The sequence below is a fragment of the Sebastes umbrosus genome, chromosome 7 (assembly GCF_015220745.1).
Source record: "Sebastes umbrosus isolate fSebUmb1 chromosome 7, fSebUmb1.pri, whole genome shotgun sequence".
NCBI lineage: Eukaryota > Metazoa > Chordata > Actinopteri > Perciformes > Sebastidae > Sebastes > Sebastes umbrosus.
Genome location: NC_051275.1, coordinates 30670111 through 30814289, shown reverse-complemented (window position 1 = coordinate 30814289; position 144179 = coordinate 30670111). Strand labels below are relative to the sequence as shown.

The window sequence follows — 144179 nt, the reverse complement described above, 5'->3', positions numbered from 1 at the left end:
GTTTTTTGGGGGGGAATTATTTCAGAATATATGTACAATCTGTCATGAAAACCGACTGCTATACGGAATGTGGGTAGTATACACAGTGCAAAGGCGCCCTCTAGTGTATTTAGGATGGTGAGGAGCCCAAGTTCACTGAAAATGTATAAATGGTTGGTATTTTATATGCTGATTCCAATATTTTTTGACTCAATATATCTAAATTAGACTACTTTTAGGTCATCAAAAATAAATAATTAAATAAATAACAGAAACAGCATTGCTCCATTAGAATAGTATTCCTGGCAATGTGTTTGAAAATAAAATTTATAGAAAATATAACTGAACAGTTAACTGAATGAATACAATATGAAAAATTAAAATAAACTAATTCAGAGACTATGGCAGAGGGAACCTGCCAAAATAATCAATGAATAAATAAATAAATAAATAAAAAGGAAAATTAAATAGAAGAGTAGATACATAGGGGGATTATTACAAAGGTAAATAGATAAAGAAGCAAATTAAAACAGAAATAAATATATGTCCCATTTGAACAATTAATTAATGCTTACATTTATTTTTAATATTATTAATATAATATTATTTATTTATTTATTTATTTATAATTTTGGCAGGTTCTGTCCTCCATAAGAGACTTGGCTACAAGGTAAGAAAACAAATAAAGAACTGTTTGAATTGAGTGAATAAACAAAATAAAATAAGAAATTTGAGAGATGACATAAAAAAACTATATACAATCTATAAATTACAGTATTATATTATAGTGGATTATTATCTAGTGATATGAGAAACATAATGCAATGTGACCCTTGACCTTCTGTAATTTGTCTATTTCCTTTTTGCATTGCATTGTGATATAATAGCGTGCACATCAACAGCACAACAGCGTTTCTTAGTATGCATACTGACCTTTTTGAGTTTTATTTTGTCACTTGTCCACTGTAAACACCCTGCAGACTTAAATAATTAAGATGTAGTATGGACATGGGACACAGGAAGAGAGCACACCTCAATGGGCTTTTCGTATTTGGATATTTTTTGGATTTACTTGCCTCAGTTCACCCACATTACAAACAGAGCTGAAATCCTGCAAACACTTGTGCAAACAGTCAACAGATGTGCACAGAAGGGTGTTCTATAAACCATTTAAATCCTATTAGCAGGCAGCAGATGCAGATAAACACAACTGAAGAAATGTATTTAAAAACCTTTTGCAGATGGCTTTAAATGGCATTCCAGCAATATCCACAAACCATCAAGCAGATGTGCAATCTTAAGTAAATGTCAAACCAAAAGCCAGAAACTCCTCCATACAATCCTCCTTCTCTTTCAGATACTCCAGCTGAATCATATCCAGCCAGTCCCGTCTGTGTTTGCTGACGTAGGGAGATGCTGGAGCTCCTACAGGTCATGTAGGTTCATCTCTCAGGTGCCTTTACAAATCAAACACATGGCCTCCAGACATCATTTTCAAAACTTGTCAATTTAAAACAGCTTTCAGGTGCAGTGTAGTCATGGATGGATTACTGAACGGGCCTACTGGGCACAGGCCCAGAGCCCCAAGAGGTCAGGGCCCCCCCTGAACTTCATCTGCAAAATCTCACTCGAAGAGACACATACCAACTAGGAAGAGACTCAAAATGACTACAAAGAAACACAAAACGACCACATAGAGGCACAAAAGACTACAAAGAGATGCAAAACAGCTGCAAAGAGACCACAAAGAGACTCACGACTACAAAGAGACACAAAAAAACTACAAAGAGATACAAAGCAACTAAAAAGAGATGCAAAACGACTACAAAAAGAGGCAAAACGACCACAAAGAGACACAAAACTACTACAAAGACACACAAAACTACTACAAAGAGACTCCAAACAACTATATAGAGATGCAAAACGACTACAAAAAGAGGCAAAACATCTACAAAGAGACACAAAACAACTACAAAGAGATGTAAAACAACCACAATTATTATACACTAAAGAAAACATAGTTATGGGTATCCATTTCTGATAATAGATCCCCCAAAATCCTAGACACTGGTCCTTTAAGCAACGACAGAAACCTCCTCTGTTGGACTCTTTGTTGCCCTGTTGTTGTTTTTGTTTTTTAAAGCTGCTCTTCTATAACTGCCTTTTTGTCAGAAGGACCACTTGTAATCTGTGAATAACTTTGCATTGTACACTATACTCTCTATATTTTTGGTACAGAGGAAAAGATATTGCGAGAAAGTTGCCAGTTCAAGTCTCCAGACAGAAACAGAAATACCGGTGCTGAGGGAGTGGAGGAGTGGGCTTCAGTCTCTCTGGCTCTTCGCCTGAACACTCAGCCCCCAAACAGACACAAATAGAGAGTGTGGTTGTCCTGGACAGCAGCTCCTAAATGCATCTTGGTCCAAAAGAGTGTGTTTGCTCTGTAAACTTTGCTTCAGCAAATAATACAAAAAATAACCTCAGCGTTCCCACAGTTTTACTTTCAACATTTGCAGGCAGTCGATTATGTTTGATCAGGTCAGAGCTCTGTGTTTCATTTTCAACCAAACACCTGAACTCAGATGTTCTCTGTTAAGCAGCACTTCACACAAAAGCAGAGACATTTTTGTAGGCTGTAATTCAACCTCTGTGTAACCTTACCCAGAGTCAGAGTCATCATTTCAAACTGCCCTTATCAGCTTATCTGACTTGTTGCGAGACCTGCTCTCTCCCTGCTGACAGGCTCAGCCTTATCTCTAACCTGCTCTCACTCGGCTGCAGTATCACAGTCAGCTGGACCAGTTTTCAGATGACTTTTTCACACTGTTGCGTCACCGGTTAAACCTATCATTCCTTTCCATGTAATCCCTCCAAAGTATATTTGCACAGGTTACTGTACAGGTCAGCTTGTTATAGTTCAGATTCTACAGCAGGAAAATCCTGAGAGAGATTACTGACGTTGCATTCCTACTCACAGATATTCGTTGTTGCATTTGGATCAGCATGTTTTGAGCAAGTTAAGAATGCACCATTTTAAAGGAACAGTGTGTAACATTTTAAGGGACTGTTTGTAAGAATCAGAAATGCTTGTTAACAGCGACATCTGTGGCCGTTAAGTCAACGAAAGTCAGCGTCCGGCTCGCGCTAGTGCTCGCTCTACATAGACATGAACGAGCATCGCTCAAAACAGTGAGGCGACACACGTCAGCTAAAACCACAATATCACTCTATATTTCAGCTGCTTGGCAGTAATGTTAGCTGACCAGACGAAGGCCTCTCCATGAGTCAATGCTGATCCTAGTGTTGGCTTTTCATGCCTCAGCCTCCCGACCGCGGCCGGAGGGAACAGGGGAGACACCGGAGTTTTGGTCGGAGACGATAACGTTTCTCGCTGCGGAGCCCCGTCACTTCACAAGACACGGGAAACCTCTGTTGGTCTGGAGGAGCTGCAGCATTTATTTCTGCACAAACGTCCACTGTACATTCACTAGATATTCTCAGAGCTAAACTAACTCTTCTGCAGTGTGGAGTGTGCGCGCATGCACGTGAGAGTGGAGCGAAATAGCGAGAACGAGCGCGGTGTCAATGGTTTATTTAGGAAAATGCGGACAAGGAAAGCTTCTGGCCCTGACGCCATCTGTGGTCGCACTTTGCACCACTGTGCTGATCAACTTAGTGAGGTTTTCACTAAGCTCTTTCAGATTTGTGTTGACAGCTGCCAGTTACCCAAAATTTGGAAATCCTCCACCATAATTCCCATTCCTAAAGTTAAAAACCCCAGGGAATTAAACCAATTCAGACCTGTTGCACTCACTTCCCTGGTAGTGAAGAACCTGGAGAAAATCTTAAAGGAAGAAGTTCTTTCCCTGGTGGAGGGCAAACTGGATTCACTCCAGTTTGCATATCAAACAGGTAAAGGAGTGGAAGACGCTAAACTCTTTATCCTGGACAAAGTTTATAGACACCTGGAAACACCAAAAGCTCATGTCAGACTCTTATTCGCTGATTTTTCTTCAGCTTTTAATAAGATGCAGCCTCACATTCTGATTGAGAGGCTTGCATCTCATTTTAACCTACCTCACCAGCTTTTAACATTGGTTTTAAACTTCTTAACAGACAGAACACAACAGGTTTTAGTTAATGGTATTATGTCTAATACCTTGGTCTCTAACACAGGTTCTCCGCAAGGCTGCGTCCTTTCGCCATTGCTTTTTATTTTGTACACAGATAGCTGCAGGTCTTCTAAGGAGGGCAGCTTATTAGTGAAATTTTCAGACGACACTGCACTCCTGTCGCTCCTACAGGGGGCAGAGTCAGATCATGGCTGCGCTCTTCCTGCCTTTGTCGAGTGGTGTGACAAAAATTATCTTGATCTTAATGTCTCAAAAACTAAAGAACTTGTGATTGACTTTAGAAAAAACAAGATTAATCCCACTCAGAGTATAATTCATGGCGAGGATGTTGACATCGTGCACTCTTATAAGCACCTGGGCACAGTGTTTGACTCTCATCTCAAGTTCGATGTAAACACTGAGTCCATTGTTAAACGAAGCCAACAGAGAATTCATTTGCTGCGGAAAATCAACTCCTTTGGTGTGAGTAGATCTATCCTGTGCACTGTCTACTTGTCATATATTGAGAGCCTTTTAACCTTTTCATTTATTTGCTGGTTTAACAGTTTGTCTATGAAGGACAGGAATTGCCTAAATAACATTGTGAAAGTCTGCTCCAAAATCATCGGAGCCCAGCAGAGCAACTTAAACTCTCTCTGGGAGAAACGTGTCCTCCAGAAGGCCAAAAACATTATTAATCACAACCAAATCCTGTCTAGTGAGTTCACACTACTGCCTTCAGGACGGCGCTATCTGCCGCCTCACAGAAAGACAAACCGCTACTCCAAGTCATTCATTCCTTCTGCCATTACACTGCTGAACGCAGAGTAACTATCATGAATGAACGACAACAAAAAAATGTTTTATTTGTTTTATTTACTTTGAATGTACAATTATTTTGCACTAACCACATAACGGTTGTCTGTGTTTGCATTAGGTACATTCTTGGAATACAATTTGCAATGTGCAAATACTCTTGGCACTTTATTCTATTCTAATTATTTATTTATTCCTTTATTCTTTTATCTCGTCTTGTTTTTATTTTTATTCTTGTATTCATTGTTTTTATTGCGAAGATTTTTAATTTTAATCTTGTACTTTTATTGTTCTGCACCTCCCCATATGCCACCTACTGTGTTCCCTCTGTCAATGATGATTGTGCAGTATGAATGTGTGTATATGTCTCGGTGGACTGCAGAAACTGAATTGCCCTTCGGGGATAAATAAAGCTCTCTGTATCTGTATCTGTATCTGGTGTGTGAGTGAAGGCAAGCAGGCAAAGGAGCAGAGTACAGCAGAGACTCCGGCCCTGGAGACCAAAGCTACGGTCTCCCCCGCGTCCTCTGACCGCGGCCAACACTGTTTAACAGACGGGCTTCACTAGATATAACTTTGAGGTTTTAGTGCTTCTGTGTAGTTTGTGTTGGAGTCTTGTCTGAACAGCATAGCCACATGCGAACGCGCGTGGGACACCGACCCGGATTGATTAATACGTGTAAGAAGTGAGCGGAGGGGGATTCAGTTGGTTGCAATCTGCAACCACACCTCCAGATGCTGCCAAATCCTACACACTGTACCTTTAAGAAAATACTGCAGTGCTCCAAAACCTTTTAGGATGCTGAATAAATCTGTCCAAAATGCAACACTATGAAAAAAAGTAATTTAATTGCAGCCTAAGGGGCTATATATAAATTATATATATATAAAAATGATAGAATCTCATTGCAATCAGAGTCAAATCCTCTGTGTGGAAACAATGACAGGATGAAAGATTCAGAGTTTTGCAGAATCATTGTTGTGTTTCTGTTTTGTCCGTCTGAATCTGAGCCAACTGCTGATGTAACCAAATATTGAAGACTCGAGGACGGCCAAGTCTGATTTTCTGGAGTTCCCCAAGAAGTCCAGCAGCACTGTGTGTTCAGTCAGTGAGAAGCAACGAACACTTTAAAAACCACATCACACAGAGGCTTCATCCATTGTTCCAGTCTGTAGTCCGAGCTACCGAGTTACATTATTTCCTCCCAGCGACCAGCCTTCTGGGTCAGCTGAACGGCTTCAGTCAGCAGGCTGCTTGTCATAAGACATAAAATTACACCTAAGTTACTTACCTGTTCCATCCGCAAATGAAGACTATGAGATGTGATTGAAAGCTCTGGAAAGAAAGCTTGTAAATGGACCTTGACCTTTTTGTCAATTCAAAAAACCTGCATAAAAAACGTTTACGGCACCAAGCCCCCAGGAAGAGCGCCGGGCTCTGAAGCTAATTTTCATAGTGGCCAGACGGCGGTACTACAACTTCTGTGTCAGTCACGTGATGCCGTTGGGCCCAGAAATACTTTTTCCCCATCGACTTCCATTGGGAAAGAGACGTCTGTAAAATCAGCGGATTTGTTTTGAGGTGAATCAACTTCCCAGTACGAACACTTGATTAGCCCTTAATTAAATCATTAGGTCCTAAAAGTTGTAAAATACACCAATAGGTGAATCCAGAGTTATTTTCCTTCCTCCGGTCATGTGAATGAGACCCAGAACGAGGCTGGACCGAGGGTCACGGGCGCCGGAAGTAGTTCACTTTACGGCCCTGTTCTACTTTCTTTTTAAGGTCGTTAATCATCGTATATCCCTGCAAATGCCCCTATATTGCAACACGGCAAAAAAAAGACGTTTCAATCATTCCCGTCCCCCCGTGTGTGTCTAAACTATCTAACGTAACCACAACCTGAACTGAAGTGTATATTTAAGTCTTCAAGTCTATTTTTTTTTTTTGACAATACGTAAACATGAGGTTGATGCCCCAAAAACACAAAAACACAACTCATTCCGGCGCCACGGGCTGGGAGGCGGAGTTAAAGGAAACACTACTGCGCCTGCTCTATGGGCCCAATTCATGCGGAAGATCGCCAGAAGATTCGGCCTACAGCGCTGTATCCAGTTCTCTTTATGCATCCATGAACTACAGGTGGCTGCATGGGGACATTTTTGCAAATCCCGACTGGAAACATTCCTATAAATAAAACTAGTTCATACAACACAATAAAAACCACACCCGTGCAGTCCCCAGAGCTGACTTTGAATGGCTTGAGGAACACAAAGAGAAACGTATAATAGAAGTGATGTGAATGTAGTATTTAGGATCAGAGAGGCCAGTCGAGAGGCCAAGCAGTCGTCACAAATACACAAATGTGTCTCTTTTATTGGCAACAATCTTTATTATCTCTTCCAGTTTTGGATGTGAAAAGAGGCATTAATTTTACTTTAATTAAATATCTTTTTTTAATAAAGTAAAGCAAAAAAGTATTTACAAATTTTCAATTAACTTGTAATCAATGACTTGGGTTGGATAATTACAAGCACCTTCTGCCGAGGAGAGAAAAATATAAATACAGGGAAAAGACTGCTGTTTTCAAGGAAGGGGGGGATTACATGACAGTATGCTAGCAGTTCTCTTTGAAAAAAAAACAAAACCATTTATATATTTACAGAACTCTCCTGAAATGCATTTCCACTCTTGGAAGCAGAAAAGGCCGTAGGATTCGAACTGTTAAACTTTTTTTTTTTTTTTTAAAGACCTTTTTCAATATAGTTGATTTTTGTCTGTGTACTTTTTTCAAGTTTCAATAATGTTACTGTATCTTTTTAAAATCCAGGCTTTGTAGGAGGTGAAGATGCTCTTGCTCTCCCGTTCTCAGTCCAAAGTTTGTTTTTTGAAGCGCAGGAAAAACAGACACATGGGGAGGGTATGTCGGGGTTGAGGGGCGTCAGGGAAGAAGCAACGCCGCCCCCCCAGCAGCAAAATGGTCAATGTTCATTGCCCCGCTCCTCAGTGACGCCGTCCTCATAAAGTCTGCGTGAAATCCTCCGGAGTCCACTACCGTTACTGTCTGAAATGTCCGATAGACAGCGCTCGCCACTCTTCTTTGTAGTTTTTTATTTTATTATAAAATGCACACTCCAACCATCCAACACCGGGAAAAGAAAGAGAAACAAAAAAAACTAGCTGTCTACATAAAGCGCCGCATGTAGATCAAACACCGTACATGTGACATGACGATGCTGCTGTGTCACATTGATAAAGAATGAAGTCATCAAAAATATAGATGTGAACAGCGTTTTAAAGTTTTGAATATCTGTCATTAAGCAAAGTGTCTTGAATAGTGTTGCCGTGGCGAGGACAAGCCATTTGAAAACAGGAGGTAAAATCTAAAAAAAAAAAAAAAAAAAAAATACTGAAGGAAACAGCGTCATCTCCCCACGGCTTGTAACGCTTCTCAGCATTCGCTCTCTCGTATCTATTCTCTCTATTTAATTCTCATGTATTTCAAAAAAGACATTCAGTTGCGCAAGGAAAAACAAGAAATCCAAAACAACAAAACAAAAAAAATAACATGATCGAACGTTCGATCCATAATACAATCTCTCCCAGTTGAAGAATTTTTTTTCTTGCTTTTTTTTCTGTTTATGCAGAAGGGTTTTGCTGATTCAGGTTTTTCTGAATCATCCCCAAGGATCCTCTCTGAACTCCCTCCACTCCTCCCAGCGGTCCGAGGGGCCCCTAGCTGTTGTCGGACTCGTCCTCTTCCTCGTCCTCGGCCTCGCGGAGCCAAGTGAAGAAGGCGGTGACGGACTTGAGGGCCACGCCCTTGCCCTGCTGCTCGGCGGGGTCTTTGCAAGACTCCCACTTGTAGAAGGCCTCCTCTTTGATCACGTCCTCGTCGTAAAGAGTGTCAAAGAACATCCGTAGCAGATCTGAAGGAGGGAAGAGAGACGGGAAACGTTAATAAGATATTTTCATTATTTATTACACAGCTTTGTTGAATAAAACCGTTCTACGGTCTGTTATTTCTTTACTGTCTGCACACAGACAGCCATGTAGAGTCTCTGAAAGTGGTAACAAGGATAACAACATGAGCCTGATGGCAGCGACTCACTTGCAGGTTGCTCCAACTGCGCCATCAGAGCCTGCAGGGCGTACAGAGCCTGCAGCTCCTTCTTCTCGTCCTTCAGGTATTTCTGCAACACCCTGGCCCTCTGCTTGATCTGGTCACTGTCCACCTTGTTGGGGTTCTCCACTGCAGGCAATCAATTTAGAAAAAAAATCATTATACGGGACTTGAATGGCACAGTTTATGAGTATAATATTGGTTTCATGCTCTATTAGTGGTCTTTAATGAGGGGTGTAAAGGGTGCATGCTGACTCAGTGACTCACAGATGACTGCCGACTGGCAGACGCAGGTCATCAGAGCTCTGACAAACATGTTGGAGGACGTCTGCTGCTCATCCAGGTTGGCCTACACACAAAGACACATTCATTTACACACATGAAGCGTTGTTCATAAACAAGAAGTAAAGATTGAGAATGGAACAAAATGGACATGAAAATAAAAAAAGAATACTATAAATAGTATAAATTGCACACAAACAGGAGCACAAACCTCAATCCAGTCAAAGATCCTCTGGTTGTCGGCCTTGTCCTGGATCAGTCTCTCCAGCTGTTTGCTCAGCTCTGCAGAGCTCAGCTCCTCCTTCTTACTCTCCTCCGACTCGTCGCCGAGTGTGAACTCCACATTCTGGTTAACGCCACGGAGACAGAAACAGACTCATCGTTTCAATATAATCTCATCAATACAGTATCATAATTATATTATAGGCCTCCAATAAAATAGACGATGAACGGTTAAATATTGTGAGAATATTGTAGCACATTTCCTCAGCTGATGATGAAGCTGATGATGAAGCTGATGAGCGACCTCTCACCTGTTCTGTCACAAACTTGTTGACGTCTACGTCCTCGGGGAGGAAGTCTTTCCACCGGAGGCCAGCCTCCCGCCACATGGTGCTCACCTTTTTATGGCTCTAATGAGGGAGATACAGATCGGTTGTAGACTGATGGGACACATTCGCGGATCACGCTAGCTAACATTCATCACGGACAAATGAACTGATTCATATTTACTCATTGTGAAATCAAAAATAGTAGCAACTGGAACTAAAGACTTATTAGTTCAGTTCCCCATCGGAAAGGGCTGTCTGGCGGCAACATAACGTATCAGTTTAAGTGTACGCTTTAGCCCTTAGCAGAAGAATACACTATAAGATACAGTATAGTATAGTAGATAAGGGATTATAATGGATTGGTTCTCACCATTCCTTTGCAGAGTAACGTGAGGATTTGGACCAGCAGGACTCCAGCTTGGCCCAGAGGGATCAAAGGCTTTGAAATCTCCCTGGAGGAATAACAAGGTCAACACACAGGTTAGACATCAAACAGCCATACAAGTTATCTCCTCTGGCAGACACGCTGAGGGGCCGAGCGAGGCCTGGGACTAACCTGAAAAGTTCTCCCATGGGGATGCCTCCCTCATGGAGCATGGGAGTGATTTGCTCTGCCAGGTACAGCCAGATGTGGGGGATGTCTATTGCCATGTCTTCAGCCACCTCCAGGATTTCCTGAAGCCTGGGGAAATACAGTTCAAAGTTTATTCAAGGTTTAAAGGATGAAGAACAAATTACTCAACAGATGGGAAAACTAAGCAACGTGGCACCACACTGACACAAACATATGGCAACTGACTTTTTTGACTAAGCATAGCGGTTTAAAGATTCTTTAATTTCAGCTTAACACCTTAAAAAACATGACTTTTCAGAGACTAATTCACCAGCTGCCAGAGTTTTTTTTTTAAAATCCTGCTGTTATAAACTTTATTTCAGTCACTTGAAGCTTATTACATATACTCTTCTTATGGTGATTCATGTGTTTTCTGTCTGACACCTTTTACACACAACATAACTACATTCCTTTTCCCTCTCTGGAGTTCCGTACTGACCCGGTATAGTACTGCTGCGTTGGGAGGGTGTTGTTCTTAATGAGCTGTTGCAGCAGCAGGCCCATGCGCTCTCTGGCGATGGTGCTGCGCTCCAGCGTCGACTCCAGTCCGTTTCGTACGAACACAAAGAGCAGCTGAGTGCTGTTCATCTCCTGCACACACTGCAGAGCCTCCTGTTGGGACGAAGAAGAACATACAGGTTGTTGGAAGGCTGTTAGTGGTGTCGGCACGCTAAGGATGTAACTGTGATGTAATATACCTTGTAAGAGGTATTCACAAGAAACAATACCAGGGTTCAAATTTTTACTCACCCCTATACAAATTGTTTTATTTATTAGCGCGTATATCAGTGCGTACCTTCATGTCGTTGATATGGAGGTACTCCTCGGTGATGGCGGTGGACTTCTTGCTCAGCTCTTCCTCGGTCAAGGCAGGCTTGGTGGGGGGCGGAGGAGGTGGAGGGGTGGCAGCTTTCTCCCGCTTCACCGCTAACACACAAAACAAAACAAATAATTAAAAAATTATATTCTAGAAATCTGAATTTACTCTAACTTTTGCTTCCCTGAGAATTTTATTCTTAGTCTAGTAGAAGATTCTCAGATTCAAATCTACGCTACCGCTAATGTGACGCCGCCTACCATTCTCTTTGCTCCTGGCTCGGTCTCTGCTACCTCTGTCGTCCGTCATGCTCGCTACTCGGCGGACGGGATCGGCCGATCCGCGCTGCTCTCTCTCCCGGCTCCGCTCTTCGTTCTCCCGACTGAAGCTGCGCTTGGTGACCTGCAGTCGGTTTCGATCGCGGTGGTCGTCCCGCCGCTCATCCCGTCTGTCGAATCGGTCGCTGCGGTCGAAGCGATCGCTGCGCTCTCGACTCGAGCTGTTTCTGTAGAAGGACAGAGGGAGAGTTGAGTCAGGGAAAGATAACACAGAGACTAAACTCTAGGGTCCCGCTGTGTCTGAATACTCTGAATAGTCTTTGAGAATTGCTTCCTGTTCCTCACCTCTGAGGAACTCGTCTGTCCGAGTCCTGGGGAGACCCCGCGGAGGACGACGGCTGCTGTAAGGCTGAGAACCTGTTTGTGCTGGGGGCTGGACGGCCGCCTGGCTCCGGGCCTGGAGATGAAACATAGCACGTGTTGAGTTTAAGCTTTGAGGTGCTCAACTCCATATTTTCTTGATGTATAATCACATCAGTCCGGGGAAACCTACCAGATTCTGCAGGTTTGGCAGTGGAGCCACCGCTGCTGCCCTTTCCCCAGCTCCCCCATGTGCCTTTACCTCCGGGGGCGAGCAGCTGATTGTTGAAGTCAAGAACAGGAGTCTGTAAGAAGAAACGATTGGTTAAAAACACACTACGAACAGGATACAACATTAACCCTCTGACACCCACTTAGACCTGTTTTTGTCTTTTTTAGGGGGTACAGGGGGTCTTCATGTAATTCCAACACTATTTAGGGACCCCAGTATGCAGGAATATTAAAATACACCATTTTTAGAATAGTCAAAAATAACACATTTGTACTGTATTCAAAACACTGGGTTAAAAGCGTCCTCTCTCTCCTACCTTAGTGATTTTGCTAAGGCGAGAAGTGTCAATAGGTCGGTTCTTGGAGATGGGGACTGTATTCCAGCCCTCGTCCTGGGGAGGATTACCGCGGCCTTGGTTGTGAGGGCCCCCGCGACCTCCTCCTCCTCCTCCTCCTCCTCCTCCACCCATCCTGCCTCCGGGACCGCTCGGCTCCTTCTTGGAGATGAGGGCTTGCTGCACCTTCATATGCTCCCTGTGCTCCTCTGCCTCAGCGTCTTTGTGGATCTGCTCGATGGTCTTGGGGCCCTGGTCGCCTCGCCGGGGCACCCAGTTGTTCTGGGACGGGGAGGAGGGGAGACATTGTGAGTACAGGGCGTGTGTGATGACATTGACAGTTACATTTTGGGCATAATTTGGATGGTAAAACAAAACCTCAATCAAAACTTTTGAAGTATTTCTCATTTTGACTGATGATACAAAAACATCTAGGAGTATTAGTAGTGCTATAAATATAGTATTCATGTAAGAGACTAGAACTGAAAGGGATCCAGAGATCAACGTCCTAGGGACTCTTCTCTTCAGCCTTTGCCTAGAAAGGAAAGAACAAAGTGTGTTTCACAGTTAAGCTGGGCCAATGTGCTGACTTGGAGCAGCTGATTTTGGCTTGTAAAAACACTGAAGACAGCAGGTTTTGTAACTCTGTGTGGGCGAGACTGGGAGCCTAACTACAGGACTGCAGCATTCCTTCAGAGAAATAAGCTTCAACAACACTGGACTGGCTTTACAACACAGCTAAACAAATTGAAAGTATATAGGTGCTCAAACACAAAAAGCATGAATGCACACTGCAAAATATTCTCCAAGCTACAATATGTGTGCAAAGTAGCACGTGTGTACTGTATATGTATGTTTACCTGTCGAACGTCCAGCACATCCTGCAACATGAAGCGGATCCTGGAGCTGGTCTTCTTCTCCTTTATTATCTTCTCCATCTGGGTGAAGTACTGGTCCATACGAGGCTGAGGAGGACCACAACAGTTTGGTTAGTCTATCTGCTGCACTAACACGATCTAACCACACATTTATCAGCATGCATATACTGTATGTATGTGAGTGTGCTGTACCTTGGCCTTCTCAAAGTCTAGGTCCTTGCCGATGGTGGACAACAGTCTACACAGGCACTCCAGGGACTCCTCGTCGTGGTTTTTGAGCAGCTTTACAATGCAGTCGTGCATGATGACCTCTGTGAGCATTTTCAGCTTGAACAGCTCGCCGATGAACTTGATGTTGCCCAGCGAGCGCCTCCTGGCCTGGTCTTTAGCGAGTTGTAGCTCATCAGAGAGACGCTGCTTCACCTCCGGCTGCCGGACAAACAACGTCACACAGGAAAAGGATGATGACAAAATAGGAAATAGTGGAAGGTAGCTGTATGAAAACTCTTCCTCCCGATATTTGGTCAAATACTTCCCATCACACAAGTTTTACTACCAATCAACTAATAAATGAAGACCCCGACCCATATTTTATGAAGCGTTATTTTACCACTGAGGCAGCCTCCAGCTCTTTCTGCTTCCTCTCAAAGATCTCGTCGTCATCTTTGTCCTTTTCAAACTCCTTCTGGCATCGATTTAGCAGCAGCTTGCGGAAATTCACAGTGACTTCCGGCTTATCTGTGGTTTGGACTTTAAGCTGAAAAAAAAAGCAGGAAAAGACATGGTGGAGGGTTAACGTCTGGCCACACTGGAGGCATCAGCAGCACATGACGGCTACCTCGCTGAACTGCTGCATCTCTCACGCATGTGGTGTTCACACTTTCTTTCTACATAAAGTTTGCCTTTCACAATGGTCATTTCACTTCATAATAAATGTAATTTATATTAATTTAGACAGAAAAAGGTTAGGAAGTGTGTGGTTATTTGTAAATAATAGTAATAATCCACAATTAAAAGCCAGTTTTTAATTTTTTTTGTTTTCCACGGCAATACTGCCACTAATTTCAAGTGTTTTTTCATTTAACTATTCTCCTCCCATTCAAATGATTTTTTGGTCAGTATCTAAGCATCAACAACTCATCTCATACTATTGTAATTGTTGTTGTGTGTGCTGCGTTGTTTTAGCAGTTAACAGATGTTTCAAAGGTCTGTCCTGTCATTTCCTTGTAGCAGATTGACAGCAGATTTTTAACGGGTCTAGATGCAGTGAGATAATCAACTGCTGAGTGTCCGCCGGTAACACTTAAGTTATTATTATGATACAGTTTCCTTATCAAATACCCAACTTTTATTAGCCGTGGGTGAGGTCACTGATAGAAGGACCCACGGTGGTGATAAGATGCAACGCTCCAATGCTGATAATCACTCAGCCTTACAGTGATATAACAGGGAGTTACTGATCAGCCAATAATTATTGTCACAATTGATGTGGTTCTATTATCCTCAATCTAATAATACTTATAATCAGTTATTAATCAAAGAAGTCTGTATGACTTCATGTTTACTCCTCTGGTTCGTTTGTAAAAAGTCAGTGTGAACAGGAACCGGACCAGATCTTTTCCCCTTGGTCCGGACCAAATGAACCCAACTACATGTGTGAAAGCATCCTAATAGTATCTCAGAGAACTTTTCCCAGCAGGATGAATGAAGTGCATCTTATCTTCAAAAAGTCTTGAAGAATGAATTAATTATATAAAAACATAATGCTTGGCTTCTGTGAATTTAGTTTAGTCTTCAGAAAATGTACTGTCCTCCAAAATCGTCTGAGGTTTTAAAACATCATCCTGCAGGCTTATGCCTTTTACATGAGAAATTGAATTGACTTAGTTTATTTTTTATCATAGAAACACACCATTGAGCTATCGGCATAACTGCAGGAGTGAACACCTAAACCACCTCAACAGTCCTAGAATAAACATTCACACTTATTCATCACATATTTCCATACTGTGTGTGGCAACACTTACCCCCATAAGGCAGCGGCACATGTTAGCGTAGGCCACTGAAAAGTCTGGCTCGGAGATGGCCTTTTCGAAGGTGAGATCTATGACTCCTTTCAATCTCTCCTCAGTGTCAATAGTCAGGTCCATCACCTGCTTCATCAGCTGCTGAAACTTTTGGGGGGTCAGTTTGTTGAGGATGCTGCGGACCCGTTTAAACAGCTCCTGGGTCTTTCCGTTCTCCGAGTCGTTCTCTTCGGGCTCCTCTGCCGCGCGATTGCGATCATTTTTTTTCGTCGAAGGTTTCCAGGCCTTCTCTGCCTTGTTCAGCTTTATGTCGTCACTGAGCGACATGGTGGTGAAGATTTTCCTTGGCTCTCTCTTCTGCATCTGCTGAGAGCGACGTGGACCGCCAACTCCGATGCCCATACCTGGAGGCTGAGACAAGAGGAAGGGACAAAGACACCATTTAATTCACGCACTACAAACTTTAATGTGCTGACTGAGCTCTCAGATCACGTTAAGAAAATGTTAACTTACTGGTCCTCTGCCGCCGCCGCCTCCTCCGTCTCTTCCTCCTCCTCCTCCTCCTCCTCCACCTCCTCCTCCCCCGCCTCCTCCTCCGCCTCCTCCTCCCATACCGGACCTGCCGAGGTTGGCGAAGGAGGGTGTGAAGTCAGGGCCGCTGTTCATTGCTTGTAGACGACTGGGGTCCAGCTGACGCAGAGGAGTCTTATTAATCTGAAAAGACAGAAATAAACAAACTTTATTCAGATATTCTCTAGATATAATGCTGTCACCTTAATGTCTTTCAATGTTTCCTGTTACAGGGACATTAATTAGCAAAAATAACTTGCACTGACTCATAAGATGTCTTTTTCTTTACATGGGGACAGAAGCTATGTTCACATTACATGGCTTAATGCTCAATACAGATTTTTTTCTTTGCACAGATCTGATCTTTCTGCCTAGACTCTTCACATTTCATGCTTGAAGTGACTCATATCTGACATCAATGTAAACAGATCTCTGCCCTGAAACGCCTCACGTGCAACCAATAGCCGTCCGACGACCCTTTGTTCAGAAAATACACACTGGAGTTGTTGGAGTCCAGTGACCGCCAGACTCCATTAACATATTGCTCAATTTAACAGATCTGGGTCCCTCGTTACACAGATGTTACTCCTGAATCATAACGTCTTACTTTGTATGACTCTTAAAGAAAGACTTTTCATTTCGGCTAATATTTAACTTTAACAGCTCTTCTGTGAAGAAAATAATAAATAAACTAAAGTATGATGTGTAAACATGACAAATTTATCAGAAGAAGTGAGAGAATTGTGAGAAGTCTGTTTGAGAAGTTAATTTACATTTTCAATGACTGACGAAGGAAATACAGTCTTCAACTGTTTCCCACTGTCGGATGAAAACCTCCGTTGACATATTGTTAAATTTAACGGAGCCAATCTTACCGGTAAACATCTACTCCTTCTAAAAGACGAACTCTTTAATATAGAAAAAAGTCTTTTTTGTCAGGTAACAGGAGAGAGAGAGTTTCAACGGACAGCTCCGACGCTGTATGGTAAGTGATGGTGAGACTGTATGGCCATGTGTCTTTAGTGTGAGAGGTTTCACCTTGTCCAGGACAACATCACTGATGGCTGGTAGACCATCGGGCTTGTTCATGCTGGCTGAGATGAACTGGAAGCCCAGAAGAAACTCTCTGTCGTAATGCTTCTTCTCCTCTGGGTCGATTGGCTTCCAATTCTCTGAAAGAGAAACCAAAAAAACAGAAAATTAGTTTTCAAGTTATATTTTCCCTCAAAATGAAACTGGGACATAGTGTCACAGACGCAATGCTACACCACACAGCCGAGCTTTTCTGCAGAATAAAGGAGAGCAAACGATTGTAGGTCAGTATAACTGTAGGTATCATCATACCTCATAATGTCCACAAGGTGGCAGATATGCTAGCAAATGAAAGAATGAATAAATTCATGTATAGTAGAGTATATGTGACCTTTGTTTAGTGTAAGAAAAAGTTAATCTGTGGATAAATTGAAGAGTTTTTAATGAGATTAAAAAAGCTGCTGAAATTATTAATTCTCTTATGCTTTTATTTTGAAGGCAGCTGATCCATTTACTACTGTTATAATAAAACAAAGCTGCAAGAAGCCAAACGGTCAAGACCTACAATTCACCTACAATTTAAAAATCTTGTTCAATCTTCTTCCTCTTGTGCTGATCGTTTCAATATTATGCGTTGCCATCACATAACTATCGTTTTCCACTGAACACTCATATCAACAGAAGCTCAATCAGGTAAAACGCCACTCCTTCGTTTTCAACAAAAAGCAAACATAAGCGTAGTCAACTGCGAACTCGAGACTGTGAGGGAGATAAGATCTTTGTTCAAATTGAAAGGTATCAAGGTTCAAAAGACCCACCCCCTTTGTACTGGTACTTCTTGTCAGCGTCGGTCTGATTGGGATCTGGCTTGATGTTCTCAGCGTCCAGCTTGTCCTCCTTGTCTTCCTTGTCCTCCCAGGTCATGTCAGGATCCTCTGGGGCGGGAGGGGAAGCAGCAGGGGGCACGGTCTCTGGTGCTGGGGCAGGGGCCGGCTCGGGCTCTGGGGGAGCCACTACTTGCTCCTGGTTCAAATATGGGAGAGAGGTTTAGGACAGTCAGACTGCAATCTTAAAATTAATATCTAAATATAAAGCAATGAATCTCTGTATGTGTGTCATTCGCATATCTCCAGAACAGCTCATCCAATCGGCTTCACACTTGACGGGTGTGTTGCTCAGGACCAAAGGGTGTGGAGTGTCCAATGCGGTGCAATTTGGCCAGATGTAACTGTCCTGTAACTTATGGACTGAAAGTCTCAGAAACAATTTTTTTCCCTGGATTTCATGGGTCCAGATGAAGCTATCCATATAAACCCATTTGCTTCCTGACAGATTTTCCACCATTTTGAATTTTGTCCTAATCAGATTTTTTGCTGATACACCTATACAGTTTGAGCATTTGTAACCAAATTTGGTACAGAACATCTCTAGACCAAGCCAGAAAAATATACTTTTTAGGATTTGTGATGTTAAATTAAAAAAAAAAGGTAAATTAAAATTCAGAAACAGTGAAGCCTCTTTTCTCACTGGACTGTGACGCCTAGGGGTTGATTTGAAATACACACTGAGTTAAGGCATAAATCTGTCTTTGCCGTTGTCAACGGGTATGGAGTAACTGTAAGCTCACTAAGTAAGGGATAATGTACGGCAAGCCGGTCATGTTCTGAAATAAACCTCAACAGGGCAATGCGGCACCCTGATGTGTCTTGCATTGCCCTGAAGGGGTTTATTTCACAATGACCCACTAGCTGTACATTATCCTAACTTACTAAAGAATTCAATAATTTGACCCAAAAATGGTCCTCCAGAGTCCAACATCAGAACTGTGTCCATAACAACGGTCTGTTATACATAGCAACTGTCTGGCTATAAAGAAACAACAGACCGTAGAACGCTGTGATTGACCAATCAGAATAGAGTATTCAAGAGGTTGAAAAGGCATGGAAATGAATTAATAAATGCATTACTGCACACACACACACACCTCTTTAAAGGCATCCAGTAGATCTCCCACTGCCTCCTTTTTGTTCAGATCCTTCATCTTCCTCTTTTTCTTTGGCACAGACACGGCAGCTAAAGGGAAGAAAGACAAACACAATCAACACAAACATATCTGACAGGAGAGTCCTGCTAAAGATTATATTCGGGTCCGTGTCCACCAAAGCATTTTTCCTGAGGCAAGCATATTTTTAAAAATTCTTTGATATGGGAGCGCAGCATATATACGCTATGCTAAAAATGCCAACAGCGTGACGAGGCCCTGAGCTATGCATGTTTGGTGTTTTTTCTAGTCGTCGAGAGTTGAAAAATGCTCCCAGCTGAGCGCTTTCAGAAGAGCACCTGGCGTTGTCAGCTGGGAAAAAGCACTTTGGTGGACACGACCCTAAATGACTGAAGACACTAGAATTCTACACTATTAAACATTTAAGCAGGTTGTAATCAACTGACCTTGCATAGTAGTTTCTATGAGGGCAGGGGTGACCATCTGGGGAGGAGGGGTGTCCTCCCTCTCCTCTGCTGTGGGAGGGGGAGGAGTGGGCACTGTTTCTGGGGTGCTGTCAGCTATAGAAACCGTCTCTGCAGGAGATGGCTTCTCTTCCTCGGCAGTGGGCTGGGCCACTGGGGTATCTTCTTTGACGTCCAGGGCGACTGGAGGAACCGCGTCTTGTACCTCAGGCTGGGCGGGCGCGGCCTGGACAACTGGATCAGCAGGAATCTCCTGGACAGCGGGTGCAGGCGCAGGTGCAGGTGCCGGTGCAGATGCAGGCGCAGGTGCAGGTGCCGGTGCAAGTGCAGGCGCAGGTGCAGGTGCCGGTGCAGATGCAGGTGCAGTTGCAGGTGCAGGTGCAGTTGCAGTTGCAGTTGCAGGTGCAGTTGCAGGCTGATCAACAGGGGCAGGTGTGTCTTGGACAACTGGTGCAGGCGCTTGGACAACGGGTGCAGGCGCTTGGACAACGGGTGCAGGCGCTTGGACAACGGGTGCAGGCGCCACCGCCTGGGTGATGGCTGTGGAAGTCTGTATGACGGGCTGCTCGCTGATCTCAGGCTCAGCGATGGGGCTGTCGTCACACTCGGTCGTGCTGTCGGCGGGCACCTCTGGGTCTTGAGGGGCGGGCAGCGGCAGGCCATTGGGGAGGCGGAGCTCCTCCGGCTGTGCAATGGGAGACTCCAGAGGGGCCTCCTGGTGACAGGGTGGCAACATGACCGACGGCCTCTCTGGCTCCACCTCTGCGACACCGTTAGTGGCGGAGGGAGGTGCGTCCAGTGAGGCAGCTGCCTCTTCTGCTTCTGCCTCTTCTGCTTCAGCCTCCTCCTCTTTCACCTCCTCCTCCTCCTCCTCCTTCTCCTTCTCCTTCTCCTCTGTGGATTTCTTGTCTGTTTTGTTTTGTGCAGCAGAGGTGGGGATGGGGTCAGGGAGGGGTGCTGGGTAGGCGGGCACCTCAGGCGCTGACTGGGGGGGGTGGGGTGGGTTCCTTGGGAGGTGGGGGAGCATCCATCACATCGGCAACAGGAGCGCAGGGTGCAGGAGTGGGAATAGTGTCGAGAGGGACGTCCTCTGCTTCTGATAGTAGAGGGGGTGTAGGGGGCTTAGTGTTCGTGTCAGAGGGGGTGGCCTCTGTGGGGACGGGGTCTCCCTTAGCAAGTTCAGGGGTCTTCGACAGAGGAGGGGGCGTAGGTTTCCCTCTGTCATCTGGAGGGTCAGAAAAAAATGTTGTATTGAGTTACATTATGATGCGTTCAGGCTCTATTCAGCAAAAGGGAGTATTTATGCAAAGGTAAATTATAACGTTATCATGATGTGTTCAAATGTTATCTTGTAAAATGTTGTTTGTGGCGAGAAACTTGAATAAATTTGCAAAAACCAGCATGCTAACGGTAATAAATGAGTATATGTTGAAGGAAATAGGATTTATTGTTTTGTTTTTTACCGTGGTATTGAATTGGTGTCGAGAATCGTGGAATTTTACTGGTATTGCTATCAACTACTAAATTTCTGGTATTGTGACATCCCTATAATCAAAGTTATAATTTGAAAATTGTACATTTATATATTTGTGCGACTGTGTGCATGTGGAGACTCACCTGGTCTAACCAGCGCTGTTGTAGCAGCAGCTGTGACGCTCTCACCGTTGGCCTGGACTGGACTTTCTGAGTCTGATATCTGTTGGGAGACACACACACACAAACCAGAAAGTTAAGTTATGACCTCAGTGGTGAGGACAACACTCATTTTTCCACTTGACTAGGGGAAAAAAATCATGTCAGACCTTTGTTGGATACATTAACCAAATCATAGATCAGTTTAATTTTGACAGGTTGTAGTGTAACACATGTATGAGGCTTGGCAGTCTGCAGCATTCCCCATAAACTGGTAACATATGGACAGCACAGGCAAGTAAAAGCTTGTTTCAAATCTTTAAAGTGCTTTAATAAACTGAGCTGACGTTTACACAGTAGAAAGTAGAAACACATGACAGTCGGTCACTGAACTTCAATTTTACAATTTGCCTGAAATACGTGTCTAAAAATAAAAACTGTAACAGCGTGCTAGTCTGGTCCGGATCATGGTATTTTAGCTCACCTGTGGTGGGGTTGGGGTGGAGCCACTGCGGCCCCCTGACATAATCTCCTCTGTAATGTCTCGACCTCCTTGGTTCGGGTCTCTTATTCTGATCTGAGGAGGAGAGGGAAGAGATCCACGATTACAGAAAGGAAAGGATAGAAGAACGTGTGTGAGGATGAGCCACAAACGCAGAAGAGTAAAGAGAAAGGGTTAAAATGTTTCAGCATGTAAGAGGAGCGTTGCCTTCCCATGATGCAATGCCTACAGCCGTCAGCCCTTTTTTGTGTCTATGACTCGCTATAGCTGATTCAATGAAAGCTACATTTCTCACATTGTGAACACCCGAGGCACACAAAATCCAAACGCTAAATCGCCACACAAATTCCTCTACTGCACAGATCAATGTGCTTCCGCCGGTTAGTCACCAGTGATGCTGCTCGACTGAACGAGTTCACCAACTTTGAGGCAAACTGACAAACAAATTCCACCACAGGTTTAAGTTACTGCAAACTCTCATGAAGGCAAAGCACACCAGAAGGCTTTCCTGTGTACACACACAACCCTCAGGGAAAAAACAGGACTGAAAATTTGACTCACAAGGAGTGCCCATACATTACAAAACACATGCTTTCTATTCAGCTTTTTTCTCTCACTCACACTCTACATACTCCAGAGCTGTCATGAAACTGATATGAGCCACAGCGCTGCTAAAACAAAGTGACGTTACAAGGATTAAACTGTAAAAGTACCGCTGCTCTCTGGCCTACTTTGTGAGTTGAAGATCAACAATATTTGCTTGTCGCCACTGACCTTTTCTCTGGTTCAACTCCTCTCTCGGAGACTTACAAACCCTACCGGGCCTCTCTCATCCTGGGGCGTGAGTAGCGGTTCCTGCGGACTCCGGGCTGGACTTTCAACCCCACAAAGTAGAAGTTTTATCTCAGCTTAACTCACACACATCCCGGCTGTGATAGAGCGCTACAGGCCTGCAGAACGGGGCTGGGCCTGACTGTCAGTAAGCTAGCTAGCAACTTGAATCACTCTCTCTCTCTCATATTCTGAACAGAAAAGGGAGGGGGGAAAAAAAAGGATAAAGCGACTGGCCTTGTAAAGCTATGGTATTGGAATGCGCAAACCCTCCCACAGAGACTAACAGACAGTTAAAGGGGCCGGAGAGTGAAGGAGGGGCAGAGTAGGGGGGACTGGGAGGGTTTCCAGGGCAAAAAAAAAAAAGGTAACGTTATCAAATGAGCTGCAGCTAGCAGAAGAAACTCCCCCTTTTTTTCGATATTCTCTCTGTCTACTCTGTCATCCTAAACACTCAAGTCGCTCCTCAGATTTTTTTCTTTTTTTTGCAGGTTCGCCCCTTCTGAGAGCAGAGGAAACCAGCTCAGGAGGAGGAGGAGGAGGAGGAGGAAGAGGAGGAGGAAGAGGAAGAGGAGGAGGAGGAGGAGTGGGGTGCCACAGCAGCAGAGGAAGACTGGTTGGTTAGCCCTTCCGGCTCAGAAGGGGGAGGAGACCGGTGGCCACGTGGAGCTGAGCTATGTGCTGACATGTCCTTCACCCCCTCCCCTCTGGCTTTTCTCTTTGACACACAGGGAGAGCAAAAAGAGTAGGAAAGTAGAAAAAATTTGCAAAGCTACAACTTTTGCATGTAACCAGGTACTAAAAGGGCAGAAAATGGTTACAGTTCAAAGAACAGATGACATTAGGCTAGAAAATACTCATTTAAATATTTACCCAGACAGTTAACACACACACACACCCACACACTCTCTCTCTGGCCGACCTACATGCAACTACATAAAAGTTTGAATAGCCACATAGCCACACTGTCCTGTAAATGGAAGGTCACAGATCGCCCACACAAGCGCCTTGTGTCCTGTTGACGTGTCCTTTACAACAATCATTCCCAAAGACTGGGAGATTTTATTTGGGTCTCCAACTAAATTTGCAGAATTTTTCTTCCACAGTATTCCATGTATGTATATATTTATTATTGGAAATCAATTAAAAACACAAAACAATAACAAATATTGTCCAGAAACCCTCACAGGTACTGCATTTAGCATAAAAATTATGTTCAAATCATAACAGGCAACAACAGCTGTCAGTGTGCTGACTTGACTATGATTTGCCCTAAAACTGCATGTGATTATCATAAAGTGGGCATGTCTGTAAAGGGGAGACTCGTGGGTACCCATAGAACCCATTTTCATTCACATATCTTGAGGTCAGAGGTCAAGGGACCCCTTTGAAAATGGTCATGCCAGTTCTTCCTCGCCAAAATTTAGTGTACGTTTCGAGCGTTATTTAAGCTCCTTTGTGACAATCTAGTATGAAATGGTTGGAAACAATGGATTCCTTAGGTTTTCTAGTTTCATATGATGCCCTCGCCGTCGCTCTCTCTCTCTCTCTTGCTTCACAACTCACTTCCCACGTACACAAACACCCTACTCTTACAACAACTGGCTCTAGAGAGGGCTATTCGCATTTTTGTGCCGACCACCGTAGCAATCCTACACGCTTGGCACACAGGAAAGGTTTTGTAATCTCAAGTTTTTTAGATATTGTGAATGGGGTTGCGATGGTTTGTCACTTTTAAAAATGTGGATCCCAAGAAAAAAGTGCTTCTTTACAAGATACCAAACCTCCTCCTACTTTCTCAAAGTGTATCACTCCCAAAAACCAAGAATGCAAAGCTTGTGCTGTGAACTTTTGCACACACACGCCTTTACAACAATCTTACAGCTGAAGCGAACATCACTCACTCAACCAACCAGGTTTGTGCAGCAAATCATTCCCTGACTGTCATCTTGAGTTCCCGATGGGAGCTTTACATTTTGTGTGGCTATGTGTGACAGAGACTGTGATTGTGCACAGCAGGGCACTGAAGCCAGTGTTATATAGCATCAGCCGTGGCCTATGGGAATGGGCCAAAGTCCACCACAGGCGCTGATAAGCAGCCAAGTCCCCCAGTGAGCGGGACCAGACATCATGTAAGTCCTGCTGAAAAACATTAACAGTATTTTCCTGGTAATACTGGTGATAGATTGACACCATTAAGCCTTAATATATGAAGGCTTCTAAATGGAAACTACAAATGATGTTATGTTATTTCTTTCAACAGAGGACTTGGGACGTTCAGTCAGATGAAGACAAACAGAAAGGTTACATTCTTGCCTCCATGAAGTAAAATAACTTTGATCAGTGAGGCCAAAACTTAACCGCAAAACCCATAAAAAAAACGGCAAAAGTTCAGAGCTAGCCAAAACTAGTTTCAAGACACACTAACACAGTCAATGAACAGTGCAATGAAGGGAAAACCATGCAAATAGAGCCACTAGATAAACATGTTCAAATAGCTCAAGTTTGTGCCTCCCATGAGACTTTTGCACAGATGATTGAGGTATAATAACAAGAACACCTCTGAGAAACACAAAACTGGAAAAAGTTATGAAACAGGTTGAAAAACAACTAAACTGTGCAGGAGCCAGAATATTTTTTAATTCTAGCTGGATAGAAGAGTATCTAAAATGTCTAAAAATAATTTCTTAAATGCAACCAGCATCACGCAAGTGTCAAATGTAAAAAAGATGATTACATGAGAGGCACCATCTGGGGCTACGGTTCACAGAGAGCTACCACATACCAGGCGAGGGCCATCTTAGAGAGCAGAGGAAACACTAGACATACTGTAGAACTGGGGGAATATGCCGTACAGCAGCTTGCTCCTGCAGCAAGTTAAGGTCGAGTTCACCACTATCTGTTTCAATCAACAAACTGAACTCAAGAATGACTCTAAAATCAGATTCAAGAGAGATTGAAACACGAGCTGCATATTTATATACAACATATTTCCGTCGCTCAGGCGTTATTTTTTTCTTCATGATCTTTATGATACACCTTTGCCTAAATGCATCTCCTTTTGCTCTGCACTTACTTCACTCAGTGTAAAGTTTGCAGGTGAGTGTGATTGTTGTGTGTACCTGGATGTACTTGCATGTGATTGTGCATGTTGCAGGAAACAGATAAGGCTGTTGCATCGTTACAAAATACAATACATAGCAGGGATCAAACCTTCTATCATTCTCCTAGTCTGCAATATATATATATGCCGATGTCTACATAAATAGGTCTGAAATTATCAGAGGAACCTTGAGTTTATCACACAGGAGCTGTTTGGGGCTGGAAAGTAGAAAACACCGATATGGTGAATCCAGATGGAATTAACGTAAAATAATAGTACCAGTTAAAGTACCTGACCTACACTGATAAACAGATCTTGTCCAAACAAGAGCTGATAACAAAAGTTTCCACTTTAGGTGAACAGTTCCGTTACGTCTGTGTTACTTTCCTATGAACGTTTCCCTCATGTTTAACAACGTAACAAGAGCCTATTCTAGGTTTAGTAGCAGTTCATTCTGCTAATAAAATGTTAGTACTTGGAACTGTGGTGAGACTTTACGTCATAAACAGATAATAAGAAAATCCTGGACAAAAAATATACATTCCCAAATAAGCCATATTAAAGCTGCAGTTGGTAACTTTGAGCAAATATAAATGAATTTTTATACAACCGTCACTATATCCAGTATGGCTGGGACGATACAACGACAGTATCTCCTGATACAATACTATCACGATTCTTGGGTGCAGATTCGATATGTATTGTGATTCGATATTAAAATTTATTGGGATTTTTATTAACATTTTTAACACTAGACCAGGGGAAAAAGTTGAATCTTACACTTCTAAGGACTTTTACTTTGGAGAATATCTAAATTAATACAGTAAAAATACTTAATTTTGTGTGTAACAAGTCAAACGTATCAGTCTTTGTCAGGCATTATTTATTTATTTATTTTTATTTTTTTTTCAGCTTTCCCGGAATCAAAGAAATAAAGACATTTCCTTAACAAATTAGCGGTATTTTCTATTTAATTTATAAGGGACATGTAATGTTTTATACTTCTGGTAAGTATAATCCAATCAATCTTATTTCTTTTCTTTTTTTAGTCACACGTGTATACTTCCGCTAACTCCGCCGAATCCGTCGCTAGCTCTCCGTCAGCTCTGTTCTCTTTATACATCCATAGTCAGCTCCATCGGGGCCATTTGAATGTATTTAACAGTATATGGGTGCTCTACAGTTGTAGCATCAGCCGATTTGACCATGGAGATGAGAGTGACGGCTGGCTTGACCGCATGTTACCACGATACGATAACATTGAGTTAGCATGCAGCTTTAGCCGTGATGTTTAGCTCTGCTTTTCCTGCAGTGTGTGAAGCCCAAAGTGTTTCCATACTTTACTGGATGTGTAGTGTTTACCACGCTGGATTTAAAATGTGAAGGTGCAGGTCGTATCCCCGCGGACCCTCTGCTGTATTCTGCTTTCTGGCTTTAGCTTTGTTTTGGATTTTGAAACGGATATGACGTTGTTACTCAGACTACAACAATAAAAGCGGTAACTTCCTTCCTTCTACCTCTGCATCGACTCAAATGAAGCAAATATATCGATACATAGGTGAATACATTTTCCCTCCACCCCCTACACATAAGCCACATTAAAGTGTAAGATGTATTGTGCAGTAGGATAGTGACTGTACCTGTTTGCGTTCCCTTTTGGTGGGGATGTGTTGGGGAGGCTGAGGTGGTGGTTGCTGCTGCTGTGGAGGGGCCGGCTGCACCGCAGGGGTGAACTGAGGCGGGGTGGGGTAGTAGGCCCCTGCTGTGGATCAGACGGAGAGAAGAATGTAAACCAACACATACTGACTTAATCCTGTAGCCATAACTTGACACAAACACATCAGCCTGTTGCACACAGACGCACAGGACACACACACACACACAACCGCTAGTGTTTACACAATGGCGTTACAGTCTACATCGCTAATGTTCTGAAAGTCACGTTAGACTACGTTGAGGCAGTGAGAAAAGCTGGACATGAAATGTGAAGGTTTAACTTAATGATTTGCGTAGCCAACAGCTGCAGCTTTATGTCCACAGCAAAGTTATAATGTCATTAGTGTGAGGTAATTACACTTTTTTTAAAAGGTCATCTCACTGCCAACTGAGGATGTATTACATATTAAGCATCCCTCAAATACTCTAGTTCAGAGCAACTTACTGGTGGTGCAACGGTTCAAAAAGCCCAATAAGGTTTTGATAAGGGTTCGGTTTGTTTTGCACATTAGGGAGAAGGAAAACATAACTATTTTCCAATGTGTTTGAACTCCAAAATATATAAATAAATTGATTGATAGACATTAATGAACGATATTTCTATATTATATGACGCTATAACACTGACTTTATACATGACATAAGGAAACTTAATGGTCAAGTAGGCCATAATTACAAAAATTAACAATGTTTTTGTTTGGGCTTTAGTGTCCTGACAATATTCCTGTAAACACTGTAGAGCCGCCCTGCAGGAGAGCTTGTTAAATGTTCAAAATGGACGTGGTAATCTTAAGGAATGAAGCTATAATTAATGAGTAAATTGAACAGATGAATAAATGAAGAGGTTGGGGACGTTTTATTCTACCAACAGTCCAAAACCCAAAGATATTAAATTTACTTATTATACATGACAAACAAATCCACACGTTCGACATTTTTGCCTGAAAATCAGTGAAACGATTCACTGATAATCTAAATATTTGCGGACACCATTTTTGCTTTATCCACCAATTGTTTCAGCTCTAATTTTGTGTGATTTTTGCAGCCCATGTTTCTAGTTGACAGGTGACCAAAATCAACTATCAACTGAAAAACTCAAATTGCTTCATTTCCAACAAGCTCTTTTCTTATACTGTCTCCAAACTTTACTTTTGCTGCAGTAAATAGTCAATTTACATCTTAAAATGTCTGCAAGCTACAACCATCAACTTCTCCTCACACATGATAATTCTGACATCAAATGAACAGACATCATTGCCTCAGATCTGCGTTTTTTTCCACTGTCTTTGCATGCTGTGCCATCTCAAAATCCCCCTCCATGTTGAATCTGACAGCAACCACAGGTAGGCCCCACAGGTAGGCCCTCAGACCATGACACGGCAGCTTCTCCCTTCTGCCCAGCATGCATTGCTGTCCCTTATTTCTTAAAGCAATGGATCTCTCTCATGTTCACAAACTTGTCAAGAAAGCTGCTGCCAACATGACCAAGAAAGAAAAAAAAAAAAAAATCTACATTTTCCAAGAATTTCCACAAGTTCAAAGACCCTCTATTAGCCTACCCGGTCAATAATGTCAACAAGACATCCAACCACTCAGTGACATTACCTGGCCTTGTAACTGGCCTCAGCTACAGTTCAGAACCAGTCATAGCACACTTTCAACAGACTGGGGTAAAAAAAAAACAAATCCTCAGATTGCAGAGGCCTCGACGCCAGCTTGCTCCTGCTCTGCCTCGCTCCCCCCTCTGCATTTCAGTCTAACTCACATTACTGAGTCTGCATTGTTGACTAGGAGCAGCACAGCCTAAATATAGTCAAAACTCCACACCGGCTGGGGGGAAGAGAGTGCTGTGAGAGGGAAAGGGAGGGAAGACACACAGAGCGAGAGGGAGAATAGGAGCATGCTCAAAACCAGAAAGCCAAACTTTTCTTGGACGCCGTCCCAAAAACTCTAAATAAGAGGCTTGAGATATGACTCATGAAGTGGAGGAGATTGAGAGAGGGGGGCTGCAAAGAGTCTAGACGACACCTACCCTCAGAGTCCTGCTGCTCTTGAGACCCACGATTCCCCATGCTGAACGCCTGCCGAACGCGTATTCACTGAAAAAGGAGAGGGGGTTTCTCTTTGCTTCAAACCCCCTCTCTAACTTCTTCCTGTCCTCTCTACAGGTGCCCACTTCTCTTAATGCTCAGCCCTCCCTCTTCCAGCGTGTCCCAGTTTTGCTCCTCCCTCTGACCTTCCTAATTCCTCCCTGCCTTTCACTTTTTTTCCCCCTTCTTCCCCCCCCCCTCCTCCTCCTCCTCCTCTTCTTCCTTTACAGTGTACAGGCAGGCGAGCTAAACTATTCAGTTGTGTCGTTCAGAGCGGCTCTGATTTGAGTGAAGACTCCCCTCTCTTTCTCAAGCCTGAATATCTGATCCATGCTGACATCACAGCCTACTATAAAAGGGGGGTGGGCTGTGAGTAAGCACATATATGTGGGAAGCAACTTTGGGGGCTGGGAGTCTTAAAAATAGTCACCATACGCCGTCAGCACAGCGCATGCGTGTGTGTTTTACCTGACTGCTAGAAGAGGACTCAATGGTCAGACAGACTGCACCACTTAGAGGACTAGAGGGGGGTGTTGGAATGATATTCTGGGATTGTTACTATGCAGTTACCACAACATTATGGCAGGCATTGTAGGTCCTACAGGCAATAATCATTTCCAGATATACAGTATATCCGTATCAGTTTCTTGTCTCTGTGACACGGTGGAGACCTGAAACAACCCTGGACACCGCTGCACTTTCAAAGCCAATATGGTCAATCCTATAAAACCCCTTTTCCCACCAAAATTAGCACGTACAGTATTTTTTTAAACATGAGAAAACCCGCTAAAAATAGGTGATAGCCTCATTTCCCATTGCAGGCACGTCGGTGCCGGTTGTAACAGTGGAAAGACTAACAAAGGCAGTTTTGATGAGTTCAATTTTGTGTCTGTTGAGTTTAAATGAAGAGTGTTTTACAACGATCAGCGAGGTAAAATTACTGTTTCTGTCAATGGAGTCTGGTAGCTTTGAGGAGCGCTTATAACATCCGTTTCTTTTCACATCTAACTCTTTTAACTCTCTCTCTAACTCAGCATTAAAGGTCCCATTTTGTAAAAAGTGAGATTTTCAGGTCTTTTACATTATAAAGCAGGTTTAAGTGCTATATAAATACTGTCAAACTATCAAAATGCTCAATATATAGAGAAATACACACAGCCCGTGTTCAGAAATTGCGCGTTTGAAACAAACCGTTAGGATTTCTGTCCATTTGTGATGTCACAAATATACAATATTTAGACCATTACACGATTTTAAACATAAACATTCTAAATGTGTCCCAGTTTATTTCCTGTTGCAGTGCATGTTAATGACATCAGCTGACAGGAAGTAAACATGGACCCAAACTGTTGCCAGGCAACGCAATTCTATTTCAATTCCGTTGAAATGCACTAAAACAGAGCATTTCAGACAGATGTTAGTGGGTTTTTTGGTCCAGTGGGAAAGGGGCTAAAGAAGACCAGAGTTTGAGAGCCATGTCTCTCACTGTCACTTCACCGGTTATTTAGGGTCATGTGTTGCAACAACCTCATGTCGCGACATGCCACGTGATTCCCAGAGTTACCAATGTGACACACTTACCCTTCAACACAAACACATGGGACATGATGTCCTTCCTGTGCAGTCATACAAACATATCTGGCATAAATAGCAACAAAGCTCTCTCATGTTACCACCAGTAACCGGCTATTGTGAAGAGACTTATCATTACGTATCTGGACAAGAAACAGAAATCCACTAAATGAGCACCAAGCCTGGCAGAGTCACACCAATAAACATAACAGAGCTGCAAAGATCAACGGATTAGTTGTCAACTATTAAATTCATCCCCAGCTATTTTGATAATCGATTAATCGGTTTGAGGAATTTGTTTTAGAAAAAAAGGCTAAAATTCTCTGATTCCAGCTTCTTAAATGTGAATATTTTCTGGTGTCTTTACTCCTCTATGACAGTAAACTGAATATCTTTGAGTTGTGGACAAAACAAGACATTTGAGGACGTCATCTTGGGCTTTGGGAAACACTGATCGTCATTTTTCACCATTTTCTGACAGTTTAAAGACCAAACAACTAATCGATTCTGATTGGTTAATCACGGCATTCTGCGGTCTGTTATTTCTTTATAGCAGACCATTGCAATTGTCGCAGCTCTGATGTCGGACTCTGGCGGAGCGTTTTGTTTCAAATTATTGATTTCTACAGTAAGTAGCCGTGTAATAAGCGGGGTAATGTACAGCGAGTGGGTCACTGTTGTGAAAGAATCCCCTTCAGGCTGGTGCGACATCGCCCTGTCAGGCTTTCTTTCACAACAATGAGCGGCTCACTGTACATTATCCCTTACTTGTATTTTTTCAGAAACATGCATACGCAGGTTCCGAGGTATTGTTCAAGTATCATGCACATTGTACAGTGCACATACACTGATGTGCAAAGGGCCTGACATGGAAAGCCTAATAGGAAGAACTGTGTGTTTACAGTCCTGTAAAGTATTCAGGCCAGCTCGTTCTACTGCTGATGAGCTACAGTTTAAACAAAGACAACACATAGTTCAGATGCCTGCTGGTGGGGGGTCAGCAAGTTTGTTTTCAGGCCCCATCATCACTTCTTCTGATGTACTGACATTCAGCAACCTCTAGAGGGCATCACAACACATGGGATCAACAGCAAACATCTGTAGTGCTGCTGGATTTAGTAGTAGATGTGAAGTAATATGATGACAGAGTATGTTTGGAATGAATAAAAAGGCAGAAAGGTTCATGTGTATGAACTATGACAGCTACATTCTTTGAGTGTATTATAGAAGCAATACAGTTACATACAGGAAATTAATCTGATGCTCAATGCAGATGATATTTATGCTGACACACTTCTTTTTTTTTAGTGCCCATTTCGCTCAACCTGCTTTGACTCTGACAGTCAGCATCTTCTAACATTTTCCAGAACACGGTCACACCCCTCAGCAACAACACAACTCACGTCTCATAGCTGCATTTCATTACGGTCATTATGCTCCATGTTGGATGGGAAGAAAGTAAACTGACTGTCACTGCACAACTGACAGTCCAGACAAATGTAGTTGCTCTTTGGTTCTGAGGAACTTACACAAAATTCCAGACTTCCCACAGCGTTGTTTGCATGATCTTGTTTAAATTAATCTAAAATAAAAACCATAATAGCTAGAGCATTCATTCTTTTTGCAGCGGAAAGCTAAGGCTTCTGTCTTTCGCATCACCACATTGTACAATCGTGAAGACGTCATTACGTTACGTGTGGAACATAACAAATAATAATAATAACTAATAACAATCAAAATGCCTTTGCACTTGATTGACTCATAAAAATGAGCATATCTCATTCAGCTGCATCTCAAATTAATCTTCAGGTTCCCAGCTTTCAGATGATGTACACCCTTTTCAATGTGACATTTACTGTTGACCTGCTATCTCCGCCTAAAGACCCTCTGTATCCCCCTAAAAAAAAGTCTAAAACGGGTATATGTGGTTGTCAGAGGGTTAAGGAAATACCAATTTGTTTGGATGAGCTGGCTGGATTATTATTTATTTAGGTTGATTGCAGGGAGAGAGAAAGATCGACTGCTGGGTGAGTTTGATTGATTTTTAATAAGAGAGAGAGAGAGCGGCGCACTGTGCTGTTAATTCATAAACTTGTCTCAACAGAAAAGAGTCCGACAATCAAGTCAGGCAGGAATATTCAGCTCTACCTACGCTCTTACCTACATTGTTTTCTAGGTTATTCTAGTCTCAATGCATTTGTAGCTATGAAAATAGACAGGGACTCTATCTGCATTCTAAACCACTGATACAGACATTTTACACAGCTGGAAACTGAGCACTGGGCAAACCAGTCATAACGTCAATGGCCCATTAAGTCCACCCACAACACCGTGCCTGACCAATACTGATGACTTTGGTTTGATTTCTTTTTTTTATATTTGGCTACCTTTGTTAGCTTGCCATGTTGCCGGTTACTCTGTTTTTTTCTTATGTTACATTAAAGAAGTGTTACGCATTTGTTGTTTGGATCCTACTACTTTTCATTTTCATAATTATATGGCTCTCTAGCTGATTAAGTTTGCAAATTATTGGGCCAGTGATGGCTCCTGTGTCAGTTATAAACCCTGCTAAGTGTGTCTCTGTGTGTGAGTGGCTCAGGCGAGGGCGAGGGCACCAGGTAGAGCCTCTTACTGTAAGTACCATATTCAGCGGGGCTGGTGCCGGGGTAGAAGCCTGGGTTAACTGATGGGACTGGGTACTGCTGCTGGGGTGTGGCCACGTAGGTCGCCGACCGGTACTGAGGAAACAAAGAAGAGGAAGCATGTAAGACACAGGTCAATATCATTAGATACAGTCAGAAGATAACTATAAATCTTGCGTGCAGACAGGCCTGCACAACAAGACACTTTTCCTTAAGGATGTCACAATACCAGGAAGTTAAACAGGCCAGAATTCCCCTTCTATTATACTGCTGTGAAAACATCACATCGTGAGAACATTAGAATTTACCTTCACCCAATACTAATTTTTACTGCATCACAATGTAAAATCAATGGCATCCGTCGTGTTTAAGTTGGCAGGACGGGAGCTAGTTAACGTTAGCTGCTAGCAGCCGGTAAGCAGCACAGTCCTGCACGGAGCTAACAGCTGTTGTTAACTGGCTCTCGTCCTGCCGATTTCGACACAGATTTGTTGTTCGCAATGTAGTATTATCAGGGGAAAAAATATGGTGCGTCCCCTGGACGTGTCGATAGCGAGTTTACTGCATCCCAAACATATTTTCTATCGTCCCCAGGACGCCTTTAGTCTGACGGTTCCTACGGTGCGGTGTAAAATACGAGTACCATCACGCCGTCACCGTATGACTTGGTTCCAAAGCATCAGTTCTCATGACATCCCTACTTTTCCTTCTCTTCACAACACACAGCTTTAGGTCATTATGAAGGTACTAATCAATATTTTGCAAATACAATGTTAATGAAATTTATCCAAACAAGAAAAATACAAAAAAAAGCTCTATATTACTGAGATGATATGAGGAAAAATGTGTCATGTTAGCTGCCGATATACTATCTGGCTCAGATAAAATAAATACCTGTCCCGGTATGAAGTAGGCGTTTCCCTGTGGCGTGCTGGAGAATTGCAATTGTTGCCCAGGGATCATCATCATTTGGGAGCCGGGGCCCGGCTGGTAGACGTGGGTGGGCGTCACAGGCCGAGGGCCGCTGCTGAGAGGGACACCCCGAGGCCCACTGTTGGGAGGCAGGCTGGCCCTGTTGTTGTAGTAGGGCTAGAGAGGAGGCAGGGGGGTAAACCAAGGTGGAAGATGAGGGAGAAATGTGGGAGGAGGAAGGTGGTGACAGACCAAAGACAGGTGAGGATGAACGGTGAGTGAGAGGACATGTAGATGAAAGTAGGGGGAAAAAGAAAGGCCACGGGACAATGTGGGAAGAGGAATTAGATGGAAATAGGGTTTAGAGAGAGAGAGAGAGAGAGAGAGAGAGAGAGAGAGAGAGACAAATAAATTAATTATTAGTTACCTTTCTGAAACCTCCGACATAAAAACCATCCCCCATGCCCTCGTATGATTTTATCTCTTGGACCAAGTGGAGCTAGTTTGTCCAGCCTAATAGCCAGGCTCATAGTTTGCCCATGAATCTATGGCTAGACTCCAACTGGAAACATATTGCCTGCCAGAAGAGATAAAGCAGCTAATGCTGGTTCATTCAGAGCCTCCTCATTGACATTCTGCTGCTGGCCTGGGAGCTAACCGCCGTAGCCAGCGAAATGACACCAAGCCAACAAAGCACAAACACTGCCAAATATTAGACACACACATATGCTCTCCTCAAGACGAAAAAAAAAAAAGAGGGAAGGAAAAACTGGAAGAAAAAAGGAAATTTGAGTTACCTGTAGCGACCTGAAGCTTCCCTTCAGCAGCAAACACAGGTCGCACAGAGACACATCAAATGGAAAGGAGAGGGTGGGAGAGAAGGATTGAGAGAAAGAAAGCACCACAATCAGTTAGAGCACAGCACCCAGAAAGTGTCTCATCTGAGCCAAGCTGTGAATTAACAAGCAGCATGCAGAGAATCCAAATAAACTAGGTCTACCTAAGGCCTTTGCACACCAAGTCCATATTTTTGGTACGCATTTGTCACGTTAAAAAATAAATACAACCTCAGGGATGGTCGCAAAACAAAAGATGTAGGAAAGATTTGACAGAGCTAAACGATAGCTCCTTGCTAATGTCATTCATTCATTAGCACTGTTTGGGACTAGCACTATCCATTGCATCCACGTAATTAATTTGTCTTGTACTGCGAATTTTTGCAATGAATAGAATAATAAAACAAAATGGACTCAGTGTGCAAGGTTTCTGTGCGCAACATTTTTTTTATCAGATGATGGATTTAAAAAAATGCACAAGAAAAATATGAAGACACAGTCCATACTTTACTGACTGTAAAAAAACGTTTTCACATGAAACTGATCCCTTTCTCATAACATTTTTATGAAAGGTATAGGTATTAGGTACGCCTTTACATAGGACATTCTTGTGCACTTATATTTAGCTACAGCTGTACTTCACTAAAGCATGATTTGGGAAACTATTCTGGTAACTTTACCATAGTTTCAGGTTCAAATATTTACAAAAAGCAACAATAGTCACCCCTAAGATCGCCTAACAACACAGAGTAACTCTCATTGAAGATGTCCCCACTTATGTTTTTATTAGTCAAAGCACTCAATCTTCTCTACTGCTTCTAATATGTGTTAATCATGTTAGTCAGTTGTGCTGTTAGTACCTGTTGGTGTATAGGCCGGGGCCCTGGGGCAAACTAGAGGAGAGGTAGACAGGACAGAAGTTAAAGACAAAAGCACAAGATCCATGCTTCACTATCCACTTCCTCCAGTTCTGCACTTTTACAACTGCACTTAAAAGGATAGTTTGGGTATTTTGAAGTGGGGTTGTATGAGGTACTTATCCATCGTCAGTGTATTACTGACGGTCGGCACGCCTCCATTTTGGAGAAGCAGACAGGAGGTACCACACAGGAGCAGCGCTGCGGCGTCCGTCCACAGCAGTACATTGCTTTGCTCCCGTGCTGGTACTCCTGTCTGTTTCTCCAAGCTGGGGGGCATATCGACCGTCATCAACTGTAGGTAATACATTGATTAAGGGTAAGTACCTCATACAACCTCACTTCAAAACACCCAAACTATCCCTTTAAAAGCTAATATAAAACTGTTGTTCAGACAGTCTGAAAACAGTAGAAAGCCGCTTTCTACAGTCATAGGAGTCAGGAGGCGTCTTAGCATTCTGAAACTGACAGCGATGCCCACTTTACAAAGTAACTAGTTTTTCCCCAATTGGTATTGATTTGTTTTACTCAACTGCATTTCCTACCGCTTAAAACAGATCATTACAGTAGACTTCACCAGAAATTATAAATAACTATAAATAAGTCTGCGTATTAAAACATTTAAAACTTCAGTTAAGAAACATGGTTCGGCCGATTTATTGGTCGAGCTCGAAAGAAATGCAGTTGGAGCCGCTTGCACTTCCTGTCAGTCATGAGGATTAATGAGTAAAAAAGTTAAAATCATGAGGATAGGGTCAGTGTGAGCGTGTTTGCACACTTAGCAGTGGTACTGAAAATGGTGCAGAACTGGTGAGAAGTAGGCAAACAGACATGCAGGCATTTTAAGAAATCCACAGATGGATTCAGAGCACTTTGTTTTCCATTGGGAAGATTTCAGATAGCAACAGTGAGCAGCAATTATGCCAAACTTGCACACAGGCAAGGACAATTGTAGCAGAAAGAAAAGACCATTTTTTTTATCCTGATTGGTTTGTTTGTCATTCATCTAGGTGCAGTTTAAGCTGACTGTAGGTAGGGTGAGCAGTGGGCAGGCCTACCTGTCGGGGCTGCGGTGTTGGGTTCATTTGTGGAGGCGGTGGGGTGGCAAACACAACAGAATGCCCAGGGGTGAATGAGGGCTGCAAGAGACAGGAAGTGATATCAATAGCAGAAAAGTGGGACAGAAGAGGAATTGAAAGTGAGGAGGCAGGGAGGAACAAGTGGTCAACAAGTGCACAGTCTGATATTTGTGGTCACATTTTGCTTTTTTCACAATACCAGCATCTTTTCATATTCAAGTGAATGGGGAGCTGACATAGAAGTTGGAATACACACTGTACATTAATTAAAATCAGATCATGGTGGCTCACAGAATGGTTGGAAAAGGCCAATTATTGTCTGACTTCTTTATTAAATATAGTTTGTTTTGCCCCTCCCAGTATTCTGTGACCTGTAGTATTAAACCACATTTGCAGATACCAGCAGTAAACAGGATGTTGCCAAATCAACCAGGACTGAAATCTTAAGGATTGCCACTTTAACATCCACTTTCACACAAAGGGGCTCAACCAGGGTTGAACCAGCGTTGATTGTGTGTTTGAAAGGGTTAACTCGCATTGACTGATTTTGGGTTGATTTCAATGTGAATGGCACAGACTCCAGGGTCGCTAACAACCAGGGCGGGACAAATCTAATTGTCAACATGGAAATGTGGCAACACTTTGAGGTGCGGGAGCTAACGGCTGTCCCGTGGTGAGGAGGAAATTAAGCGCAGATGACCGGGACTGTGAGGGACAACTTAGTGTATACAAACTTAACAAGGCTGCTGAATGAGAGAAGCATCCACAGTACACAAAAACAGAAACACATTGTGCAAGCCGACCACCTCGCGGTACAGCCAGCTGTGAGCGCATCTGTTTTATCTTCTTCTTGTGTTACCATTTTTTTACCCAAATAAACCTGCAAAGAAATACATCTGTCGCCTGTTCTGTCCGTTATAAAATAACAAACCCAGCCGTAGTTCATTATATTATCGAGCAATTAGCAAACCAAATGAAAATATAAACTAATTTTATTACATTCGGACAGGCTCGTACATTATCCAACAGTTGCCACATGCCCAGCTGATTAACCCGTGTTGACTGGCTTGGTTTGGACATTAAAAAGGGTTCTTTAGTGTGAAAGCAGTATATGTAGCAGGGTTCCTTACCTGTGAGAGGCCAGGGGAGGGGGCAGGGTGGGGGTTGGAGGGGGGTCCTGTTATAGGCTGTGGTGCTTTATTCATTTCATGGAGTTCTGCATGGGGAGGCGGATGTGGACCTGTGTACAAATCTGACGGAGAAGGAGAGAACAGGGGGGGGGGGTTAAACGGATCTTTACTTATAAATTAACATTCAGTACCACAGTAGTGAGGTCTAATGGTAGACAATGTAATACAATTTGTATCTGAAAAGAGAGGAATGTGGTATGTTTGGTTTCTAGAGAATTGGTAAAGGTTTACTAGAATAGGTCTTTGAGAACTAAATTAGCGTAACACGTTCCAGCATGTAAAGTTCAAGTTACAGTTAACTGGAAAAAAGAAACCACAGTAGATATTTCCTGTTAATAGTCACAGCTCATTTGTATACTTACATTTATGAATCTTTTAAGGTCCTAAGTGTGGTTACACTGAGGAAAGTTTTTTCCTAAAAAGACAAGACAGAAAGAGAAACCTTATTAAAAATGAGCATTTATTGGCTAATTGCACATAATCCAAATACTTTACAGCATCCATGCTAACCTAATTTATTTCAAAGCTGTTACCATGTAGGCTACCAAAAAGACAGAGTATAAAAAGTGGTATAGTGAGAAGAGCGTGTAACAGATAGTTGATGAGTTTAATATGTTACGATGGGGTCAAGATCATCTTAAAAAAGGCAGAACAATTATCATACTGATACATATTTATAAACTGTACTGTTATAAGTTTATAATAACAATGACTTTTAAAACTGTGTTTCATGTGGGGCGTGTCCAGCAAATATACAATCTATTTAAATCAGGCCACTACTGGCAATGAATTCAATGTATTAGATTAATTCAAGAATCTTATATACTGCAGTGATTGTCAGACTGACTGAAAATAGGTAGACATTTTCCTATGCACTGACCCAACGGTCATTTCATGATTCCAGAGTAATCATCCTCCTTACGTTATATCTTCCCTGCGTTATATCTTCCCTGCAATAGTCACACATTAAGTATTTATAGCCGAGGCCTACATTATCTCCGTCACGGACACACACACACACACACACACACACACACACACACTCTGTCTCTCTCCCACATACACACTGGAGCAGCAGCGTAAAAAGCCTGAGTCATGATGAGTCTGGGTCTTTTTTCAAAGAGGAGGAAATCACGCTGCGGAAATGGTTGTAATGACTAAGTGAACACACACACAAAAGAAGACAAAACTAGAGACAATATTGCGATAAGATCACATAGGGCTGTAAGAAAATATTGATACGTATGTTTTGTGATACTGTATTGATTCTCAAAAACATGGTATCGATCTTTAATCAATGGTTTAAAAAATATATATACAATCTGTATGTAGTAATATGTTTCACTGTCTTTTAAATTAAAAAGTAGTGCTATGATTTTGGATGTTACGAGTACTGTGCAAAAGGCAAATGGATTAGAGCTGAAACAATTAATCAATCAGTTGTCAACTATTAAATTAATCGCCAACTATTCTGATAATTGATTAATCGGGAGCCCTGCCATGATGACTCACACAGACTAAAAAAGGTGAAAACAATACTAGCGTCACTGTCGCAGCTGGTAAAGATAACAGATTTGAACTGTGCGAGGGTTTCTATACAGCCAGGTGAAATCCCAGGCTAAGAACAACAGTGACTGACAAGACATTGATGGGCTGATCCCCAGAATACTGGAGCGTTGGAGCTTGGAGAACAGCAGCAATATAAGAGCTTGGAGAATCATGTAGTAGTAGTAGTAGTAGAGGGCTGTCAGGCAGCAGTTCAGAGGCTCATCCACAGACAGAAATATTGTCAGACTGAGCACTGAGCAGGTCTATCTGGGAGATGAAATGCTGAGTAAACAATCTCTGGGCTAAAAGGGGGTCTCAGACTCACAACCTACACCGTCTCTCAGGCTTTACTCCTCTCACTGGGGAACACGCTAATAAAAAACATTTGAGGGAAATGCTTTACCCTTAAGTAGTACGACGTGGCTGGCTTCTTAAACAACTACTGGGTCACACACACCGTCAACACCACACTGATAAGTCTGCAGAATTCATAAAAATTAGCTATCAGTACAAATCCTGGGAACAGTTTGCAGCACTACATAACTAGCACAGAGGGGTACCTCAGCTCAGAGAGGCCCACGTTTTTGCAGGAATCTGTTGTTTAGGGGAGTTGTGTCACCCCCACCTTACTCCACCCCCTACTCATACACCCCAGTTTAGTCATTTGATCTGGTCAGACATGCAGTACTGTGGACAGTGCGCCTTCAACTGTTGCATAAGCCTCTGCATGCACTCCCATGACCTGCTAAGGAGTAGAGGGGGAGAACATTTGCTATTAAAGAAGTTGGCTGTCGTGTAACCTATAGAAGGTGAAGCCCACGGGTGTATTTATTATAAGAACTGGCTACTGGACCCCAAGATGGCGCCTATTCAGTCCAATGAGAAACACATAGTACATATGGTGCCTTCGAATGAAACTCGTGAGCTGGTGTTTACAACATAGTAAGTCATGTACATGATATGCTTGGCGTTCAAGTGCTGCTAAGCAACGGCAATATTAACGTTACTGTCAGCGTCTAGAAGCCACAAAGGCTAACAAGCTAGCAAGCGGGCAACATAATGCAGGAAATGTAAAGGCATAATGACAGAGGAAAAAGATGAGGCTGTTGAGAATATCAACATTTTCCTCAGACATATAAAATTACGAAGAAAACAATATACGAATAAAATTACAATATATTCACTTATTATGCACCACAAAATTAACTTCCATGGCCTCCGCCATTTCCAACAACGTCAACAAACACGTCACAGCTCAGAAATTTTCTGAAACATTCCACTTACGAGGTTGTGAATACCACACGAGGTCCATGCATGGTTCATATGGACTCTTCTTGTGAACACGGTAAACACCACCAAATTTGAAGGCACCATTTGTAACTGACAAACTGAATAATAAAAGAAAGTTCTAATGCATTCATTCTCTGTATGTATTTGTTCATGTTTTACAAAGGGTTTAACCTAACTTACTGCAAGTTCAGGTGTCGGGAAGAAAAACATGTTATTGGAACATCTCTAAGTGAAAGTTTAACTCCAGTGACAAAGCATCACACCAGAACAGCCTGTCCTGCCCAGCACCCCCATGTCCCTCTGGTTAACTAACATTCTGCCAAAACCCACACATGTCCAGAGACGCTAGGCTTTCAAGTCTCACAACAGGAAGCTCAGTAGTGTCCTTATGTCAGGCGAACTGTGACAGCCTGGCTATGACACACATCATGCATTTATCCTGTGATTGCACTTCTGCTATTAGTTCCATTCATTCACTCGGACTAAAGCATGTCTGAGATCACTGCATCATAGGGTGACCAGATGCCCCACTTTAAAAGGGACTGCTCAACATTTTTATCCCAATTGTTGTTTCACATTTTGAGTTTTCAAAAGTCAAACCACTGCAGGACAGAAGCTTTTTCTAAAATCTGGCTTTTATCCAATGACTGTGAAGAAAGCAGGGAAGGCTGTCATCACAGCGCTGTTTGCTGTCAAACTGCACACACGTGGGTCAAGTACAGGTTGACCGTCTTTGCTACGCTATGTCTGGGAAAATTCCGAGTCACAAACTATGCAGATCTAGGCTGAACATGATGGAAACTACCACAAAGAAAAAGAAATGCAACTACAACAAAGACTACTTATAAGTGGGTGAAACCGGTGGGTTCCGGTGTTTTGCATGGAGCTGACGCCCGCCCGCCCGCCCGCTCGCTCTCAACCCCGGCTCTCTGAAACTCTGTACCCTGCTGTTGCCTGGCAAAGGCAGCAGTGCCGCCGGCACGCGCAGAGGTCCCCGGGACCGCTGGGACAATAACCTTTTATTTTGATGTTAATAAAATGTTAACAAAATGTACCCAAATTCACAAATATGTAGGATATTACTACTGATACTCATGTCATGTTACGTCGCAACGTCTCCTGTGTTAGCCAAGTGTTTACTATACGTGTTTATTTGCATATAGAGCTTTACTGCCCGTTTATTTGCATACAGGGTGGGGAAGTGAGATCGGATCACAAGTGGCCACTCAAGACACATGTGGAGACGCATTCTAATGCGTGAGGTGTGGGCAGACGTACTTAAAGCTGCCCAATTGTGATCGGATCACTCAGGACGAATGATAATGCAAAGGTGTGAGCAGACGTACTTAGACCTACCCACTTGTGATTGGATCACTCAGGGTGAATGTTAATGCCAGGTCTGAACAAGGACAAAAAGTGATGTGCATATCAATGGATGCTTTCGGGGAAAGCAAGAGATGTTGGGGGTGAGGGGTAGAATGGAAATGTGAGACATTATATCAAAATGTTAGACTACCATTCAGCATTGGTAACATGTCCCACATTGTCCCACATTTGATTTATGTGGTCACCCTTCTGCGTAATATTCTCCTGGGCTGATGAATGGTAAACTATGATGAATGCTTATAGACAAAACACATACATTTGACCTGCCAGGGGACTACAGATGTAAATTAGCTTAAAGCTATAATCTGGTACAGTGCATCAAATGGTGACATTTATGTTTTAAACTGTACATGATCCCTTTAAAATAAAATAATAAATAAATACATTTTCCCGAGAATGACGTTTTTCATTGCCCTCTCCCGGTTTCCTCCCGGGTTCACAATTCTCCTGTATTTCTCCCGATTTAAGTAAAATTTTCACACATAGATAAACATCTGACTATATTATGGTTTCATGCATAGAAAAAAAAAAATGCATCCATTTTGGACCCACATTTCTCAGCTATAAGGTCACATGTCTTGCAGTCCTCCACATCAGCCTCATGCCTGCTGCAGCAAGCAGGCTGAAGATCGACCAACATGAACGTACCAGTCATCCTCTCTAAACCAACAATCTCACATAATGTCAGAAGACAGCTGAGACACTCATCTCATGCCAAGCATTCGTAAAACACCGGTGTCTCATCTGCTAAAAATATGTGACACTTTTTGCTATGACACAGGGGCGTGTCTGCCTGCTTGTCTACTCACACATGCACACACACAATGCACGACAAAGACAGTTATTTGCATGCATCTATGAAACGCTGGATCATGCCAAACACACACAAATAAGGCTGCAAAGACGTGCTGCTTTAATGTTGTGCTATTAGCCATGTTGCTAACTTTTTCCTAGGCCCGATCTGGATTTCACCACGTGGTTTCGGCTGCTTATTGGCGCGATGCACAGCCGGCATCATGCCAGCCACGCCTCAGCCCATATCGGCTATGACAACTACCTATCTAATGTATTAAATATAAAAGCATGCACCATATTAAACCACATTTTAAGGAGTAAACTGTCGTTTCGAGTCAATGAATAAGGATACTAACCTAGATAGCTGCAAAGCTAACTAGGTGGCTACTCTTACCTGGTTATTAGCTCGGTATGCTACTCACATGCATGCTCCAAAGTCGTTAGCTAGCTCGGTATAAACACAGCTACAGTGCTGTCAACGATGTCGTGACAATGAGTAACCTTACTGCAACTAGCCAGCATGAGTCAGACACCTACTCCACCTACACCACCACAGATACAGACTTCATTTGCATTGGTGCATAACAGGAACATTACATATTCATTTAAGTTTAACTTCCATTACATCTGCTAACATGAAGTCAACCAACTCAGCAAGGCCCCTAATGAAGGTGTCACTGGGTTCAAAAATAACTGTCCTGTACAAATCAGTCTCCAATTTTCTTTATCTAATAACTCCTTTATGCATATTAGATCTGCCACTAAATATCCAACAATATAATCACACATTGTCTTTATCTAATATCTCCTTTATGCATGTTACATCTGCACACTAAATATCCAACAATATACTGTCACACATTTCCTTTATTAGCCTGGGTAACTAAAAGGAGTTTGTTTGGATCATAAACAAAGAGAGAAACCCTGCTGCTGCAGCATCAACAACAACTTAGATATGTTAACCCCAGTTACCTTTACCACCTAACTAGCTAACACAAATGGTTTCACATTGCTGGCACCATCACCATCACAAGGTTTCAGTAGGTTTCAGGTATCAACTTAGATAGATAGATAGATAGCATTACAGTTCCATAGTGCAAAAACATGTTAGTAAAAGGGCAGTAAAAAAGTTAGTAGTGCAAAGTACAAAAAAATATACCAGATATAAAAATACAAGGATGAAGAAAACTGTTAAAACTGCATTTAGTGCAGGATAACAGCTGTGATACACGACTATTAAAAAAGTGCAGACGAGACTGTTAAAAAGGGCAGGGTAACTCCAGTAGCTTAGTCTATGAGTTAAGTATACTTAACAGTATTTACAATCACACAGACGGTCTTTATATGCAAACCAGGCTGGCAAATATGATAACAAACTGCATCACTTTGTGCTGGGAGGCTGCTAACTGGCTGATTTAACCATCAAACTAACAGTATTTACAATCACAACTAGTCACACAGACTGTCTCTATATGCAACCAGGCTGGCAAATATGATAAACTCCATCACTTTCTGCTGGGAGGCTGATAACAAGGTAAAAACACAACTAGAGTGATTTAACCTAATGCTACATATGGAGCTAAACTAGAACGGCGGTTGGTTAGCTTAGCAGCGTAAATAACCGCTAACCGGCGAAAACAACAACATTGTGACGCGACAGACTTATCAAATATAATATATTACACACAATATAACACGTTTATGAACTCTACAAGAGTACTGACTGTGTCGTTTGGTGTCTATCTTGGTGTTAGCTTTGCTAGCAAGTGAAGAAAGAACACCCACGTCGCGTTAGCATGGGATGCTAACAGCTAAGCTAACGGCTAATCCCTGAAAACACAGCAGCAGTGTAACAGAAAGCAGTGAAGAAAAGTCTCTCTAGTTTCATTTATCTACAGAATAAAAGGTTAAATGTGGTGTTGGTTGTTCGTCAAGAGTCTATTTGAAGTAGCGATTTTACATTTATCTGTCTTTTTTAGCGTTTTAGTAGAGTATTTCGCGGAGGACCGCGGCGTTACCTTTCTCTCCTTGAGTCCGCAGAGCCGGACGGACGGAAAATCTCCCCGGAAGCCGGTAGCTACGTACTTCCGATGAAAATCCCATCACGTGTGAGTTTCCTAGTAATCACGTTATTGGCTGGAAATACTGTGTTTGCATATCTTTTATCCTCTGGGTTATCTCTGTTGTGTTTGTGTTTGAACAGCACGCCTGGAGACGGTTTTTTTTATATCTCAATATTACCATTTAAACTTTGCTCCCAAAATAGAGCCCATTTTTCATGCAGATAAAAATAAGAAATATTTATTTCCCCTTAAATTTAATTCAGCCACCATCAATGGAACATGTATTATAATATGTTGATAAATTATAATTAGGTTATAAATAGGTTCAACAATATTTTAACGGGATAAATCTGAAAAATAATTTACAATATTTTCATGGTATAAAAAAAATATATTTACAGTATTTTCATGGGATAAATCTGAAAAATAATTTATAATAACTTCATGGGATAAATCTAAAAAATAATTTACAATATTTTCATGGGATAAATCTGAAAAATAATTTATAATAACTTCATGGGATAAATCTAAAAAATAATTTACAATATTTTCATGGTATAACTCAAAAAGAATATTTACAATATTTTCATGGGATAAACCTGAAAACCTATTTACAATATTTTCACAGGATGAATCTAAAAAAATATCTAAAATAATTTCATGGGATAAATCTGAAAATTAATTTACAATATTTTCTTGGAATAAATCTGGAAATTAATTTAAAATACTTCCACAGGATAAATCTAAAAAATAATTTACAAAATGTTTATGGGATAAATCTAAACATTTATTTACAATATTTTCACGGGATAAAAGCACAAGGTTTATTAAAAATGTGCAAATGTTTTTCAGGGTAAATTTAACTCATTCATGACATGAAAGACCAATGCACAGTGTAATTGATATACACCTGAAAGCAGGCCCCGAAGGGGGATGCAGAGGCCAAACGTGTTAAACCTGCTTCATGAGAGAAACAAATACTTGATGGTAATCCCATCAAGTGAAACTTTCCTAGTAATCACGTTATTGGTTGTAAATACTGTGTTTGCATGTCTTTTATCAGCTGGGTTATCTCTGTTGTGTTTGTGTTTGAACAGCTAGCCTGGAGACGTTTTTTTTTATATCTCAATATTACCATTTAAACTTTGCTCCCAAAATAAAGCCCATTTTTCATGCAGATAAAAATAAGAAATATTTATTTCCCCTTAAATTTAATTCAGCCACCATCAATGGAACATGTATTATAATATGTTGATAAATTATAATTAGGTTATAAATAGGTTCAACAATATTTTAACGGGATAAATCTGAAAAATAATTTACAATATTTTCATGGTATAAAAAAAATATATTTACAGTATTTTCATGGGATAAATCTGAAAAATAATTTATAATAACTTCATGGGATAAATCTAAAAAATAATTTACAATATTTTCATGGTATAACTCAAAAAGAATATTTACAATATTTTCATGGGATAAACCTGAAAACTTATTTACAATATTTTCACAGGATGAATCTAAAAAATTATCTAAAATAATTTCATGGAATAAATCTGGAAATTAATTTAAAATACTTCCACAGGATAAATCTAAAAAATAATTTACTAAATGTTTATGGGATAAATCTAAAAATTAATTTACAATATTTTCACGGGATAAAAGCACAAGGTTTATTAAAAATGTGCAAATGTTTTTCAGGGTAAATTTAACTCATTCATGACATGAAAGACCAATGCACAGTGTAATTGATATACACCTGAAAGCAGGCCCCGAAGGGGGATGCAGAAGCCAAACGTGTTAAACCTGCTTCATGAGAGAAACAAATACTTGATGGTAATCCCATCAAGTGAAACTTTCCTAGTAATCACGTTATTGGTTGTAAATACTGTGTTTGCATATCTTTTATTGCCTGGGTTATCTCTATTGTGTGTAAGCAGCACGCCTGGAGATGTTTTTTTTAATATCCTGATGATATCATTAGGGCATTTAAACCATTTTTCATGCAGATAAAAATAAGGAATATTTATTATCCCTTAAATTTAAATCAGTCACCATCTACAGATTGTTTCAACATGTATTATAATATATTGATAAATTATAATTGGGTTATACACACGTGGACAAAATTGTTGGTACCCTTCCGTTACAGAAAGAAAAACCCACAATGGTCACTGAAATAACTTCTACTAGTCTACTTTGGCTCAAACAGCAACAGATGGTGCGATCTGACACTGATGTACCTTGACCTTGGAGTTCACCTCTAATCTCTTTGGAAGTTGTTCTGGGCTCTTTGGTTACCATTCATGTTATCCGTGTCTTCAATTTGCCATCAATTTTCCTCTTGCGGCCACGTCCAGGGAGGTTGGCTACAGTCCCATGGACCTTAAACTTCTGAATAACATGTGCACCTGTAGTCACAGGAACATCAGGCTGCTTGGAGATGGTCTTATAGCCTTTACCTTTAACATGCTTGTCTATAATTGTCCTTCTAATCTCCTGAGACAACTCTCTCCTTAGCTTTCTATGGTCCATGTTCAGTGTGGTACACACCATGATACCAAACAGCACAGTGACTGCTTTTCACCCTTTAAATGGGCAGACTGACTGATTAAAAGTTTGAAGACACCTGTGATGCTATTTACAGGACACACCTTAGTTTAACATGTCCCTATGGTCAAATTATTTTCAATCTTTTCTAGGGGTACCATCATTTTTGTCCAGGCCAGTTTCATTAGTTTGTTTTTTAAAATGATTCTGTTGAACCACAATTCAAAAGCAATGTCTGATTTTCATTAGTTAATTTTCAGTGAATTTCTATTTATTATTGCTTTTGTCAGTTTCAAGATATTTCAGTGACCATTGTGGGTTTTTCTTTCTTTAACGGAAGGGTACCAACAATTTTGTCCACGTGTGTAAATGGGTTCCATTTTATATAGATTAAATAATTGCTCTGCATAAAGCAGTTAAACAATTAATTTATAATATTTTCATGGGATAAGCTCAAGACCCACCTCTTTTCTTTGGCTTTTGAATGTACTTGAATTGGGATTACTAATTGGCCTTTTATAATGCTCCTTATAACAGTCTTTTGCTCATGGATTTTTATCTTGGTCTCTGTCTGTGGATGTGTGAGATTTTGTTGTCTGCTCTGTTGACCTGTTTTTATTCTGCCTATGTCTGTAAAGCACTTTGGTCAGCTCATGTTGTTTTAAATATGCTATAGAAATAAATTTGACTTGACCTGACTTGATAAATCTGAAAATTAATGAATATTTTAACGGGATGAATCTAAAAAGGAATTTGCAATATTTTCATGGGATAAACCTGAAACCTAATTTGCAATATTTTCAGGGGATGAATCTAAAAAATAATTAAAAATAATTTCATGAGATAAATCTAAAAATGAATTTACAATATTTTCACGGGATAAAAGCACAAACTTTATTAAAAATGTGCAAATGTCTTTCAGGGTAAATTTAACTCATTCATGACATGAAAGACCAATGCACAGTGTCATTGATATAAACCTGAAAGCAGGCTCAGAAGAGGGATGCAGAGGCCAAAAGTGTTATACCTGCTTCATGAGAGAAACAAAACTTAATGATAATCCAATCAAGTGAAACTTTCCTAGTAATCACGTTATCGGTTGTAAATACTGTGTTTGCATATCTTTTATCTGTTTTCTCTATTGTGTTTGTGTCTGAACACAATTTTATCTTAATTACCATTAAAGCATTTAAACTTTGCTCTCAAAATAGAGCCCATTTTTTCATGCAAATAAAAATAAGGAATATTTATTTTCCCTTAAATTTAAATCAGCCACCATCTATAGATTGTTTTATAATATATTGATAAATTATGATTAGGTTATAAATAGGTTCAATAGGTTCATTCATATTTTAACGGGATAAATCTGAAAATGAATTTACAATATTTTCATGACATACATCTCAAAATTAATTTACAACATTTTCATGGGATAAATCTGAAAAATAATCTAAAATAATTTCATGGGATAAATCTAAAAAAGAATTTACAAAATGTTCATGGAATAAACCTGAAAACGAATTTACAATATTTTCACAGGATGAATCTAAAAAATAATTTAAAATAATTTCATGGGATAAATTTAAAAATTAATTTACAATATTTTCACGGGATAAAAGCACGAGCTTTATTAAAAATGTGCAAATGTCTTTCAGGGTAAATTTAAGTCATTCCTGACATGAAAGACCAATGCACAGTGTAATTGATATACACCTGAAAGCAGGCCCAGAAGGGGGATGCAGAGGCCAAACGTGTTATACCTGCTTCATGAGAGAAACAAATACTTGATGATAATCCCATCAAGTGAAACTTTCCTAGTAATCACGTTATCGGTTGTAAATACTGTGTTTGCATATCTTTTATCTGTTTTCTCTATTGTGTTTGTGTCTGAACACAATTTTATCTTAATTACCATTAAGGCATTTAAACTTTGCTCTCAAAATAGAGCCCATTTTTTCATGCAAATAAAAATAAGGAATATTTATTTTCCCTTAAATTTAAATCAGCCACCATCTATAGATTGTTTTATAATATATTGATAAATTATGATTAGGTTATAAATAGGTTCAATAGGTTCATTAATATTTTAACGGGATAAATCTGAAAATGAATTTACAATAATTTCATGGGATATATCTAAAAAATAATTTACAAAATGTTCATGGGATAAACCTGAAAATTAATTTACAATATTTTCACAGGATGAATCTAAAAACTAATTTACAATATTTTCATGGGATAAATCTAAAAAAACACTTACAATATTTTCACAGGATAAAACTAAAAATGAATTTACGATATTTTACTGGGATGAATCTAAAAAAAAATAATTTAAAATAATTTCATGGGATAAACCTGAAAACTAACTAGAATATTTTCACAGAAAAAAAGCACAAGCTTTATTAAAAATGTGCAAATGTCTTTCCGGGTAAATTTCTCTCATTCATGACATGAAAGACCAATGCACAATGTAATTGATATACACCTGAAAGCAGGCCCAGAAGAGGGATGCAGAGGCCAAACGTGTTATACCTGCTTCACAAGAGAAACCAATACTTAACATAAAAAAAAATGTGCAAAGCCTAACTGCAATTCTGTTTGAGTATTTAGTGTTGTAAAAGTATTAATTTATTTCAGCTAACAGGTATGTACCAGACATCTTGGAAACACAGAAAAAGAAAAAAGTCACAGCTATTGCTTTTGTTACTTGTAGGTGACATTGATATACATCTGCAGTTCTAAACTAATGCTGCCATTACTTTCCTCTATAAATACATACACGGTTGTTTATATATGTATGTACAGAATATATGTATAGTAGTATATGTGTGTGTGTGTGTGTATAGTGCCTAAAACTTTTCCTCTAGGTGGCGCTAATAATGACTAAACAGCTCATCCTTAAGTCAGTTTGAGTCAATAATAATAAACCAGCCATGACGTACTTTGCACCTAAATCAACATAACACACAGCCATTACATTTCCACCACGTGGATCTCAGTTTTTATTTTTGATTCAACCTTATACAGTACTGTAACAAAAACCAAAAAAATAAAAATAAAAACAGAAGCAAAACTTGATGATGAATACATACTTTTAAATGCTCTAATTACAAAAGACGGCTGAGGATGTGAGTAGCGGAGAAAAGAAAAACATTTGAATCACTGATGTGGACTGAGCATTCATTTACTGATGACATATACAGGAGGGCAGTGAACACTTCCCACTTTTTGTCAAGTCAAACAGCTGGATCAAAATGAGGGCAATGAGGAAACCATCTATGTAGAGTGGATGAGGTCCCAGTTTTAGCCTTCCTGTGTCATCCCAGTCCAATTAACCAGACACCAACCATCCATTTTTTATGACTGCTGGAGCTAGGCCACCGACAAACAGTGAGAAGACACAGCAAGGAAGAAGGATAGGCCTGCCTGGCTCCTTTCAGCCATGCAGTAAACAACTAAATATAATAACTGTCAAGAGCCATGGAGGGCTACCCTTACAAACAGAGGGAGAGGCCAGTGAGGATGACCGGTCAGTCTAGGTTTCATAGTTGGGGTTCTTGCGGAGGATAACAAAGCCCTCTAGGATGGGGGTGACGGGGAGGTACTCCTCTGTGGCCAGCTCAGCCCTCTCTCCATGAGCCAGCAACACCGGCGTGGTGTGGGTCTGGAAACCTGTGATGGCCTTTGGCTTGCCTGCCTGGCCCACGACGTCCACAGCCTGTAGACAAATCACACAAACAGACTAGTGTTACATTTCTCCTTCAGACCTGAATTCTTGGATTTTGGTTGCTGATAAAATTCCTTAACTTCTCCATCATTTCTAAATAGAATATTTATTTCAACACAGATACTTCTACAAATATTCCTGTCAGACTATTCATACTAATACTAATGTTCCTAGGCTTCACCTGTCCAACTCTGACAGACACAGGAAGTGGTCGTAGCTCCTCATCGAATGTGACCAGCATACGTGGCTGCATGGCGGCTACCAGCCCGTAGAGAATGTAGTGAGATTTCCCCAGGATTACTGTAATACACAGAACACAAGGGGGATATTAATACAACCTTCACATTATAAATGGACAAATGTTAAGTGTGTGTGGAAGCAGAGAGCTGAGGAAAAAGGCAGCAGGAGGAGAGTAAACTAACTGTTCTTGACGTCGAGGAAGGAAACAAGCACGGTGAGCAGTCCAGCCACGGCGACCTGACTCATCAGCTGCCTGTCGCTATGGTAGGGACAGAGCGTCAGTGTGCCTTTGCCCAGGTGAGTCAGACCCTGTGGACGCACAAACAGCAGAGTCAACAGTCACTCACGCGATTCCCAAAAGATCACTTGTGTCTGGTACAGAGCGCCTTTTGTGTCGCCACCCACCTGAGCCAGTCGGACCATGAAGAGATTGTTCGGGTCTTTGGCGTGATACTGTGCCAGCTGCCGCAGCATGGCGGCCAGACGGGCGTTATTTGTGCCTGAGGAAATGGAAAAAATTAATAGCTTGTTAAATATGTTGAGGAAGTTAGAGGCACTCTAAAAAGAGATGGCATTGTGCATCATTCACAATGATACTACACCTTCAATGCATTATATTCAATATTTCTAGTCAAAAACTGTAACAGCATCTTATTGTTTGTACTCAAAATACTTCTTTTATTTTTAATTGCTTTGTTTTTAAAAATATTTTTAATGAATGGGTGGCGGCTTAATATTATTTATTCCAACAGGCTACTGTGCATCAAAGCCCTGAAGTCAAAATTTCTGTCACTTACAGGGGTTTAGTTTTGCCGCAGCGGTTAACTCACAGTTAATATTATTCAATGTAATGCTCGTGATAACCCGACTTACCGCTGCCCACCATGCCCATGGCAAAGATGGAGTTGTGGGACACCTCGGGGTCAGCGTCGTGAGAAAACTTGCTGAGGGTGTCCAAGATGTTCAAACGAGGGTTGGACACGGAAATGAGGGCCAGTGCGAGGGGCACCGCTCGCCTCAGTGTGGGCTCGCCATAACGCAGCTGATGATGTGAATACAGAGAAAACAAGAGAGTGAAAATGCATCTTAAGAGAGGAACAAACATTCGGCTCTAATTATTTTAATTGCCCACTTAAGCTGTCACACCCCACTGTGATGATCTTAGTTTGACACATTAAGGACATCAGGATGAGTAAGAACAGAGTAACAAATGACAGATCATAACAGAGTATAGACAAAAGAGAAAATATATATGGACCAGGATCAAAAGTATGGATGATGTAATGTGGATCAAAAGAATGATGGTGAGGTGGACAGTTAAGTCAAGACAACCGGACAAAAAGGTCTCTTTGTGAACAGACTCAGGTGACGGTAAGATCAAAAGAATAAGAAATGAGAGGTGGTGAGATGGGGGAACAATAACGTATTCAGTATATTCAGTACAGGGATGCAAACTTGTCATCTTTCGGCAAAATTCTTTGACATTTTGGGGGTGGGGGAGGTCTGGATCAACGAGGACTGAATTGTTCGGTGCCTCTATCAGGCCTCGGCCTTGCTTCTCCCTGTCGCTCTGTCCTTGGTGCTTCTGGGCGAGGTTTTCCCAAGAAATGCATGTTTCAACTAGGGGTGTGGCGATATACTGGCATTGACAATAACCGTGATATTTAAAAATTATATATTGATGTCATGTTAATAATCGAGCGCCTCATAATTAATTCTATATATACAGTTATGGTTACAGACTCCATCTCCATTCGTATTTTGCGTGAAATTAATTTGCCAAAAAAAGAGACAAACCACACAGTAAACAATGTTAAAGTTGAATTTGACTGATAGCATTATTATTATTTTTTTTTCTATAGATATTTCAATAACATTTTTTATCATTAATTCTTTTGGCCATGATAATCGTGTAGTGAAAATCTGATATCATAAGAGTCCTAGTTTCAACTAAGCCTCATATTCTCGGCCTCGTCCCGAACGGACACCTCCTTCTCCATTCCCCCATCCAACCACCACCTGAGCAGCGTACCTCGCGGCCTGTTCCGAGGACTGACAGAAGTACCCTAAACTGCCCCCCTTACGTTACTTTTATAGCAATAAGATTACATTAATTCTAGTGAGACTTTTTCTCTATATCCTCGTGTTAAAAGCAACTGTAAATCCACATTTTAAAGCGGATATTCAATTTTTTTTTTTAAATCTTCACATCTTTGTCACCCCTGATGAGTTTGCACCCCTGCAGTAAAGGTAAACGACAATAAAACCAGAACAGAAAACTGACAGAGAGCAGTGCTACTGACCAGATGTCCAAACGTTCGCAGTGCCATTTCAGAACCGATCTCCTCCCCCATGGCAATCAGGGCGATACCAAGAACAGCTACACCCTGAGAGGAAAACAACAAAACGTCACAAGCATCCTCAACGTAGCTGATGAAGGAGCTACCAAACAGAGACGAAATATTGGCAAATAATTGAGGTTTGAGGATAATCATGGTAATCAGTCCTTACCTGGTGGGAGCCCATGTCAGCAGCAGTCTCCTTCTTATCTTTGTCCTTCTTATCCTTCTTGTCCTTGTCCTCCTCTTTTTCCTTCTCCTTGGCTTCGTAGTGCTCGCTGCAGATATGGAGCAGCTGCTGCACCTTCAGCACATTACCAGAACCTGATGGCGAAGGAGGCAAATTATGACAGTGAGTTATGACAGTTTTTGAGTTCTGATGATTAAATCAACAGACATTGTACTATAGGTGGATCTGCATATGGTTGAATAAGTGCAGAGATTGAGTAATGGATGGTAATGCATGTGTGCAAACAACAAACATAGCACCATGAGACTGACCTGCATATGCGCAGATATCCACTAGCGTGTTGGCAAAGCTGCGGAAAGGTTCAGGTACAACCTGTAGAGCTGCCAGGGTCGTCTCAATCGCCTCTCCTTTACCTACAGAAAGTGAATAACAAAAAGAACAGTTACAGCAGCCGTATTACAAGAGGAGGGAAGAAAAGATACTGTGATTATGGCTACGGTAAATCCCATGAACTTTGTTATTTTTTTTGATGGACAATATTTCCCTGATGTCAAATTTTGATGTCAAGATGCTGGCCATATTATCTGCCCAGAATATTTGCCAGTGTTTTTACTGCTGCTGTTTACATTCCTCTTGATGTAAAAAAAAAAAAAAAATGCACTACTGTTTTTGTTTTGTTATGTTTTTCTTGTGTAGCATAAAGAGACTAGACCACAACTGCATTTCAACCCTCTGTAGCTGAATGACAATAAATGATCCTTGAATTGGCCTCTTTAATGAATCTTGACCTACCAAAAGGTTTAGAAAAAGCTGTCACACATCACGTATTGCTTCATTTTGTTCTCCTTTGAATGCGTTTCCACTGCAAGTCCCTTTAAACGATGTCTAGTTATTATTGTCGTTAGTCACTTTGAGGCCAGTCCATGCTTTCTTACCCAGGTGGTTGAGTCCCAGACCTAAAGGCAACCAGCGGGCATATGTGTCCTTCAGCTCCTGTTCACTCTTCTCCATGATGGTCTGGACGATGGTGGACGTCACGTCACCGTTACAAGATCCTACTGCGATCATACCGCACGCCAGCGCCGTCACTCCAACCACCTGGAGATTCAACACACACACACTTGAATGTTGCTGAACTGCTCAGCATATGTGGAGTGAGAAGAGTAATCGATACACAAAACAAAGATCCATACCTCCATGCTGGATTTAGAGTCTCCCATGACGGGGAGCAGCAGAGACAGGACGTCTTCTCTGTTGGAGCCAGCATAGGCCAGGCCCAGTCTGAAACCAGGAAGACAAGGATCAAGACACAAAGCCATCAAAGTGCCATCAAGTTCCATTATATTGGAGAGATGGCAGACATCTATACGGCCGATATCATCAACACTCACACCAAAACAATCTAGATTGATAAACAGCACTACAGGTAAGAGGGAAAATATGTATTTTTGATTTTGAGGTGAACTGTCCCTTTAACAAGCCATATACAGCACTATATCCTTGTACATGATGCTCTAATGTTTAACTTTCTACATGTGAACATTCAACCCACCCAAAGATGGCTCCTATCCTCATGACGTTGCTGTTGTGGAGGACGTAGTCAGAGAGCAGGGCGAGAGCCGGGTCACATTCGTTCCTCACACCTGAGTTGACAATGCCACAGGCCAGGAGGGCACCAGACTGCACAGAGAGAGAAGAAAAACAAGAAAGACACCTTAAATGCATTGTTTTTTCATTGTCTTTCCTCCTGGGAAAAATATTTTTTCAGTTTTAATCCTGTCCCCCTGTGTGAATTGTTCATTTATCTCTTGCTCTATGCTAAATATGTGTAAAAAAAATCTGTATTAGTAGAGTATTTTTACATCAAAATTCCGGTTTAAAATGTTTGATGACTCTCCTGCACTCAGGGGCGTTTACAAAAAAAAATCATCCAATCAAATGAGATTTTGGGTGACTACACAAAGTAATGTGAACTCTATTACAGAAGATCATCCAGTGTTTACCTTGATGTAGTCCTCAGAGGAATAAAGATATTTATCAATCTGGGTCAGACCACCATCCACATCCCACAGCAGGATCATACCCAGAGAGGCTGCAGCGCTCAACATACCTGAGGACATTTATATCATCTTTAGTCACAAAACAATCAAATAAACATGCACTGAAATGAAAGAAATCATCATGAATATATGGCTATCAATACATCAGCCAAGTCAAGACTTATGTAAAGAAGAAGACTACAAGGCCTATAGGGTACTACAACCACTACTATATCTGTGTGTTTTCTCTTACCGTGGTCCTTGTTCTTGTACAACCATTTGTTGCCGTCGTCTGTAAGCAGCTTATCCTGTCCAAAGGCTGCGTTGACGAAGCCGTTCACGAAGGAAGAGGCCAAGTTCATACGAGCCGAGTCCACCTGGGAGCCACTGCCTCCAAACCCTGTCACACAAAGCATAGACGTCATGCAAAATATCAATCAATAAACAAAAATAAATTTGAGAAAAAAAATCACAAAACATAGCAACCATCCTTATTTTACATTAGATAATGCCCTGATCTAGACTGATTTAAAATGTCTTTGTCACCAACCAACACCCAACCTAACTGAACACACACACACAACCTGCAGATATGGACTTACGGTTGTTCTCCAGGTGTGTTTTGTAGATGTCATCTGGGACTTTAGGTTCCATGATGTCCAACTGGGGAGGACAAGACAACAAGTGTTCTATTAATAAGTCATCTCCTTCTATGAACCATTGTTCATTATTACACCAAACTGGTGGAGATACTGACCTTATTAATCTGATCTAGTATCTCCCATGACACAACCAATCCACATTAAATACAGCGTTTTTGTCAATGTCATTAAAAAATAGAGCTGCCCCCTGGGCTTGGTAAATAACTTTCAAATCCAGCAAATACCCCATATTTACCAAGACCGTTGACGTCCTTTACAATTAACAATTAAAAGTTTAGTCTCCGATGTCCTATTTTTCTCTCCCTCAGTACGTTTCTCTTTCCTTCCCTCCTCCTCTCTCTCTTACCTCTCTGGCCAGGGCCAAGAAGTTGCTGTTGAGCTGCACGTTGGACATGATCTCTGTCAAGTCCTCGTAGTCCTCCACGTCCTCATTGAGCTCCAGGAACATGCCATGGCGACCAAGCATGAAGGCCATCTGCTTCTGGATAACTCTGCAAGGCAAAAGGGAGTTTGCTTTTCATACACCGCCCACTATGACACAGCAGGCCTTACATTACATGGACAGAGCATATATGGAAACGGTCAACCAAAAACATGGACTCCAGAAACAGTGTTTTTATCGTGCTTACATGTCTTTGCAGGATGTGAAGATGTTTTCTACGAGCTCCACGTCGTTGAGCATCAGGGCCAGGCGCAGGGCCTCTGGGTAACGGTTGAACTTCCTGAAGATGTTCAGGGCACATCTCAGCAGCGCTGAGTTTTCTGGCTCAGGAACGTAACTCACACAGCTGGAGGAGCAATAAAGAAAGTTAGGCGATGAACGGGCATATTTCAAAAATCTAAAAAGTCCTATTTTGAAATGTTTACAACATGCTAAAAACAGGGTTTGTGTTTTCGCGTAAAACCTGAACATACCTAGTGAGGTACAGGCAGACTTTGCCGTAGGCATTTTCATCGATGTAGTCCTCCAGCATGTCCAGCCTCTCGATCTCCATCAGCAGGTCGCACGCCTCATGCTCAGCATTGTGGGCCATGTTGTAGGGCACAATCTCCTTCACTAGCTTCAGCAGCGTCTCCTGCTGTGTCTTGTCGCTCTCCTCCACCTCCTGCCACTCTTTAGCCACCTCACCGGACAGGTGCCTAGAACACAGACAGAGAGGAACTGAGTTTGTCACTAAGAAATGAAGCACAAACACAGTAGGAGGGGTTCCGAAGAGTTCACATTTTCAATACAAGGAAAAATCCCATAATCAGTTTTTGTATAAATGCTTTCTCCTCGGGTTGGACGATATGACGGTATATACTGTGCAACGGTAGAAATGTGTCCACCGCTATAGATTTTATTGATACTAATAGCAGTACTGTTTTTGCAATGCAGCCTCTCCAGTAACAACAAGAGCGTTACATGCATCAGCTGATGATGCGAGTCTTACCTGACGTATTCATGTCCCCATGAGGCCAGCTCTTCCTGGGAGCCCAGCAGACGGTATTTCAGACACTCCCTCTCTCCGCTCATGGTCATGGCCAGCACCGACACCACATCCGCACAGAAACGCTGCAGATACAAACATCATCTACAGTTTGAACTCAGTCAAGACTAGCGCCGCAACGATTAGTCAATGAATCAATTAGCTGTTCGTCAGAACATCAATCAGCAACTATTTTGATAATCAATTAGTTTGCAGTCTTTCCCAGTCTTGCATTACAGCACATTGCATATATTTTTTGTTTTGGACTGTTGGACAAAAGAAAGGCATTTGAAGACATCACTTTGGGCACACAGAAGAGGTGATTTCTTGTCCAGGAAACTGACCCAGAATACCAGCCATCTATAGCTTCTACTCCATATCTGCATTGACCTATAAATTATTATATTATAAATTAATTGTTTGCCATGCATATCTCCAAAGGAATGTGAATTATTCTTTATATGGTGATTCTCCTTAAAAGTAGGCAAAAAAAAAAGAAAAGTTACCCTGTTCTCTCCAGGAGCCATGCCCTCGTAGATTTCTTTGAGCTTGCCGTATTGTGGGCGCAGGAATTTGAGGGGCTTGGGTACAGAGGTCATAGAGGTGGTTGAGGAGCGGATTAGTCTGCGCAGCTCTTCCAAAGCCGGACGGTGCAGCGCTGTGTCCTTCTCCTGCAGATGTGTAGAAAATGTGAGTTTTTTTTGCCTTGCTAAGGCTTTTACACCCTGACACACAAGAGTTGTTGTAAAAAAAAAAAAAAATATATATATATATATATATATATATATATATATATATATAATACTTACACCCAGTCTCTCCACCATCATCTCCAGGTCCTCTTGTAACTGCTTGTCTTCCTCTGACTGAGAAGTAGAGAAGAAAATACATTATTTGTTATTAAAAGACAAGGATTTATTTGTCACTGGTGCTTTTGGCTTTGAAAGGGAGACCATAGTTTTTAGTTGATAATGTCAATGATAATGTTTACTTACTTATGCTGCCTTCTTGAAACTAATCATTACACCTTACATTGCCAACTACCTGACTACTGTTGTTCCCTGCCTAACCGTATAGTACATTGTAATCTTGTTTTGAATACTTGCTTTAAAAAAAGTGCCCATAGCATTGGGACAAATAATGATGAAAAAATGAACTTTATGACTTTGTAGATGAATAGTGTGAAGCATTGTTTGCTATTTGGCATGCAGAAGTAGGATGAAAAAATTACCAACAGCCACCACTTACATGACACTAAACTTTGACATTGTGTTTATTCTAGAGTCCTGTGACATTTTTATGAAGCAGCTGAAAACGTTTTTATTTAGACAGGCTTTTGTTAATTTGTCTGAACAATCAACTCTCAATTTATTGCTTTTATTTGCCTTTTCTTGACTGTATGTGTTACCTATTTATGTGTCTTTGTCCTCATTTGTTTGTTTTGTTGTGTTTTTAGCTTGACAGCCCTCTACTTGTCATCGCTACTTTTAATATTGACTGATGTATTTTTTATTATTGTAAAGCACTTTGTGATTTTGTATCTGTGAAAGATGCTATACAAATAAACTTTACTTACTTACTTATCTAGACTACCAGCTACTTTGGCTGGTAACCATGTAGAGAAGCCCTGTTATATGTATAATGTAGCTGACCAATGTAACTGTGAATGTCCAGCCTGATGCATTTAAAGCTACTGTAACCTGTTTATTAATTTAATTACATAAAGCATAAACAAGACTACAACAAATTAACTTTTTTGCACTGAATTTTACACAGCTAGAACAAATTAAAATTTACAAACAACATGGCTCATGGATCATTGCATTAGAGTAAAAGGACAAGGTGCACACAGAACAAGAACAGATAAAATATGTAAAATTATACATGAAAATAATAATAAATTAAATTAAAGGGCTGTACCTGTAATTCATATTCTTCTATTATACTAAGAAGTTTCAAAGCATTTTTGTTTTTCATGACTTTAAGGGTTTTTATGTAAGAAAGAAACTGAGAATGAAACACATTAAACCTAGGTTACACTATCATATACTTGGGTTTGTGCAAATGAGAGTGTTATTCAGCAGAAAGTCATCTTTGTTGTTGTCCATGACAGGAACAAAATAATCTGACCTGTGACAGTTCACACTGGATAACTAATAAACATCAGTCTGTTGTAACAGTTAGCTAGAATAAATGTTATTGATTGTTTAGCTACTTTGCTGCTGTGTCATACAACACGTTAACCAATGGTTAGGTGAATAAGCTAGCTACTAGCACAAAGCTAACGTTAGCTTACCGGTATGCTAGGCTACAGTTAGCTTCCTAGGCGGGTTCATGTGTTTAACATTTAATGACAGAGATATTCTAACAACTCAAAGTTAGGGTGGTTTATAAGACACATTATTATAAAGTGAATAAGAGTCTGTTCGTCATCTATGTGTGAATGTAGATGACTTGAGGCCTGTTCAGCCAGACAGCAGGCAGAGCGGCCGTGACTCAGGCAAAATACCCCTCCTGTCTCGGCAGCTAGCTCGCGTTTAATACCTCTACACTTACCAGTTCCTGCTCCTCTTTCTTGTCCTTATCCTTCCCAGAGGACTGCTTCCCCTTCTCTTTCTCCTTCTCCTTCTCATCGGTCTTCTCCGGCTGCTTATTCTCTTTGTTTTTTGCCTCCTCCATGTTTGCGGCTCTGTAGTCTGTCTGCTAGCAAACCGGAAGTGATGAGAGGAACTGCTGTGTGTGGGAACATGTGTTGTCATTTCCGGCTTTACCGCCCTCTGCTGGTTGTGAGCCCCCGAACTCTCGCGGGATTCACTGCCCCGACGACCTAACCCCTAACCCAGGGGTCAACAACCTTTACTATCAAATGAGACATTTTAGGTATAAAAAAAAATAAATAAATAAATAAATAAAATAAAAATCTGTCAGGAGCCGCAAAACATTTGAGCATTGTGATGAAGGTAACACAGCCTATAGTCTAAGTATATAGTTTATAAGTCTAATGCAGTGAGGGTCAAGTAGACAATGTACGACGGAGTATTAGGGCCACGTTGAGGGAAAAAAACATCTGAGATTTACAGAATAAAGTCATGATAGTATGAGAAAAAAGTCGTAATATTACGGGAATAAAGTCATAACTTTGGAAGAAAGAAGTCATAATATTACGAGAATAAAGTTATAACTTTAAGATAAGAAAGTCAGAATATTACCAGAATAAAGTCATAATCTTACGAGAAAAAAGAAAAATAACACATAAAATTACTACTTTATAATATTATGACTTTATTCTCGTAATATTATGATTTTATTCTCGAAATCTCAGATTTTTTTTTTTTCCTCAATGTGGCCCTAATACTCCGTCGTACTTTCGTACCATAGACCTACAACAATGATAAATAAAAATGAAAATGTAAACAAAAAACAGTTTTTCATTTCCACAAATTTTTAAAAAAATCCACAGGGAGCCACTGGAGAGGAGCTAAAGAGCCGCATGTGGCTCCGGAGCCGCAGGTTGCTTAGAGACCCCTGACCTAACCTAACCGTAAACATTCGAGGTCAATGCCTAACCCTAACTATTCGTGATCAATTCCTAAAAACTTTAAAATCTCGCAAGAGTTTCCTCAGTTTGCTGGTTCCCCTCTGGCCACTACCCCCCCTGCTGGTGGTGATTTGATATGTGGGTGTTTCAAGTCCTGTGTAAAATACGGGAATTTTAAGTGACAGTAATAGTCACATACAAACATTCAACAAAATGTATGTCAATCGATTCATTTTAATTCAATTAAATATATACTGATAACACAAATCAACCATGTTCACTTAAAAAAAAAGATATGGTTAGAATGTCCTGCAAATATTATTACAGTGGTATGTGAAAATGTGTCAGAAGTCATTTTTCCCATGTTTTTTGCGGGTCATTTAAGGTAGCAGAAGAACTGATCATATGATCACACAGGAACTACATCACATGCCCCTGACTGTTTCCTTGTTTCTATATCTATATCAACATGGCTTTTCAAAGGTGTGGGCTGCTTCTGTGTAACATAACCTTGTTTTTATTATTTTCTCTGTTTGTGGGTGGAGATGGACACTATAAAGGGTTCAGGAAGCTTAATAAAGTGCAGGATATCAACCAGAAGGCTGCTGTGTTTGAGGAGCAATGGTTCACTCAGAAACTGGATCACTTCAGTGGTGCAGACATCAGAGTGTGGAAGCAAGTAAGTCTGTTTATATGTTACGTGTATCCTTATAAGGGTTGACAATATATGTTTGAAGAATAACCAAAGTTCAGTTTCAGTTTCAGTTTAATAACAAAAAACCTCCATACTACTGAATTTGTGAGATGTTGTGACAGGAAAAGGGTACAAAACCACCTGAAGACTGTCAATCATCTGTGTATTCTTGCACTGACAATTTGCACTGTACATAGACTAACTGTGCATACACAGAACATTTAAGTATATTTCTTTAAAAAAAATGTTACAGTGATTACACAGTTCTCATTTATTTTTATTTATATGTTTTAACTGCAATGTGTACATTTTTATATTTTTAATCTTTACTTTACTTATCTGAATATACTGTACATATAATAGCAAAATCACATTGTGTGTTTGTATTTTTAATTTACTTATTTTAATTTATATATTTTATTGCAACGTTACACAGCTCTGTATACACATTTCTTTATTCCAGTAGATCTTTAATTATTGTTTGTACATTTCTGTTATTGCTTTGGCAATGTAAACGTATCCTTCCCATGCCAATAAAGCCCTTTTTAATTTTAATTTATTCACGACACAGTTAAGTTACAACTACAATCATAACAAATAATGGAGATGTGTGGAAAAAAAAGATAAAATGATAATAAATAATGATAGAAAATAGTGGCCCAGACACTAAGCAGATAGTAAACATATATTTTAAATACTAACATGTTGTCTAGATTTGATAAAGTGTATGTTAACATTTACAACCTACAAAACACCTAAGACCAAGCAAAGACCCTAACTAACCTAACCCTAACTACTAAATGGTCCCAGACATGTATTCCATCAGTCCAAACATGTGTTGAATAGGTAAGATACAATAAATAGAGACACATGGCAGATAGTGGAAACAACAGAACAATTTAAATGGATTTCAGTGTGGAGTAACTAGTTTAGAAGTCCCCAGCCGTTTTGGGTATTTAAGCTTTAACATATTTTGTAGCAGCTGCTTTAAGCTCTTTTTGAAAATTGACACAGATGGAGATATTTTTATAGTGTTATCAATTTACCCTTTATAAGATGCCCTTTCCTTGTCTTATATGTATGCAAGGGAAATTAAGTCTGAATAAGAGTCACAGAGTCTGTCGTTGAGCATATATAATACATTATACAGTCAGTAAGTTTCAGAAGACTGTAGCTTCAGATGAAGCTTGTCCTTGCTTTCCCGTGGGCTTAGTTTAGGGTAAAGTATTGTAAATGTAGTCAGTACATGATCCCACAAGTATATCAATGTGCACATGTCCATCTGTCAAAAAGTTGACCTGCAGGCCTATTGATGCAAACCTGACATCCCTCTGTCTTTAGGTTTTTCCACTCTGAATGCCTCTCTCTCTCTCTCTCTTTACCCCCTCAGAGGTACTTTGTAAATGAAGCCTACTACAAGCCGGGTGGTCCAGTGTTTCTGATGATAGGCGGAGAGGGCCCGGCCAATCCAGCCTGGATGCAGAACGGCACCTGGCTCACCTACGCTGAGAAACTAGGAGCACTTTGCTTGATGCTGGAACATCGCTTCTATGGAAAGAGTCACCCAACCACGTACGTTTGAGCTTTTATGAGGGTGTGTTTGCACCTAGGCTGTTTAGATCTGATTACTCAAACTCTCTTTGGTTTGTTTGGGCATCAACAATGCCAGGCCGCACTAAATAACAGCATCATGATGCCACTAAGTACTGGTTCTTCCAGGAGAACTGCAGCTCAATTCTTGCCGATGCATTCAAAACCTTTATCAGGAAAGAAGCCAATATGCAAAGGTGTATGTGTGGAAGGAGACAAAAATTGGGACAGTTTTCTTCATGTATTATTAACCCATTTGTGCCCGCAACTGAAATGTTTAATTTGCCTAAGCACAAATGTGAAGAAATTGTCAAAATCGGTCAAACCATTTGGCTGAGAAGTGAATTTTTCTTATCATACTATACACATAATATTAAATTTCATTCTATAGGACATTTGTTCAGCATCACTGGTTCACAGCTATTTCAAGAAGCTAGTTTATTGTCACTCCGGTTATCCAAGTATGCTATAGCAGATAAATTCAGTCTGTTGCAATGAAAGAAAGTACAGTAAAAGTTATGAATTCTGCTCATCCAATACTTCCAGAACGGTTGCTGTTCAGACAGCAGATTGGTGCCGGTTTCCTCACCCTGGTAGTTTGTTTGGTCACACTGACTGTAGTGTTGTCACTTACTGTAAAATAAAGAAAAATAGTTTCCCAGTGGGGATTGGGGAAGTATCACTTTACAGTATGACTACATGCTATTATCATCATCCTCAACATTTGATCACAGCAGCTCTGGTTCCACAATACAGTGGGATCAACAAAAGCACAAAAATCCATTGTGCAAGCAGTTTCATGTGTTTGTAGTTGTTGTACCACTAGATGGCAGCTCTGCATTCAAAACACAGTCCTGCTGCCCATGGATCCATGTACTGGCTGAATGATGGATTTACTGCAGATGCTCAGTCAAACTTCCCTCTTCTCTCCATTTAGTGACCTCAGCACAGACAGCCTGCGTTACCTCAGCAGCCGTCAGGCGTTGGCTGACCTGGCACACTTCCGCACCGTGGTGGCGGAGGCCCGAGGGCTGACCAACAGGAAGTGGGTGGCGTTCGGTGGGTCGTACCCAGGTTCTCTAGCTGCTTGGTTCAGGCTGAAGTATCCTCACCTGGTCCACGCCTCCTTGGCCACGAGTGCACCTGTTCACGCTGCAGTCAACTTCCCAGGTAGGAAGAGACGTTGCATGAAATCATGACAACACACACACAGTTATTGGTCTGCATTCTCATCTAATAAAGATAAATGCCAATCCTTTTTGGAGAATATACCAAACTCTATTTAAAATACAGGGAATTTAAGATAGACTTGCTGTCAAAAAACAAAATAAAATAAAAATTAAAAAATAATAAAATAAAAAAAATATACACTTAAACTTAAATACAATAAAATAAGGGATTCATGAAATAACAATAAAATAGAATAAAATTATACAACTTAAGTAGAATAAAATAAGTTACTGATAAAATTACAATAAAAGAGAATAAAATGATACAACTTAAATACAACAAAATAAGTGATTCAGAAAATAGAATAAAATAATACAATTTAAATATAATAAAGAAAGTGATTGATAAAATAAAAATAAAATAGTATAACATTTTACAACTAAAGTACAATAAAACAAGTGATTAATAAAATAACTATAAAATTGAATTCATTTATACAACTTAAATACAATAAATATGTGGTTGGTTCATACACTTTAAGCATGTGAGATGCACCAAACAACCATTAATTAAAGAAAACATCCTGTTTGAAATAGATTTTGCCAGCAGTCCCTACTGTGTGCTCCTCTTTCAACATCCCCGTAAAACACATCGAGCATTGAATTGAAATTGACTACAGTATTCCAGTTTTGTTCAGCATCTTGGAAGTAAGATTCCCAGACAGATCAAAGATGAGAAAGTTTTCACTCTCTATCTGTGTCTGTGTTGTGTTTGGCTGAGCTCGTTGTTTTCCTCCGGAAGGCTGCAGGCGGGAATCGAGGTCAGGGTAGCTTTGAACGTGGACCTGTACTGTCCCACCCACACACCAACGCTATCTTCAAGACACTATCGCACACACTCATTCTGTTTGATTCCAGGAAAATATCTGAGACAAAACACACACAGAATAGTTTACTGACATCATATACCTTTCCCCCGGGTCCACAGCACCACGAAGTTATTATTTCCCAGAACAACACTGCAGTTAGTCAGCATTATTACCAGCAAGAGGTTGGCTTTCACTCCAAGTGGAAATATTCCAAGATGTTGCAATGTGGAGCTTTTAGACTTTCATAAACTGTGAAATTCACTTTTGTTTGAGACTCATCATTTCACTTTCAACCTCTCACTTTTCTAAATAAGCACTTGACTAGAACTAGGTTCATGTGTTCTTTTGAAGATGAACTGGTGCTTTCGCAGAGCCTTAAAATAGTCCTGTATGTTTAACCAGCGTTGATGTGTATTATTGTGATCCTTTTTATAGCAGCCCAGGTTTAAGTGTCCACCGCTCCCTCTCTCTATATGTGTTGCCAGAGTACTTGGAGGTTGTGTGGCGTTCGCTGGCCTCAGAGAACGTAGAGTGTCCTCAACTGGTGAAAAAGGCTTCAAGTACCCTTATGGAGCTCCTGAAAGACCCCAAGACCTATGACAACATCACCAAAGACTTCAAGTACAGTGTTCAAACTCTATGTAACCCTTCTCTATCCTGTCATTTACAAAAAAATTGCAAAGTATGAGCTGACTCAGGACCTCGGGTGATATACGTCGTCCTAAAAGATCTCACTGACAAATATCAGATAATGAGCTCCATAAATGTACTCTCCACCAGCTAACCAGCCGACCACGTCAGATCATTTCTCTTTGATTATCTGGTGAAGGATGATGGTGGCAATAACACAATGATGACTACAACAAATTACTCTACAATGTATGATAAAATATGCCTAAAGACTTGGATGATATTTGTGTAACTGAAGAGGAAAACTTGCCTCTAAATGAGCAAAATGTAAATAATATACTATAATAATCATTGCATTTTGAAGAACTTTCAGTGTGTAATCCATTTTCACTCTATGGTTTATTTCACAACAATGACTGACTCGCTGTACATTATCCCGTTTATTCCGCCAGAGTCCGAGATCAGAACTGCGCCCATAGCAACGGTCTGTTGTAAAGAAATAACGCCGTAGAACACTGTGATATATTTATATATATAAATATTTATATATAAATAAATACTTTATATATATATAATATAAATATATATATATATGTATATTATTTAAATGGGTTTGACATCCTAATAACCTTGATTAGAGTCTAGAGTTGCGACTCACGATTATTTTTATTATTGATTAATCTGATGATTATTTTCTTCTTTTTCTTTAGACTGTCAGAAAATAGTTTTAATTTCCCAGTTACTTGATCTGTCCAACCAACAGTCTGAAACCCAAAGATACTATGTGGTTGTTATCATATATGACAAAGAAAAGCAACAAAATCCTCACATTTGGTAATCTAGAACCAAAATGTGTTAAATGCAAAGACCCGTGGAGCCAGGCTAGCTGTTTCCACCTGTTTCCAGTCTTTATGCTAAGCTAAGGTAACAGGCTATTGACTGTAGCTTCATATTGACCATACAGATGTGAGAGTGATATCAGTAGTCTTATCTAACTTTTGGCATGAGAGAAGATAAATGTATTTCTCAAAATGTTTAATTATTGCTTTAAATATGGTCATTTTCAGACAGTGAGCGTTAGATGTGAGCAGTTCTGGTGGACTCTAGTGATACCTGGAGCTAACGTGTGTGAGAGGCTCAAAGAGCAGCGAGGGTTGTCTTGGTTCCTGGTCTGAGTCAGGTCCTGTTACAGCTCTTCATGAGGATCCCTCAAGCCTTTTTGGGACTGAGCCTGTGAGTCAGGAATGTCGGACCGGCTCCAGAGAGGAACACACAGATGTGATCCAGTTTATTATCTTATTATTATTATGTTATTATGTTACTGTGTTTTTATCAGTTTGTTTTAGAGTTGATCAGCACTTTACTGGTTGTCTATGTCGAGCCACGCACTGTTATCATTGTGTTTATTATTATTATTGCTGTAGTCAAAGGTTTCAATTGATAGCTTTAGTGTCCTGTAGTCTAAATGTTGTTTCAAAGGCTTTTACACCCTGACAAGGATAAAATACAGATGGAAATATTGCTTAAAAAGGCAGAGGGCTTCTGCTTAGACAGTTCCCTTCAGCATTTATTTTTATTGGGACATTTTCTCAGCCCCTTGTTACATTATTTTCTTCCATTGTTTGACGTTATTCTTAGCATGCTTGTGCTACGTCTGCAGTCATTACGGCTGTCTCTGGTGTTGTTTTATATTATTTTAGGTTGTTATAGTGACTGGAAGGGTCAGTCAACATGATGAATCAACAGGCTTAAAGGGCTGTTATAATGGTGTGGTTAGTCTCTCAGAGCTAATACTGTCATGGAGGACACACCAAAGCCTTGACTTTGTGTCTGCACGGCCCTGACCACACTGGACATCTTTTATTTTAGATCATAAGGACCGTAGATGCAGACATGTCCTCATGCAGACACAAAGGTCACAAAGGTGGTTTTGGAGGTTTTGTGCAGCTTCCAAACCACAATGCCTCAGAGGATACAACGCTTGCGTCACATTTCGACCCCTAAAGTGGCCGTGCAGGTTGGGAACCACTGGACTAGTTGACTAAGAGGGGACAGCCCTAATTTGGAGTGATGAGTTGTAACTTTTTGAATAGAGGTCAACACAATCCATCCACATTCATGTTTCAACACATCCTCTAAAGAAGTGGGACTGCTTTGTGCAGCTGGTTATCATAAATAAGAAGCTAGTTTTGTACTTTCAGTGAAATGTCCTGAGGTTTTATTTCCTGAGAACACAGGAAAAGAGAAACAATGACTAGATTTACTGTACAACTGCCAAAACATGCTTTGGTCTAACTTTCCTCCCATTTTCGTCTGTGTCTCCCCCACCTTCCACCCCCACATTGTCCCCCAATTCCCCTCCTCCTTCACCTCTTCTTCATCTCCCTCCCTATTCCCTTGCTTTCTCTCTTCCTCCTCTCCCCCTGCAGCTTGTGTTCCAAACTGCAGAATCAGACAGAGATGGACTCTGCCTACTTCCTGGAAACGCTGGCTGGCAACTTCATGGATGTGGTCCAGTACAACGAAGACAACAGGGAGTTTGAGGTGAGGGAGAGTAGACGCATGCCAATCAACATCAGTAAAACTTCACAAAAACATAAACTTGATAAATAAATAAATAAATTTGTCATTAAAATGCAGCAAAAATATTTAGATATATTTAGAAAATAACAGATATTTCTGTTTTAATTTACTTATTTATTTATTTATTTGATTTTGTATTAATTCCCTTTTTTATTTACTCCTCTTGTTAATTTTCCCTTTTATTTATTTATGTACTTAATTTTATTTATTTTTAATTTTATTTATTTAATTGTGAATTTTATTTATTTATTTCTTTTCGCATTTCTTTTTCTATTTTTTTTAAATTTATTTCACATTTATTTATTTATTTTCACTTTTTTAAAATTTATTTTATATTTATTTTTTAATGGATTTATTTATTTATTTATTTTGGCAGGTTCCGTCCTCCATACCCCACTGGTCTAAACATAACGAAATCCGCCTACCAGCACCTCTAAAACTCTCAATTCAAGCTCGCTGTTTCCACCTGCTTCCAGTCTTTCTGCCATTCATGTAAAGGATCATTTCAGTCATTTTCAATGTAGACCCATTTCCTCCTAATCATGCCAATTAATTCTAGACAAATTTCCATCAATTGTACGTATATAATGCAATTGGCTGATCAGTTTAGTCCTACTGTTTCAAAGAGCACTGAAAAATCTATCTCTAAAATCCCTCAGGCATGTCTTCACAATTTAATATTTATATACTGACATGAAAAGAGAAATATGATGAAAGCAGCAGGAGCTGAGCTTTAAGACATGTTGCATTTTTTATAGACTGACCAGAGAATTTATTCCAGTATAGTTTACTAAACCCTCTCAGGGATGACAGGCATCTGTTATAGAAACAATCTATCAGATTTGTCATGATTTATGCATGTTGGACTGAGAGGGCAGAGCTTGTGAAGAGCCTTTGTAGGTCAGGGGTTGACCTAGTATCCAGTCTTGGTTGAGTGGAAGGCAGCTATGAGGTGTAGGAGGGTTACAGACAGCCCGAGCAGTAAACTGAAACATAATAAACGCTGCATTGTTTAGCAGCGAGGGGCCCGGAGATACTGCCTTGTAAGAGGGTCTCCAGGGTTACTCCTCCGGCCGCTGGCTTGCTTACTTTGTCTGTATCTCTATGTGAGGAGCAGAGCCCCTTTTGTAACCTGCGTACATTATAGGTGAAGAATCTAGTTTGTTTAATGCTCGCCGGACCTGGCGGACATGTATCGCTGGGTTTAACATTATAGGCATGATCACTGACTTGTTGTTTAACAATTTAGCCACAAATTCACAGACTGACCTTACGCGATTCAGCCATATACTCGGTTTTGACTGTGAGTGTTGACACTGACTCAAATGACATCACTTGAGGCAATTTATCAGACTTCGCGCATCTCCTTCTGGAGCCACAAAAGGCTTTATACAACATTTTTTCACATATGCAGTAGTCCTCCCCAAAACCTGGAAACATACTCTGATGTGTAAAGTTAGTGTAATTCCCCGTTTAAACGTATCAACAGGCATATATTGGGGGCCAGTCAGATAACTGATGGATAGTTCATACTATTGAGTTATAGGTTAAGTGTCTTTTTGTCTGTTTTCTGTGCAGCAATTCCTTTAAACCAAGACATCTTTTCTTTCAGAAGACAATCAAAGCAACCTTTAAATGTCCCATATTCTTAGTCTTAGTCATAGTCTTTTATATTATAAAGCTTTTAAATATAAATACGGTTAAACTATCAAAACGCTCAATATATGGAGAAATACACACAGCTAGTATTCAGAAATTGCACGTTTGAAACAAGCCATTAGGATTTCTGTCCATTTGTGATGTCACAAATATACAATATTTAGACCATTACACGGTTTTAAATGTAAAGATTCTTAATGTGTCCCAGTTTATTTCCTGTTGCAGTGTATGTGAATAACATCAGCTGAGAGGAAGTAAACATGGACCCAAACTGTTGCCTAGCAACGCAATTCCGTAGCAATTCCATTGAAATGCACTAAAACGGAGCGTTTCAGACATAGGGTAAGTACAGGTATATTCAGACAGACAGTACGAGGAAAATAATGTGTTTTTTGAACATTGAAGTATGTAAACATGTTCTAGTAGAAACACAAAATACAAGTAGGAAACTGAAAATGAGCACGATATGGGACCTTTAATCATGCAAACTATCACATTGTAAAGAAATTCCCATACTACAATTATATGGAATTATATTGCCCAGCCCGGGTCCAGATCCTCTTTCAAAGAAGTCCTGATTGTGGTGAGATTTACATACAACAGGTCTCACGACATGTTTTCTTATTATCTGTTACTGTACATTTCTTTTTCCCTCTTGGTGCCCTTTTTTTATTACCAGTTCACCCTTTTTTCCCCCTCCCCGTCTTTCATCCCATCCCCTCTCTGTCCCCCTGGTGCCTTGAGGAGACGTGAGTCCGGTTACCAATAAGCTGATGTGAAAAAGTAACAAAAGACTCTGTGGTCTCTCTGGTTTCCTGTCGCCCCAAGCTAAAGAGACGCTTATAAAAGAACCGAGAGGAGCGGTGGGCCACGGAGTCCACAGCACTAGCGGACAAACACAGCCAGCAGCTGCCTCTCTGACACACAAAGGGCTGGGTATAGAGCAAACTACCAGGTTTTAGGTACCGCTGAGGAATTTGGGTAAGAACTAGGACCGAGGTGTAACTCAATCAGAAGAGGCAGAGCAGTGGCTTCACAGTCGAGGGGTTATCAATGGGGTGCTTTATACAAATACGGAAGGACGTTATGTAACGCTCCAGCTTGTAGAACAAGTACTAACAGTTCCTCCTTTTACTCAGAAGATGCAGAGGGATGCGATTGTGGTCATGGTTCATAACGAGGTTTTCGTTTGGCACGGAAGAACAACTAACCACTGCCAACGGTTTATGCCTACAACCCTCATTCCAATAGTAGATTTTGTAGTAGGCCAGTTTGTACCTGGGAAGGCACAACCACAGTGTCATTTCCAAGGAGCATTGTGGGTTGGTATACAGGCAAGGGATCACCACAATTATCCAACAGTTGCCATGAGCTCCAATTGTTGGACTTTGAGTACACTAACAGCTGATCATTAAAGGGATAGTGCAGGTGTTTTGAAGTGGGGTTGTATGACGTACTTATTCAGTGTATTACCTACAGTAGATGACGGTCGGCACGCCCCAATTTCGAGAAGCAGACAGGAGTTACCACACGGAAGCAAAGCAATGTGCTACTGTGGACAGGGGCAGCAGCAAAACATATTTCAGCCACCTAAAAGAAAGGCCCACCTAAAAAAAATAATATAATTTTAAGTGTACGCTATATTTAGAATATTTTCACCGCTTAAGCTTACCGTCAGACAGTCCTTTCTGACGGGGAACTGAAGCCGTGGTATCCATCTATGCTCTCGCCAAAGTAACCAGACTCCACTGTGTTCTGCTAGGTCAAATTACTGTTTTATTCAATGGAGTCTGGTTGCTCTGGCGAGAACTTAGATAACACCAGCTCACCAGTTGTTTGTTTGTTGTTTTTCTGCTGCGTATCTTAGCAAGGATCCACTTAGAAAAAAACATGTTTTTCATTTTAGTGAGGGTTTCCTGGTGAAATAGAGGTTAAACGAATTAATTAAATAAGCTCTCCAATTGCTTCCATTATATTTAGATAATAATTGTACTACTGGGATTTTAACGCTATGTCATGGCCAGTTATTTTCCAAAAATGAACATTTAAGAGAATGTGTTTAGCCATAATAAATCAGGCCAATTCATATGATGATTGCCCCTCTCCTTTAGGTGAAAGGTGCTTCAGTAAATGAATAAAATTGCTTGCAGATATATTTTTCATGGAGAGAAAACCATGGAATTACAGGCATTATGAATCATAATGAAACTTAATCTCTAAATGTGGAAAACATAATTTATCAACAACAGTCTTGATAGATACCTGTTCCAGAGCTGATTATTACACCTACTGTAGCCCACATGTAAAAAATATCAACTTATATTACATTATTGAAGAGTTGCCCAAAATAAAAAATGAAAAACCGTTGGCAAACCAGCTCACTATCAGGTCCATTTAACAACTGTTTTAGAGTTTTTGATCATATCAAAGCTTCGGAGAAACTACTGAATGAACCTTGAGATGAGATCAGCTGCTGTTCCAAGCTCCAAACTCAGCAAAAAAACACAATTGCTCACTTATCTCTTGTGGTATCCAACCAGGCAGATAGTTTCTTCTTACTTCCCCTGATGTGGGTTGACCGACCCTTTAACCATTTTCCTGCAACGGTAGTTCAAAGCTCTGGCAGGAAGCCTGTGTGTGAGAAAACACCTATTGAGGATGTGCAAGGTCACAAGTTCATGTCTCCTATCACAATAAAGGCCTAGGGAATACTTTCACCCGCAGAAAAGGACTCTTAAATTGCCATTCAACATCTAACTTAACTCATTTCTATTATTCTGTCAACTTAGGGCGCGACGGGCACCAACATCACCATCAAGGTGCTGTGTGGCGTGATGGGTGACACCTCACTGGGGGATCCTTATGCCCGTTATGCTGCAGTGGCCCGCCTCATGATGGACACCTTCTCTATGAAATGCCTCGATGCCAGCTTCCAAAACTACACCAGAGACATGACTAATACGTCTTGGGATGGGCCGGCTGCAGGGGGAGGTGAGTATGGGGAAGTGGTGTTTTTGTATGTGCAGACATGGTTATTTTAGTGGGTTCTGTTTTAAAATGTAACAGCTATTTTTACGTAACTTGTATTTTTGGGTCAATTTTGTTCGCAGGTTGTCAGGTGGTGTGTTGTGTTGGCAGTGTGATGTCACATTGAAATTTTCCATTCTCGTCCAACAATAATACGAGACAGAAACACCAATTTCTCTGTCATCAGTAGCCTCAGGAGACCAGAATAAAACACTGCAACAAGACAGGTTATGTGTTGAGTATGGGGTGTGGTTACGGTCATAACGTAGTGTTGTTGAAACACTATTTCAGGAAAGTTACATAAAAATAAACTAGGCAGGTTCTGGCAAAGTAGGTATTGCAAAAGATTACATAACGTAACTGCTACAGTTGCATAAAAATAGACCTAGTTTTGTCTTAAATATAACTTTAAGTCAGACTTAGCTATACACACTTAAATTTACCTGTTGCATAAAGCTTGCATAAGATGAGTGACTAATGTAAAACTGACTTAGATAGCCTGGCGCTCAATGCATTATGGGTAAAATAAGACACTTCACAGAAGAGAAAAAATGGCAGATGCAACACCGCACCACACCAAGTATGGGCGAAAATAACAAAAAAATAATAATAATAAAGCCAACGGTCATTAGAACCGTTAAAGATGTTCAAAAAAGAATCCAAAAAAGTAATGGATAAACTGTTGAAATAGCTAAAATTATCTAAAAGCAATGGGTAAACAGTTGAAATAGTCAACTAAAAGTTAGCTAAAATGAATTTAAATAGTTAGCTAACTGACCTTTCAATAGATTGTTGCCATAGTAACAAAGCTCTCACCTCAGGCTGTGTTTATTGACACTTTTCTGAAGAAAGATTGCTCTAAGACTGGGCACGCTATTTTTTTTTATTATGTTGTCTCCTGTTGGGGCACTCAGTATTGAGTAACAACTTTGCATGTTTAACCAAAAACGCTTCCTCTTTATTCCATGTTGTGCTTTGCCCTGGGCTGTGGTTCCAGTTCACAGCTTCAGTTTCATGAGTGGGAAGGCTGGAGGGGGATCACTGGAACAGGAAGTAGTCTCTTAAAAGCCACTGGGATGTGTCCGCATAAAACTCCCCCGACCATGCACCCCCCCTTCGTCTTGTGGGTTTCAGTTGCACTCTTTCCTCTCTTAATTGGGGCTGAATAATGGAAGTATTTTTGGGTGTAAAGCCATTTTAAACTAGTTGTTAGCTTTACCTGCTCTGTGTTGTCAGTGCCTTTGTTTATATGAAATAAATAAATATACAACGGGTACATTTTGTGTGTGTTGTCAGGGAGACAGTGGGTCTACCAGACCTGCACTGAATTTGGATTCTACCAGAGCACCGATTCGCCCAACCAACCATTCGCTGGCTTCCCTCTTGAGTGAGTACACCAAACTCTGCCGAATAAACTCATAATTATGTTTCCACCCCTCCACCTGCTATTGTATCCACATCATAAACGAGCCATTTTCTTTCAAGTTTCATTGTTAATCTGTGTTTTCTCGTCTAGGTATCATGTGAAACAGTGTGCAAAGTTCTACAATGTGAGTGCTGAGCAGCTGGCGGAGGCCGTGGCCCAGACCAACGAGTATTACGGCGGCTACGACATCCGCTCCACCAGAATAGTTTTTCCCAACGGGTCCATTGACCCCTGGCATGCCTTGGGAATCACCCGGGACATCACACCGGACCTTCCTGCGGTTTTCATCAAAGGTGAGAAAGAATACGAGCAATGGGAAAACCAAGTGAAGTAGAAGCACACCCAAAGAAAGTTTACGTTACACTGTCTTCTAGAAATTAGATATTAACATGTATATTATGATTTAGTCCGATTAAACGATTAGCCCTTAGTGTGTCTTTTCACTCTTAAAGCTACGTCACCACACTCCCGGCGCACTTTTCCTGAGCGTTTACAGTTGCCGTGGATGGGTTTACATTGTAGTTAATGGAAAGCTTGGTGTGGCTCATACCGATGCTCAAGGGTGCCTTGTGCTGCTGAATCACGCGCCAACGGCGGTGACAAAGCGCCGGTATTTGACGAAAAATAGCCTGTAGTTCTTCCTGGCATCCAACTATGTCACCGTCACGTCAAATGACGCCGCTGGATGTAGGAAGAACAACATTTATAGTCCAAATAGCACAGACTGAAGAATTTATTGCTTCAATCGACTAGATTTACCATCAGCACTGATTGGACATCCACATAAAAAGGTGGCGAATTTTCCCTTTAACTATGTGTTCAAATAGAGTCAAACTTAATGTTTTGATAAAGATGCAATTCCCAATTGGTCCGTTTATAATTTTGCAAAGTTTATAGTACAATATAATTTAAAGGATATCAAAGAGCACGAATTACAGAACTCCAGCCAAAATCATACATAGAATATATCTGATTACTGTTTATGTATAGCCGTTATAGCAAGTGCCTTGTAAGTAGACCACAGTTAATCATTAAGCCTGTGAGGAACTTTTTGAATTAGTGTATTTCCAGGTCTAAAATCTGTCGAGTCACACAAATTAACTGAAGACTGAATTTCGTCTGTGATTGCTTTACATTAACGAAGCCAAGCAGCAGTTTCAGAGTAGAACAATGTCTCACTTGTTCAAACTTTATTAGGCAGATAATTGTTCTCGTAACTCAGAAAATCTCAGTTTTTACTGTTTTTTTGCCGCCACATCCTTTTTATATTTATATTTTTTCTCTGATCCAGGAACAGCCCACTGTGCCAACATGTACCCTGCCAGGAGCGAGGATCTCCCTCAGCTGGCACTGGCCCGTGACCACATCTTCTTACTGCTCCAGAGGTGGTTGAAGCAGTGACAGACAGACCGAACCGGCCAATCGACTGCTCTGCAGAGCAAACTAATCACTCTTTTGTCAAGATCGTTAATATTGGAGTGAGACTGCTTATTTTACTGCCACGTTTATGACTGCTTGAAAAGGCACTTTACACAAGCATTAGTAGGTACAAAGGTCAGGGATTTCAAATGAGTGGGACAACTTTGATCTGATGAATAAATTTTACTTTTTTATGACTCTCTGCATTTTCAGTTTTATTCTGAGTTAACATTGCAAAGGTGAATATAGTGCGTCACTGGACAGTTTATGTATTAAACCAGGAGTAGTAGTAGAGTTTGCTTTCTCAGACATTGTTTAGAATAGTCCTAGACAGCCTAATTAAATGAAACATTTAAAGGTGCTCTATAGAACACCCAGAGCATTAATATAGCAGCAAACAACTATTTGCTATGTAAAGATATAGAGGAGTAATGTCTATCTGTGTGTGCTGTTATCCGAGCTTCTCTGAGCTTTGTTGACATCGCCGGGCCGGCCGTGTGTGCTTTTAGTTCATGTGAGCGTGCCCTACTGGCTAGCTCACGGCCACCACTCTGCACTGCTCTCATACGACGGTTTTTGCTGATAACAACGTTGTGACCGACGGCGCCATTGCGGAAACATAGAGTCCACCTTCCGGTTACCCCCTAATGTTAACACTATTAGCTCTGTCAGCACTGTTGCCTTTGTTTTCACTGTTAGCTACGAGCCACCGGCTCAGCTGTCGCCATGTTGAGAGCCATGCAGAAGCAATAGAAATGCTCCCAGTCTTGCATTTAGCACCTTTAAGGAGGCAGCATTAACTTCAAATGAATGAATTAACTATTTAATTGAAGACTAACAAGTAGCATCATCCAGAAATACTTCACTACACTGAATCATTTCTCATTTTGCGAGAACAATCTCTTGTGTACAAAAAAAAGTGTAAGTATGCAAAGTTTCCCAGCATAGCATTTGCTTTTGGATACAATATGCAATGTCACTGCCTTTTGTTCCTTGGTATTGACCTATCCTATCTGCACACAGGACGCTTTGTGTGGCCAACTCTTGACAAATACATTTCATATTGAGAAACTATCTTTTCACAGCAACCTTTGCAAATTTCAGGAGTTTTCAAAGTTATCAGCAAGTTCCTCAAAATCATGACTGCACACACATTACCCTTTCACTTTTGATGGTTCCATAACACGCTGAAAATCATGTTTAAACAGGCAGCAATGAAACAAAGACAAAACGTATCAGCATGCACACATCTGTCTTGTTCTGCACAAGTTTAGTCTTGTTTTAATGATAAGAGTGTAGCTACAATGTTGGCTGCTCAACAGGAAACATGATGATATCTCCAGCGGGACACGGAGATGGCGTTTTGGTAACACCAACAACTTCTGGAAATTGTGTAATTTGGACGACGTATTGCAATATTGTCTCATCTTTTGTCTTGAAGTAGATGGATTTAGTTTAAAAGCTGAATCTGCAATAGAAAAAAAAAAAGAAGTGGCCTTGCGTGACATGATTATATTCGACAGCTGTGTGTTCATTTACTACCTCCAAAACACAGACACAATGACCCCATGTTTATTTTCACAACAGTCCCATCTGGACATGCAAGACCCCCGCTCCAAACACAATCCACACACCCACAAAGACCAAAATTCTGCTCTGAATCCCACTACGGGTGTCCCCTGCTGTGGCAGTGAATTCTTTAAGCCTCCACCTGGGTATTCAGTCAGAGGCTGTGTTAATGTAATCTATTAAAGCGGGGGTGCAGCCCACATATTACATGTAAAATATATATTATTATGACAGGCCACCAGTCCAGTCTTTGTTAAGGTAAAAAAATGACGATAGATTTAGTCATAATTGCCCATACACTCTCATTTAATCCCCTGTAATTCAAATCCCCATGCACCTACTCATAATCCTCTTTGGCTGCAGCATGGATGTAATTGAGCCTTTAGCCTCTTTCTAGGTGTGTGTGTGTGTATGTGTGTGTTTGTGTGTCGCCACCCAACTGTATCACCTCACCAGACAGAAAAGCATCAGGTGGTCCTTTGTGAATAACTGTGGGCAAGTTATACCAACATTTACCTGTGCACTATTTATCACTTGGAGGTTATGTAAATACAAAATCACATCAAAATGGATAAGATCAAACTCCCCTATAAGATGGTAAATGAGACTTGTTAAATTAGAAAACTGACCAGTTAATATTTTCAATGTTATGTTCTGCAAAGATTTAAGATTAAAGCAAAACAATACTTTCTGGAGTGGCAATTTGTCGCAAAAATCAAACTTAAATCAAAGGGCCACTGACACACCATGGGTATGTGATTTACGCAGGCAAAAGAGTACATTGTCCATGCAACATGTATGTGTTTCCACACACAAAAGAAAACTAAATACTTATTGTGCAAAAAACTAAATATACTAAACAAGAAAATAATTAAACTAAACAAATAACTAGCAAAAGATAGAGTAATAGAGTAAATAGAGTAAACATCTATAATAATAAATCAAACAATACAGCTTTTTATTAGTAAAACAACAACTAAATACTCACAACAAATAAATAGCTCCTACACTTTCTAATCTGAGCATTTTGCTTACCAAGCACCGCCCACCAGCACAGTCAATAGGAACGCTCAATGGGAACGCTCTCTCTCTGAAATGACCTGTGATTGGTCAAAGTCTCCCGTCAGGGGCTAGACTTTTTAAAGCCTGAAAACGGAGCCATGAGGAGGTACAGAAGTCTAGCTTTCTCTCAGAACACTTGAATTATAATATGCTGAAAGGTTATTATGATTTTTTTTGCCCAATGATGCCCAAAACATTCTGCCTACTGCAGGTTTAATGCTGTGTGTTAGTACGTGAATGCTTTGTGGTAAATTGGAGGCCCCTCAGTGATTTCCCATTTAAAGGTCCCAAATCATGCTCATTTTCAGGTTCATACTTGTATTTTGTGTTTCTACTAGAACATGTTTACATGATGTAATGTTAAAAAAAACCTTTATTTTCCTCATACTGTCTGTCTAAATATACCTGTATTCACCCTCTGTCTGAAACACTCCGTTTTAGTGCATTTCAATGGAATTGCAATGGAATTGCAACAGAATTGCGTTGCTAGGCAACAGTTTGGGTCCATGTCAGCTGATGTCAGCTGCTTTATAATATAAAAGACATGACAATCTCACTTTTTACAATATGGGACCTTTAAAGGTTGCTTTTATTGTCTTCTGAAAGAAAAGATGTCTTGGCTTAAAGGAATTGCTGCACAGAAAACAGACAAAAAGACACTTAACCTACAACTCAATAGTATGAACTGTCCATCAGTTATCTGACTGGCCCCCAATATATGCCTGTTGATAAGTTTAAAGGGGAACTACACTAACTTTACACATCAAAGTCTGTTTACAGGTCTTCGGGAGGATTACTGCATATGTGAAAAAATGTTGTATAAAGCCTCAAAAAAATCTCACTTTTTACAATATGGGACCTTTAATATGACTAAACATAACAAAGATGACTATACTCTCACATGTTGTTTTTAAACATTCCCAATAATTGTCATATCCTGTTGTAAACAACTTGCAAATTCTGAGCTGTGTTAAGTTAGCCGAAACATACCGGAAGTAAATACATAGACATTAACATGTATTATTTTTTTTTAATTTTTTTTTTTTAGGAGCGACAACTCGGCAAAGTACAGCGATAAAATAATGTCAGAATGTGAACTTAATTATATTGTAAAGGGTTTGAGAACGGTACTTGACTGTTAAAATATTTAGTTGGGTTTTATTTTGAAGACTTGACCGGAAGCTCATAAGCCGTTATTTAACGGTTGACACCACTAGAGAGCCTCTCGCTTCATGCTCGGTTGTTTGGTTTTGAAGGCGGAGTTTAGTCCATTAAAGTCCTCTCTGAATCAACGCAGGAGTCAGTAGTAGTTCTCACTTTCACTGGAATAAAGTGTTTTTTGATTTTTAATTGCGGAAGAACGTTTATTTCTCGTTTATTTCTCGTTAAAGGCAGTTTAAAGGCGGACTTAATCAGGTAACAGTTTCACCTGCGGGATAAATCGAACCAACGTCACCTCGTGATAGGTAAGTTAATGTTAAAGACTGTCGTTTTTTAACGTTACTTTTACAGTAGACTCAACAAATGTTTATATTCTACAACCTAACATGTTCAAATGTTATATATATATATAACAATTAGCTCAACAACGTTTAGCACCACCTTCTAGCAAAAGAAGAAGTTGCTCCAACCTATTTTAAATAATGTACGTTATATAGCGTTTCTGCTGTCAGTTGGGTTTTGTTTGACATCTTAAATTAGATATAAACGATAAACGTAAACGCACCACAGTAAACCTGATATTTGTGTTTTTTTGTTGTTTTTTATTGAAGAAAATTAATTTACAAACATTAAGGCATTGTAATCCAAACTCAATACTTCTAACATTACAAGGCACAATTGGATAGGAAAGATAACTTAAATTATAAAAAATAATATAATAACAAAAATAAAAGAGGGGGTAGAAAATAATTTAAGGAACTAAAAAGAAATGCATAAATAAATTGGTGTAACTTGCATTACAGTAAACTGTAGCAAAACTGTGTGTCAAGGCTATTTCACTGCCTTTAACTGCAAATCAACCGGATATTTGTGTTCACTTGCATTACAAATAGCTGTTGCAAAAAAGTGTGCTTCACATCCAGTAGTGTTGTGCTGCTTTCTTGATCTCTGCAGGATCATAGGTGCAGGTTTAATAAGCATGGTGGTTAAGGATGGCTTTTTGGTCATTTGTGTGCAGACAAACTGAAAAAAATCTTGCAGTTTTTTTTTTTTTTTTTTTTTTTTTAGCAAACACACCCTCTGCAAGAGCTTAACATAGTTTTATTTAAACTACTGCTGCTTTTGTTGGTCATATTATGCCAAATACTGCCAATATTTATACAGGGATCTCAAGCCACTATGTCAAAAGTCCATAAAATCCAAATTTGTTTTTAAAATGGAGTTTGGTTTGCCATCAAACAAACTGTGTGTCAAGGCTATTTCACTGCCTTTAACTGGAAATCAACCGGATATTTGTGTAAACTTGCATTACAAATAGCTGTAGCAAAAAAGTGCTTTTCACATCCAGTAGTGTTGTGCTGCTTGCTGATCCCTGCAGGACTATAGGTGCAGGTTTAATAAGCATGGTGGTCAAGGATGGCGTTTTTGTCATTTGTGTGCAGACAAACTGAAAAAAAATCTTGCAGCTTTTTTTCTTTTTTTGCAAACACACCCTCTGCAAGAGCTTAACATAGTTTTATTTAAACTACTGCTGCTTTTGTTGGTCATTTGTTGGCTACTTAGGCTCCTGATGGTGTATTAAATAAATAAAGTGTAAGATAGCCAATATGTCTTGTTTGTTCCTTGTTACTGAAAGAGAGTTCAATCATCCAATCCACCAAACAACTCAAAACAAGAGTCAATACCAACAGGAGATTACACTGTTTATCATTGGCAGAGCATTTTGGCATTTTTTTCTTGGGCGCTACCCACATAATCAGCTTTGCTGCTCATCCTACAAATGCATGATCCTTACAAGTTGGATATCATTGTGAAGGTAAATAAACAGGCTTTCCAACGATGTAAAATACAATGCCAATTAGCATTGTAACAACAGAGAAATAATCCACCAAACACAAGTTTCCGAACTTTTTTTCCCCAGTTTATTATCCCAAATACTACTAATAGTCATACAGGGATCTCAAGCCACTATGCCCATAAAATCCACATTTTTTTTTTAAATGGAGTTTGGTTCGCCATAAAATAAACAAGGCTATTTCACTGCCTTTGCCCAAAGATATTTAACTGCAAATCTAATCAGCAAATAAACCAATAACCTTTTATGCACAGCTCACACTGAAACTGTGAACAAATAAAACATGATTCCCACAATAAATCACATAGATGCAATCTAAGCCAGCAGGCATTTCGACTGTCTCTTGTGGCTGCATTCACTCTGCTTCAGTGAGTGGGCTGCAGGCTGAATCATTTTCCTAAAATGGTCTGAAAGACTTAATTTAGTCTAAAAATTGAAATGAAAGACCCAGTTTCGGTAGGGTGGTTATGGTTAGACTAATGTTTAGGTAGTGTGTGAGTAAGAGTTAGTCAGATCGTGCAGCACTGGATGTTGCTCAAGAACAAGCAAAGGGGCATGTGATAATGGTAGTTACCCATGATGAGTCATATGAATGGGATGTCCAACTCTTTTGGAACTGATTTTAAGGAATGCATATTGTTCTAGATTGATTGATGATGCTCAGAGGTAAACAATACATGCTGCCAGTAATCCGGGTGTCTACTGGAGAACAAATCATCATGGTTCTTGCAACGAAATGTGTCTAATATTCGGTTCTTTGTTTCCTACCAGGTGCTGTGGAGTTGACGATGAAGCACCTCTCATTACTGTGCCTGTATTCACTGGTGGTGACCTTGTATGGCCATAAGGGTGCGCTGTCCACGGCGCCCTCCTACGGTGAACGGGGCTCTGATCTTGGCATACAGGTGTTTCAGCAAGTAGTCCGCTCCAAGCCCCTGGAAAATGTGGTGCTTTCGCCCCACGGTGTAGCTTCCATCCTGGGGATGTTGCTACCAGGAGCCCATGGAGATACTCGGAAGCAGGTCCTCAGTGCTCTCCGGTACAAGAAAAATGGTGAAGATTTTTCTCTGGCAGTAGAAGTTCAGGTGTGCTGATGAACATTACATACCAGTTGTGTCTCAGTAATAATTCAAAGTTTACTTTGTCTGCACAGGCCCGTACAGGATGTTGAAGAAGCTGCACAAGACCTTGACAGCTAAGTCCAACCAGGACGTTGTGCTGATCGCCAACGCCATGTTCAGCCAGGAGGGCTTCCCCATGGAGGAGGCCTTTGTGTCCGCCAACAAAGCCAACTTCCAATGTGAGAGCAGGAGCATGGACTTCAGCAATCCCCAAGTGGCAGCAGATGAGATCAATGGATGGGTCAACAACAAGACCAAAGGTAGGAGTCATGGATGAACGTAGCAGCTATATACACACAATATAAAATATTCTCAAAGAGACCTCATAAAGGCAGGTGTGAGCATGTAGTTTGACACAGTTATGGATTTTTTAAAATTTTTTTTTACAAAACCCTTATATTCCATAGTTGCAGACAGTTATGTATAAAAGTATGTTCATTTCTTAAGTTTTGAGAGAACAGAACTGAAACTAAGAGACTCTTCATAACTCCTGAATGTGGTGAGAGTTCAGAGGGGTGTTTGGCAGAGGTGTGGACTCGAGTCACATGACTTAAACTTGAGTCAGACTCGAGTCACAATTTTGATGACTTTAGTTTCGACTTCACAAAATCAAAAACAACTTGCAACTTGACTTAACACCAGTGACTCGTGACTTCACTTGGACTTGAGCCTTATGACTTGATACCTTCCCCCAAGCCTAAAGATTTAAAAGTCTGTTAATTAAAGGAACAGGGTGTAACAATTAGAGGGCTCTATTGGCAGAAATGGAAAATAATAAAGTGTTTTCTTTAGTGTATAATCACCTGAAAATAAGAGTCATGTTTTTGTTATCTTAGAATGAGCCGTTTATATCTACATAGGGAGCGAGTCCTCTCTTCACAGAGACGGCCGCCATGTTTCTACAGCGGCCCACAACGGAAAACCAAACACTGTGTTAACTTTTGCACAAACTGCAACTTCCAGTTTACTTTCACTTGATATTCTCAGAGCTAAACTAACTGTCTTATGCTCCACTACACATGCACTCTACGCACTATCTCTGCCATTCTTCAAATGACCTACGCTACTCTTACAACAACTGGCTCTAGAGATGGCATTTGCGATTTCACGTCAGCCACCATAGTTCTCCTTCATGCTTGGCACACGAGAGACGCTGTTATATGCAACTTCACAGCTAGATGTTACACACTGACTGTACTTTTTTTTAAAGTGTGCGATGAATTGATTAATTTCCCTTCATTCCTGGAATCAACTATTCATTATCAGCAAGTCAACACCCTGATCCACTTTGTTTTAACCAATTTGACAGCATCAAGTTGCAGGAGAAAACCATGAAGAACGTTACGTTACTGAGCGCAAGTTGGAAAATATGAATCCAAAGATAATTCCGTTAGCGTACACAAATTACGCGGTTGTCAACAAATAATCAATTGCAGTATGTCAAACGTGCGGGTCGAAAATTACAGACGGAGACGCAAATGGCATTCAATTTGCGGAAGAGTGCATTATGAATTGTTTAGGGCTCAAAACCCAAAGTTTAGGACTTGAGACTTACTTGTGATTTGCAAAACAATGACTTGGATCCACCTCTGGTGTTTGGGCCACTGTATACTTACCTGCAAGTCTATTTATATTATCTTCATACATCAAACACATACTCAACCTCCCACTGAACTCTTCACGGACCAAAGTAGAAAGCCTCGACTTTGTAATGTGGTCAATTTTCAAATATGATGCTGCATTATTCCTCATCTGTGCTGAAGTGAATATGAAAGAGATTGTTTTAAAATAATAGTGTTTCCTTGTTGCGTATTTATCCAGGTCACATCCCCAGCTTGATCAAACCAGACATGCTGGACGCGGCTCTGACCCGTCTGGTCGCTGTCAACGCCATCTACTTCAAAGGTTTATGGAAGTCTCGCTTCCAGCCCGAGAACACCAAGATGAGGCCCTTCAACGGGGGCGACGGGAATGTATATAAAGTCCCAATGATGTCCCAACTGTCCGTCTTCAGTATCGGTGAGCGCTGATGTTTCCACTGATGTTTCTACTGATGGTCTTCTGTGTGAGACCAACCGTTTCAATATTTCTAATTAGAGCAATTATTCTTTTGCTTTCATATCATTGACTTACATACATCTAATGGTTTAGATGCATCATGATGCAGAATAACAGATATTCTTTATTACATTTTACCACCAAGTGACATTTAAAGATATCTAGGGCCATAATTAGAAGGTAAGGGTGCAGTATTGGATTCAGACTGGTTGGAATTAATTGGCCAGATAAGAAGGTTGTCATTTGTATTAGTGATAAGAGCCTGTTGAGACAAGTCAAATAAAATTACACTGCAATAACATGATTACACATTTTGGATGCCCCGTGTATGTAAATCCAGAGCAATATAATTTTATAGTAAGGGGTCTTCAGCTTCTTTCACCATGAAATATAAGGAATCATTCCTATTATTTAGATAAAATATATTTCATATAGTCATATGATATTGATTGCAGGTCCCTGAGTTGAATCAAGTCGAAATCGTATCATAGCGTACTTTGTGATATCAGCAAATATCGTATCGTTTTCCAAAGAATCAATATAATATTGCATCGTGATGAAACTAGTGACTTACACCCCTAATGTCTGGACTGTCTGGACATGGTTGAACCTTCACCAAAATAAGTTTGGACAAATGACAACAAATGGGCCTATCAGAAGCTGCCATTAAACTCAGATATACTGTAGATTTAATGATTAAATAATTTTAATTTAGTTTGTTTTTATGATGTAATCCCAGCCAGTTCATTGCCAGTTTATGATTCACAGTGTTTGTTGAGTTGTAAGGAAGTGCAGGCCCAGACATGCCACATCCGTAGGATATTATTTAGGCCTGTGTGAAATGAAATGATATGCTAGTCAGTCGTCTATATTTAGATGAAGTAGTCAGAGTTGTGTTAGAGTGCTGTGGACAGATTCTCATACAGTACTGGAGTTAAACTGAGGCCAAGTTCAGCTATGAGGCTCAGACGTTTGTGTCGTGTTGACTTTAGTGTACATAGTCTATTGTCCCCAAAGTACCACACCTAGGTCATAAAAAGTTTGTAACAGCCCTGAATCACTTGTTTATGCCTTTATACAGTCATGTTTTATGAATATAATGGGATTTACACATACTTGGCTGTATTACTTCAGAGCTGTGATGTGGTTTAATGGCCATATAAAGCATGAAAAACTGTTTGTTGAACAGTTGAATGGATGTTTATGATATGAGACCGGTACTGCTGTAACTTTATGTGCTTTCTTTGGCCAAAAGCAACTTTTCTTATCTAAGTTAAACTGTTCATTTGTCATACTTATTTTGCAGCTAAGTGCCTTAAATTGTGTTGTTATTTGAATGGAGAGAAAAGCTCTCTAAAAGTGCATCTTGGTAGACTCAATAGAGGTCTAAAAACAGCATCCCTGTGTAAATACGAATTGTCTGTGTTGTTTCAATATCACTGTTTTCCTATCTTCCCTTGCTGAAACTAATAACCTGTTCAAGAGAGCCTTTTGGGGGGTTTTGCTATGATAAACATCTGCTGTCTGGTAGGTCTTTTCTGTGGAATAATCTGTTTGTTGTCAGGAAATGATGCATTTTCCGTTTCTAGTTTGTTTATACTAAATAAAAAAATACTGAGCAGCGATAGCAAAGAAATTAGTGTCAACCACAGAACGTTCTTCAACAGGAAATCTGGTAAAATGGATCGTTGGATACCATCAAAAAACATTTACCACATGTGCTATTGTACAAGGCTTGACTCAAGTTTCATCCTCACCACGAAACAATTAACCCTTAACCTGTCTTCTTCTTCTTCTTCTGCCAGGCTTGGCCACCACACCTCAGGGACTGAAATATAAGGTGATTGAGCTTCCCTATCACGGCAACACCATCAGCATGTTGATAGTCTTGCCCTCTGAAGAGGACACGCCTCTGTCCCATGTTATCCCGCACATCAGCACGGCCACAGTGCAGAGCTGGACCAAACTGATGAACATGAGAAAAGTCCGTCTGCTCATTCCCAGGTAAGACACACACACACACACACACACACACACACACATACATATACCACAGTTGCTCTTAAAACTTCTTTGACTGACTGTGTGTGTTTGTGTCTGCAGGTTTACTGCTGATGTGGAGGTAGATCTGAAAGCCCCCTTTTCAGCGCTGGGAATAACAGACATGTTCAGTCAGGACAAAGCTGACTTCAGACACCTCAGTGAGTGAAAGCACAGTCAGTCCAAAACCCCAAAAGTGACGCAATGTCTCAGAGTATTATTTACAACAGGTTTATTTGGATATGAGGAAGGCTTGAAAATATGAAAAGCATTGTTGGCTGTTTACTGCCAGAGTCAGTCAGAAGTATGAACTGTGTCTCGCTGTCCAGTGTGAAAACCAGAACCACTCATGTTCTCTGAGTGATGGAATGAAAGGAGCTCTAAATGTGATACTCTAGCGCCATCATGTGGTGTTATCTGCAAAGGAGTTTATAGGATAACTGCAGGAAAAACAACAACCAGGGTCTCTTCTGACAGATGTGGATTTTTGCTCTCTACCATCATGTGGTGTAATGAAGCAATCAGTTAATACCTTTACTCGATAATTTATCAACCAGGCTAATACTAAACACATTTTTCCATGTGTATTTCTTTGTTAACGCTTTGTGACACCAAAGAGGATAAATGCACACATAAGATAGATAGATAGATAGTAACTTTATTGATCCCAAGGGCAATTCAAGTTTCCAGCATCACAGTTCCATAGTGCAAACATATTAGTAAAAAGGGACAAGTAAGTAGTACAAAGTATAAAAAATATACCAGATATAAAAACCATGGGCACGTAGGCCCTTTAAGAATTACTCATAAGTAGATAGTGTTGTTTTGTTATCTGAATTGATTACTAGTATATTATTAACTCCATCATGCTCATCATCTTGTTGTTTTGTCAGGTGCTGAGCCTCTGCATGTATCCAAGGCTCTCCAGAAAGCCAAAATTGTGGTGAATGAAGATGGAACAAAAGCAGCAGCAGCCACTGGTGAGTATTTGTTCTTGGACTTACATGTTGAACCAAACACAAAGCTGTAAGTTGATGAAAATGTTCTATATAACGTACTTACAGTATTGCACATTAACCGATGCTGTCACAGTTTCTGACATGTTTTTACAATGTGTTTGCTTTTGTGTTTAGCTGCCATTTTGCTGGCTCGGTCCTCTCCACCTTGGGTTACAGTGGACAGACCTTTCCTCTTCCTCATCAGACATAACCCAACAGGTACGGTCCTATATTTCCATCTGGGTTTACCTTTAAAGGTATATAAATTAGGGCTTTCAGAGTTAACGCGATAATAATACGTTAACCCAAATTTGTTTTAACGCTACTAATTTCTTCAACGCATTAACGCAACTTCGAATTTTTGTCATACTAGCTCTTCAAGAGGGAGGCAAAATAACGCTCCAAACTTAGGCTAAATTTTAGCGAGGAAAAACTGGCATGGACATTTTTGAAGGGGTCCCTTGACCTCTGACCTCAAGATATTTGAATGAAAATGGGTTCTATGGGTACCCACGAGTTTCCCCTTTACAGACATGACCACTTTATGATAATCACATGCAGTTTGTGGGCAAGTCATAGTCAAGTCAGCAAACTGACACACTGACAGCTGTTGTTGCCTGTTGGGCTGCAGTTTGCCATGTTATGATTTGAGCATATTTTGTATGCTAAATGCAGTACCTGTGAGAGTTTCTGGACAATATTTGTAATTTTTTTGTGTTTTTTTATGTATGAATATATACATACATTTGCATAAAGCAAACCCACTCCCGTGTTGATAAGAGTATTAAATATTAACATTAAATCTCACTTTAAGGTACATTTTGCACAGATAAAAAATGTGCCATTAATTTGCTATTAATTGTGATTAACTATGGACAATCATGCGATTAATCGCGAATAAATATTTTGATCGATTGACAGCCCTACTTTAAAGGTATAGATCTAACATTTGTGCAACTACATGACAAATGAACTGGACATATTACCATTTCAAATATGGCAATTAATCACCAATGTTAGGCTTAGTGAAACCAGAAGAAAGCGGTGCTTGACTATAATGAGTTCTCCTTGTCTCTGTCCCAGGTACCGTCCTCTTTATGGGCCAGATCAACCAGCCTTGAGCCCAGCCATCACTGGCCGGCCCCTGGTACCATCGTAGGCCATCACAGGAAATGCTTCTACACTGCCACGCATGAACAAACACGTACACACACACACACCCACATACAGTACACACACACACAAACTTTGCTGTAGACTTATGTACAGTGTGGACATATGATGTTATTTGTTTTAAATATTGCTTTTTATGTTACCCATTTTCTGTAACGCATAACATGCTTTATACAATGTTTTGCAGACTAAAATTTTCCAGCTGTTTTAATTTTTTGTATACTTTTTTTTTAATTTGTTACATTTTTAAAAGACTTTGAATGTCATTTGTGTATTTTTTCAACTCTGGAGTAGGATAATCAGTTTATTTATCATATCGCTGTTTCAGTTTAAACGTTCTCCATCACAAGTCATATCTCTCCAGTCTGTTCTAAGTTTCACTCCTAAGTTATGGCGACGTACATCCCATCTTGAACGTCTTGCATTCAGCTACTTTACAATGATTGTTTCCCTCACGGAGGAAGTCTTCTGTTCATCATACTTGCTTCATATTTGATCAAATAAATACACATATTTATAACATCAATGATTTTTGGTAATGGTATTCTGTATTCATTCTGTTGTGTTTGCATTTTCAATTATAACATGATCATGGAAATTAGTGATGGTGCTTCAGAACAATTCATCCAAACTTTATTCAGCAACTATTTAAAGAAACAAAAAAACACATCCATGTATTTTCGAAATCAGTTATTCACAACCTCTGGGCCGGGGCCCACTGGTGGGCCGCACAGTGTCATCTACAGTAGGAGGCCGCGGAGGTACTGGCACACTTTGCTAATGTATATTGTAGGTTATTCTATGTTTATATTTTAGATTTTTTTATGTTAGTTATAGTAGTCTGGTATATTCATAGTGTATTCCAATATTCGTTATAGCGTGTATTCTATGGATATATTTCTCTAGTGTTGATATGTACATTTTATTTACTGTTCCGGTGCATTGCCCGGATAACCTGCTGTTGTAACACAATAATTTCCCAATTTGGGATCAATAAAGTACATCAATCTATCAAAAATAAATGCATAAATAAATAAAAATAAATGCACAAATAATAAATGATAATTTATGGAAAATAATCCATATATAAAAAAATGGTAAAAGCAAAATAAATCAATTTAAAAATTAAAAGAAATAAATCCACAAATAGATGCATAGAAATAAATGCACAAATAAATACATAAATAAATGAATAGTAAAAGCAAAATAAATAAATACATTTAAAAATAATAAAAACAAATTAAAGGGAAAAAGGGAAAATTAAACAAAATAGTTAATAAAAAAGGAATTAATATAAAGATAAATAAATAAAGAGGCAAATTAAAACAGAAATATCAATTTATTTACATTTGATCAATCAGTCAATGGCTACATTTATTTTAATTTAATTTTTGCTACATTTAATGATAATTAATTGTTTATTTATTTAGTCATTTGTTTTTTTATTTTGACTCCATACATTTGAGAGGTACTGAATTCCTACCTGAGGTGCCCTCCCTGCCTTGGGGCTGTATTGTAGGCAATACGGTAATATGACATCTGGTGAAACTGAATGTTCCCACTCTTGCAGTGATTACGGTAATCCTGACAGCGGCTCCGTGCTGTCAGCTGATCTTCCTCCTCTTACTGTTGAGTGAGGAGGAAAACCAGCTGAAGGAAAACACTGCTGGGATCCTTTAAAAACACTAAAAACACAACCATGGCTGCGGAGATTCACTCGAGGCCCCAAACCGCCAGACCGGTCCTCCTGAACAAGATCGAGGGACACTCGGACGCTGTCAACTCGGCCGTTTTAATACCGAAAGAGGATGGAGTGATCACCGTCAGCGAGGACAGGTGAGCTTTGACCAACGGCAGGCTAACGGTCGCCCAACGTCAGACTAACGGCTATAGCAGGCTAACGGTCGCCCAACGGCTGTAGCAGGCTAACGCTCGCCCAACGGCTGTAGCAGGCTGACGGTCGCCCAACGGCTGTAGCAGGCTGACGGTAGACTAACGGCTGTAGCAGGCTATCGGTAGACTAACGGCTGTAGCAGGCTGACGGTCGCCCAACGGCTGTAGCAGGCTGACGGTAGACTAACGGCTGTAGCAGGCTGACGGTAGACTAACGGCTGTAGCAGGCTAACGGTCGCCCAACGGCTGTAGCAGGCTGACGGTCACCCAACGGCTGTAGCAGGCTGACGGTAGACTAACGGCTGTAGCAGACTAACGGCTGTAGCAGGCTGACGGTCACTAACGGCTGTAGCAGGCAAACTGTCACTAATGGCTGTAGCAGGCTAACGGTAGACTAACAGCTGTAGCAGGCTAACGGTTGACTAACGGCTGTAGCAGACTAACGGGCTCCGTCTATTTGCTGGACGGTAGCCCAACGACTGTAGCAGCTAACTAGCGGGCTCGGTCTATTTGCTGGATGTTACACTCATCATCCTTGGTGCGTTGGTTTGAAGAAGGACAAAACAAAAAGAGAAGAAACAACAGTTTTTGATAATCTGAGAATGAAATGTATTTGTTGTGATAGTTCATATGGAAGCAGTGTTAGTTAGCGTAGGAGGGTTAATCTATATTGATTTAGCTAACTAGCTAACTAGCTACTGCTCATAGTAAACATTACTGCTGCCTTCAAGTGCTACTCGTAATTTATGATGTGCTTTTAATGAAACGCTTTTAGCTGGACCTCGTTATAAAAGTATTAAGTTAGTGACTGCTGTTTGATTTGATGAAACATAACAACCAATGGTGCCTTTTTGAAGTTGTTTATTCTATTTATTATGACAAGTTGCTTCATAATAACTACACATAAGATAAGATAAGATGAACCTTTATTAATCCCTGGAGGGACATTCAGGTGTCAAAACAGCAACATCAGCAAACAGAGTGAAACACAGGAGAGGTGAAGGTATACAACAATTATAAAAACAATAAATAGAGATATAAAAGATACAGAGTGAATGGGTGAACATAGTGTGTACAGTCCACCAATAAATAAGTGCAGTCTATAAAGTGGTATATAGGATGTATAGTGTAAAGTAAGTGTAAAGTGCGCCAGTGGTAGAGTCCATGATGATTGCAGATAGTGCATGTTAAAAGTTCTTAAAGGTCCCATATTATGAAAAAGTGAGATTTTCATGTTTTTTTATTATAAAGCAGGCTTAAGTCCTATATAAATACTGTGAAAGTATCGAAACGCTTGATCCACAGGGAAATACAAACACAGCCTGTATTCAGAAACTCTGCTTTTAAAACAAGCTGTTAGGTTTTCTGCCCATTCGTGATGTCACAAATATACAATATTTAGACCCTATACAAAGATTTAAACGTAAACATTCTAAATGTGTCCCAGTTTATTTCCTGTTGCAGTGTATCTGAATGTCATCAACTGACAGGAAGTACACATGGACCCAAGCTTTTGCCTAGCAAAGCAATTCTGTTGCAGTTCCGTCAAAATGCGCTAAAACGGAGCGTTTCAGACAGAGGGTTAGTACAGGTATATTCAGGCTGACAGTACAAGGAAAATAAAGGTTTTTTTTAACATTACAGCATGTAAACATGTTCTAGTAGAAACACAAAATACAAGTATGAACCTGAAAATGAGCATGATATGGGACCTTTAAAGTCCTCATAGTTCTCATATGGGGGTCAGCCTTGGTTGTGGAACCTGATGGCTACCAGCTCCTTATCATGGAGGGGGTGGGAGGGGTTATCCAGGATAGCGTCCAGCTTCCTCCTCATCCTCCCCTCTGCCACCACCTCCAGATCGTCCAGTTCAGATCCAACCACAGAGCTAGCCTTCCTCACCAGCCTGTTCAGTTTGTTGGCATCCCTTGTGTTGGTGTTACCCCCCGAACATGCCATGGCAAAGAAGAGGACACTGGCTACTACAGACTGGTAAAACATCTGCAGCAGCCTATTGCACACGTTGAAGGACCTGAGCCTCCTCAGGAAGAACAGTTTGACTTAATACTATACCCCCTGAACACGTCACATGTTGACAACAATGGGTACAATAGAAAGTCCTCTTTGTTTTGACGTTTATTGATGATTAACAACATAAATTCAATAGCATATTTTCTATATATATTTGACAGACCTATCTTCACTTTCTCTGCGTGAAGGTGTAACAGTGTCATATATATAAGTCCATCACATTCAGTGAGGGTGACATTAGTGCTGTCATGTTTCGTTATAAGTGTGAAGAAGCAACATCCTCATTCAACGATAAAGGAACTTAGTATCTATTAAGCAATGTGATGTAGTTTCCATCACACATCTAAACCCCACTTGATATTGAAAAGGGAAGTTGTGGGGTGATGATGCAGCAGGTTCTTTGATGAAACAGGACAGAGATGCTGCTCTTGATATATTTTTGTGTGTGTGTGTGTTGTTTTGCAGACATTTTACTGGAAGAGAAGTAAAACCGTAAACCTGATTCCTTAACAAAGGTTGACAGAAGCTTATTTTAAATGCACTTGAACTGAAAACTTAATGTGGTTTTAAAAACACAACAGATAGAGTTGATTGTGTTGTTAAGAAGGGCAATGGAGGGAGGGTAAGATGTCAACTATTAATTTAATCGCCAACTATTTTGATAATTGATTAATCTGTTTGAGTAATTATTTAGGAAAAAAAAAAAGTCTAAATTTTCTGATTCCAGCTTCTTAAATGTAAATATTTTCTGGTTTCTTTACTCCTCCATGACAGTAAACTTAATATATTTGAGTTGTGGAAAAAACAAGACATTTGAGGACATCATCTTGGGCTTTTGGAAACACTGATCAACATTTTTCACCATTTTCTGACATTTTATAGATCAAACATATTAATCGAGAAAATAATCGACAGATTAATCGACAATGAAAGTAATCGTTAGTTGCAGCCCTACCATAAAGTGTTAAAATGTATTACAGCCTATAACACTTATTGAAAGAACAAAGATCAAATAAACATCAACAGCTTTATGGTATGTACAACAAAGCACATAAAGTTGGTAATGGCAAAAAAAAGGACAGTTTCAGAAATGGTTCAGTATTGAATCATCAACAGTAACATCAACAAATCTCGTGTTCATGGCCGGGGGAGTCATTTGGATAATACTAAAAATTCAAGTGACCTGCCAAGAATGTATTTTCACCAACCGAAATGATGTAAACACAGTGTTTATAGATCCCTACATCAGACACCGTCCAGTGCTGTTTTGTGAACAGTATCAAGCATTGTGTGTAAAGAGAATTAAGGCTGGTTTCCCAGACGGGGATTAAGTCCAGTTCCAGACGAGGACTCTCTTCAGAGGATATTTCTATCCAGTATTTCCATTGAAAAGTGCCATGTAGCATTTTTAACATCAAGTATATAACTAGGGCTGCAACGATTTTTTTCTCGATTAATTGATTAGTTGTTTGATCTATAAAATCTCAGAAAATAGTGAAAAAAATGTCGATCAGTGTTTCCCAACGTCTTGTTTTGTCCACAACTCAAAGATATTCAGTTTACTGTCATAGAGGAGTAAAGAAACCAGAAAATATTCGCATTTAAGAAGCTGCATTCATGACTTTTTTTTCCTTAAAAAGTTACTCAAGCCAATTAATCGATTATCAAAATAGTTGGCGATTAATTTAATTGACAACTAATTGATTAATAGATTAATCGTTGCAGCGCTAATGTGAAGTTTTGACATTTTCCTTCAGAACCATCCGAGTTTGGCTGAAAAGAGACAGCGGCCAGTACTGGCCGAGCATCTACCACACAGTCTCCTGTAAGTAACACTGCATTACTTCAATGTAAATATGTGTGTACAATACGTACATGCTTGTCCGTGTTTTAGTTATTTTGGACAGCAATTCAGTGCACTCCTCTCTACAATATGGCATTTATTTGTAGAGGGACTTCCCTGCTCATCGTGTATGTCTGCTTCTTTCTCCTTCAGCTCCGTGCTCTTGCATGTCGTACCACCATGACAGCAGACGCATCTTCATAGGCCAGGACAATGGAGCTGTCGTGGTGAGTGAAGCTTACTCAAACATCGTCATATTCTTGCCTCAGGCTCACACTTTTGGTTGTTCAAACAGTCTATATTTTAAAAAGCCTGCATATCTGGTTTAAATAGACCACAATTTCAATATTTGGACTCCTCCAATTCCCCATTGGGGCTGGATAGTTATTTGATTTGAAACTTATTTTGTGTGTGTTTGCTTACCTTCTAGGAGTTTCTCATCTCTGAAGACTTCAACAAGATGAGCCACGTCAAAACATATCCAGGTGAGACGGAGACACGTACACGTAACTGTCATGTTCAATTTTGCAACAAGTTGAAATTGGGCAGAAATGTAATGTGTTGTTTATGGTGACTGATGGCCTCATTTGTTTTCTTATATGATTGCAAACTGCAATATCACAATTCATCCTTTTTCATTTGAGATGTATGCTAGACTGAAACCACAACAGAAATTTAAAATATTGAATACAAGTAGCATAATAAACACGAGCTCGATTTACAAAACTCTTTCCATGTTATATGTCCTTCATCCTATTCTCTATCTTGTATCAATCAATCAATCAAACTTTATTGAAAACAACAGAAAAGACAAAACAATTCAGCAATTTAACAACATAATAATTTGAGAACAATGCACACGAGACGACAACATGATAAAAATATAATAAAATAGTATTAAAAGCTATAATAGCAGTAATAGTAGTAAAACTGTGTGAAATAAAAACTAGATTAATAAAATTACAATAAAATAGAATACAATTATACAACTTAAATACAATAGAATAAGTGATTAATAATATAACAATAAAATAGAATAAAATTATACAACTTACATACAATAAAATAAGTGAATAAAATAATAACCACTCTTGATCAAAGGCCAAACAAAAGAAGACATCTGAAGAAGTCTCCGGGGCATTTTTTAAAAAACTTTTCATAGACTAAACGATTAATCGAGAACATAATCTGCAGATTAATCGATAATGAAAGTAATTGTTAGGTGCAGCCCTCGTCATTATCTTTGTTTTCATCTCTTTTCATATTAGTGTTATTATTGTTATGAACAGAACATAGTTGCTCTGACTGTATCGGTAACCCTTTAGCCTCTTCAGTGGAAGATCATATTGAACAGATGACCAGCCTGTTGCTTTAGAGGACTAAACACCACGTCACCGCTGGATCGCTCTGTCTGGTTTCTACCAATTGTGTAACAAAATGAAGCAGCCGAGCCCGAACAGCAGAAACATGACTCACCATCAGATCAAACAGGCATTAGGACAGCCGGGGCTTAACGTCGCCATTTGCCTTTTGGCAGTCAGTGTTGCTTTCTTCGGAACTGCAGACGAGGGGATGTTTACTTTGTTTTTTATTAGCAGCCACAGTTTAAAAACAACTTACGTATTTTCAGTGTGGTTATGAATTGAGATGACAGAGCAATGGAAAGGTTGTAGTTCAGATTAATTACTTACTATCATTGCCCCATCAGACACCTAGAACAGCAACAGGTTATAGAAAATAAAGTAAGAAGAATAGATATATTTAATTAATGTTTCATTTTAAAATGTTTCGTAAATGCCCGGCACTTCATTCATATCAAGGTGGAAATAATCTTTAAGGAAAAGGAGCACTAAGATAGGAAAGAGGACCAAGAAAACAGCTGCGGTTTGGTCATCGAGCAGTAAAAGGCAAGAGGACAAAATATCCAGAGAATGTTCTCATTAATTAAAAGTAGTACAGGACTAGAATAGAAAGCACATGTGGCCTTATGTAGCATAGAAATATCTTCAGGGTTATTTTTTGCTCCAGTTCTAATAGTCAGTCTCACGGTTCTTATACACTTGAAGAAGAAAGAAGTGACTTCCTTTCAAGCTTTACATATCAGTCATGCTTCATTACCATGAGCCATAATAACTGGATTTATCCAATATAGCACTAAGTGTAATACGCTCTGTCGAGATAGCATGTCATGTTATTTGTGCAGCAATGATTTTTCCACTGGAATTATCTCTTAGCTCGTAGCGTTAAAGTTGGAGAAATGTCTTTGAGAACATCTTTAAAGGAAAAGTGTGTAACATTTCAGGGGATCTTTTAGCAGAAATGGAATATAATATTCATAACTATGTTTTCATTGGTGTATAATCACCTGAAACTAAGACTTAGCTAAACAGAAACAATCTATTAGTGCAGTATATAGTGCAAATATATCACATAAATAAGTAGCATATCAGCACATACTGTGCATTAGGGCTGCAATTAACGATTATTTTCATTGTCGATTAATCTGCAGATCATTTCTTTGATTAATCGTTAATCATTTGGTCTGTGAAATGTTAGAAAATAGTGAAAAATGGCCATCTCAGTTTCTCAAAGTCCAAGGGGATGTCTTTAAATGTCTTGTTTTGTCAGTTCAAAACCCAAAGATATTCAGTTGAATATAATATAAAACAGGGAAAAGCAGGTAATCTCCATATTTGAGAGGAGACATTTTTGCTTGAAAAATTACTTTAACGATTAATCGATTATCAATAGTTGGCGATTATTTTCCTGTCTATCAGCAGTATACAATACAGTGTTTTAAAAGGGATTTTTGTCTGTAAATTTAGAGGTGTTGAATACAGAGAGGTTGCAACCTTAGAGGTGAACTCCAGATGGACCATTAAGACCTTTTGAAGGGATTCGTCTGTCTTAGTCCGGATTACAGAGACACTAAGCAGAGCCCCTGGTGAGATCAGCACATGGAAAGGGCAAATTAGACTTAGGTGGTGCTGCTCATCCATCACGGCTCGGACATAAAGCCCAGTGGAAAAGATTTGATCTTATTTGATGTTTATCCATCATGACTTGTGCCTGTTTTACACTTAAAGGGATATTTCTGGTGTTTTGAAGTGGGGTTGTATGAGTTACCTATCCATAGTCAGTGTATTACCTTCAGTAGATGACGGTCAGCACGCCCCAACAGACAGGAGTTACCGTACCACACCGGAGTAAAGCAATGTACTGTTGTGGGCGGGGACAGCAGCAAAACGGATTTTAGCGTCCTAAAAGAAAGGCCCATCTAAAAAAATCAATATCAGTTTAAGTGTACCTGTCCACAGCTGTACATTGCTTCTCCAAACTGGGGGCGTGCTGACCGTCATCTACTGTAGGTAATACACTGACTATGGATAAGTTCCTCATGCAACCCCACTTCAAACCATCCTTACTATCCCTTTAATGCGTGTGTTTGTGTTTTGCAGCCCACCAGAACCGAGTGTCGGATATGGTGTTCTCCCTGGAGAGTGAGTGGGTGGTGAGTACTGGCCATGACAAGAGTGTGAGCTGGATGTGCACCCAGAGTGGCAGCATGCTGGGGAGACACTACTTCACGGCCTGGGCCTCCTGCCTACAGTATCCTTCAATCACTCACTCTGTGCGTGTGTGTGTACAGTAAATATATGAATGTGTATGTTTGAGCCCTGACTCCCTGCTCAGATACGATCACGAGACGCAGCATGCCTTTGTCGGCGATTACTCGGGACAGATCACGCTGCTGAAACTGGAGAAGCAGACGTACTCCACCATCACTACACTGAAGGGTCATGAAGGTAAAGACACACCTTCCTGCACATAAAGAATCACACAGAACTATTTTCTTGTCTCCTAGTGTAGATGAACCGCACACATAGTTTGTCTCGCATACTTCAGGCTTCTGATGCTGAAGCCAGATATGCAGATGTGGCCGCAGCAAATAATAGATGACCCAGATTCCTCCACATGACTTCATTATACAAGAAAATGAAAGAAATCCAGTGTGACGACACGCTCTGTGGTTTCCCAAAAAAGTTGAATTGCTTTTAAATATTCAAAAATGCATGATAAAAAGAGCTTATGGTTTGAACAGGAAGAACAGTGTTAATATTGGTCAGAGTTAAAGGGATAATTCAGGTGTTTTGAAGTGGGGTTGTATGAGGTTCTTATCCATAGTCAGTGTATTACCTACAGTAGATGACGGTCAGCACGGCCCCAGTTTGGAGAAACAATGTACTGCTGTGGACAGGGGCAGCAGCAAAAGATATTTTAGCCACCTAAAAAAAAACTAATATCAGTTTAAGTGTATGCTATATTTACAATATTTTCACAGCTTTACCTCGCCATCAGACAGCCCTTTCCAGCGGAGAGCTAAAGCTGTTGTATCCATCTATGCTCTTGCCAAAGCCACCAGATTCCATTGGAAAAAACCCGTAATTTTAACTTGCAGAACACAGGGCGCTGGTCTACCGCTGCCTCGATCAGTTAGTTTGTTAGTGTTATTGTGTGACTTTGGTTCGTTTGGATTCACCAAAGTCACACAATAGCACAAACAAACTAACTGATCGAAGCAGCGGTTGAGCAGCGACCTCCGTGTTCTGCGAGGTAAAATTACTGTTTTTTTCAATGGAGTCTGGTTGCTTTGGCGAGATAATAGATAACGGCTTCAGTTCCCTGTCGGAAATACAGACTGTATAGCTGTCTGACGGCAAGGTCAACTGGTGAAAATAAATAAATAAATATAGCGTTAAAAAGATATTTATTTCTTTTAGGTGGCTGAAATACGTTTTGCTGGTGTACATTGCTTTGCTTCCATGCGTAACTGCGTCATCTACTGTAGGTAATACACTGAATATGGATAAGAACCTCATACAACCCCCACTTCAAACCACCCAAACTATCATTTTAAGTGCCAAAATAAAGGAAGTGCCTTCATACATCAGGTCAAATAGAGCATTGAGCCACTGCAACAAAAGCTTTATGGGGTCTGACATTTACTTTCCAAGTGAGTAGAGCTCTGTTGGCAGGGTGTGTGAGACCACATCTCCACAAGAACTCCCATCATTTGGTTTGGATGATGATGATGATGATGATGATGATTATGATGATGATGATGATGGAAAATATTATGCTGCTCTAGAAATTCCCTTGTTTGAGTTAAGATCTGGCAACTCATCAAGCCGTTCAGCGACTGTTTGAGCCGTTTAGAAGGGCGTGTTGTCATTCTGGAAAACGAACGAATGCATTACTCAGATGGGATTTGTATTCAAGTGTTCAGTTTTCTCACAGCTGTGCCAACAAAATGGATCCCACAACAAAAACGAGCTGCCAGGACATTTCCCTGTGTTCTTCTTTGGGCATTTGTCACACGTGTGCTTGTGAGCTTGTTGAAAACAGGAGACTCATCTGACCAAATGACGATTTCCACCACTCAAAAAGACTTTTTGTTTTACCACAGACGTATTGCTTACAGGTTAACCAGTTGGGACCAAGGTTATTATTATAGTACACTAAAATTGAAACTGAAGCGAAAAAAAGCAGCGAAAAATACTTTTAGTAAACTGAAACTAAATAAAAACAATATCCTTGAAGAAAAACTAAACTGAAAGGATATTGCCTGGTTAAAAAAAAAAAATAAAAGTAAAATAAAAATGAATGTAAATATGTTTTTGTTTTTTTAGCTATAATAATATATCATTACCAAGGAGACGGCATGAATTTCCGTCAACTCTCGTGACATTGAACCACTGAAGTAAAACAGACTTGACCTTCCAGGAGATTGCGCTATGACGCAATTGCTTCACATCGGACATTAAATTAGCGAGAAGATTAAACATTATGGCCATTCCTACACAGTTCTCCAACCATGTATTTTGTATGTATATGTAGCTATGAGACATTATAGCTGGCCCTATCAAAAAACTAAATATATAAAAACTAAACCTTTCTGAAAAACTAAAATTAAATTGAAAAGTCAAATTAAAATAAAACCAATTGAAAATTCTAAACTATTATAACCTTGGTTGGGACAGACATTGTTAGTGTGCCTTTGCCTTTCAAAATGATAAAATATTAAATAAAATAAAAATTACACCATAACATGTTTTTTAATTTCCTGCCTCTCTCTTTGATCTGCAGATGTGCCTCCATGATAATAAGTATTAATTGGACTGATAATAATACATATTAATGGGTGTGGTGCTGTGCTCAAGCAGGAGTTCCACCCAAATATTTAATGGAAATTATGATTGATTCAATGTGGAAAACAGAATGGAAAGGTCAGACCTCACCTTAATCCCACATCAAGGGTTTTATACTTGGTCTTGTTAGAAGAGGTTTTTTTTTTTCTTTTACCAAAATGACTTCCAGCTGTAAGTAATAAGTGTCTGTTGTGGTTGTTGCAGTAAAGTATTGCCAAATTCACAACTTAGTTTTAATCTTAAGAAAGCATTAAATATGGCTTAAATTATCAGATATAAATCAATATTATATAGTGTGCTCTATGAGAATATGTGCTTAAAAAGCTGGTTCAGTGACAGGATCTCATGGTAGTGTGGTGCTCTCTGTGTACGTGTGTCTCATGAACAGTTACTGCCAGCCTAAACACTCCACCACCACCTGCCACAGGCTGTTATTCATCATATGACTGGTCGAACTTCAAGAGCTTTATTGTCCGACCCAGAGCTTTTGTTTCCCTTTGAACGCCAGACTTGAAACATGGAACAAATTAAGTCTTTGCAAGTTGGCTTGTCTGGAAAAAAATCTGAGATTCAACAAAATCAGAAACACAGTTAAAGTATTTTAAGTCCTGGGCTGTAACAACGTAGCTGGATTCTGTTCTTATTCCACCGACAGAGAAGGATAGGGAGTGTTCATCATGTGTAATGTGCTCTACCCTCTGCAACTTGTTTCAGGATTTTATTATGGGTTTGATTTTTGGGATATCCCTTTATATTAGAGCTGCAACAATTAATTGATTAGTTGTCAACTATTAAATGAATTGCCAACTATTTTGATAATCGATTAATCAGTTTGAGTAATTTTTTAAAGAAAAGAAAGTGTAAGTTCTCTGCTACCAGCTTCTTAAATGTGAATATTTTCTGGTTTCTTTACTCCTCTATGACAGTAAACCGAATATCTTTGAGTTGTGGACAAAACAAGACATTTGTGGACGTCATCTTCGGCTTCTTTAGGAAACACTGGTCGACATTTTTCACCATTTTCTGACATTTTGCAGCCCTAGTTATATCCATTTGGTAACACAACTAGAATTGGATAGCTTTGAGATTGTCTTGCTATTTCCAAACTAAGTGTTTAAGATGTCTGCTATGTGAACAACATACTTTAAGCTTTTAGTGTGGTAGCCTGGAGGAATGTCACACTCATTAGTCCTATAATGAAGCTAATAATTACATCTTGGTCACATTAAATCCGTATGGTGCCCAACAATAGCAGAATAGGGCTCATTCAGATTCAAAGCGAGGGGGTTCTGCAGCTCCAGCTGTAATTAGCTGCAGGTTTAAAGCCTCTGAACACCCACACAGGTGTTTTCAGTTAACCAGGCTGATTAGAGCTCTGCTCAGGACTGTGTGGGCGTGTATTTGTATTTGTATTTGTGTAATTGATTGACATCTTCCTGAGTCTCCTGTTAGCTTTGTTGCACCTGTGAGAGTGGAACAAATTACACCTTTATCATTCTTACTGGTAGATGAAGATTTGTGATCTAATTCCCGTCAACGCTCCGGCCACCTTCAACCTGAGCAGAGGTCTAATCAGCCAGAATAACTGAAAACACCTCTGTATGTGTTTAAGGTGTTGGTCTTGGCTCCCTGTAGTTCTCCCAGCAGGCACCAGGTGGAGCCAACAGGACAGACTGTAACACCGTCCCTCAACACATAATAACACATGTAACAGGTGTGTTTCTTTCTCTCTCTCTGTACCCTCCAGGTAGTATAGCGACCCTGTGGTGGGACCCCGTCCAGAGGCTGCTGTTCTCAGGAGCCTCCGACCACAGCATCATCCTGTGGGACATTGGGGGGCGCAAAGGACGGACGTTACTGTTGCAGGGGCACCAGTAAGTCCATCGATTCGTTTTGTATTATGTAGCTATCTCCTCTGTGTTTGTCAGGGCCTGGGAGGGCTTAAAAAAGTAAATCAGGGAGGAGGAGGGTGTGTCAGCTGTTAAAAAAACAAAAACAATACAAATACTGGAATGGCCATTCGATCGTTTCGCATTTGAGTTTTAATTTCAGTAAGTTCTGATTGTATTGTTTCACCTCTTATTCTAATCTTTTTACTGATTTATGTGTGAATGCAGCATTAATCAATTTTGGCCAAAGGTCAAAACAAGCTGAACAACACACGGCTTATCATTGGGCAGTTTATAAAGATATTAAGTCTAACTTGTTTTAAACAAACACATCAAGTGGGCACAACATTACAATTGATTTCAGTTGAGTTAAATTTAGCTCCAACATTCACCTCCTGAGAAAAATATTTGTCTCTAGCTGCTAAATGCTCAAATTTTTTCTAACTTTGTTTGCCGTTTTTGTGCTGGCAGGTAGCTTATAGTGGATTTATCAAAGCTTTTTTTGCTGTAAATGTTTGCCTTTGGCCATCCATAAGAGCTGCTAAGACTAAACTACACAAAAGTATGACTTTTCTTCCTTTTCATTTGCTCTCTGTTTTCGATGTGTCCCTCAGCGAGCGTGTTCAGGCCTTGCGTTACCTCCAGCTGACCAGGCAGTTGGTGTCGTGCTCAGCCGACGGAGGCATGGCGGTGTGGAACATGGACACACAAAGAGAAGAGGTTTGATCGCTATTATAACTGTCACACATATAAAGATTTTGAGTTTACTGTTTCATGCACTCTTACACCTTTTTATTCTAAATTATAGTGTCTTACATTCCACTTGAATTGACTTGTTTTACAGGCAGATTCTTTATACTCTATACCTCAGAGAGCTAATTTGACAAAATGAAAGTGGCTGAGAGCTTCTCATATCACCAAGTTGTACATTGCCAATAGCAGACATAATTTCTCTCTTACTTTTATGGTTCAGCCACTGCAGTCATCGCCTCTATTGCAATGCGAAGGGCTTTTTGTGTTTCGTTAGGATGTGCGCCACTAAACGAAGCCTCTGTTGCTGCGTTGGCCTTATTCGTCAGTTTGGTAAACAGAGACTGTTGTTTTTTTAAGCGTTGTTTCAGCCAGTTGGCAACCTCTGGTTCTGAGAAGTGAAGCTAATGCTGAACTTGCATTCTTTCTCACAGCCAGCAGGGGGCGACTCCTCTGGTTGCTAAAAGAAGTGTGATTGTATAGAAGTCTATGAGAAAATGAGCCTACTTCTCACTTTATTTATTACCTCAGTAAACATTGTAAACATGAGTTTATGGTCTCAATCGCTAGTTTCAAGTCTTCTTCAATACAGCATGATCCTCTCTATTTTTGTCTCTGTTCTGGTATGAGTGCTCCTTGCATGCGTAAAGATTGTTTTTGCAGAGTTCATTTAGTTTAATAGTAACCTTTAACTGCATGTGTGTCTGCAGGCGCCCCAGTGGTTAGACAGCGACTCCTGTCAGAAGTGTGAGCAGCCTTTCTTCTGGAACATCAAGCAGATGTGGGACACTAAGACCCTGGGGCTCAGACAGGTAGGAGAGTCTGACCAGTGTCCTTTAGAAGTTATGACTCCCTCATGCTGATATACTGTATGGATGTGTTTCCTTTGTGCAGCACCACTGCAGGAAGTGCGGCAAGGCTGTGTGTGGGAAATGTAGTTCTAAACGCACCACGTTCCCACTCATGGGCTTCGAGTTCCCCATACGGGTGTGTGATGCCTGCTTTGACACCGTCAAAGAAGAAGAGTGAGTAAAGGGCTTCTCTACATTTTGAAATAATTGGTCACATTATATCTTTATTTCAGAGGGCTGATTAAATGCTGTGTTTTTGTGTGTGTTGTGCAGTCGAACACCGTTGGCCACATTCCACGAGGGGAAACACAACATCGCCCACATGGACATGGACCCATCCAGAGGCCTGATGGTCACCTGTGGAAGCGACCGCATTGTTAAGGTCAACAACAGCTCTTTGATACCAGATAATTCATGCACGTATTCAGGCTTCTGTCAAACACAGACTGATCTCACCAAAACTAATCAAATCACCATCATTTATTCAAGCTGTCATATCAGATTTAGGTTCCTGGTATGAAATCAGTGTGTCTGCAGGCAGCCACACAGAACCGCTAGCATGGCTTTAGAGTCTTTTTAATACTCCAGGAATACACAAGAAAGAATGTGAACAGTGCTGCGTGCATCACAGGCACTTGTCCATGTGTTTGCATTCTTATAAAACAACTATATAGTTACTTGAATCCATGTTTAGATTTTTTATTCCTGAAAACAGAGCCATGAGGAGGAGCAGAAGTCTAGTTATCTCTCAGAACACTTGAATTACAATATGCTGAAAGGTTATTATGGAATTTTTGCCCAATGATGCCAAAAATATACTGCCTACTGCCACTTTAAACCACAAGAGACACACACAAGTGTTTGAGACATACTGTCCTTTGCACATGAATGGACAGCATCAAAATGCATTATGCTGCCTGAATGGTTTGCCTGAATGGTTTGAGAACTTTCATATGGATATTTTTGATTTTTCCAATTTTATTTTCCACCATGAAAACGGAGTCTGTTCTCCATGAAAACAAAACTTTTTTAATAGGTTCAAACATTGTCGGTGATCACTCTTTCTGTATCTTGTAGTGCCTTTTGTATCATGTAATCATGTTTTCATTGGTTCCTTTATTTCACCTTTCTATTTATTTCCATTGTGTCAAAGTCTTAAATATAGCAGATTGATAATATTGAAGCAGTAACAGAAACAGTTCATGAGTCGTTTCTCCGTTATAATGCAGAATCCTTAAATGCAGCTTTGCACCAGACCCTCTTATCGTTTATTATTGGCTGTTTGTCTCCACAGATCTGGGATGTGACGCAGGTGGTTGGCTGTAGCTTAGCAACAGGCTTCTCTTCGCGCTGATTGGCCCAGCCCACTGCATAATCCCGCCCACTCTTCCAATGTCATGGAAACCCCTCTGTACAGCATCTCTCCTGGGATCTTCAGCTACAACAGGCCTGCTCTGGGTGAATGTGTGAACGTGTGTGTGTGAGAGTGTGTGTTTTGTATGTGTGTGTCGATAGTGTAGCCCTCCCACCTTTTTCTGTTGCTTCTCAAACATTTAATTTCACTGTCAGTCAATCATCAAAGTGAGTGTGACTAATTTTTTTTTTTCAACTTTTTGCTCTGAACCCTAAGCACAACTGTGTGTGTGTGTGTGTGTGCGTGCCTGTACGTGTGCATGCACCGTAATGATTTCTCCTATGGGAGGAATGCTATTGATATTAGTGTTTACATTATATTAATATTTCCGATGCTTCTTTTGACAAAGGTCATTTTTTTATTACCCTTGCACTGTAAAGTTTCACTAAATCGCTGACCTGGCAACCCTGTTCAAACATACACTAGCTTGCTCATTACTGTGGCCCTCTAACTGCATATTACTCACTGTAACATGTAAAACAAATCATCATCCTAATCACGTGTATATACCCCTGCATCATGTGTATATTAGATAGTTGCTTTTTTCAGTCTTTCCCCTCTGTTTTTCAGTTTCTTTTCTTTCACTAGTTGGCCTTAAATCACTCTCAGGAGGTTTTACATCAGTAGGTTGTCACTGGACGGGGGGCTCTTCATGTCAGTTATCATCGTTATTAATGTGTAATCAATAGCACAGCCTCTTTCTTGATACGTGAAGGAAATCTCTTGAAAGATGCTGCCGTAGACATTTGATAAACTTCTACGATGTTTGCATAACATCATGGGAAATTGAAATATTCTTCGGCAGCATCAAACATCCTGACCAGTCAAATTACAATTCAAGATTTTTGTTAATGCAGCTTTTTAGCTTTATGGGTTTGAGTCCCCAACTTTAAAGGGATAGTTTGGGTGTCTTGAAGTGGGGTTGTATGAGGTACTTATCCATAGTCAGTGTATTACCTACAGTAGATGATGGTCGCCACGCCCCCAGTTTGGAGAAGCAGACAGGAGTTACCGCACAGGAGAAAAGTAATGTACCGCTGTGGACGGGGGCAGCAGCAAAATGTATTTTTAAGACTATGGATAAGTACCTCATACAACCAAAACATAACAACCAAACTACCCCTTTAATTTTGGTAAAAACAAATTTAAATAATAGCACAGCATCACCACCTCCTAGATATTTATCACTCTCTTTAAAAAACTTTAAATGTGTAGGTAGATACCACTCGGCACTGATGGTGTAAACTCACGATTCTAATGCCTCATGAGAATTACTTTTCATCTATAATTTATAAAAAAAATATAAATATTGCAAGTTTTATGTGGAGCTGAAATTGGACTTCCTCCCACCAGAAAGGCACTTAGGTACTGGACAGGTACATGTAGCACTAAATGCTGGCGTGTTGAATCGTCCCCGGCTGAATCGCGGGTCAGATCAGGGCTGCCTGTGTTCCTTCAAAAAGCCTTAACGAGAGAAGGACACGCTCACAAAGCCTTTTCTAGTGGTTTCATCAGTGCTTACGACTGTTCACTCATGTACTCACCTTGTTCTGAAGCTCTGGATGTCTCGTTTCCTTTTCATTCTGTTTCTTTTCTCTCTTCTGTGTATCAAGGTTATCTCATAACGCTCTCACCACTGCACTGAATTGCACAACTCGTGGTCTTTTTTGTCTTTTTTGAATTAAACAAAACGTTTTTGTAAGTTCAGATTTTGGGAGCGGGGTAATAGCTGGATTCGATGTAGCGTCCTTTGTAAATAACGGCTGGTATCTTCTAATGTTAGACTAACGCTTGCCTTATTGTAAGTGGAGAAAAAAAAATAGCATTATAATGTTGGACTTTCAAAAAATGTAGTCACATTCCAGGTTTTTGATCATGTAGTGTATATTTATATTTGTAGTAAAGTATTTATCTATTATCATTGTAAATGGTTGTTTCCTTTTTCTTTGTGCCCATCTAGTAGAACTAGAACACTCTTTTAACGAAGCACATGCAAACTCAGTAACGTTGAGATGGACGGCAGTATTTTGAATCCTAACACGGACAGAGATTGACCGGTTAATCAATATCACCGCTATTATTTCTCATCATCAAGACTCCATGATGTTTAGATGTCACACAGTAATACTTGGGGTTAGACTGAAAGAGGATAGTAGCCAATATTTAGCACGCATGTTCATTATAATAACATTTGAGTGTTTCTGTCCTTTTTGTCGCTTCCCTCCAAAGATGGAAGCTCTAGAATAAAACATGCCTTAATGCCTTAATTGGCTGATAATTGATTATTTTCTTTGGTCTACTTCCCAAAAAAAAAAGCTAAAAGGCTCCATATATTTATGTATAACTCTAAAGTTGGGTGAGTCTCTGTGGGTCTATCACATAAAAACAACAAATTTCATGTTACATTTAGTTATTTCATCCATTGTTAATATAAAAATATTGATTTGTGCAGCTTTAAATACTTTAAAAGAGTAAATAAAATGTGCAAAGCTGTAATAATTGATGTAGCAGGATGGTCAGAGCAGCGGACATTTGTATGCGTCTGTCTCAATATTGGCAAGCTGATCTCAGTCCAGCCCTAAGTACCCCATAGAGTCATGTCACACAGCGTCATCTTTGGTCTACAGGGTTATTGACGATGCTACCGAACAATCAGGAGTTCTCTTTTCCTTTTTTAGTTAACTGGCTTCTTCCAGTCATTACTCTAGGCTTTATCATGTCCTCGTAACAGATTGGGTTTGGTGATAAAAGGCTTTCTGGCTCTGGGAGGCTTAACTCCACACAGCAGATGTTAAAAGTATGATGGACGGCAGGATTAGCTGTTTACAGTAACAGCTAATGAAATAGATCTCCAGAGCTGCCAGGAAGGAAGGAAGGAAGGAATAGATTCTTCTCATGTTGTAAATGGTTGATTTCCCCTTTTTCTTTCACCAGATGGAGCAGTTTATTGGAGTCATTTTGTTTTTGTAGTTCATCAGACACTAGACTGGATGGCCTTCACGTTGATGCGAGGCCACATCAACACTTAAAAAGATGACTCATTTTCCACAATGGCCTCCCCATTATCTCTGTAAATTGATTTCTGTTTTGTTTGACTTTCAGATGCTTGTAAAAGACACTCGCTGTTGTTAATGTATCTCTCAAAAATAATTGTATTTTTAAATACTTTTGTTGACAATATACAGTACTGACTTAATTCTCTCTGGGCCCTCAACACAGGAAACAGAGAGAAAAGAACTGATGCTTAATAAAGATATTCTGATATGTTTATTTGACTGTTTTGGGGTTTTTCTGGATAGTTTATGGGCTATTTTGCTTCCATGACATGTCTTCTTTCAGACTAGTGGAAAGAAAACATCCAAAATACACATTTAGGTGTTTATTTTACTAATTTTGTCTATTTGTGTCTGTTGATTTCTCCTAAATTCACCTAAAGTTAGCATTAGATAATGCCTCATTTACATATTTAAACATAACATTTCAGCAAACTTGTTATACATAAAATAATTGTGTTAGTGTCAGTAATCAACTGGGAAAGTTTCGTGGTGATATGTTTTAGTTACATTTTTTAGCCTATTCACCTGTAGTGTCTTCAAAATGTATGAAATTTTTCTCAAAACAAGATTTTTCTCAGACTCTGAGCCAGAAATCTCCACTTCAGTAACATTTACATACACCAAACTTTCAAGTTTCATTCCTATCTATATTCTGAAGGTTTTCAAAAAGCAGTTTGTTCATATACCATTCATAGCCTGATTTATAGAACATTTTATTCCAAACAACATGGCGGAAATGGATTTTTTATGGCTGTTGACAGTTTTTTCTGATTTATGGAGTGATAAAAAGAGATATCCCAAATTCCCTCGATAAAAACCTTTGACTATATAATATATCAACAAAATGAAACAATATTTTTTAACCTGGCTTTATCCAATGTTCACATTTCTGTTCTCGAAATGTATGAAAATCTGCACATATTTGATAAGATAATGCCTCATTTGTATATTTAAACATCAAATTTCAGAAAACTTGTAATACAAAAAAAATATTGTCTTAATGTAAGTAATCAACTGGGGAAGTTTCATGGTGATATCTATTAGTTAACATTTTTTACCCTATTCACCTTCAGTGTTCAAAATGTATGAAATTTTACTATCCTTATCTTAAAAGGCCGTTTTCTCAAAATAATTTTTCTCTCATACTCTGAGCCAGAAATCTCTACTTCAGTAGCATTCACATTAACCAAACTTTCCAGTTTCATTCATATCTATATTCTAAAGGTTTGTACAGAGGGGTTTGATCATATACCATTCATAGCCTGATTTATACAACATTGTATTCCTAAAAAAATGGCGAAAATTGATTTTTTTATTGCTGTTGACAGTATTTTCTAATTTATGGAGTGATACAAAGATATATCCTCTGTAAAAACCTTTGACTCTAATATATCAACACAATTATATTCAGATTTCTGTTCTCAAAATGAGAAAAATTAGCACATATTTGATATGATAATGCCTTATTTGCATATTTAAACATAACATTTCGTTAAAACTTGTAATACAAAAGATAATTGTCTTAATATAGGTAATCAACTGGAGAAGATTCATGGTGATATCTATTAGTTAATTTTTTTTTCCCCTATTCACCTGGGGTATCTAAATGTACCTCGGCATCACAACAACACACAAAACAATCAGTAATTTTCTTTATTCAAGCGAGCATTTACAAGATAAACTCAGTTAGTAAAAGGCATTTTTTTAAAAGGTGCTGCTGGGCAGATATTACTAATTACATATTATAATACATAGGTTTTATTGCCGAGTGATGCTGCCGTTTGGTGTATTAAAAGGCTTATGGCTGATAGAGAGAGCACTTCACCTCCAGCCTGAGCTCAACCTGCACAGTACACAAGCTGCACAACAATATAGCAAATACACAAGTTACATACATACAGAAGATGTTAAATACACTTTGCACGTTTGCAAGTCATCGAGACACGAGAGAGATTGAACCCATAGCTGGTGTTGTGAAATACTGCGTTGAGTGTGGGAGTGACTTTGGTCACATCAGATTCCCATCTGATTGACAACTTTCATAAAGTCACAGTAACAGACTGGGTTATGTGTGTGTGTTTATGTGGTTTACGAAGGTGCTCTCTCTGTCAGCAGCATAACATCCTTTTGACAAACTCTTTTACATGTTTAGTCCTTATAAAGTTAAATAAACGTGTTATCATATAAATAGCTATAAAGCATTATAAATCTGGCTCATCCCTCCGTTATAGGTGAGTTTAATCTGCGCTGTAAGGCCGGGTTTCACAGTATATATCTTCATATCGACCACAGGTAGTGTTATAACGCTCCAAAATGCTTTGGATAAAACAGACCCAGATCTAGTCCCTGTCCTGGAGTGTGTGTTATATCATCAGGGGGGATGAAATACTGAGCCCAGCCTCGGTCAGTGTGTGAACGGATGGTGTTAGTGTTGGTGGTAGACCACTTCCTGCTTGTCTCAGTGTGGCTGAAACGTCTTGGCCAAGTCCTCCAGCAGAGACATTAGCTTCTGCTCCTCCACGGGAGAGCTGTGGGTCCAGGCCAGCGGCAGGTGGGTGGACACCATCTTTCGGTCTGTTTGTACACAAATGGAGGTTAACATAAAGGTGTGTACATGTAAGAACTATCTATTGTATATTAATCCCTAATGCAGTTCTGATGTTGAAGTGATTTCTACGAGGTGTCAGGGGGGTCAGCTCTGATATGGCCTGTACAGTATTTAAAAGGCAATAAAGGCGAATGTACAAACAGCCTGCTCAGATTGGTTGATGAAATGCAAACAGTTGATTCATTTTCAACCCTCATCCTCATAATGGCAACAGACTCAGCCAGCATCTCTCCTGACACACAATTCAAACGCCAGGGTTTCTGCAGGGTTCAATTTAAAGGTCCCATATCAGGCTCATTTTCAGGTTCATACTTGTATTTTGTGTTTCTACTAGAACATGTTTACATGCTGTAATGTTAAAAAAAACAAAAACTTATTTTCCTCATACTGTCTGTCTGAATATGCCTGTATTTACCCTCTGTCGGAAACGCTCCATTTTAGTGCATTTCAATGGAATTGCAATGGAATTGCATTGCTAGGCAACAACTTGGGTCCATTTTTACTTCCTGTCAGCTGATGATATTTACATACACTGCAACAGGAAATAAACTGGGACACTTTAGAATGTTTACGTTTAAAAACCTTGTAATGGTCTAAATATTGTATATTTGTGACATCACAAATGGACAGAAATCCTGACAGCTTGTTTCAAATGCAGAATTTCTGAATACGGGCTGTGTGTATTTCCCTGTGGATTGAGTGTTTCGATACTTTCACAGTATTTATATAGGACTTAAACCTGATTTATAATATAAAGGACATGAAAATCTCACTTTTAACAATATGGGACCTTTAAGACCTTTTTAATAGCACATACAATGCAATTTAATACCTGCTTTACGATCATCATTAATAAAGTATGATAGAAAACCAGTAGAAAAGATGTACCCCAGAAATATTTACTACTATATCACATTTTTTTCATTACTTCCCAGAAGTATATAACAGAGATTTCTAATGATATAATTAATTAAATTCATGTGACCTAGACCCGGATAAGAGGCATAAAATTGATGGATGGATTAACCAATTACCCGAACAGAGTAAATCTGCCTTTTCCTGTCACGCCAGAACAATGTAGTTGCTTTTAACAAGTGCCATTATGTTGATTATCTTCGCCTCTGATTCATGATTGTTTTGTGTTTGTTGTTGTGTGTTGGTATGTTTTTCATAGTAATGTTATCTGTCCCTGTTTATTTATGAAACTTTTTACTTGCTGCGCATCTTTAGCAGGACCCTCTGCCAGAAGAGATATTGTATCTCAATGGGAGATTTCTGGTAAAAAATAATACTTTTTTCAGTTTCCCCGAGTTTTAAAATTTGTCAGTGTATTCAAGATAACAGTAAATATTGCCTTGTTTACAGCTGTTACAGTTTTTTCAGTTCACCTGCAGCTGTTTGGCTTAGCGAGTGTGTTGACATGAGATGAAGCCAAACAGAGAGTTTACTGGTGTTTGAGGAGACACCTCAAGATATGAAGGCTTATTCAAGGAAATCCAAACAGATTTGATGTTTTCTGTGAGCAGCAGGTCATCTCCGTGTCACGGTCACTTCATGCTGGTATTACACAAATACACTGAAAGCAGCAAGGCTGACCATAACGGACATAACTGCCTCATATTACATCACATTAACAGATGAATGCAGTATGTTTGTGTCATATTAGACTACAGCCTCCCCTCTTCAAGGCCACTGGGATCATTGTGTGTATGTGTGTGTGTGTGTGTGTGTGTGTGTGTGTGTGTGTGTGTGTGTGTGTGTGTGGGTGTGTGCGTGTGTGTGTGTGTGCGTGTGTGTGTGTGTGTACACTGAAGTGCATTTGTGTATGAGTGCTCATAGAGGCACTGTACTCTGGCAGTATCTGGCACCAAAAGCAGCCCACTCCAGCTGCAATGGACACAGGCCAAATCCTCACACACACACACACACACACACACACACACACACACACCCACACACTATGCCGACCCACAACTGACAAACACGCAATTCAGCCAATAGTGTTCGCCTCTCTTCTCCCTTTCATACAGTCTTTTTTGCAGTCTTTTGGTTGTACTAAAATTGTACTTTTAAGATAAGTGGGTAAATGAAAATGATTTGGGAACGTACCCTGGTAGAAATGCCCGCTAGGGTTTGTGGTTGCAGCCTCAGAGACAGCGAGCCAGACCACGGTGTCAGCGCCCTGCTCCGGGGCCCGCAGACTGTCCTTCATAGAGCTATGAAAGTCTGGCATGGCGTTAGCCACCGCTGGGACAGACAGAGACAGAGACAGAGACAGAGACAGAGACAGAGACAAAGATAGAAACAAAGAGGGACAGAAACAAACTCGGATTAGGAATTAATTAAGGATGATTTTGTTTAAGTTGTCAAAAAAGTGCTGGTTGTTATGTTCTGTTTTTTTCCAAATGGAAACTCCCACTAAGCCGTTGCAAAAAGCAGTGACGTAGGTTACCAAAGTAAGCTATTCGAAGCTAATCAATAAGGTTATGAATAATGTGAAGGCTGGCACTAGCTGAGTCAAAGTTAGCTGTGCTAAGTTTGGAAATAACTGAAAGGGTTAGTTCAGATTTTTTGAAGTTGGGTTGTATGTATGTTCCTGCGTTCTGTGAGGTAAAATTACTGTTTTTGTGAATGTAGTCTGGTGGCTTTCAAGAGAGCAACATAACGGCTTCAGTTCCCCGTGAGAAAGGGCTGTCTGACGGCGAGTTAAAGCGGCTGTGGACGGGAGCAGCAGAAAAATTAATTTTAGCCACCTAAAAAAAAAAGTTTAAAATCAGTTTAAGTGTACGCTATATTTAGAATATTTTCACAGCTTTACCTCGCTGTCAGACAGCCCTTTATGACGGGGAACTGAAGCCGTTATATCGCTCTCTTCAAAGCTACCAGACCAGACTCCATTCACAAAAACAATAAGTACAACGGTTCTCCTCTCTGCTTCTCCAAACAGGGAGCGTGCCGACCGCCATCTTTACTGTATGTAACCTTAATGCACTGACTATAATGATGTATATATACTGTACATGTAGCAGCGTCATCATGCAGAAACCTACGTCAGGTCACGTGGGAAAACACTTTTAGAAGGGCTTGAAGGGAAAACAGCATTTTGAGGCTAAAGCATACATACTTTGACCAAAAATGTAATGTTTGGATTTTAAAACAAAAGGAACACCACTGGGAAGCTACAACCTTTATTCTTAGTGTTGTGCCAGTACGTGTGAGTGTGGGGGCGGTACCTGGAGTGTCAACCCAGCCGGGATGCATGACGGAGAAGTGGATGTTAGTGTGAGTCTTTGCCAGCTGCTCTGTCATCACCACCTGCTGCCTCTGGAACGAACACACACAGGCATGAATAAATGTGGCTAAAGAGAGACGCTGTGGGTGACAGATTTGTGGGCTCCAGGCTCGGGTGTCATTTAGATGAGTCACAGTCCTCTATGACATCATACAAAACAGGATGTAGCTGACACAGGCTTTTGAAAGCTGATACTCTTAATGATGTTTTTTGGACAGAAACTTCCATTTGCCAATATTCTGATTGATATGCAACATGTAGTATCGTTAAATCTGGCCAATTTAATCCTACGGATTCTAGCAGGACGACAACTTTCATGCAGATTTCTATGGTATTTGATCAAAATCTGACACCACCATTCACACCATGCAACTGAGGTTCGTTGTAGTGCTGATGAACTCTTCATACAGTATACTTAATTTATATCAAATGTAAACAAAATATTTGAGTATCTGATCAAGGCCCAAATCAGCTGCAAACATCTACCCTGTATTTGGTTGAGGTAGCATACATTTTATCTGGCTCCTAACAAACACTTTAAGGGCGGTAAAGCCCGCCAGTCCATCAGCTGCTGAATCTTAACACGTGGATCAGCAGGTTTCAAGCTCCCTTCTTACTTTGTGCTGGGCGTAGACCATGGTGCCATCATAGCGTCCCCTCTCAGACTGCAGGTTTCCCGTCCTGAGCTTCTGCACCAACATCCCCCCCGATGACACCGTGATCTGAACATGGACGAAGGGTTAATATAGACATGATATAAAGTGGTGGAGCATAACTACTTACATTTATTCAAGTATTATATTTAAAGTAATCAAAGAGTTTAATTTAATATCTGCTTAGTATTATGAACTGGGTGTCTGTGTAGCTTTCCAGGAAAAAAATCACACGTGGCGATCTCTGGGAAGTGAGATCCAAAAACACGTCTGCAATTACCGCTTATCGACATTTATTTTACCCTTTGGTATTTTTGTTTTTTGGATTCCTGTATTGTTTGTATTTTATTATATTGTTGTTGCTGTTTCTGGTTTTTATCTGTTTTTTTTTTTTTTCTGGAAAACATTTTGTTTTATTATTATTGTTATTTTATTTTGTTATTTTTAATTTTTTTTAATTGGAAGAACATTGCAAGGCATATAAATTACAAAACAAATAAGTAGTCTTCTATTTTTCATCCATTTCTCCCTCCCACCCCCGACAATAAAGGAAATAACCAATATAACACTAATAGTTATGAGACTTACGGCAGCAATAACACCAAAATTGGAAACACACTAGACACATGAAATAATAAAACACATACAATATTCACATATACACCAAAAAAACATAAATAAAATAAAAATAAATAAAGTAGTAAAAAATAATAATAATAATAATAATAATAAAATAAAATCGATATTTAATTATATTATATATTTATAATATTTTGTTCTTTTTAATTATTATTCTTATTCTTATTCTTATTCTTATTCTTATTATTCTTATTATATTAAAGGTGCCACCAAAGAGAACAAAAAAGAGATCTTTGAGATTGTAACTTTAAGTAATATTTTGAGGTACATAATGAGTATTTAAATTTTTTTCTCCTTTATTATTCTACTCCACTACAAGCTATAGTTACTAGTTACCTTGCAGATGACGATATTAAAAACAAAACCTTTGATAAAATATGATAACTTGTAATAGATCAAACTACCAAACTGTGTAAAAATTAAAAAAAATTAGCTCCATTAAAAGATAGTAGCTATGCTGCTAAAGTGCTGCTTATACGTTATGCATCTTTTATTATAATATTAAAACATAAAATAACACTGGCAGGTGAGTGAGTACTTTTTCATAAATAATACTATATTTTAATGGAGTATTTTTTGCATTGTGATATCAGTTTTACTTTACTACTGTAAAGACATCTTCCACCGCTGACTCTATAAACAGTGAAATAATAAATATATTAGATCTTTCTGCAGCCTGTGACCCTGAGTTGTTCCCTATACACCCGAAATGTTCTGATGTTTTCAGAGGGCATGTCTCATTGGAGTGACCATCAACGAACCATTAAACCCAGTGGCCCAAACCCATTAAATGTTCATTAAGATGATGGATTACGCTGACCAGAGCAGCAATATCTAAAGTCTATAAGCTGTTTGTTAATATTTTGAACCCATTAGGCGTTGATAATGTCGAGTGTGAGGTGAGACTCACCACTCTGGGATCGGCGCTCTTCTCCATCAGGGGAATGAGACTCTTGGTGAGAATGTAAACCCCTAGTGGACAATAATAATAATAAAATAACATATCTTTCCTTCTCATCAACGCTTCCTTCACACCTCCACCCCTGACCTTTGACTCACCGAGGACGTTGGAGGCGAAGCTCTTCTCGAGCCCCTCGACGTTCACGTCCCTCTGACTCATGATGGCGCCGGCGTTATTGATCTGCACAGATTACAGCACATGAAATAATAATCACATTGTTATATGTATTTTAAAATATGAAAAACAGGTAGCTTGTGTCACTCACCAGTACATTGAGGGCCTTGTACTTTCTCTTGAAGCCTTCAGCGAACTCCCAGACCTTCTTGGTCTCCGTCAGGTCCAGGATGTGGACAAACACCTCCTGTGATGACGTTTAGAATAGTGAATAGGGAACCAGACAATGTGAAGGTTGCTTTTAAAAAAAAAAAATGTCTGTTGAGAGGTGAGTCATGCTGTACTTTATTTCCCGTCTCCTTGACGATATCAGCCCTCGCCTCCTCGGCCTTGTCCTTGTTCCTGCACACCATGTGGATCGTTCCCCCTGTGACGAAGATAAATAAACGTTGTTCTTTTCCAGCGGAGGAAAAACAACATCTAAACACATTTATTATTATTATTATTAAAAGGAAATGTGTAATGTTTTTTTACCTGGCTGCACCAAATGTTTCTACTTTATTGTAGTGTGTGGAGATCAGGTGTGTTAGTAGCTGTTGACTGCTAGATTGAGGTGTGGCAGGCCTCTTTGTCATCATGCTCCACGGTAAGAGAAATGCTGCTAAAGCTATATCTTTATATTTAAAATCAGAAAGTGCAATTTATTATCCACTAGGTTTTAATTGTGTTTGTTAATGTGTTGTCCTTTTAAACATTTTTAATAACGCTGGTGCTTTCTCTTTCTAAAGGGTTTTCCGGTGGCAGCCAGTGGGTGAACTGGCCTGGGACAGTGGTTTTGGGTTAATGTAAGTATTGCCCACTGCACTGTCACCTGACCTTTTTGCAGAGTTGATGGTATCTTAGACTGTAAATATATATATAGATGGACGACACGTCTCCACTTCCTCCCACTGAGCAAAAGTGAAGCCAAAATATAAAAAATATCCCGCTGCCAACCTGAGATTTTGAGGCACGGTACAGAGGTCCCGCCCCCACACACTTGAACCGAGCACCGCCGCAGCTTGTTAGCGTGAGCCACCTACCTGCTACGTTAGTACCACGGTAGCTATTTGGCTAGAAAGACACAATAATTAACCATAATATCTCTAGAACTACATTTGTGATCAAGTTGACACATTATTCTTTCACACAGACTTGCGATGGTTATGAAAAGTTAAAGTTACATCTCCTCTCTCGTACAATTCCTGAGCCTCCGTCTCCATGACTACTTCACTCAGAGCAGCTGTCAATCACAGCTGTCCATCATGACGTCTCACCCCCTTTTTATAGCATCGAATCCATCCATCAATTATCTGTAACCGCTTATCCTATTCAGGGTCATGGGGGGCAATCGAGATGTTTTGGCTTCACTATTGGGGAGCTGTTATGTCGTCCGTCTTTATATACAGTCTACGGTTTGTATGATCCAAAATTGGAACGTGTCATGACTCCTAATAATTTATACCACTGCTATCATTACTACATTACTCCTCCTGATAATGGTAGTATTAAGAATAACTTTTACAATGCATTGGTATCAATCACAATACATGTGTTGTGTGTCTGCATATATGAAATGATTTGCTGAAAACAGGCAGACCTTTCTTAGCGATGGCCATGGCGGTAGCTTTCCCGATGCCACTGTTGGCTCCTGTTATCATGAAGGCGCGTCCAGCCATGGACACCTCCAGGTCCTTCTCCACAAACCTCTTGGAGGCCGTCAGGAAGGCACTCCTGCAGGACACAAGCATTTTACTGCATCACAATCATTGTCAGCCACCAGTTTATCCGCACATTTTAAATTAATTAGATTCAGTGTAGATGCAAGAGCAGTGGAATAAAAGCAGGATTGAGAGTGAAAGCGGGTCAGAGAGGGTCAGTGTTTGAGGTCAGCCTGTTTACTGTACTTCTCCTCACAGCTTTACTGCACAGATACAATGAAGACGAGAGTGTGCCTGGCATCATCTCTGATGAGGAGGCCTTTGGGGTGAGACTACAGACTGCAACAACGGGATCGGTGTGTGCGTTTGTGGCACCAAGAACTTCAATTGCCCCCATTGTCCTGGATGCCATTGTTGAGGGCGGCTGAATAATGGGGGATAAAGGGGACAGCGAGGGGGGGTAACACCGAGGCTAAATGCCCGCTCTGTTCGCTGGTGTCATGCAGAGAGCTATTAGTGGAGGGTCAGAGCGGGTTGACGGGCAGATCTCTGGGAGAAAAGATAACACAGAACAAAGGGGAGACGGGAAACAATCACAAAAGCACCTCTTCAGACAATTTGGCGTGCTGTGTGCTGGGTGAGGAAAGGCGCTTTAGGGCTGCAATAGATCAGATAGGACTGATGAAACATTTAGAGCCTCGTTGTGGTTGAAACAACTCACTTACAGTACATGGCTCCTGCTGAGTCACTATAAACTTTGCTCAATTCATAAATCAATGATATCAAAAGATGTGCTGATTCTGTTCAGTGAAGCAGTGGCAATCAAAAGGTCGGTAAACTAAAACCTCCAGTCAGTGATGATCCTTTCAAAGATCCAGCCCTTACAGTACATAACCTTTGACCTAACCTAACCTGACCTCATATAACCTCTACACCAGGGCCGTGTATTTGAAAGAATCTGGCGATACGATATGTATCATGATACAGGGGCTACGATTCAATATATTGCGATACAGTAAAGCAATATTGCGATTTTTAAAATCTAATTTTAGGAAAACTGTCATATTATAAAGAACACACCACCATAATGCATCAAATCTGAGTCCCTGTAACATCCAACATCAGAGCGCTACTTTTAGAGAACACTGAGAGGGCGTATATATTGGCAAGTGAAATAAAGTATTTACTGAGTTAATTTTTGCATGTAAACTATTAATTAAAAATCTATACAGTGTTTTTGAGAAGCGATACAGTATCACTAAACATAACATTGTGATACTCTATATCTTAGATATTTTCTTACACCCCTAAAATACACATACATTTGATATCGATATTAAGGCTGCAACTAAGGATTATTTTTGTAGTTGACTAATCTGATGATTGCTTTCTCAATTACTTGATTAATCATTTGGTCTATTAAATGTCAGAAAGTAGAGAAACACGGCCATCACAGTTTCCCAGAGCTCAAGGTGACGTCATCAACAGTCCAAAACCAAAAAAATTTTAATTTACACTGATATAAAACAAAGAAAAGCAGCAAATCCTCATGTTTAAGAAGTAGAAATGCTTTGTTGCTATTACGGCTGTCCCGAATACTATTTTTGAGTAATATTCGAAGGTATTCGAAGCTTCGCTTTGCGGCAGCAGGTTGACATGTTCTTCTGTCTGTCTGTCTGTCTCCATTTCCACCGTTTCAGTGCTCTACACACAACAAACAGCGATATCCGTCTGAGAATAACTAATAATAATGAATGTTGAATATGAATAATGAATAATGTTATGGGATTATTCCTTATTTCATGGGCTATTTGGGGATTTTTACATTATTATCATATACTTATATAAAAACAATAAAGGCAAAGCCTTCAAATACTGACTTTGATGTTGAATACCATGGCAAAGGTCAAAGCTTCGGAGGATTCAGGTCAGCCCTATTTGCTATTATCAAAATTAGTTATCAAATGTAAATCTACTGTAAATCTACAGTTAAGGACATGTGCAATAACATATGTTGTCTCAACATATTTTTGTTGATTAACTAGGCGACTAATTGTTTCAGCTCTACATATCATGGCATTAACTTTCATCATTAAGCTTTGTTATCAGCCTACATTTTAAGTCTGCTAATGAAGAGGCATGGAGGCAGTTTAGGCAGGGTTCCCTGATTATTATTATTATATTATATTTTAAACAATGAGGCTGGTCAAGTGGTCCAAATCCATCCCATCACTTATATAGACTATTTATATAGACAACTATACTGGTAAATCATTTTATTTTGCTTAAAATGGTGCTTATAAAGGTTAAATATGATGTGCCCTGTGATGTTTACTACAATTAGAATCAGAAATACAATAAAATTACAATAAAATCATGAGGCAAAGAGCAGAATATTTTAAAAAGCATGTTTTTTCTCCATATTGAGTTTCTTAAAATAAACTATGTGATGAGTTTATGATGCATTATTCCCATCAAAGTTATTACTGTGTACTGATCTGATATAATAACAGGATGCACACAGACTCCAGCTCACTGAACCACTACAGTGAAGTCTCAGCTGTATTACAGGAGCTGATAGAGATAAAGTCATCTTACCTGGTGAACTCGGTCACTCCCTTCAGGAACCAGGCGGAGTTGCGGTACAGAGACATGGTGCTGCTCTGGAAGCCTCTCGCTGTGCTGAGCTCTCTCCTCCAGCTTTTACCCTGAACCAGAACCACGTGGAGCTCCGCTGGACTCACATCAGTGGGCGACAACAACTCCAACAACTCCAACACCACCTCCAGCCGGCCACCCAGCGGCAGGAAGGAAGCACTGTCCGACAAGGGAACAGACATCAACACAACACCTGTATGTGTGCATGTGGTCCTTCAGTGTGGAAGGCGACTCTAACCATGTACTGTAAGCAACACTGCTAGATCCGGCTAAAGCAGGGGTCAGCAACCTTTACTATCAAAAGAGACATTTTAAGAAGAGGAAAAAATAAAATCTGTCTGTAGCCTCAAAACATTTGAGCATTGTGATGAAGGTAACACAGTTTATAGTCTAAGTATATAGTATATAAGTCTAATGCAGTGAGGGCCAAAGAGACAATGTACTACGGAGTATTAGGGCCACACTGAGGGAAAAACATCTGAGATTTACAGAATAAAGTCATAATAGTACGAAAATAAAATCGTAACTTTACGAGAAAAAAGTCGTAATATTGCGAGAATAGTCAATATTAGTAATAGGATGGATTACAATGGTAAATCATTCAAAAAAGACACCCAGCTAATGTTAATAACTTAGCTTTCAAAGTCGAAATAGAAGACAATTGCCATATTAAAGGTCCCATATTGTAAAAAGTGACATTTTCATGGCTTTTATATTATAAAGCAGGTTTAAGTTCCATATAAATACTGTTAAACTATCAAAACGCTCAATATACGGAGAAATACACACAGCCCGTATTCAGAAAATGTGTGTTTGAAACAAGCCGTTAGGATTTCTGTCCATTTGTGATGTCACAAATATGCAATATTTAGACCACTACATGGTTTTAAACGTAAACATTCTAAATGCATCCCAGTTTATTTCCCGTTGCAGTGTATGTAGATAATATCAGCTGACAGGAAGTAAACATGGACCCAAACTGTTGCCTAGCAACGCAACTCCATTGAAATTCACTAAAACGGAGCTTTTCAGACAGACGGTAATACAGGTATATTCAGGCAGACAGTAGGAGGAAAATAAGTTTTTGTTAAAAAAAATAGAGAGTTTTTTGAACATTACAGCATGTAAACATGTTGTAGTAGAAACACAAAATACAAGTATGGACCTGAAAATGAGCACGATATGGGACCTTTAAATCAACATCTCCTCTCTCTCTCTCTCTCTCTCTCTCTCTCTCTCTCTCTCTCTTTGACTGCACTGCAGCGATTCACCTGTTGGCCTCGGCAGCCAATCAGCTACTTGAGCTCAGCCAGCGGGGCGTGGCTCTCTGACTGGAGAAGGTGTGAGGTGTGAGAGCATTGATTTCTGGGAAGATCAACAATGTCGCTGCATCTGAAAACACACGAGATACAGTAGGACTCTAGGGGGTCTGAGATAGGCTTTATTATAAGCCTGAGGGGTTCGAATTTGGGTGACGTCTATTCACTGCTGTGACAAAATGGTGAGTAGTCCATCCAGCTTGTTGCTGTAGTTTACCTTTTGGCAATAAAATGAAGCCTACTAAACTGGAATAAGTCAATAGCTATGTGTAATCAGATTACTTTTGTCAAAATAAGTAAACAAAATCTCTTATTTTACTTCTTTCTTACCACAAATCAGTTTGGTAGGCTACTTCCTAGATCAAAGAGCACGTTCCAGATCCTGATATTTTCCACATGTAACATGGAAAATACAGCAGAATAATTTGTCAGATTGATCACATGTCACTATAAAATGAGTTCAAAGTGAAACACAGCTTTTGCAATGGAACAACCAGGTTGTGTCTGAGAGGCAAATGGATGCAAATCTACAAACGTTGGTTTCGTTTTGCAGAAGTTTAAATGTGCTTTTTTTATCATTCAAACAATATAATTAAGATGAATCTGGAGTTTGACACAATATAGTCATACTTAAAGTTGCGCTCCTGTCTGTTACTGACTTGTTGCAGGCAGAAGTAGTGCTGCATCCTGCTGCTGCTGCGCCTCAGGGCAAAGTGCTCTCATTAATTGCTCTTGCACAACTCACACTTTGTATTTACTGTTATTGCACTCAAAGGTGTTATAGATGTGTTTTGCTTTCCCGTGTGATCTTTATTCACCTTTCTAGTTGTGAAATCTAATTGCTGTTTGGTGCAACCCTCACTAATGGTGTGGTTTTTCTTTAGCTGCAGGCAGCTCTAAAGTTTTATTACTGTGTGTGTGATTGCACATGCATGTGTCTCAGTGAGCGTGTATGTGATTGCTTCTGTTTGTTTTCCTCTGTTGACAAGCTACACATCATAACCACATTTAGTTATGTCTAACCTTCATAACACAAGACCTGTTTGGTTATTTTATCCTGAACACAACAAGACAAAAATGCCTGAACTTTTCACAATCAGTGTTTTCTGCCCTTCTACTCTCTCCAGATGCGCTTCCTGTTGCTGTTCAGCCGGCAGGGGAAGCTGCGGCTGCAGAAATGGTTCACGCCGGTGACAGACCGGGAGAAGAAGAAGGTGATCCGGGACATGATGTTGGTAGTGTTGGCCCGTCCGCCACGTTCCTGCAACTTCCTCCACTGGAAGGACCTCAAGATCGTTTACAAAAGGTGCTTTACAAAAGCTGGTTTTCAGTGTTTTATCACCAGCGATCCATTCCTGGCAGGTAAATACTTGGGAGTTGTTGAGCAGAAACCACCTTTGACTGCGTTTCTGCTTAATGATTAACTTGGGTCTCCTCAACATGCACACAGGAAACAGACACACCCGTTCTCTCAACAATGGTTGAACAAGACCTGGATAGAGTAAAGGTTAAACACAGAGCGTGACCTAGAACCATGATAGTGGTTTTTCATCTCCTTCACTCACAGTAATAAAAGTAGAGTTAATGGGAGTGGACAAAATAACAGGAGTGTAATACATAGAAACCTTTATGAAGCTTTCGCAAAGGCTTTTCTTTTGTTAAAACTGTTAAATTATACTTAGTTTTATATGCTTGTTCTTCAGCAACATGTTTTTCTTCTCTTTGAAATACATTTAACCCAAAGATGTCCATACAGGCAGTCATAAATGCTCTCCTCAGAGAACTGTCAAATGTTCTTGTAATATTTCCTAGTTTCTTCACAACATTATAGCAACCACTGCTTTAACATTTGACCCTCCATTGTCTTATTCAATGCAGGTATGCGAGCCTGTATTTCTGCACTGGTCTGGATAACCAGGATAATGAGCTGCTGACCCTGGAAGTGCTGCACAGATATGTCGAGTTGTTGGATAAATACTTTGGCAGCGTAAGTAGAACTGAATGTCAATGTAGTACGGTCTGCACATGCTCACACAATCTGCAGAAAGGATCTAATCAAGTAAGCTTTAAACCAATTAACTTTATGAAAATGATCTTCTTTTGTCTAAGAACGTTTTTTACACTCTCATTCTTTTATATATTTAATGAATTCTGGACAAGAGCTGTTTCATTGAGGATCATTTCATCAAAATTAAAATTAATAGAAGATTTAAAGTGTGTTTTTTGAACATTAGAGCATGTTAACATGTTCTAGTAGAAACCCATAATACAAGTATGAACCTGAAAAAGAGCATTATATGTCCCCTTTAAATCTAGAACTAAATATTTTTAACAGTAATCACTTGTTTTTCTTTAGTATGTTGTACAGACAAGGTTATTATAGTTTTGAATTTTAAATTAGTGTTAGTTTTGGTTAGTTTTCAGAGTGCGTTTGCTGGTTTTAGTTTAGTTTCAGTTTTTCAGAAAGGGTTAGTTTTAGTTTTTATATATTTAGTTTTAGTTTTACAGTAGTTTTAGTTTGTTTTTGTTAGATATCATGTCTCAGAAGCCCACATGTCGAAGTGTCCTTGTGCAAGATACTGGACCCCAAACTATTGCCACAAAGATGGATGGAAGCATTCGAGTGTCTGCAGCTGTAAGATCTCCTTTCACTGGAGCTCAGCTGTGACAACAAGGCAAACGGGAAGGAACAGAAAACAGTTTTATCAATACTTAGTACAATAATGTCAAAGATTATAGAGTCTGAACTAGAGTGACTCCTGTGTTACATTACACTGCAGGAGTTCAGCTAATCCCCATTCCCCCTTTGACAAACAGATGACAGACACTGTGCTCTCTACCAGTCTGACTCCCCCTGGTGTCCACAAGGTGTCTCTCCCCCAGAACCACTTCAGTTTCAATTGAATTTATTTTTTACATATATAATATATATCAAGGAAGTGTAATTCATCTCTCGTCTAATGGATGGTGTATTATTCTGTTTCAGGTGTGTGAGTTGGACATCATATTCAACTTTGAGAAGGCTTACTTCATCCTGGACGAATTCCTGATGGGAGGAGAAGTTCTAGAAACATCCAAAGTAGCTGTTAATGTATCGATGGAGGAGTCTGACACACTCCAAGAGGTACTTTAATAATAATAATAATAATGATTTTAGTGTTGGAATTACATGAATTGGGTATCACTGTAAAGCTGAGACTCTTGTAGAGCCAATGAGCCCAGCTGTATTCATGTGTGATGATGTTAGTCCCCATAGGAGACATTTCATTGTACTCAGACTATTTTTTTAAACTTGACCTCACTGTATAAAATGACCTGTGGTGACCTCTAGGATAATCACAGCCTCATGAAACTTTGCAGCCACAAACTAGAGACCTAGAGCATTCAGAGGATGGATGGCTTTACTAGCTAGATTGACAGTAAGGGCGTTTCTGAGCAGTTTCCAGAACAGAAGTGCTCGCCATCTAATCGCTGAAAATTCTTTTAGAAATCAACAAATGTCAAAATAGTTTGATTCCAAATCACAGCATGGCTTTTTCTATGCGGTTCCTCAAGGTCTTGGTGTCTTAATGTGGTATTCTGGAGGGATTATTGATCATTTTTATTCATTCTCGAGTGGTAAAAAATTATTAAATTTAGCACCAAATCTGTGTAACAAATGATATCAACCCAAATATTGCTGCATCAGCTTACGAGACATAATAGAGCATGGGGATGAACATCATATATTTCAACCATTATGTTCTAAACCCTTATACACATTAATTAATTCTTGTTTGTTTGTGATTTATGACTAGAACAATTTGACACTCAGTGCTGAGCTGCATCTCGAATTAATCTTCAGGTTCCCAGCTTTCAGATGATGTACACCACTTCTATGTGACATCTACTGTTGACCTGCTATCTACCCCTAAAAACCCCCTGTACACCCTAAAAAAGAGAGTTTATCGTGGGTCTCAGAGGGTTAAAAGCATTAAAAAATACACAATATGTCAAGACCCAAGTTAAAAGTGAATAAAATTACTATAAGATTATAGTAATTAATAAAAACGACCTAGGGGAACTTCAAAGATTAACAGACTCTTCGTAGGTTTTTCTTATTACTCATATAAGGTATATTTCTGCTCTGATCACAGACGATGGAGGAGTACATGAGCAAACCTGCCTACTGAGCCACGAGAGGACGAGGATGTCTCACATTTCAAGACTTGAAGCAAAAGGTTTATTACTCCGCATCATTTTTATTCAGTGACTAATAACGACTCATTTGGCATAATGCCGACTTTTCAATATGTTTGGATCTGCAAGTGCCTTTTTAAGCCTCATATTTATTAATCTTAGGGTTTTATGACGGGATATATGACTGAAAAGAGTCTTTATTTAAATATGTTTTTGTAATCTCAATGGTGATACAGGAGAGACAGAATAGAAACTGATGCATTGTGTGTGATGGTGAGTAAATGAAGAAACACTACACAGTAAGGAAAAATAAAGTCAATGCTTTATTAACCTCAGGAATGTCACATATGACCACATTTAAGAAAGAATTACCAAAAAAAAACACAAGTGAATCTAAGGGATCCAACACTGATTCTGGTTGTGTGTGTGTGTGTGTGTGTGTGTGTGCATTGAAAGGCTGGTGAGTCACATGTACTGGTTGTTTATGTTGTTGAGCAACAAACTCGTTAAAAAAAAAGCATCCAAATGAATGTCTCAGATTTCTGCTAATAAATATGAACTTTTGTAAACCTACAGAATAACTAAAGTCATGTTTTATTCTTCAAAATACTTTATTTCTCCCTCTCCTTCCACCAAATCAATATATATATTTATATCTACATAGCCTTCTTTAAATTCCTTGGGCAGTTTTGGCGTCGGTATCTTCAGTTTCTGGGTTCAGGTAGCTCAGCAATTTCATCACCGCCTCGTTATCAAAGCCTTGCATTTGCGTTTCAGCGCCCCTCTCGTCATCCTCAGACTGTCTCTTTTCATTCGGGCTTTTATCTGAGTCCATTTGATCTAAATAAGCCTGTATCGCCTGTTCAAAAGAGCCCGTCACGCTCTGCTCCCGCTTTTGGCTCGCCTTGTTGTTTCTGTACACGGGATACTTTGGATACCGTGCCAGCATCTGAGCCGCTAAATATGCCGCCAGCTCATCCTCATCCACGGTGTCGTCATAGTCGTCCTTTGATGTGCTGGGGAGGCGCCGCTGCGTGGGAGCGGATTCCCCCGAACGCCCCGGAGGCTGAGTGCGAAGTCGTGACAGCGAGCTTTTGTACTGCTTCCTGACAGGAGCTCGATCCTCTACGCCCCCTAAGCCCAGGATGTTTAGTATCTCTTCTGTCCTCCGTTCTTCTTGGGTCTTTTGTCTGTCAGGAAAGCGTCTGTTGTAGAATTTAGCTTCGGGGATCTTGTGTGTCTTCTTTGGGGATATCTGAGAGAGCTTTTTGTCGTTGCTCTTTCGCGACGTTGTGGTTTCTCCAGTTTTGAGCATGTCCAGCAGGTCTTCGGGTGGGATCTGGTATTTTTGTGAGATCTGAATGAGCTGGTAGATGGTCCGTGGGTCTATGTTATCTCTGTACTGTGTCTGAGCCACTCTCCTCTCTGCCCTCTGTTTCTCCTCCTCCTCCTCCTCCTCCTCTATCTCTCGTTTCTGCTCCTCTTCCTCTGTTTTCTCCAGCACTTTCAGGAGGTAGTAGTCTACCAGATTGGCAACATCATCTGGATCTTTTGACCTCTTGACTGGGTAGCTTTCATCATCTTCATCATCAGCTTCTTCTTCGTCATTGTCGTCAACATAATCAAGCCCTCGGTTGGCCTCGTGTTTGTTGTCCTCATCCTCCTCTTCCTCTTCCTCCTCCTGTTCTTGTGGAGGACCCCAGTCTGCGAGATCATACGCCCCATTTTTCACATTGAACATATCATCATCTTCCTCATCACCATCCTCCTCCATGTCATCCTCCTCATCTTGGCGTTTGTGCATGGTCTTCACACTCGTCAGCTTGTCCAGTTCGTCGAACACAGACTGCAGCGTCGCCAGGTTCTGAGGCGTGTACTTCTCCTCCACGTTCTCGTTGGTGCGTTTGAAGGGGCTCTCGCGCTCCGGATCTGCATCCTCTTCCTCATCCCCCTCACCCTCTTCCTCGTCCTCGAACATTAGCGGCAGCTTCTTGTGAGGCTTGATGCTGTGTTGCTTCTGCTGCACCCTGGGATACGCGGCGTCCTCTGTGTCTGCACCTTCGACGCTGGGGCGAAGCGAAGCCGGCTTGGAGGCCTTTTCTGTCTGCTGGAGGGTGCTGAGCACAGCCTGGAGCAGCTCTTCACTCTTATCCTCCCTTCCAACGTCCTCCTCCTCCTCTTCCTCTTCCTCATCTTTAGGGTTGGAAGCCAGTCTCAGCATGGCACGCAGCTTCTCAGCGTCATCCATGTGGCTGGCATCGTACCCTGTAGCGGGAGCGGCGTGCTGCTGCTGGGAGTCTGTTCCAGTTCTTTGACGCAGGCTCTCGATGTACTCCAAAGCTTTGAGCATGTCGACATTAGGAGCCTGGAGGACGTCTCCTCTCTGGGAGTCTGGTTCACTTCCTCGCAGTCTGTGCTCTCTGAGAGAAGAACCGTGAACGCCAGAGGAACTGAGGAAGAGGAGGATTAAGAGGAAGTTGGCCAAACAGATGAGGAAAGGTTTGGTTGAAGTCTCGGGGAGTGACGGCATGGTGACGCCTGCAGAGGAAAGACAAAGAGACGCATGTCAGCTCTGACCTTTACACATAAAGCTAACAGGTTCGCAACGGTTACCGCTCTGGCATTTCTTAAATGTCTTTTGCTCTCATCATCAATTTAAAAGTCCAGTCTGATGATGACATCACAGACAACGAAGACATTTGTATTGATTTAAAGGCGGGAGATCAGGTTTTAAATCTGATCGGGGACTTTGCTCTGGTGTAAACCAGGTCAAATACCTCTATTTCTCTTAACCAGTATTTATACTGAATGTCGAAAATGCCTGGTAAAACTAAACCCAGGTTTCTCGCTCAGTAAAATTTACTCTACATTAAACTTTTTTTAATTATGTTTTTTCTACATATGTATTTATTCATTTAGGTACAGGTACATTGAAATACCATGAATATTAAGGACACATTTTTTTTTTTACATTTTTTTCCCTCCTCCCCCTGATATATATGTATATATATATATATATATATATATATATATACATATATATACAGAATCAAAGTTTTCATTAGACTTTGTTTTACTCGAATTATGCTTGTTTATTTTTTTTGTTTATTTTTTGTCATGTTTTATGTAGCACTAGTTTGCATCAAAGCAAAAAATAACATGCAGCAGAAAAAAAAAAAAATAATAAAAATAATAAGAATGATTGCTGAGAAGCAACTGGTGGTCGATCTTCAATTTAATAATAATAATAATAATAATAATAAAATAGATGATTACATACATACAAAAATAATTAATTAATTAATTAAATGACTAAATATGATGATAATAATAATAATAATAATAATAATAATATATAGATGATTGCATACATAAATTAAATTAATAAATATGATGATAATAATCATAATAAATAATAATAATAATAATAATAATAATAATAATAATAATAAGTGTTATATTACTGGGTCATCAGTGTAATGTTTGCATCTCTCCTCCATTTCCCTGCCTGTTGCTGGTATGTGAGGATCATACTGGGATCCAGCAGTAACAGCAGCAGCATCAACAGCAGCAGCAGCAGCAGCAGCAGTAATAACAGCAGCAGCAGCAGTGGTATTCAGCTCCCGTGCAAATCTCATTAGTCGTCAAATTGCTGCTCTCCGTGAGTCACGGCCCCTTTCGTTGTCAAGGAAACCCGGTACTGCTGATGTTCCCATGGAACCGATGGAAACCTCTAAACTCAAATTATTTATTTATGTATTACTGTTTTTTTTTAAAGCTTTCACTCAGATTGAACATTGTTCTGTTGAAATCCCCCTCCAGTGGGATGATTTCCTGCCTTATATTAAACATGCAAAATGCATTTAACGTGTTTTTAATGCAAATGCATGCAAAATAAATGCAGTTTTAAAATACTTTTTCTAAATAAGAACGATCAAAAAACACCAAAAGCGACGAAATGCATGTAATTTTGTCTGTTTACTTACTGTTCCTTCGTTTTTCCAACCTGCATTCAAAAACTTTATAGTTTTTCTTTATTTTTTTTTAAACTAAATTATAAGCTGCAAAGTGCGACCAATTGTGAATAATGCGAAGCGTGATGAGAACAAAGAAGCTGCAGGCAACAACCTCTTCAGCCTCTTCACAGCTCTGTGTGTCGGTGCATCAGGTTGGCAAACAGAAACAAAAAGCTATAGCCTTTAAGTAACTAAAACAAATACCCTCTTTATTAATATGACATGTGATATAGGAAACATCTTCAGAGTAATGTGGCTCATGCAGTCAATAACAACCTTTAGTCTTACCTTTGTGTAATTAGTTGGTATGGAGGCTCGTGAGTGCGCTGAGCATCTCTCTGTCTCTCGGTGTGAGTCTGGTTTCAGCACCGCGGACAGCTCCTCATTCTATTAGAGCAACCACCTGACTCGTGCGTCACAGAGGGCGCGAGGAGATACGCAACACACACGCACGCGCGCATATGCATAACCCACGCGCACACACACTCGTGCACGCAGTTCATTTGAGTCAGCCAAACACAAAAACTGCTTCTCTATTTGTGAATATGAGCTGCAACTAGTTCTGGTCTAGTACATCTCAGCCAGTGGCTGCAATAATATGATGAAATGAATATACAGTCATAATGTGGGGCTGCTATATTTAGGATCATTGTCTGTCTCCATTGTGGGCAATAATGTGAGCTATCATGGGGTTTATGAGTTTATTAAGAGGACATGAATAAACTAACGTATTCACCCTTTAAAGATGCAGTAGGCAGACTGTGTTTGGCATCATTGGGCATAAAATCCGTAATAACCTTTCAGCATATTGTAATTCAAGTGTTCTGAGAGAAAACTACACTTCTGCACCTCCTCATGGCTCTGTTTTCAGGATTTGGAAAATCTAGCCCATGACGGAAGACTTTGGCCAATCACAGGTCATTTCAGAGAGAGAGCGTTCTTATTGGTGGTGCTTGGTATTTCCTCAACTGATCTCAACATGGCTGCCGGGTCACAAACTTTCTAATTTTACAGCTAAACAGTACACTACAAGATGTTTCTGAAAAGAGGCGAGAAATAGGCATTACAGTAACAGAATATTGATGATCAAAGTTTGATCGGAGTTTGCGAGTGATTGACAGCTGCTCAGAGACGGCAAGGCTCCAGCTCGGCTCTGATTGGTTGTTTTCCTCCGGTCTGTGAAATCTTGGAGAAGTCGTTAGGAGCACCGGAGGACACCAGAGGCACATGATTGTTTTTCAGATTACCTGTCTCATGCACTACTGTCAGGATATATAGCGACCGTTTTATAAAAAAATAACTTATTTTTTAATCATATTTGCTCCATTTCTACCCACTGCAGCTTTAAGTGTCTTTCTCTGTGTTGAATTGCTTTATAAATTGTGTTTATTAACACAATTAATAGGGGCGGTTGTGGCTCAGAGGTTGAGCGGGTCGTCCACCAATCGAAAAGATCGACGGTTCGATCCCCGTCTCCAATAGTCCACATGTAGAAGTGTCCTTTGGTGATATAGTTAACCCCAAGTTGCTCCCGAAGGCTGTGTCATTGGTGTGTGAATGAGTATTTAGATTAGATGCTGATGGGCATGACAGCCTCTACCATCAGTGTATGAATGTGTGTAACCATTACCGTTTAATTGTTGATAAACACTTTTCTGATTCCTTTTGTTTCCTCACTATCTGATGCTCATAGTAATAATATCCCCCTCACTGTAGTAGTGACTGTTGAATGGCTGCTGTCATTGACTGCTGTTGTGTCTCTGCTGCAGCACTGAGGGACAGAGGCGGTTAAAGTCCACCGATGACTCACATACGGTCTCCGCCAAAGCCCGAGACGGGCGGGGTGACAGGGACTGCAGAGGGGTGGTGTGTGTATGTGTGTGCATGTGAGTGTGTGTGTATGTGTGTGTGAAAGAGAGAGAGAGAGAGAGAGAGAGAGCAGTTTTGTCGTCATCCAGCCTGCACTGTGCTCTCTATTTTTGGCTGCCTGTCAAATCTCGTCTGCTACAGATCAGTGTGTGTGTGTGCTCGCAGATTCATTCATAAATCCCCCTCGTTGCTGAGTTTGATGTGAGCTCAGGCTATCCTCCACTGACCTGCTTGTCTGATATTCAGTGGAGCTGTCTTGTTTTCAGCTTCTTCACTGTTGCAGTATATAAATACTTCTCTGTATGAGGGAAAGAAGAGTTCTTCAACATATTTAGGTTTGACATTCACCCACGATGAAACGCAAACCATCTGACTGTTCAGCCGGTTAGACTGTTGTCAGGCTAGTAAATAGGCGTTATCAGTCGCTATAAGCCCCATAGATGTGAGTCAATATGGGCCTACTACACCCACTAGTAGGTTTTATCCTCTATTCACATGGTAGATCACCAAAAGAAGGTATAAAAGAGGACAACAGTGACCTCTAGCAACCGTAGTAATTAAGACAGGAGCAGAAGTGGAAGTCAGGTGCTGTAGTATAGACAGCATGAAACCTAAACATAACTAAGTATTTTTTTGCCTAAACCTAATGAAGTTGTAATTTTATTGCCTAAACTTAAAGACGTTGAAGTTTTATTGCCTAAACCTAAAGAAGTTGTAGTTTTTCTTGCTTAAACCTAAATAAGTGAAGTTGTAGTTTTTCTTGCTTAAACCTAACCGTTTTGTTGCATAAACCTAAAGAAGTTGTAGTTTTGTTGCCTCAACCTAAAGAAGCCTTCTTGTTTGTGTTCAAAACATAACGTTTCATTCATTTTTACATGTTAGAACATGTTGCTTTTAAGTTGTACTTTCACTTTTACAACATGATAGGCGTAGTAGGCCCCTACTGACCCACATCTATGGTGCTTATAGCGACTGATAACACCTATTTAATGGCCTGATAACAGTCCAATCGGTGCAGTGTCGAAATACAACTGAATCTGAAAGAAGAAGTCAGTGAAACACATATAAAATGTTCTTTATGGCACCAGAAACTATTCTGACATATTACAAACCAATAGAATAATTTTCTGGTGCTTTGAAAACCACTTGGGAAAAAAAGAGTGATGAGTCATACACGGAGAATCCTTTTAAGCTCATTAAAGAACTTTAAAGGCTCAGTTCTGTCACATTTTCTAGATATGGATTCATATTAAGACACATCAAATATTTTTGTTGCCTTTTTTTTTCCTGCAGTGAGAGTGACCTTCATCAGAATAAAGTCGACCTTTCTGATGTTGTCACGCCAGACATTTAAGGAGACCAAAAGAAACCAGGACAAAGGAGCTGATTTTAATCTCATGTCTCCCTCAGCCTAATTACATTCCCCCTCATGACTAACACACACATTCACATGCATACGCACCCAGTGCCAGTTTTGTACTGATAAAGCCCGAGCTGTCTGGCTAATTGCTTGTGGTTGTGCCTGTGGCAGGATTACTGGTAAACAGAAACCAATTACAGCTCAGTTCCACCCCCACTTCCACTGCCTGTCCACTAAAAACACACACAAGGTTTTTCTCAGGTCAAATGAGAAGTTTCTCACAGGCAATTAGTAGTTTTCCTCTTTTCGTACATGCAGAGTGGTGTGACTGTTTGGGGTCACAGTTTTTGTAGTGGATCTGAAACTTTTCCAGCAAAGGAAGGTTACGATCTCATACCGAATGTTAAGATGCTCTTCATTTGATCCTAGTTTTTTTTTTTTTTTACAAAGACTGATATGAATTTATCCTTCGAAACATCACTGCTAAATAATACAACTTTAGAAATGACTGTGACCTCGAATAAAGAAGGAATTTATTTCTCATCATCTCGTAGTGAAAAGTATGAAAGTTATTTCTTAGTTTGAAAAAACAGATCCAACTCAAGGTTTACTAGCTTTTTCTGGGCCATTCAGCCATATTACAGTCTAAAAGACATACTTCATCAGTATTATAAAATCCATCAGCTGATTAAGACCTTGTAATACAGTTGAACGCTCCAGAAAAAGACAGCAAGTGGAGCTTTTATTGCTTAACTTTTAAGCCAAAAGGGACAAGAAGTTATTAAAGTGCTATGGGTGAAATCCTAACAGTTTTAAAAGATTGACAGCCCTAGTTTTTACGTAACCTGAAGGCCATCTTAGTTCTCCAACACGCTTGTGAAAAGGTGGTGACGTAATCCGCAGAGTGTAAAACCTTGGTACCGCCAGCTGTAGAGTTATTATAGTAAGGATGGCCTCTGAGCGAGGCGAATGGCGTTACCACGGTTTTGCACTCGGTGGCTTGCCTTACCGCCATATGGGAAAGGGAGGAGTGAGCAGAGGGGTACTCAGTTGGTTGCAATCTGCAACCACACCACCAGATGCCACCAAATCCTACACACTGTCCCTTTAATGTAAGACAAAAATAACAAATAACAAAATTAATTTGTCAAGAAATGGTGCTCATGTAGGACCCCTAATTGTTCATTGTAAGAAGCTGAATGAGAAAATGTGTTTTCAAGGACTTTAAAACACAAAAATGTAATTTTTAAATGAATAAATCACGATGTTTGTGGGGTGTCATATTTATCAAAGTACATGAAAACCTGCACATGTATCTATAGGTGCTCTTTAGACACAAACACTCACCTCTCCTGGTCGAGGGCATCATCTCCTCGCCTTCTTTACCTTTTCTGTCTGTGTGTTTGAAACCCTGGCGACTGAGCGGCTGCTCGCCATTCATTACCTCTGGGCTTGACAGCCAATAATTCTGCTCTCTAACTCACGTTGTCAGACGCTTGGCAAGCACAATGTAGAAAGAGAGAGAGGGAGAGTGGGAGAGGGAGAGATTGTGAATGGGTCTACAGGGTTTGACGTCAGCCTCTTTTCTCTGGTCGATTATGTGTGTGTATGTGTGTGTGTGTGTGTGTGTGGGTGTCTGGGAAATAGGTGTGATGCATCAATTTTTGCTCTTTTGTGAAATGTGAGATGTGGCACCAAAGTCTCTCCAAGGCATTTATAGCACACCGGGGCAGTTATACAAATTGTTCCCCACCACGTTTGTCACCTTCCCTGAAATGAAGAAAACAACAAAATCCAAACTGCGTGCATATCTGTGTGTGTGTGTGAGGTTTAACTACAGGAGACTGAATGAGTGCTGCTGCTGAGAGAGAGAGAGGGATCAAAGGGATAACACAAAGAGCCTGACATTTATTAAATGTTGCTTTGTGAGACAACCAGTCAAAGACTCCAGGGTGCTAATTTTTGAAGTACTTAATCCAAAAAACACCATTTAAATAACTGTGCTCAAATCCATTGTGTTGTCCAAATGAACAGAGGAGGGGACGCTGCAGGTAAAAATGATGTGTGTATCCACAGGAGCATGAGTCACTCGGTTTACTGACGCTTTGTGAGGGGAATACAGCAGAAACAATCAGCCCACTTTGTGCTGTTTATGAAAATCCAAATGAAATTGGCAGGACCTTCAGCATGTATGGGAAATTAAAACAGGGACTACATGATGCAGGAGGAGGGTTGAACGGGTACAACTGAGATCTGTATGATTACACAGAAAATAGCAATGTTTAAAGCTCAATACATTACCAATAAATGTATTATTCAACAAATGTTTTAACGAACCTAACGATGAAACCCCAAAGACATCATGAAATAAAATTGTTTAATAATAATTTAATAAATCATTAAAACTCCGTCTCATTATCATGAAATGTTATTTCATCATTCTAGTTACTCAAGTACCGTACTTAAGTATAATTTTGAGGTACTTGTACTTTATTTTATGCTAATTTATGCTTATACTCCACTACATTTCAGAGGGTATATTGTACTTTTTACTTCACTATTTATCTGCAACATTAGTTATTAGTTACTTTGCGGATTCTGATTATTAATACAAAGTATAACTCAACTAATAGCATGTTATGCATTATTATGGATTAATTAAGCTACCCAGATGCAACATTAAAGTGATGAACACATTAATTGATTGTAATTGTTAAAGTCATGACAAACTAAAATGCATTGAAACTTGTTAGTATAATAGAAGAATATGAATTACAGGTACAGCCCGAGCCCTTAATTTAATTTATTATTTTCATGTATAATTTTACACATTTTATCTGGTCTTGTTCTGTGTGCACCCTCTCCTTTTACTCTAATGCAATGATCTATGTGTTATTTAAAAACAAAATATGAGGTGGGGAAGAAGACACGCCACTGCCTCCATCAACTGAGTTCACCCAGCCCGAGTTCGTGGACTGGAAGCACCTGACCAGCAAGCTTCAGAGCTACAGGACCAGAGGTCAGCAACCTGAGGCTCTTCAGCTCCTCTCCAGTGGCTCCCTGTGGATTTATAAACATGGAAATGAATAACTGTTTTTGTTTACATTTTCATTTTTATTTATCATTGTTGTAGGTCTATGGTACGACGGAGTATTAGGGCCACACTGAGGGAAAAAAATTAATCTGAGATTTTGAGAATAAAGTCATAATATTATGAGAATAAAGTCATAATTTTGCAATAAAAAATCGTAATATTATGAGAATAATGTCACAAGTATAAGAGAAAAAAGTCATAGTATTATGAGAATAAAGTCATAATATTATAAAGTAGTAATTTTGCGTGTTATTTTCTTTTTTTCCAGTAAAGTTATGACTTTATTCTCATAAAGTTATGACTTTATTCTCGTAATATTACGACTTTTTTTCTTGTAAAGTTATGACTGTATTCTCGTAATATTACGACTTTTTTTCTCGTAAAGTTATGACTGTATTCTCGTAATATTACGACTTTTTTTCTCATAAAGTTACGAATTTATTCTCGTAATATTATGAATTTATTCTGGAAATCTCAGATGTTTTTTGCCTCAATGTGGTGCTAATACTCCGTAGTACATTTGCACTTTGGTCCTCACTGCATTAGACTTATATACTAAATACTTAGACTATAAACTGTGTTACCTTCTTCACAATGCTCAATTGTTTTTTCTGTTCAACAGATTTTTTTTTTTTTGCCTAAAATGGCTCTTTTGATATTAAAGGTTGCTGACTCCTGCCCTATGTGGACACAGGGAAAATACAGAGGCCCTCTTGTCCTTTGAAAAGGAACTCAATGACTCTTTCGACCATGAGGAGATCATCTCTGTGGCGTTTGTCACTGGTTCTGTGGGCCATGAAGACAACAAGGTAGGCCTGTTTTACTCATTTTTCACTGCTTCAGCCTGTGAAGAGATTTCATGTTGAGTAATGGTGTGTTAGCCACATAGGCCTATATTTCCACCAGGTTTTCTTTGTATGTGGTGGTTGATTTAATATAGATTAAGGAGTGTTTTGTTCTTTCTTAATGCAAACAATGCTCAGCTGTTATACGTGAGCTGACCATGGTACTGAAGTAATGATTGTAATGAATGTACTGCATGTTACAAATGTGATTTCTGTCTGATGTCATGCAGTAGTTCACACACATTCTCTACTGTTATGTTTAGTTGCCACTTTGTGCAATACAATGTTTAGTTAACAGTGCCTTGCACTGCGGAGCCCATGCAGTTCGGTTCTGCAGTCTGCAAGTATATTTTAGCCTGAATAGGATATCATAGACAAGTTTTTGTCTAAACTGTTGTGTACAGCCTTTAAAGACTGAGCTTTGTTGGTTGAGCATGTTGTATTGGCAGTGTTTAGCTTTTATTGCCTTTTGGACACTTTTATACTGGCACATCCAAAATGGAACTTCTGCCTATGCACTGGCGCAACTTTAGATTTATTTTATTTATTTTGGACATGTAACAAATAAGTAAAAAAAACAAAAAAACAAAAAACAAGTACAGTAAACATATAGCAAACTCAATATACAAATGATCATAAACAACATAAATAAATATTACATGTCTGAAAAGGAGTAGGAAGAAGTACACTTATATGGTCCTAAACTTTCTCCATAAATCAATCAATTAACTCAATATTTATCATAATACAACTCACAAACAACCACCACCATGCTATTATGTAAAACCCAAATACTTTGAATGTGGCGCCATTTTTTCCTCAAAAGCCAATCAGAGCAGACTGGGCTTTTTCGGGAGGGGGGCTTAAAGAGAGCAGTGTTGTAGTACTCAAGATTGGTCTCAAGACCACTTTTTGAAGGTTTCGTATCAGAATTCGTCTCGGTCTCAGATAAAGAGGACTCTGGATTATATTTCAAGACCGGTCAAAACCACAACTGAGGGGATATCACTGAATTGCCTGTGCATTGATTTATTTGTTAACATCATTACTATGATTGCTCATAGAAAACAAAGGAAAGTTCCCACACCTACAATTCACCTCTGCAATGCCTTTTGATTATTTTATCAAGACATTGACTTGGTCTCAACCCCTCAAAGTCTTGGTCTTGATACACTCTTGTCTTGGTCATGACTTGGTCTCAGTTTAGGTGAGAGACAGGCGCTAAACCGGAGTGTTTCAGACAGAGGGTGAATACAGGTAGACAGTATGAGAAAAATAATATCTCTTGAACATTAAAGCATGTAAACATGTTCTAGTAGAACCATCAAATACCAGAATAAACCTAGAAATGAGCACAACATGTCCCCTTTAATACATCCACACTGTAACCCCGAGCAGTGTTAGTATTCTATCACACTGTAACTAGAGAGGACTTTCTGTGAAGGTAATTTCTCAACACCTGTACGGAACAAAATGTCTCGTGATTTCTATAAGACAATCCTCTCTTTTGTTTAACACCCACTCATTTGTGTCTATTCTCGGCCACTCATTATCGGCGTTGTCACAACACATCAGACAGCAACTTGGCTTCACCACCGTAGTACAATAGTACAATGGTGCATGATATTTCTTCCCTCTTTTGTCTCTGTCTTTCTTGCCTCAGGCAGCTGATGAGACCCAGAAAAAGAGAGAAGAATGAAAAAAAGGAAGTTGTCTGAAGGGATTATAAAGAAGGGAGCACATTTTCTTTCTTTCCTGGGTTTATAGAGTTCTGCATCTTAGCGTATTAGCATCTATTCTCATATTATTGCTGCCAAGTTACACTATTAGATTCACTGCATTTTGTTTGAGGAATATAAAACCCACACTAGGTTGCTTATGAAATACAGTACAGCCTCATGCTGCCTTTTCATATACCCGGGCTTTGATGTTGCTTTTTTGAATAAGACCTCCGCTTCATTCCTCCATCTTGAAGTCACAGAGCAGATGTTGTGTTGTTGGCACGTAAGGGAATATTTGTTGTTTACCTCCTCTTGAACGACAAAAATAAACCTGCCCCTCCCTCCCTCTGCTACCCCACTGGCATCAGCCTCTTCCTGCTGCAACACATCAGAAAACAGCCAGGATACTTGTAAAGGAGCAGGGGATAAACCGTATTGCATTACTATTTAACATTTATAGAGGAGGAAAAGAGGAGATAGAGAGGAGAGGGTGAGCCCTGGTGTCATCGAGGATAGTTGACTGTATCTGAAGGGATAAAGCTAAAGCCCCAGTTTGAGCTCTCTGGCTTCATGGTCTACTTACAGGGAATTTACCCTCTTCCTCGGGGCCAAAGTGGAGAGCAATTAGATCGACACCAGGGGAGCCAAACACAATATACGTTGTGACTGTGTGAAGTGTGACACAAACAGATGCTTCGGCTGAGAAGCTAAAAATCATGTACAGGATTTGGTGTTGCAGTTCTTTGCACTATAATCTAAGGTCAGCATTCATGCAGGAGCTCATTTCAGATGTTGAAAGAAGAATGTTTGAATACCTCCTAAAGCCTTGCATGGATTTATGGAAAAGGAAATACATTTGTTCGTCTTCAGCCACGCCAGCAGCGTCACTATCTATCTGTTTGTCTTTTGGTCAGTCAGTCTTCTCATCTAGTGCCGCTGCTATTTATCAGAATAACAGTTTATTCTTCGATTATTTTCTTGATGGATTAGCTCAATTTTGTACAGATATTCATAGCCCCCAAACAATAAATCCTATTAACGTTGGGGATCCCCTGACTTTTTACGATTTTTTGGGGGCATTTTATTCCTTTATTTGACAGCGACAGTGGAGAGAGACAGGACATGTGGGGAAAGAGTGTACGGGAATGACATGCAGCAAAGGTCCGGCCAGCTGGCAATCGAACCGGAAACTCGCTGCTTTGGGTATTTGCGCCTGTGTGGTATGCGCCCTAACCTCCTGACTTTTGGGTCGCACCTGACTTTTCCTCTAGCGCCAACAACTACAACAGTTGTGGTTCAGACTGGAATATCTCCAAAGCTATTGAATGGATTGCCATGAAATTTGGTCCAGACATTCCTGTTCCCAACAGGATGAATTGTAATATTTATTTATATGCATCGGCTTTTTCTGGTCAAAATTTCACTTTGTCCAACACTTTGGTTTTTAACCAAAACACTCAGCTTTACTTTATTTTTATCAGTAGCTAATTAGCAAATGTTAGCATACTAACACGCTAAACTAAGATGGTAAACATTATACTTTCTATTTCTAAACATAAGCATGCTTTCATTATCCTCTAGCTCAAAAAGCACTGCTGTGCTTATGTAGCCGACAGCCTCACAGAGCTGCTAGCATGTCGGTAGACCCTTTGTCTTGATTCTTTTCTGCTTTTGATTTTATTTTGTCTCATGAGGTATGGAATAGTGACCGAAAATGAACAAATAATTATTAGTATACTTTTTCGATCCAGCCAGTTAATGTAAATGTTACAAGGTTGTGTTTCTGTCAGTGAAGTTATCATGTGGTCCCCATCCATTAAGTTGAGTATTTCTTTGAATTAGGCCCATGACATTCATAGCCAATCACATCCATATCTGCTTTCACCACCAAATAAACATACTAATACTATACTTACTTATGAAATCTGTTGTTCAACCTTCACATTTCAGTTTTGTTTTACTTTTTTGACCTGCAGCTCTTACTGTACCTACAACCTTCCTTTTTCCATTCCATTTCTTAAATTTGCTGCGGATCTGGTATCTGTTGCTTCTGGTTATTGATTGGCTCAATCCCACAGCTCCCACTGCACAGATCTCTTGAATCATTTATTATCAGCTATTTCCTTTCTCAGGTCAGAATAGCGTCGATCAGGTCCTGCTCTCAGGTCTCCACTGCCTGATGCGCAGATTACCTTGTAGCAATAAATAGATGCAAAGGTCCTTAAGATTTTATTTATACACAACAACCACTACCTCCCAAAGGTGTGAATGAATCTCTATTTAACATTTGTGATGTACCATAAATTTCAATCATTGTGTTGTTTTTGAAATGCTCTTTTAGAGTAGTCTTGAGACTGTTAGTGTATGTTGTTTCTTTGTTGGCTATGTGGTGGTGTTTAATGCAGCTCTTTGTTTCCCTTCACATCATGATGATGGTATCCATCTATATCATCAGTGCTTTCAGCTGCACGCTGACACCAGTAAATTAAGATGTACAAGAAGTGATGTATTATCTACTCCATATCATTCTAACAAGAAACTCATACGCTGGAAACGGTCTGCAGGGAGTGAAGCGTTAATTTGATGTACTGATTCAATAATGTCGGGAATGCTAGAGCAGTGAGCGGTAATCCTCTGTTTTTTTAAACTTGTTCATAGCTATAGCTATGAACAGTGTGTGAGAACAGCCTGACTTCATGAAGATTAAATGCCACTTCCAATAAGCACACATCTTTACCCCTCAGGCTGGCAGGTGTGTTTTCCTTCACACACGACCCAAATAT

The 144179-nt window shown here is 39.9% G+C and overlaps 8 protein-coding genes across 10 annotated transcripts; 4 read left to right on the top strand and 4 right to left on the bottom strand.

Annotated features, from left to right (window-relative positions):
* Nucleotides 1-7276: 7276 nt before the first annotated feature.
* On the bottom strand, nt 7277-45675 carry LOC119491163 (eukaryotic translation initiation factor 4 gamma 1-like). The gene is given in 34 exon segments (XM_037774870.1): nt 7277-8837; nt 9020-9160; nt 9299-9380; nt 9525-9659; nt 9847-9945; nt 10235-10316; nt 10421-10546; nt 10917-11089; nt 11274-11404; nt 11555-11799; nt 11918-12029; nt 12126-12237; nt 12481-12780; nt 13359-13463; nt 13569-13805; nt 13987-14133; nt 15404-15814; nt 15917-16117; nt 17012-17145; nt 17824-18028; nt 18990-19078; nt 19454-20465; nt 20467-20696; nt 21089-21167; nt 21588-21680; nt 27180-27301; nt 33550-33655; nt 34454-34648; nt 35269-35289; nt 36168-36200; nt 37283-37363; nt 38434-38555; nt 38856-38908; nt 45531-45675. Coding segments are annotated over 32 exon segments (5508 nt in total). The 5' UTR covers nt 38509-38555; nt 38856-38908; nt 45531-45675; the 3' UTR covers nt 7277-8643.
* Nucleotides 45676-51098: 5423 nt separating this feature from the next.
* On the bottom strand, nt 51099-61550 carry psmd2 (proteasome 26S subunit, non-ATPase 2). The gene is made up of 21 exons (XM_037775503.1): nt 61348-61550; nt 59601-59657; nt 59298-59462; nt 58756-58877; nt 58238-58462; nt 57952-58110; nt 57669-57813; nt 57263-57323; nt 56914-57060; nt 56625-56731; nt 56174-56301; nt 55815-55902; nt 55557-55719; nt 54933-55034; nt 54604-54755; nt 54396-54479; nt 52966-53134; nt 52498-52592; nt 52275-52401; nt 52034-52152; nt 51099-51843 (listed from the first exon to the last, which is right to left on the bottom strand). The coding sequence occupies exons 1-21, from the start codon at nt 61468-61470 to the stop codon at nt 51661-51663; spliced, it is 2721 nt and encodes a 906-aa protein (XP_037631431.1). The 5' UTR covers nt 61471-61550; the 3' UTR covers nt 51099-51660.
* Nucleotides 61551-62742: 1192 nt separating this feature from the next.
* prss16 (serine protease 16) lies at nt 62743-77599 on the top strand. The gene is made up of 9 exons (XM_037774224.1): nt 62743-63008; nt 64414-64595; nt 65551-65783; nt 67137-67272; nt 69711-69825; nt 74313-74514; nt 75847-75937; nt 76067-76269; nt 77268-77599. Exons 1-9 carry the CDS (start codon nt 62799-62801, stop codon nt 77375-77377), a joined length of 1482 nt encoding a protein of 493 aa, XP_037630152.1. The 5' UTR covers nt 62743-62798; the 3' UTR covers nt 77378-77599.
* Nucleotides 77600-81245: 3646 nt separating this feature from the next.
* Nucleotides 81246-90958, top strand: serpine2 (serpin peptidase inhibitor, clade E (nexin, plasminogen activator inhibitor type 1), member 2). The gene is made up of 9 exons (XM_037774227.1): nt 81246-81492; nt 83814-84095; nt 84196-84423; nt 85985-86182; nt 88027-88225; nt 88325-88422; nt 89155-89241; nt 89395-89478; nt 90343-90958. The coding sequence occupies exons 2-9, from the start codon at nt 83831-83833 to the stop codon at nt 90378-90380; spliced, it is 1197 nt and encodes a 398-aa protein (XP_037630155.1). The 5' UTR covers nt 81246-81492; nt 83814-83830; the 3' UTR covers nt 90381-90958.
* A 1032-nt stretch (nt 90959-91990) lies between these two features.
* On the top strand, nt 91991-110582 carry wdfy1 (WD repeat and FYVE domain containing 1). 2 transcript variants are annotated; one of them, XM_037774226.1, is made up of 13 exons: nt 92133-92268; nt 94186-94317; nt 96114-96181; nt 96353-96426; nt 96630-96684; nt 99658-99808; nt 99893-100005; nt 104156-104282; nt 104912-105017; nt 105758-105859; nt 105942-106072; nt 106172-106280; nt 107193-110582. In XM_037774226.1, exons 4-13 carry the CDS (start codon nt 96367-96369, stop codon nt 107250-107252), a joined length of 1014 nt encoding a protein of 337 aa, XP_037630154.1. In that variant the 5' UTR covers nt 92133-92268; nt 94186-94317; nt 96114-96181; nt 96353-96366; the 3' UTR covers nt 107253-110582. The 2 variants fall into 2 exon arrangements, with proteins under 2 accessions (XP_037630153.1, XP_037630154.1); XM_037774225.1 differs by lacking the exon at nt 94186-94317 and having other exon boundaries at nt 91991-92268.
* A 1423-nt stretch (nt 110583-112005) lies between these two features.
* Nucleotides 112006-123190, bottom strand: LOC119491467 (DHRS-12_like_SDR_c-like domain-containing protein). Its single transcript, XM_037775555.1, has 10 exons — nt 122934-123190; nt 120275-120408; nt 118980-119062; nt 118787-118882; nt 118620-118701; nt 118471-118532; nt 116886-116990; nt 116210-116300; nt 115086-115223; nt 112006-112942 (listed from the first exon to the last, which is right to left on the bottom strand). Exons 1-10 carry the CDS (start codon nt 123173-123175, stop codon nt 112827-112829), a joined length of 1149 nt encoding a protein of 382 aa, XP_037631483.1. The 5' UTR covers nt 123176-123190; the 3' UTR covers nt 112006-112826.
* Nucleotides 123191-124258: 1068 nt separating this feature from the next.
* On the top strand, nt 124259-128998 carry ap1s3a (adaptor related protein complex 1 subunit sigma 3a). Its single transcript, XM_037775556.1, has 5 exons — nt 124259-124494; nt 125440-125618; nt 126191-126299; nt 127299-127436; nt 128449-128998. Exons 1-5 carry the CDS (start codon nt 124492-124494, stop codon nt 128482-128484), a joined length of 465 nt encoding a protein of 154 aa, XP_037631484.1. The 5' UTR covers nt 124259-124491; the 3' UTR covers nt 128485-128998.
* Nucleotides 128999-129083: 85 nt separating this feature from the next.
* On the bottom strand, nt 129084-132907 carry scg2a (secretogranin II a). Of its 2 annotated transcripts, none has more exons than XM_037775553.1 (2): nt 132796-132907; nt 129084-131029 (listed from the first exon to the last, which is right to left on the bottom strand). In XM_037775553.1, exon 2 carries the CDS (start codon nt 131019-131021, stop codon nt 129162-129164), a length of 1860 nt encoding a protein of 619 aa, XP_037631481.1. In that variant the 5' UTR covers nt 131022-131029; nt 132796-132907; the 3' UTR covers nt 129084-129161. The 2 variants fall into 2 exon arrangements, with proteins under 2 accessions (XP_037631481.1, XP_037631482.1); XM_037775554.1 differs by lacking the exon at nt 132796-132907 and adding an exon at nt 131956-132152.
* Nucleotides 132908-144179: the final 11272 nt, after the last annotated feature.

Excerpts from the sequence above, each read along its gene's own strand:
- psmd2 (XM_037775503.1), bottom strand. The coding sequence starts at position 61,470 with ATGGAGGAGGCAAAAAACAAAGAGAATAAGCAGCCGGAGAAGACCGAT. Across the intron at positions 53,135-54,395 it reads TGCGAACGTTTGGACATCTG|CTGCGTTATGGCGAGCCCAC; the intron begins GTCAGTAGCACT and ends TCACATCATCAG. Across the intron at positions 52,593-52,965 it reads CATGGGCATGGTGGGCAGCG|GCACAAATAACGCCCGTCTG; the intron begins GTAAGTCGGGTT and ends CCATTTCCTCAG.
- prss16 (XM_037774224.1), top strand. The coding sequence starts at position 62,799 with ATGGCTTTTCAAAGGTGTGGGCTGCTTCTGTGTAACATAACCTTGTTT. Across the intron at positions 63,009-64,413 it reads ACATCAGAGTGTGGAAGCAA|AGGTACTTTGTAAATGAAGC; the intron begins GTAAGTCTGTTT and ends TTACCCCCTCAG. Across the intron at positions 74,515-75,846 it reads TGGGCCGGCTGCAGGGGGAG|GGAGACAGTGGGTCTACCAG; the intron begins GTGAGTATGGGG and ends GTGTGTTGTCAG.
- serpine2 (XM_037774227.1), top strand. The coding sequence starts at position 83,831 with ATGAAGCACCTCTCATTACTGTGCCTGTATTCACTGGTGGTGACCTTG. Across the intron at positions 86,183-88,026 it reads ACTGTCCGTCTTCAGTATCG|GCTTGGCCACCACACCTCAG; the intron begins GTGAGCGCTGAT and ends TTCTTCTGCCAG. Across the intron at positions 88,226-88,324 it reads GTCCGTCTGCTCATTCCCAG|GTTTACTGCTGATGTGGAGG; the intron begins GTAAGACACACA and ends TTGTGTCTGCAG.
- wdfy1 (XM_037774225.1), top strand. The coding sequence starts at position 92,132 with ATGGCTGCGGAGATTCACTCGAGGCCCCAAACCGCCAGACCGGTCCTC. Across the intron at positions 105,018-105,757 it reads TGGACACACAAAGAGAAGAG|GCGCCCCAGTGGTTAGACAG; the intron begins GTTTGATCGCTA and ends GTGTGTCTGCAG. Across the intron at positions 105,860-105,941 it reads AGACCCTGGGGCTCAGACAG|CACCACTGCAGGAAGTGCGG; the intron begins GTAGGAGAGTCT and ends TCCTTTGTGCAG.
- LOC119491467 (XM_037775555.1), bottom strand. The coding sequence starts at position 123,175 with ATGTCTGTTCCCTTGTCGGACAGTGCTTCCTTCCTGCCGCTGGGTGGC. Across the intron at positions 118,533-118,619 it reads CTTCGCCTCCAACGTCCTCG|GGGTTTACATTCTCACCAAG; the intron begins GTGAGTCAAAGG and ends ATTGTCCACTAG. Across the intron at positions 112,943-115,085 it reads TAGCGGGCATTTCTACCAGG|ACCGAAAGATGGTGTCCACC; the intron begins GTACGTTCCCAA and ends GTGTACAAACAG.
- ap1s3a (XM_037775556.1), top strand. Across the intron at positions 125,619-126,190 it reads CTCAAGATCGTTTACAAAAG|GTATGCGAGCCTGTATTTCT; the intron begins GTGCTTTACAAA and ends TATTCAATGCAG. Across the intron at positions 127,437-128,448 it reads AGTCTGACACACTCCAAGAG|ACGATGGAGGAGTACATGAG; the intron begins GTACTTTAATAA and ends CTCTGATCACAG.
- scg2a (XM_037775553.1), bottom strand. The coding sequence starts at position 131,021 with ATGCCGTCACTCCCCGAGACTTCAACCAAACCTTTCCTCATCTGTTTG.